Here is a 103,161-nt window from a genome sequence, read left to right as displayed (position 1 = left end):
ATTTCAAATGTTCACCATGAGCAGCCAGGGCAGGGAGGGTCCTGAAACTGCCGGAGAGCGGGCTGTCTAAATAGGGCTGCGGAGTGGGAGTCCCCCTCTCTGAGGAGAATGCGGATGGGGAGGGAAGGCAGGGAAGGGACATACCTACTAAGTGCCAGGCCCTAGCACCACACGCTGCCTCTCAGTGACCCTCTCCACCTGCCATCTGGCAGAGCGTTCTCCAGCAGTGGGGGCAGGCCTGCCTGCTGTCCTCCACCCATGACTGGCCACGGCAGGGAGTGCCTATTAGGGCACCTGTGCCACCATTGACTCCTCCTTTGCCCACAGTAACCTCTGCTCATGGGTCACCAAGCTCTTCCCCTCAGAGCCCAGGCTGAACCTCAGAATCCTTCTCAACACAGCCCCCAACAATCAGGCAGAGGTGACAGACAGGAAGCAGCCTATTTGACCACCTCTCTTTAGCTATTGATTTTGCACAATTTACAGCATATGGTAACTCCATTACTAAGTCCACCAGAAAACCAGGTGTGCCAGGACAGACTATTTTAAGTCCCAGAGTGATCTTGAAATAGACACTGCTGCACATGGAGCTGCGGCTCACAGTAACTGTGATGGGGTGGGGGCCGGGAGCCTCTGGCCTTGCACCCCTAGGCCAGAGTCCTTGCGGCCGGGGCGGGAGGCCCCTGTGGTACATGCAGGGATTCACTGGGCTGGCTGGTGCCCCACAGATATCACAAATGACCACCTATAAAGCATGCGGCCCTTTGGAGAGGAGAACAAGTCACTCTGAGCAATGGTGATGGAGACGAGGAGCACAGATGGACACAGGTGGCCCATGCCATAGGCCCAAGATGGCCGCCTGGGTCTCCATAGCAACCCGGCCGGAATCCTGCAGGACCGTTCCCAGCATTTCCAGGCCAGGAACATGGGAGGCTCTGTAACAGCTTTAAGTGTTACACTCCCCTGCTTCTGGCGGCCAGTGAGTCACGGGGACTTGAATCTGAGTCACTTCCAGCCACCTGCCACCGTGACGGCCGCAGTTCCTGGATGCGGAGGCTCGCAGCCGCTGGGCGTGGGGATGTGGCGGCTGGCCTTACAGGACATTATGTTTTTGGCTCCAGTTGGTGGAAATGTTTTCCACGTGTTTTCCCGTGTTTACAGAGCTGAGGGCACGGAATGAAGCCGGGGAAGCCAGCCTGACAGGGCCTGGCCCCGGGGGTCTGGCCAGACCAGCTCCTCCAAAGTGGAAATGGTGTGCCAGGCAGGGGCAGGCTGTGAGGACGCCAGGCGGGGGTAGGGTGTGAGGATGCCCAAGCCCCTGCTCTCTGCCGGAGGGGAAGGGGCTGTCAGCGATGAACGACCTGCAGTGTGGTCCAGCACCAGCTGCAGGCCGAGTCCCCAGGGGCCAGAGGAGCTCTGTGGCCAATGGGCTCAGAGTGCGCCACTGCCTGGGGACCCTGAGGAGTGAGTGTTAGCCCGGCTGGTGGCTACCTGCACCCTGTGCTTTCTGCTGGCATCGTGCCCACCCCATTTGAGCTTTGTCTCTCTTGTGCAGAGCACATGGCATTGGTTTTCCCAACAGTGGTTCCCCCAGCAGCCCAGCGCCTCCAGCACCTTCCCCAGGGCCCCCTGCAGGCCTGTCAGGGCTGAAGGCGGCTAGGCTGCTGGGTGGTGTGCAGCAGGCCTCACTGTCCTGTCTGGAAGGCCTGGTCGAGGTGGGCCTGTTGCCGCCGCTGCACTTCCTGGTCCAATTGCTCCTTCAGGCCGGCCACCTGGGGACAGAACGGTGGCTTAGGTCAGGTGGGCAGGCTGCATGGCCAGGGCCCCAGGGCACAGAGGCATGGAGGGCTCTGTGACAGGAAGGGCTGGAGGCCTCAGTCCACAGCTCCGAGGAGAGGTGGCATGCCTGGGACAGAAACATCAAGCAGACATCAGACCGACTCCCTTGCTGCCAGAGGGATGCGCAGTTCTGCCTCTCACCACGGATGCCCACTCTGCCCACCTGTGGAGGCCTCAGGATTATGGCCACTGCGCACCCTGGGTGGATGGGCCTGCTTCTATTCAGGCCATGAAAGCGCTCAGAATGAGGCCAGGTGCAGTGGCTCACTCACACCTGTAATCCCAGCACTCTGGGTGACTGAGGCGGGCCTTGGGCCTCAGGATCACCTGAGGTCAGGAGTTCAAGACCAGCCTGGCCAACATGGTGAAACCCCGTATCTACTAAAAATACAAAAAAATTAGCCAGGCATGGTGGTGGGTGCTTGCAATCCCAGCTACTCTGGAGGCTGAGGCAGGAGAATCGCTTGAACCCAGCAGGTAGAGGTTGCAGTGAGCCGAGATCGTGCCACTGCATACCAGCCCAGGCAACAGAGTGAGACCCCATCTCAAAAAAAAAAAAAAAAAAAAAAAAAAGGCACTCAGAATGATAAGGAAATAAATAAATGTCCTTTTGCTAATAAATTTAGCAAAAGTGCCCTGGTGGTCATGGGCCCTAACTTGGGGATGACACTGGGCAGTCAGGTCACCTCCTGGGCCTCAGTTTCCTCATCTGTAAAATGAACAGACAGCTCTAAGGTCCTGACAGCTCTGAGCTCCAAGGCTCCGTGGTTCAGCCCAGCAGGTCTGTCACGTGCACCTATGCATGTGTGGGTGTGCCGTGCACAACGCCTCACTGTGCCCACCTCATCCCCACATGTGCCACGCGCACCATTGTTTTCCCTTCGTGACTCTGAAGGACAGGTGCAGGGGCTGCCTCTGCTACAACCGTGTGTGCCGGGTGCTGTCTAAGCACCTCACACATAGCGACAGCTCAGTCTCCCAGTGACCCCTCACAGGAGCTGTCCTGCCTACCCCACTTTAGAGACAGGGCAATGGAGGCTCAGAGAGGGTGGTGACCTGCCCCAGAATCCACGCTCCACCTCCCAGTGACCTCACTGGGATATGAGGTAAACCTCGTGCCCTCGAGAGCAAAGAAGTGCCCAGAGCGGGTCTGGAGCCCACTGGGTGGCAGTGGAGAGCCCCTGTTGCTAGAAGACTTCAGGAAGTCACCCCTACTGGGTGCTGCTGCGGGGATGCCAGTCCTCCCTCCCTCCCTCTGCCCTCACCCAGGGGGTTGGGGTCCCAACCTTACCTGCTCTTCCAGCATCTTCACCCGCTGCTGGTGGGTCCATTCTTGGGACTCCAGGGCCTGTGTGGCCTGTGACTGGTCCCCATGCAGACGCTCTGCCTCTGTGGCCAGGTCCCGCTGGTGCTGGGCCGCCAGGTCCCGGAGCTGCTGGGTGTGGGCCTGCTCCATCTCCACCATCTGGGCCTGGAGTGAGAACGTGGGCGTCTCACTGCTGTCTCTCACCGAGGGCCACACAGAATCCCAGAGCAGGAGTGCCACAGGATGTCCCACCTCCCCTTGTGGGCCCCACTGTCCTCTGCCGGTGTTGACCCTGGCTAGGACTGCCCAGCAGACCTGGGGTTGGGTGCACATGTTCAGCCCACAGACCTTGGGTTTGGCTTTGGCTGGGCTGGAGACTAAGCCGCAGCCTCCAGCGTGGGCCTAAAATCTGTTTTAATGGCATCCCAGGTTCCCTTTGTCTGGGCTGGGTGTCTGGAGGGCATCAAAGTTTGATTCTTGCCCATCCTGCCCCCATCCCCTGCTGGTCTCTGAGGATGGGGGTATGTCCAATGTGGACAGGGAGAATGAAGCCTCTGAGGCCCCTTCTGTGGGTGTCAGGCCCCTTGGCCCGCGCCCCAACACAAGCAGGCAGCAGCCTCTGGCCCTGTCCCGCAGGTCTCTCTGACCTCCCTCGTCTGACCCTTGTGCTGCTTTATAGAGCCCAGGCCTGGCTCCCACGGGGACTTCAATGTCTCAAGAAGGGCAGGAGCCTTGGGTCCTGGTTCCAGCTCTGCCTGGGGCCTTGATGTGAGTCTGTATCCATCACATGCACAAGCTGGTCCAGCCAGCCACCCTACCCATGTGTGCACATGTGAGATGGAGGTACACCAGCCACCCCTCTGGAACTGACACCCTCCTGGATCCCACCCCACGTCTGTTCCCAAGTCTGGGGTACACAGAGCTCTGCTGGCCCAGTTGACCTGCAGCTGATGATTTTGCCTCCGGACTCCATCCACCTCCTTGTGCAGGCTGTTCAGAGACTGGTCCAGCTGCTCCTTCTCAGCCCCCAGCCTCACCACATCCTCCTCCCTCTTCAGTGTCTCTTGCTCCGTCTGCAGAGAGCCCAGGAGGCAGAACCTGTGGCCTCGTGGCAGGAAGTGAGGTCAGGCCAGCCCTCCTCTGGGAGCACAGGGATGCCTCTGGGAAGGACTCTGAATTCCCCTAAGAGCTGGCAGGGTCAGGAAGGGCACTGCCCTGGGCCAGGAACCCCGGCCTCACCCAGGTCTATCTGACATCTGCAGCCAGAGTGACAGCTTAAGGAGGAGCATGGGGCCAGTCCCCATCCAGCTACAGAGCAGCAGATGTCCCCATCAACATCCTTAATGGGGGGCTCTCTACATCTCTTAAGGTGACATTCCAGGAGCTACCCCGCAAACGTCTTCTCAGTGTTCCTCCAAGCCTCATGAGCCATGATCCCCTGCACTCTCTGGCACTTGCCTTCTGCTGCTGGCACTCAGGATCTGCTGAGCTCGTACAGGCACAGGCCCTGAGAGCCAGGCATACTTGCTGTCTCAGTCCCAACAAGCCTGTGGCATTGGCAGCACCATCCCCACTGTCCGTCCTCCTTGTAGGCTGCAGGCTGCCCCAGTGAGCCCCCTCCTTAGTCACCCACTCCCCACCCCATCGATACAGGTCAGGAAGGATAAGCTGCACGTTAAATATCAGGGAAGGCTACCCAGGAAACAGACATTTTCTGTGGGAAAGTTGGCAGGGACCTTTTGTTCCCTTGCGAACGGGCCCTCTAGAGGAAAGGATTGGATCTAAGAGTTCTGTCTTACAGAGCACTAGGCAAGGAACACCGTCCACCAGCCCCAGACAGCCTGCTTCCAGCGCCCCCAGATGGCCTGGGGCATGCCTCATGGGTGGTTGGTGTGGATGGGATCCCATGATGTCAGAGGCTTATTGGGCCAGGCAGGTGCTAAGGCAGGCTTGGAACCCATTGCCCTGCTCTCCAAACCAGGCTCCCTCTGGGCTCTGCTGTGCCCAGCCCCGAGAGTCCTGCCTGCTGGGGCTGTGTCCACAGGGGCGACAGTCTTGGGCTGGAATGCCAGGTCAGTCCTCTGTCGGCCCCACTGCCCTCTCTTGGGTGCTGGGCCTGGCCCAGGATTGGGCAGCAGACCTGGGGCTCAGTGCACACACTCGGCACACCACAAACCTGCCCTCTCGGCTTCAGGGCTGGAGCAGGCCTGGTTTCGGGCCCTGAGACAGAAGGGATAATTCGCGTGGGGAAAGTTAGTTACGGGGTCAGTGGTTGGAACTGTGCGAAGAATAACGATTCCTTTCTTCTTCAGGACTGAGAAAAACAGAGTCCCCCTGCACTGAAAAAGGAAGTCCTGTTTCTTTAAAAATCCAGTTACACTCCTGGAAGTGCATGTTATAAAGAGAAGAGAAAAGTGAAATCCAAAATAAATAAACGGCCACATCCGGGTTTCCCCTCCTGAGACACCAATAAAGGGTTTATGGGTTTGTGGGCCCCTCACAGCTGACCTCCTGGAACTCATTAGCTGTTCCTTCCCTCCCCCTCCTCGGGCTCCAGGGACTCACGGCGGGCACTGTGCCCACAGCTGGCTCTGCGTCCCCGGGCAGTGCTGTCGCAACCAGGGCTGATGCAAGCCCCTGCTCCCCCACCCCCAGCAGCGTCCACGGCAGGCCCCAACACCCTGGCTCCATGGCCCAGGGCTGGGCCCCCTTCAGGAACAGCAGCAGGGGCTGGTGACTGGACCCCACTGGCCGGCCCTCCTCTGGAGGGCAGGTAGTCCTTTGTGGACAAGCTGGCTGGTGGCTTTCGTGACTGCCCTCGCCTGCTGGCCCCTGTCCCCTGGGCAGGCTGGGCTGCAGGGCCTTGTGCAGGTGGCAGTGAGGCCTTGGGAAGTGCCACCCTGCTCTGGGGTTCACCCCTGAGGCCTCAGCACCTGCCTTCCCCACTTCATAGATGGGGGCACTGACCCTTCAGGGACCAGCTCAGCAGATGCCATCCTCCCCTCCCCCATCCCGAGTGCCCATCTTCCTTCCGGCTGCCTCCTCTGGAGCCCCATCCCACTCTGGGGCCTCCTGCCTACTCCCAGAGGCGGGCTATGAGGGCATCAGAACCCTGGGCCTACAGCTGGTGTAGCCCGCTCTGCAGGGCCAGCCTGGGCCATGTGGGCACCTTCCCTGCTCCTGCAGGGCCTCAGCAGCACCCAGCAGAGGGACAAGGGGCTGTCCCCCAGGCTCCACGATGGAAGGCCAAAGACACCCGCCCTTCTCGCCCCTCCCCCTGTGCCATCTGGCCTGGGATGGCAAACAAACTTCCCAAGGAGAACAAGCTCGGCCCCCTGGGCGCTGGAGGTGAGAGCTTGTGCATGGGTCGTGGTGCCACCAACACCGGCTTGGCTTTCCAGGCCTGTCCCTCCAGCGGGGTGACCCACAGGTTCTCCCATGGCTCTCCCTGACCTCGGCAGCCACTCTGTGGCTGTATGGGCAAGGGTGGCAGGAGAGTAGCTGACAGGGGGTGGGTGTGGGGCTCTGGGGTCAAGGGGTCATGAGGAGACCTGGGTAGTGGGCAACAGGGTCCAGGGATGCCAAGCTGGAGGCAGCTCCTCCAAAACCGTCTGGTCCAGAGGGAGGTGGGCACAGCTTCCGCAGGGACTCTGGCCTTAGGCCACCAGCACTACCCTACCCTGCACTCTTGGACCCACAGGGTGGGTGGGGGCTGTGCCCATGTGCCCATGTGATGCACCAGCCTCTCCAGTCAGCCCCATTTGTGAGCCAAACAGTCCCTGTGCAGGACCCTGATGGTGCCCTGGAGTCATTTAAACAACCCATGCTGTAGAAAGGGCAGTGTCCAGCCCTGCAGCCCTGGACAGCCACCATATCCCCATCAGGGAGGAGCCCAACTGTGCAGACAGCTCGAGGGGCTGGTGTCAAGGAGAGGAGGATGAACAGAAAGAGGGATCAGTGTGAGGCCACCCTGTGGGCTGGGACCATGTGCCCACTCTGCCCTCACTTGCCAGGTGGGGGCCCCTGCATGCACCCAGCCCCTGCTATGGGGGGCAGCGAGACTCCCAGGGTGCATGCCTGGGTGTGGGTGGAGTGAGTGCCTGGGTGTGGGTGGAGTGAGTGCCTGGGTGTGGGTGGAGTGAGTGCCTGGGTGTGGGTGGAGTGAGTGCCTGGGTGTGGGTCGAGTGCTCACAGAGGACAAGAGAGCCGCCTCTCAGGTGATGGGGAGGGGGTGCTGCACATAGCTGGCGCCTCCTTGGTGGGCGCAGAGAGTGATGGCTGGGGTGTGGACTCTGAGAAGCTCTGCCTGCTTCCTGGAACGCCATTTCCTCTTTCTCGGGCTCTTTCCCTATCAGTGAACCTGGCGGCTGTGCACCCCTCATCTCCCCGCGAATGGCTCTGCTACCTCAGGTTTCATGCGTGGGAGCCGGGTCCACGTGCGGCCTGGGGGCCGAGCTCAGTGGTCAGGATCACTGGATCACGCACCCACCAGCAGGGTGCCTCCACCCAGCCTCACCTCTGCAGCCCACCTCTGGACACGGTGGTCTACATTTGTCTGACCTTTTGGTTTCGAAACCCTGTCTTGCACCCAGGAGGCCAGGGGATGACAGGACTGGGTGAAGACCGTCACTTCACCCCTTGACCACTGAGCTCTTCCTGGTCTCTCACCCTGTCTGCCCAGGCCCTACCGGGAGCTCAGTGGCCACTGTCCCTGCGAGCTTTGAGAGGGGAGGTTGTGGGGCACCTGCACAGGCTGGCCCACCTGTTGCTCCAGCCACACCCCAGGGGAGGGGCGATCTCCACCATAAGCAGGGACCTCTGGGGCTCTGGGGTGCGCAGTGTGTCAGGTCACTCGGTTTCCAGCAAAGCTGGGCTCAGACACTGGAGACAAAGCCAGGGTTATGCCCCCACCCAAGGTGCCTGCCCAGGGAGAGTCAAGGCAGGGCGCACACGACACCACTGGTAGGTCTGTGGCCACCTGCGGGCGTCCGGACCCTGAGCTTAGTGCCACCCCACCGGCAGGTGAGGACACAGAAGCCTGCGTGGGCCAGCGCCTTACCCAGCTGCGCCCGTGCGGATCCCCGCCACGAGCTCCTCCCGCCTCTCTAAGGACCACCGCGGCCGCCTACCTGTGCGAGCTGAGCGCGCAGCGCCGCGAGCTCCCCCTGCAGACGCGACCGCTGGGTGCGCAGTGCCGCCGTCTGCTCCTGCAGGACGCGCCTCTCTGCCTGCGCCTCGGCCGCCTCCTGCCCCCCGCTGAGCTGCTGTGGCCGCCAGAGCACCTGGGCCGGAGATGCTGGGCGTGGGCCAGGGATTGGGAGGGCCCGAGTTTCTGAGAGCAGGGTCGTTCCATCTAAGGCTGGCTCTGGCCTCAGCTTATTTTCTCCTAAACAGCGTGTCCACAGCTGACTCCTCTGTTGTAGGGGTGCTTACTGACGGCAAGAAATCCAGCCCCCTGACTCCCTGTGGGCCCCTCCAGCCTCAGTTTCCCCATCTGTCAGCAGGGAACTGGATGGGGCCTGGGTCTCTGCAGGCCTGCACACTTGCCTCCAGCATCTCTCTAGGCCTCCCATCATGCTGAGAGGCTGATTCTGCAAAGGACCACAGGGCCTCTCCCCTGTAAGCCTGTTCACCGCCTCCTGGTGACAGCGTACCCTGCCCTCCTGGGCACCCTCACCTGTCGCAGGGGCTCCAGCGATCCCTCAGCCTCCTGGCACCTGTGCTCCAAGTTGGTGAGCTGCTCCTCCAGCAGCTTCCCCTTCTTGGCCAGGCCTTGATTGTGCCTCCTGCTCTCATCAAGGGCCTGGTGCAGCATGTCCAGTTGCTCCTGGGGGAAGGAGACACAGGGCCCACCTGGAGACAGTGGGGGTGGGAGGCCCTGCAGTGAAACCCTCACCTCAGACCTGGGGGTCTGGTCCAGCATGGGCAAAGGTTCAGGCTTGGCAGGTTCTCTGCTGCAGCCAGTGGTCTCAGAGGGCACATCAGTGGCATCCCTGCCCTGCTTCCAGCTTTGGTGACTCCTACTGCCCTTGGGATAAAGCCTGAGGTGACCCTCCCCAAGGCTCCTGGTGCGTGTTTGGCTCAGGCCCTGCTTGCCCCTTCTGGCATTACACTGTGTGTTCTCCTGCTTCAGCTCCCACCTGGGGACATGGCTAGTCCCATACTGAGCTCAGGAGCTCCAGAGCCCATGAAGGTGGGATGGCCCATGATCCCTGCTATGTCCCTCACCCCTGCGCCCTCTTCTCAGCCCCTCTGCCATCAGCCTGTCCAAACCACCATTATCCACTTGGGACCAGTGACAACCCTTCAGTTTCCTCACTGTCCCCAGGCGCTGCTACCCCATGACGGCTGAGGGTGCATTTCCCTTGAATATCATTGGCCATGCCACTGCCTTGCTCTGGGCCTGTGGTGCTCCCAGCTGCCCCCAGGACACTGCCCGGGGAACTCACCACCCCTTCAACCATGTGCACCTGCTGCCCTCTGTGCATAACCTTCCCCGTGGCGCCCCCACCCTACACTGCCGCCTTCTCCTCCTGCTTGCAGGAATCCCGCCTCCCTGTCACCCCAGGAGGGAGGATGGCACGCGTGAGGTCCCCTGAGCCCCAGAGCTGGCAGCTGTTGGGCCTTGAGAGGCCCCCAGATGTGTGAAGGAGCTTGCAAGTTATCTGTCACTGGAAGCTTGTTGACTGCAAGTTGGCCTGGTCAGGTCTTGATGAGCCCCCACCCTTGCACCTTCCCGAGGGTTTTGTGGGAGAAATGGCTAGCTCCTTCTGGGGTGGCCGGACTCTGGAAACACTTTTTTTTTTTTTTTGGTCCAACACTTTGTTACTTTAAAAAAGGAAAAGAAGGAAGACAATGCTTGCACCTCAGATTGTGATGCTTCACCCTTTGTGCAATTTTGAAAATTATAATTTTCTATATAATTTTCCAGTAGAAAAGCAGAAGTTTTCTTCAAATATTTCATGGCAGTTTTAAGAGGTCCCAAACCTCTTGTAATGACTCAGCTTTTATGGAATTTGAATGAACCGTAATAATTGAATGGTTCTCCTTTAATGCACAGCCCCACTGGCCCCAGGGAGTTGCTCTCATCTCTTGTGTCCCTTTGGCTCTAAATCCTGATGCTGTGTGAGAGGCAGGCTGGCAAAACAAACCTTGAAAACGTGGATTCGGTCTGAGAGTTTAAGTAGCTGCAGAAAAGAACCCCAGCCCTTCTCCCCCAGAGCTGAGTGCTCAGGGATGAGCCTGGGCTCCAGGGGCTCCTACCCTGGAGCCCGAGCAGGGCAGAGCCTGGGCTTGGAGCCAGCATGTGGGGCTCCAGTGTCAGTTTCCCCATCTGGGGCGCAGGTATGAGGCAGCCTCACAGGGGTCTCGTTGGGACCAAAAGAAGGCTGGGGCAGGGTGTGATGGTTCATGCCTGTAATCCCAGCACTTTGGGAGGCCGAGATGGGCAGATTATCTGAGGTCAGGAGTTCGAGACCAGCCTGGACAACACGATGAAGTCCCCCCGTTCCTACTAAAAATACAAAAAATTAGCCGGGCATAGTGGCGGGCGCCTGTAATCTCAGCTACTTGGGAGGCTGAGGCAGGAGAATCACTTGAACCTGGGAGGCAGAGGTTGCAGTGAATCAAGACCACGGCACTGTACTCCAGCCTGGGCAACAAGAGTGAAACTCTGTCTCAAAAAAAAAAAGAAAAAAAAAAAAAAGGCTGGGAGGATGCTGTGGACTCTGAGATGCCCCCAGGGAAGCTGTTACAAATGAAGGGCTTGCATGGAAGGGTGGGAAATATCTGAACATGAGCAGAAGGGACAAAGGCCTCGTTAAGCATCCTGCTGGCTGCACAGAGGACAGGGCAGGCCACAAACACTTGCCAAATCCATCCTTTGGGCTCTTGGAATTGGGGTCCTCAGTCTGATACCTATTTATCCACTGGGCGACGATGGGCCAATTCGGTTGCCCACTGGCAGGTATCCCCTGGGCTCCCTGCACTGGCCAGTTGCCCCATCCTGCCCTCAGGCCAGTCACGGGACAGAGTTAGCTCTGGACAGTCCTCAGATACAAGGGTGTCAGAGCCCTTCACTCCACACAGTGGGACTCTGGGGCCAGACAGAGGGCAGGGTCTGATGCTAGTTCATGGTGGCAGGGCCTCCTCTGGACTGTGGCCTGCCCTGCTGCCTCTGTATCTATTCTGCCAGCCTCTCCTGCTTTGACCGTACTAGCATTATAGCCTGTTGTACTATTCACTTTCAAAATTTTCTTGGAAAATCTCAAACATCTATTCTTTCCTGTAAACTTTGCAATCAGCTTGTCCAGTATTCTCTAAACACATCACAAACAAATAGACAAAACCAAACCAAAAAAGCGAATTACCAACAAACAACTGACAAAGCAGGAGCATAAACACAGATCCACCCAGAAGCTGATCAAAAGAAAACCATCATCCCTGCCCAAGCCACAGCCTCTCCAGGAAGATGACATAAGCAACCAAAAGTGGCACAAACACGCACTCACGCTTTCAAATAACCCTCGAATTCAAGAAGAAATAAAAATGGAAACATCTAGAAAACTAGTAAAAAGGAAAAGAACTCACATCAAAATCTGATGGGACACATACCAAACCACAATTAGGGAAAATAGGATCACATTAAATGCTCTTACTATTGAAAGACAAAGCCCAAACATAAACAAATTACTTATTCCTTTCAAGAAATCAGAAAAATTACAACAAAAAGAGAGTGTTGGCTGGATGTGGTGGCTCATGCCTGTAATCCCAGCACTTGGGAGGCCGAGGTGGGTGGATCACTTGAATGCAGGAGTTCGAGACCAGCCTAGGCAATATGGTTTAATACCATCTCTACAAACAAACAAACAAAAATACAAAAGTTAGCCAGGTATAGTGGCATATGCCTGTAGTTCCAGCTACTCAAGAGGCTGAGGTAGGAAGATCGCTTGAGCCCAGGAGGTAGAGGCTGCAGTGAGCCGAAGTCATGCCACTGCACTCTAGCCTGGGTGACAGAGCGAGACCCTCAAAACATTTTTTAAAGAAGTAAACTAAAAATAAAAATAGAGTGTTCATAGAACAAAAGCTGAAATCGATAAACTAGACAAAAATAAAAGAAGAGATAAATTGATTCTTTGAAAAGAGGAATAAAACATGAACTGCTGGCAAAATCAGACTAAGGGAAAGAAACAAATCTCCAATACGAAGGACAGAAACAGCTATAACTCCACATGTAAATAAGGCACAACTATGCATATAAGGCAGGTGTAACTGCTGACAAGACCATGTATATAACGAAGGTGATGCTGAGCAGATGTATGTGCAGGTCTTTGGCAATGTACTGAACGTGTAAGATGAGTTACGCTCCCATAGTGCAAAACTGACCCCAGAAGAAATGGAAAACTAAAACAGACCCTTGACAGAAAAGAGATTGGAAAGGGAATTCAGTTGTATTCTTCACAATGACAGGAGCTGCGGAATATGTACAGGGAAGTTCAACGAACCTTTCAAGAAAAGTTAGAGTGTTCCAGGTGATGGAAAAAATGGAAAGCCCACCAATTCATTTTATAAAATAAAAAAATTTTCTTAACACAAATCTGAAAAATATGTCACCATAAAGGAATTACAGATGCAAAAATTCTTGACAAAACACTGAGAGAAATCAAGTCCGACTGTGGCTCAGTGTCCACCTTGTGGGCCCTGCCGGCCCTAAGCTGCTCTGCTAGCTTTGGGCATGTGTGAACCCTGGAAACTTTTAGAACCTGTGACTGATGCTGAGTTGAGCCCCCACAGGCTGGTGAACTCCAGGGCTGGCACTGGGGATGTGGGGAGCTGGGGGGGTGGGTGTGGCACGTGGGCACAACAGGAGAAGGAGGCCTGGGCAAGAGTCCAAGGACGCCATGAGCTTCCCTGAGCCACGGAGGCTGTGACCAGGCGTCAGTCCAAGGGTGGCATGGGGGGCCTTTCTGAGCCCACATGAGGCTGTGGGTGATGCTGGGTGAGTGCCAGGCCTCCCGCCTGCTCGGAGACCTGACCAGCTACTTGGGCACTGCTGCTGCATTCTGCGCGTGTCCTGACGCCACGGGCTGGTCCTGCACGGCTGTTCTATCAAATTCCCAGGGTAGCCTTGGAAACGGGGAGGGATTTGCTCTCAAACAAGAATCTTACTGTTTGCATAGCACAGCCTACCATTTAATTAGAAAAATATGTTTTTAATTAACTTTCTCTTGACAAACACATTGGCTTATGTGAAACAGGGGAAAAACCAGTCCATGAAAGTGAAAGAAGTTGTGTCAAATGCAGAGCTGGCTCTAGACTGTGCTGGGAGCTTGGCAGAGCCAGGAGAGGTGCCAGGCCTGCCCTACTGGACCCTAGCACCCCCCGGGCTCAGCAAGGGGCACGGGGCAGCAGGGAGCACGGCTGTGTGTTCCCAGCCCCCTGGCTGGCTAGAAAATTTCAACCCTGAACTCTCTGCCTGGGTTTGCTGTGTGTCACAAGTGTGGGCCTCTAGTGACTTAGGTGTGCCTGAATCCCGAAACCCACCACAATGACCAATAGATTACAAAAAGTTGGGAAAAACTTTCCTCAGGGCTGGAGACCAGGGACTCGGAGGACTCCCGAGGGCAGATGAAACCAACCTGCCTAAAAATAGGTGAAACAGTGATTGCCAGAATTATAAGAAAACATTGACACAATAATGATAGATTTAGCACATTTCACTAAAAAAGTTGAGCAAATTCTAGACCAAGCAGAAAAATGCATACAGACAAAGGTCTGATCAACGTCAGAGGTGTCCTCTGCACTTTGGCTCAGAGACCCAAAGTGGGACCCCCGTACCCCCATACCCTGGCTCAGAAGGGGGAGGACTGGAGGGAGCTGCAGGGGTGTTGGGGAGGCAACTCTATCCCACTAGGACCTCAGGAAAGAGGGTTGCTGTGGCTGGGGGACCCAGGGAGCCCTCCATCCTTGCGAGGCAAGCAGCTGGGGAGGTGGAGGACCCCACCAAGACTGTGCACCACCAAGACTGTGCACCAGAGAGCGCCCCCCCACCCCGCCCACTTCGGGAACAGAACGGCTCTGGGAGGGGCCTGAACTCCACTACTGGCTCCCTACACTCCCCAGTGGCTCCCTGTGGCTGCGGGATCTTGGAACCCTTCTCTCTGCCTTCCCTTTGAGCCTGAAATATTAGGATGGGGACACATAAAGTCCCTGATGGGCTCCTCTCCACTCCCAACTTCAAACAAGGCTAGAACTCCTTTCTTTAAAGACACGCAAAGGAAAAAAAAATCATAAAACTAGTGTCTACTGGGGTTTGAGAAAATAAAGTGGATCTGAGGAATCAGATCTGAGAGTCTCTAATAAAACAGAGAAGTGAGCTACTGACACGCATCAGAAGATGGTAACTGGCGTTCTCAAGGTGAGGACAGGGCAGGGGTCTCGAGGTGGACAATCCAAAATGAAAACTCAGGCCGAAGGAGGCCGCTGTGGGGGCAGGAGCAGCAGATGAGATGCGGCAGATCCTGAGATTAGCTGAGTAGGAGGAGTAAGACCTGAAATTCTCCTGGGACCTTGGGGAAAACCGAGATGAGAAGGAGAAATTCAAGACTGAAGCCAGGAGGACAGGTCCAGGGGGTCAGTATTGGGAGGCTGAGAATTCAGGACAAAAGAACAGAGAAGAGGGAGAAGGAGAAGAGATGGTTTTTGTTGTTGTTGTTGTTTGTTTGTTTTGTTTTTGCAGTGGAAGGAACCTCTGTAAACAGAAGGTAGATTTGATTCTGCAAGTAGGGAGGGCTTGCCAGGGTAGGTAAAAATAATGAAAGGGGCCGACATGCCCACATTTTGGTGACATTTTTTAATTTCAAAGACATGGAGGCCTCTGGCTGCCACTCTGGAAAGAGTACTGATAAGAAAAACACAAAGAACCCAGGGAATCCGCACATTTCTTGAACCCATGTGAACTCAAGGTCAGAGGCAAACAAGGAGTTCAGAATCAAATGAAAACCAGGCCCCTCCAGGAGAGATGCCATGAGCGGCCCCAGTCATCATACCAGAGGCACAGAGTTCACCAAAGCTGGTAACACGTTGCTTGGACCCATGTGGCAGGCAGAGCCCTCAGAGGGCCCCGTGAGCTCTGGCCCCGACGTTATCCTGTGATTACATTGGATTCAGGCCAGGGGACTTTGTGGATGCAAATAGTTGACTCTGAGTTAAGCAAAGGGTGACCACCCAGGTGGGCCTCACCCACTCATGCAGGCCCTCGGGTGTCGGCAGAAGGGAGCTGGGAGGTGTGAGGTACGTGGAGACGGGCAGCGTGGGGTGCAGGCGCTGCTGCCACACTGTGAGGCAGCCGAGGAAGCCCTGGGCTAGGAGTGGGGAGCCCTTGGTTGACCGCCCAGAAACGAGGCTCAGCCTGACAACGCAAGGAGCTGGACTCACCACGCCGGGATGAGCCAGGATGCCCCCAGAAGCACCTGGATGAGCCCAGAGGAGGACTCTTCCCTGGCGCCTTGGGTGGCCCAGCCCACCCCATGACTGTGAGACCCAGAGGGGAGATGCCAGTCACACCATGCGAGGCTTCTCACCCATGGGACTGGGGGCTCAAAAGTGGGGTTAAGTCATCAGTAATTTGTTGCAAAAAGTAGTGCACCAGGTGTGGGCTGCTGTGGGTAGACAGCCCCGGGGTCCGCAGACACCAAGAGAAGTTCAGCCTACAGGCAGGAGAGCCCAGAGTCCCCCTGGGGGACAGGTTTGGAAAAGGGGAGTGTCCAGAGCAGGAAGTTCTAAGGAACAAAAGTCTTAGCTCCTAGGGCACAGGTGGAAGCAGTGCAGTTGGGGAGGTAAGGGACAAGACCCACAGTCCCCGGCGGGGGCAGGGTGCTGTCCTGGGCCAGCCATAAGAGGCCCTGGATGCAATGCTAAGGGAAAAGAGGATGAATAAGTCATCCCTCCCATGCAAGACAAGACAGGCAGGAAAGACACATGGAAAGGAGAAAGTGTCCTATCAGCAGCCTAAGGAAAAACAGCATGGGTTACCACAAAACTTCTGCGTGGGACAAATTCCCCCAGAAGAGGCAGAGACACTAAGGTGGGATTGAAACCAAAGCCAGGCCGATGAAATGAAGGCTGAAAACACAAACACCAAAAAAGCAGAGGCCAAGAGGAAGACAAACAGCAGTCACAGGACGTGCAGGCCACTCAGGAAAAGTTAACCGAGAAACTTCGAATTCGAAGAGTCAAGAAATCTAGAAGTCAAACACCCTTGGAAATAGGGTATTTTTATTTCTCCTTGGAAATAAAAGGAGACACTGACAAAAAGAATTGCAGTGGGAAAATTCAACACATCATCCTTAGCTTTGACAAATTCAGGAACTGGATCAAATGTGGCCTATTTGAATAATGCATTTGTAAAGGTTGACTTCAAGGTCTCTTTCAGAACCGGGCGCGGTGGCTCACGCCTGTGATCCCAGCACTTTGGGAGGCGCGGTGGCTCACGCCTGTGATCCCAGCACTTTGGGAGGCGCGGTGGCTCACGCCTGTGATCCCAGCACTTTGGGAGGCGCGGTGGCTCACGCCTGTGATCCCAGCACTTTGGGAGGCGCGGTGGCTCACGCCTGTGATCCCAGCACTTTGGGAGGCGCGGTGGCTCACGCCTGTGATCCCAGCACTTTGGGAGGCGCGGTGGCTCACGCCTGTGATCCCAGCACTTTGGGAGGCGCGGTGGCTCACGCCTGTGATCCCAGCACTTTGGGAGGCGCGGTGGCTCACGCCTGTGATCCCAGCACTTTGGGAGGCGCGGTGGCTCACGCCTGTGATCCCAGCACTTTGGGAGGCGCGGTGGCTCACGCCTGTGATCCCAGCACTTTGGGAGGCGCGGTGGCTCACGCCTGTGATCCCAGCACTTTGGGAGGCGCGGTGGCTCACGCCTGTGATCCCAGCACTTTGGGAGGCGCGGTGGCTCACGCCTGTGATCCCAGCACTTTGGGAGGCGCGGTGGCTCACGCCTGTGATCCCAGCACTTTGGGAGGCGCGGTGGCTCACGCCTGTGATCCCAGCACTTTGGGAGGCGCGGTGGCTCACGCCTGTGATCCCAGCACTTTGGGAGGCGCGGTGGCTCACGCCTGTGATCCCAGCACTTTGGGAGGCGCGGTGGCTCACGCCTGTGATCCCAGCACTTTGGGAGGCGCGGTGGCTCACGCCTGTGATCCCAGCACTTTGGGAGGCGCGGTGGCTCACGCCTGTCATCCCAGCACTTTGGGAGGCGCGGTGGCTCACGCCTGTGATCCCAGCACTTTGGGAGGCGCGGTGGCTCACGCCTGTGATCCCAGCACTTTGGGAGGCGCGGTGGCTCACGCCTGTGATCCCAGCACTTTGGGAGGCGCGGTGGCTCACGCCTGTGATCCCAGCACTTTGGGAGGCGCGGTGGCTCACGCCTGTGATCCCAGCACTTTGGGAGGCGCGGTGGCTCACGCCTGTCATCCCAGCACTTTGGGAGGCGCGGTGGCTCACGCCTGTGATCCCAGCACTTTGGGAGGCGCGGTGGCTCACGCCTGTGATCCCAGCACTTTGGGAGGCGCGGTGGCTCACGCCTGTCATCCCAGCACTTTGGGAGGCGCGGTGGCTCACGCCTGTGATCCCAGCACTTTGGGAGGCGCGGTGGCTCACGCCTGTGATCCCAGCACTTTGGGAGGCGCGGTGGCTCACGCCTGTGATCCCAGCACTTTGGGAGGCGCGGTGGCTCACGCCTGTGATCCCAGCACTTTGGGAGGCGCGGTGGCTCACGCCTGTGATCCCAGCACTTTGGGAGGCGCGGTGGCTCACGCCTGTGATCCCAGCACTTTGGGAGGCCAAGGTGGGCAGACCATTTAAGGTCAGGAGCTCAAGACCAGCCTGGCCAACATGGTGTGAAACCTGTCTCTACTAAAAATACAAAACATTAGGTGTGATGGCAGGTGCCTGTAATCCCAGCCACTTGGGAAGCTGAGGCAGGAGAATCGCTTGAACCTGGGAGGCGAAGGTTGCAGTGAGCCAAGATGGTGCCACTGCACTCCAGCCTAGGTGACAGAACGAGACTCCATCTCCAAAAATAAAAAAAAAATAGAAGGCCTGTTTCAAAATGTGTAACCTGTGAACAGAGAATGTTATTTCTGAACGCACATGGGAGGCATACATGTGACTATACATATAAAATGAAAGGCTGAGCTTGGCCCAGCTCAGCCCGCTCCAGGTCCCCCGACTTCTTAGGTCCCCCCATCTCCTGGGCATCTCACAAGTCCTGACCCCATCCCTGGCCAGGCCGTCTGGGTCTTTCCACAGACGTCTCTAGTCTTACTGCCCCAGCAGCTTCTCACCAGAGGAGTCTTTCCAAAACAGAAATGTCCAAGCTCCTGGCTAACGAGGAACCTGCCCTCCCTGCAGCCTGGTCTCTGCTCTCTGCCCCTCCTCTCTCCCCTGCAGGAGCCACCTCCTCAGAGGCTCCGGGCCTTTGGGGGACTCAGGGCCTGCCTGCTAGTCGGAGTGCTAACAGCCCTCTGGGGGCCTCTGAGGGCCACCAGGCTCCTAGGCTGAGCCCCGCGTGGACCACGGGTGGCTTCTGCAGTTGACCTCGGGGTCGAGGCCTGGCCGGCTGCCCTTGGGGCCCTTCTGCCAACCTGCAAGGCTGTCCCTCCTGATAGCTCACCCAGGCCTCCCTCATTGGAGGGACACTTGGAGAGCAGTGGCTCCCCAGTCTCTCTGCACTGTGCTGGCTCCCTCTTTCCAGAATGGGTTGGGGGACGCCTGGGGGCAGTTGCCCTGGGGAACCTCAGCCAGACACGCTGTTCCCTGGCCGCTGGGGCCTGCAAGGGAGCGCTCTGGAGCGGAACAGCTGTCCCCTGGCCCAGTCCTGACAAGAGAATCTCAGGACACCCCAGGGGATGTTTGGACCTGTGGGGCTGGGCTGGGCCTGGGGCTCCCCACCAGCACTGAGAACCAAGACCTGGGCCAGGCCTCCATCCACTCCGGCCTGGCTGTTCCATTTCCAGGCCTAGGCTCCTCACCTGAAAACCTCAGACCCAGCGGCCACCTCCCCAGCACAAAGCCTGGCGTGTAGGGATATTGACTTCAGCCCTTCCTGAGTGACACAGAATGAAAAGTGGTCTTGGAGCAGGACATGCGACCCTATAAAGAGCCCCAAGGTTGGGCCAGGGCCACCCCTATGCCTGCCAGTGTGGCCTCAGCAAGAAGGAAGGGCCTGGACTTGGGGCACTGCGCTCCCAGGGCCAAGTCCTCAGTTTTCCCAATCTGTAAAACAAGGGCTAGAACCACTTTAAAGACAGCTCTGCTAAGGGCAGCTCCAGTCCTGATGACCCCAAAGCCGCCTGCCACAACCCAGCTGCACCTCTGCCCCAGGGCCCCACTGGGCTGGCCCACTGGCTCCAGCCCTGAACACCCAAAGAAGCCCTTGCAGACCCTCTCTCCCACCTCCCGACCCTGTGGAATTCCCTGCAGGGTGTGAGGGTGACCAAGAGGCCTTGATTTGTGCCCCACCTGGGACCCACCCTGCCGCCTGCCCCACCTGCAGCCGCCGCTTCTCCTGGCCTGCTGCACGCACGCTCGCCAGGTGCTCCGCCTCCAGCCTGCGGAGCGCCTCCTTCTGCAGGGCACGCGCTGCCCAGGCGCTGCTCAGAGCACCCTCCACCCGGCGCCGGCCTGTGGGGCAAGCAGCGTGGCTCGAGGGGCTCCCACACTTCTCCCAGGTCACAGGCAGGCAATGCGAGGCTCCGTGGACTTGAGTGACTGGCTCCCACGTGGGGTGTGGTTCCATCCTCACAGCTCAAGGGTCCTGAGGCGGTCCCAGGGTCCCGGCTTCCTGTGTCTGGACTCTGGACCTCCTCCCCACCCATCCTTCCCTCCTGCCTCTTTCCTTTAATTGAGGGGGCAATAAGCAGAGAAACTTGTGCGTGTGAGGCAGTGGGGGGCAGAAGGAAGGGGCCTCTCTGAGGGGGTGACAAGGGGCAGGGCCTGTCCGGGGAGAGCCTCATGACTGTCTGGGGGAGAGGGTGCCAGGCAGAGGGCACAGCCTGGGCAAAGGCCCCCGGTGGGAACTGCAGGAGGCCAGGGTGGGGCAGGGGTACAGAGGATGCTGGGGGCCAGATCGGGAGGGCCCTGAGGGGCCTGTGGACGTCACTCCTCTGTTCTGGGGAAGTCACTGCTGAGAACTCCGATGCCAAGCACTGGCCCAGCCTCGCCAGGCCTGGTGGTTTGGGTGTTGTCCCCAGGCTCCCTTCCCACTCAGGAGCTGAAAGCTTAGAGCTGGCAGCAGTGGGGACATGGTGGTGCCACCCTCACAGCCACTCCCAGGGTGGGCGGGGCAGGGCAAGGGCGGTCACCTTCTTCCGCCTCAGCCAGGGCTTTCTGTAGCTGCCCCACACGGCTCTGGGCCCGGGCACACCTGCACTCCGCCTCGCTCAGCCGGCTGCTCAGGGTGGCCATCTGGACACGGGAGTCGTCCTGGGCAGAAGGACTGAGGTCAGTGGGGGCAGCCCAGCGGGCGGGTGGAGGGCCGAGGTATCTGCTAGAGGGTCGGGGCCAGCTGGGGCCGTTCACAGTCTAGCCTGTGGGTGTGCAGGGCAGGGCAGTGGGTGGGGCGGGTCGTGGGCTCAGGGAAGGGGTGGCGAAGGTGGTCACACGGGGAAGCTGAGCTGACCTGCAGGCCTGGGGAGGTGGAGGTGCCCACTGGGGCGGGGCCTGAAGGGTCCAGGTTTCAAGCACAGGTGTGCTGTGGGAAAGCTGGCAGGTGGTGGCCCACAGCCTGTGGTCAGGGGGACCGGCAGGGGCTGCCCTGGCAGGACTTGGGGCTGAGTGCAGACAGGACCCTGCCCCCTGGGGCTGGCAGCGGTGGGAAGGTGGGCCTGAAGGGAACGAGTGTGCACGGAGGACCCCGGCCAGGGCTAAGGGCCTGCCTCTGTTTTTCCCACAGTCCTGCCCACTGGAGTCCCCTGCCCACTGTCAGCCAGCGAGTTGGGAGGGGGCCGCTCACAGGTGGTTCTGTGGGAGCCCTGAAGCCAGGAGCAGCCCCTGGGGAGCTTGGCCCCACCGGAGGGGAGCACTGGGGGGAGCTGGCTCTGTCCTGCACTTGCCCTGGCAGCTCTTCAGGGGTGGCATGAGCTGCAGAATGCCCTGCCCTGGGCCCTGGTGGGTGTCACAGCAGGGCCTGGCTCCAGGGGCTTTTCAGCCTGGTCTGAGGAAGGGGGCAGCCCCCAGCCACCCGAGGCACTTGGGTTTGGGGGCCGTGGTGGTACTGGTGTTTAGCACAACAAACAGGATAGCCTGGACACTGACCCTGAGACCCAAGGATGTGCGGATGGGTGGACAGCAGGTATTCTTCCCAGAGACCCCCAGGGGGTGCCGCCGTGGGTGGGAGGACCCCAGCCCCCATTACCCGCTCCCGCTGGGCTTCCCGGAGCTTCTGCACAAAGTCCCGCAGGACGTCCTGCACAGTGGCTACATCCACAAGCTCTGAGCTGCGGCCTCCAGGTGTGGGCGAGGGCCATCGGAGGGGCGAGTGGGGCCTAGCTGGGGGGCTGGCACCCTGGTGCCCAGGGAGAGCCTGGGAGCCGTCGGAGCCTGTGGGAGGTGACAGCGGAGGGGTTGTGGGCAGGAACACAGTGACAGATACTCGCCCTTCCCCCTTCCTCTCTGCTGCCCCAGCCATGGGAGCTTGGGGAGCCAGTCGCAGGCTCCTACAATTGCCTGTCCAAGTCCCTCACTGTGCGAGTCTCGAGGCCTGAAAGAGAGGTGCCCAGGCCAGGGACTGAGCTGGGACAGGGGCCCGCCTGTCTCCACTGAGGACTCTGACCTTTGGTGGGGGAACCAGGCTGCTCCGGGGAGACCCACGGGCTCTGTCTCCAGAGCCCCAGGCCACGGCGGAGTGTGGAGCACAGCCGGCCCAGCTGGGCCTCTGCGTCCCGCCTCGCACCCTCAGCCTGGGCCAGCTCCTGCTCCAGGCTGTGGATTCGGTGACAGGCCTGGTCCAGGCGAGCCTGGAGAGCATCAGCCACACCGCTGGCTTCCTGCAGCTTCCTGGTGACACGATGCAGCTCTGCTCGGAGGGTCTGCTCAGCCCCCCGGCTCTCCTGGAGGTGCTCCTGGAGCTGCTGTCCATGGGCCTCCCCTGCGGCCTCCACCTCTGCCAACTTCCTCTGCAACCCCAGGACCTGTAGGAGGGATGTTGGGGTGCGCCCGTGGGAGACAGTGAGGAAGTGGGGTGGGCCTCCTCCCTCTGCTCCCCGACACCCAGGTCCTTCCCTTCTGAGCACAGGCAGCCCTCCCACCTCCTTCCGGGCACCCTCTCGCTTGGCCTCCGCCTTGGCTGCCTGCTTCCGCAGCTCCAGCACCTCCTGCGAGCATTGCACCTGCAGCTCATGGGCCTCTCCGCTCCTCCTCTGGTTCTCAGCCTTTAGCGTCCTCACCTGGGAGCGTGGGGCCGCATGGACAGGGTCACCGGTCTCTGTGCTGGAAGCCAGGCAGCCTCCCTGCCTCCTGCCTCCGCTCACACGTCCCTTGAGGGTAGCTGGCCACAGTCAGGGAGTCGGGCTGAGGTGTTCCCAAAGGGCCTTGCCCTGGGAGTTGTCACCCTCAGCCACTCCGCAGACACCTACCTGGGACCTCCTTGGAGGACCTGGGACAAGGAGGAGGCTTAGGTGGGGCAGGGTGGGCACTGATTAGGGAGTGTGGGCAGTGTCTGGGGTGCACTGGCGCCAACTGCCCCGAGGCTGCCATTATGGGAGGGAGCTAGGCCTCGGGGAAGCCAGCACCCTGCCCTGCAGAGGCCAGGCCTCCCCTCCAGCCTGCCTGAGTTCCCGAGCGCCTCCGGAAGGTGTTACATGTAGGACACTTCCGTGTGCTGCTGTGCGTGGCTCCCTTCCTCCTCGCTAGAGCATTCCTGGTTTTGCCCTCTCCAGTCTTGTCATCTGCGCCCCATGGGCACAGACCCAACCAGGGACCCTGTGAGCCTGAGCAGGGCATGGCCCAAAGTCTGGGGACAGAGCGGTTCAAAGGCGGCAGCAAGGCCAGGTCTGGGGGCTCCTGCACTGCAGCCAGAGGGTGCCCTGGGAGGAGCTGGGACCCACCAGGCGGGAGGGTGCCTGGTTGGATGTTGACCCTTCCCTGCCACCCTACCTGTCTGTGGAGCTCCTGGAGCTCCTGACGGGCGTCCCCCCGCTCCTGCTCCAGCTCCCGCAGGCGGGCCCGCAGTGCACTGGCCTCCTGCTGCAACGCCGCCCGGGCCTCCTCCAGGATGAGCAGCTTCTGCTCCTTCTCCTCCTTAGACCGCTTAAAACTGACGAGGGTGCCACAGGCTGGGGTCCCCGCACCTCCTGGGGGGGCCAGCACAGCTGCCCAGCAGGTCTCTGTCTCCCCTAGTGATACACTGTCCCCAGTCTTCCCTCCACAGTGTCTTCAAATTCAGCCTCTGCAGGGCTCCCTGTCACCTTTCAGACATATGTCCACCCAGGTCCCAGTGCCCGGCCACATGGCCCCTGTCCACTATCCACTCTTCAGCGCCTCCTCACCTCATCCCTCCCTGTCTCCCCCTCTCCCTCACACTCAGTATCCAGCCCAGCCTGTCACCTCTGCCACCTGCTGTGAGGGTTGTGCCGTCCCGCCCAGCTGCCCCACAGGGGCCTTTCTGGAGACCCAGCCAGGCCCTTGGCCTCCCTCTGCTCCCCAGCTCTGCACCACCTCCTGGAGGCCACCTGTGACCTATCTTGCCTGTTGGATGGGAACTCCCTGTGGGCAGGGACAGGTGTGTCTGTGTCCTCAGACATCCCTCGCACTGGCCAGCATTGCTGACCTCTTGGACTGGGCAGTGGGAGGCCTGCTTGGCATGTCTACCCCACCATCAGTGGAGCCCAAATCAGCAGGACGCCCCTGCCTAACCCCCTCGCCCCATCCTCCCTACGGCCTGGGTGGGCAGCAGGCTGCAGGGCACCCCCAGCTGCTCCTGGGTGGCCGCCATACCTGGCCTTCTCCCGCTCCGCCCTGCAGATGGTGGCTCGCAGCTCACTGTTGAAAAGCAACAGTACGTCCTTCTCGCGGGCCTCGTCGCTCAGTGCCTGGCGGGCCTCCTGGGCCTCCCTGCGCAGCCCCTCCCGGCTCTCCTCGATGCTCTGCAGCTCCTGGCGCAGTGCGGCCAGTCCCTCCTGGGCCATGGTCAGCTGTGCCCGCAGCCTTTCAGCCTGGGGAGGAGCATATAGCTCTAGAGGCCAGCTGGGGACTACTGCTCCAGGGATAGCCACAGGGGCTGTGGCCTCTGACGCTGGTGTGGCAGGCACAGGTGCCCTGCCCAACTTGGTCCCCATGCGCTTTGCTCACCCCATGAAGCCACCAATCCCTGCTGCTGAGACTGAAGCGCAGCTTCCACCAGCTGGGGCAGGGCCAGCCCAAGAGCCCAGAGAACCCCACCTTGACCCCCCGGGCCCGGGCCCACCCTGTGGCCTCCCTGGACCCCCGGGACGCTGACCACTGGTAAGCAAAGCCTACCTGGGATGTGGCTCAGCACACGTGTCCTCACTGTCACCGCCCAGGGCCCTTCCCACCTCCCGCCCCCCACATCTAGTCCTCTCCTTAGGTGACAGTGTGGTGCCCAGGCCGCTGCCTGTCCTAGTGTGGGCAGCAGCCTCGGCAGGCAGGCTGGGCACTGACCCCGCCACAGTGACCCCGCCACAGTGATCCCGCCACAGTGACCCCGCCACAGTGACCCCGCCACAGTGACCCCGACACAGTGACCCTGACACAGTGGGGCTCACGCACTCCCTCGGCCCTCCTTCCCCCGTTGACATGGGAGGCAGTGGGAGGAGGGTCCCTGGCGATGGGGGGGCAGTGGGAGGAGGGTGTTGGTTCCCCACTCTGGATACCAGGCATCTCACGGTGCCCAGGAGAACCCAGGGGTGGGGTCTGGAGGACAGTGGCAGCCTGGCAGGAAGGCCCTCCCCGGCACCTACGCTCTGGGGTGGGGACTTGCTGGGGTTTGGCCCTGGCGCCCAGTCTCCTGCCTCCCAGGTCTGAGCTCTGGGCCTGGCCAGAAACCCTGGAGAGGGCTCCCTTCCGGCTCTCGTGTGTCCCAGAGGAGGAGACGGAGGGAGCCAGGGGGCGTGCCCAGAGGTGGAAGCCACAAAGACTCCGCGACGGCAAGGCGCTGGCTGGCCGAAAGCAAGCCCCTCTTTCTGGCTGTTTTCACGGGATATTGTCCAGGCCCCCGGCCGGCCTGGCTCCCGAGGCTGCCGCTGTTATTGTTGTTCTGTTTTTGGGAAGGGCCGGAGCCTCCCCTCCGCTCCCTCCACCCCCACACGTGGGAGCCGTGACCGTGCGGAGCATTTTCCGCCGAGCTCAGCAGAAACCCGCCCAGAAGGTCAAGGACCCGCACAAGGGCCCATGCATCATAAAAGAAACTGTTTTCATTTCCCAGGGCAGAGGAGATGAAAACAAGCAAAACAAATGCAGGAGGAGGGCCGCCCCCACCCCACCCCCACCCCACCCGCTCCCTCTGCCTCATGAGAACAGCCATCCCTTTTACAGGAATTTTACAGCCAAATCACTTAATGTGATTATAATAATTATTTCATTGCTAGAAATTGTATAAACAGCCTCTTTTAAAAATCTCCTGCAGGGAGGCAGCTCCAGAGCTCTGCAGGGGAGGAGGGCTGTGGAGGGACAGCAAGGGAGGGTGAGTGTGTGTGTGTGTGTGAGAGTGTGCGTGTGTGAGTGTGCATGTGTGTGCGTGTGTGATGTGTGCATGTGTGAGTGTGCGTGTGTGAGTGTGCATGTGTGTGAGTGTGCATGTGTGAGTGCATGTGTGATGAGTGTGTGAGTGTGCGTGTGTGAGTGTGTATGTGTGTGAGTCTGTGTGTGAGAGTCTGTGTGTGTGTGTGAGTGTGTGATGAGTGTGTGTGTGAGTGTGCGTGTGTGCACGTGTGCGTGTGTGTGCGTGTGTGTGCATGTGTGAGTGTGCGTGTGTATGAGTGTGCGTGTGAGTGTGCATGTGTGAGTGTGCATGTGTGTGAGTGTGCGTGTGTGAGTGTGCGTGTGTGAGTGCATGTGTGATGAGTGTGTGTATGTGCATGTGTGTGTCTCTGTGTGTGATGAGTGTGTATGTGTGTGCATGTGTGTGATGAGTGTGTGTTTATGTGTGTGTGTGCATGTGTGTGTGATGAGTGTATGTGTGTGTGCATGTGTGTGAGTGTGTGTGTGATGTGTGTGAGTGTATGTGTTTGCATGTGTGTGTGAGTGTGGGTGATGAGTGTGTGAGTGTGTGTGTGTGAGCTGGTGCAGGTGTCCACTCTGTCCGTGGTGTGCTTATGTGTGTGCATGCATGTGTGTGCATGTCTGTATGCCTGTGCGTGCACTGTGTGTGAGTGCATGTGTGTGTGATGAGTGTGTGTGTGTGTGAGTGTGTGTGTTTGTGCTAGGTATGTGCATATGAGTGCACACATGCGTGTGTGTACTTCCACGTTTCTGTGCATGCCTTGTGCACTGTGTGGTGTCCGTATGTGATTCCAGCATGAATTGTGTGAGTGTGAGTGCGTGGGGCATGTGTGCATTCAGCATGCGTGCACCACTCTGAGTGTTGAGTGTACACAGGCGTGTGTGGTCTCACTGTGTGGATGATGTGTATGCATGTGTGCACACACGTGTGGACCTCAGGCAGGGTCTGAAAGCCTGGAAGTTCCTCCAGTTTAAAGGTTGTGAAAAATGTTACGGTTTTCATGGTGACCCTGGGCCAGCCTGGCGCCTGGACGGGCTCTGCTTGCTTTTCTCTGTGATGGTTCCTCTTGTCCCCCTCAGCCGTCCTCACCTTTTGGCCCCCACTCCCTTTCTGGGCACCCTGCTCTGTTCTGGGAGCCCCCACTCCCTTCCAGGGGCTGCTCCTTTGAGAGCCTGACCTTCCCATGAGGCCTGCACTCCCTTCCTTGAGGCCAGCAGAACCAATGCACCCCCACCCCCGCCACACCTCTCCCTCCCCCTCCCCCTGCTGCCCCTAGTTTTGAAATCTCCTTTTGCTTCCCCGTGTGGTCGCTGACCGGGCCTGACTTTGAAATCTGTTGAAAGGAGACCTTTCTCCTTGGGGCCAGTGTAAACAGCCGGTCATGTTAAATCATGTTCTCTTCCTCTCTCAGCCTGCCTCTCGGGTGTGCTTGGGGAGGGCTGAGCCCCTCTCCTCACTCTCCCCTGCCTGGCGGCCCGGCCTCTGGGGCGTGGTGTGCGCCAGCACCAGGTCAGCTGTGCAGTCCCCAGCCTTGGCAAGCAGCCCAGGGAGTGTGCAAGGCCGCCCCGTCCCCATGGGCCCCGCTGGGGCTCCAGCTGACCCTCCCCTCTTCCAGCCCAGATCCGTGTGCCCTCCTGCCCTTGCCACACACAGGCATCCCCATATCCTGCCAACCCCCCTCAGAAACGCCTCTCCAATCTGCCTGCCTGCTGAGCCCAGGCCAGCCTAGCCCTGGCCACTCTTGCCCCCTGCCCAAGACTGTCCCCCACCCCACGTCACCATCACGTGGCTCCTGGGGGCCTCCGTGTCAACCTTGGGCCCTTGGCCAGGTCCAGGCCCACCCCGAAATCTCCACTAACCCACTTCTTTTCTTGCCCGCTGCCCTAAATCCAGCCTTCCCCCACCCTAGTGTCCAGACCAATGAAGTCCATGCCTCCCGCTGTGTGGACAGAGCCCAGCTTGTCAAGGGCCTCCCCACGCCTCAGTGGATGGTGCGATTGGTCTCCTGGCTAAGGGTCCGAATTCTCCTTTGCCCCCGGTCATGCCTGTCTCTCGGAAAGGCTTTGGGAGGTGACAGCTGCCCCAGTGCCTCCAGAATCAGGCCCTTCCTGACTCCACTTTCTTTTTTTTTTTTTTTTTTTTTTGAGACGGAGTCTCGCTATGTCGCCCAGGGTGGAGTGCAGTGGCCGGATCTCAGCTCACTGCAAGCTCCGCCTCCCGGGTTTTTACGCCATTCTCCTGCCTCAGCCTCCCGAGTAGCCGGGACTACAGGCGCCCACCACCTCGCCCGGTTAGTTTTTTGTATTTTTTAGTAGAGACGGGGTTTCACCGTGTTAGCCAGGATGGTCTCGAACTCCTGACCTCATGATCCGCCCGTCTCGGCCTCCCAAAGTGCTGGGATTACAGGCTTGAGCCACCGCGCCCGGCCTCCACTTTCTTAACTGTGTGTGGAACAAGGGGGCTGTCCGGACTCCCGGAGCCTTTGGCTGCGTGGCTCTGGCCACCCTTTCACATGCTGGCCTTCCCAGCAGCAGGTGTGCCCCACCAGTGCCCTGGGAGCTGGCAGGTGTGCTGTGCACCTTCCCAGGACAAGCAGGAGCCGCATCGGGACCCACGGCAGCTTGCAGAGAGCTCCCCTCCCGCTCAGCTGGCACCCTGACTCAGCCAAGTTCACCTGACTCAGCCAAGTTCACCTGACTCAGCCAAGCCCACTTGCACCCCAAAGTCAAACTCACCCCTTCAGGAGGCTTAGAAATGATGCCTTCTTTTCCTTGAAAACCGGTGTCAGCTTCCCTTAGCCAATGGCCTGGGCCAGGCGCCGTTTCATCTGCTCTGAGAGCCCAGGCTTGGCTTACTGCCCGGTATGAGGGCCCCTAGCCCCACAGCCCCTGTTGCTGTTTGCCTCTTCCTAGTCCCGGAGACGACTCCGCCCTCCTCCGTGGTACAGCCTCTCTTTCCTCCTGGCACCCCCACTCTCTCCTCTCTCAGTACCTGCCCTGCTTTCTTCTCTCCTCTGACATCCCCAGAAGCCCCCCAGCCCCACCCCTCACCTCTCTCTCCACATCGCCCCGCTCGGCCGATAGGTCCCGGAGGCTGTCGCATAGGGCCGTGGTCTCCCTCTGATGGGCCGTGATGGCATCCTCAAACTGGGCCTGGAGGGCCTTCAGCTCCTCGGTTGTGGAGCTGATGGTGGCCTGCGGGGAGAAGGGAGCCCACAGTGGCACCAGGGAGCCGGGCCCAGCAGTGGAGGGTGAGGTAAGGCCAGGACCCTGGAGCAGGACGTGTTGCAGTGGCTGGGGAGGGGGAGCTGGGCCCTGCTGATCACGCACGCCCCGGGTAACCGGTGTTTCCTAAACTATCAGACAGGCTGCTGGGATGAGGAGACGTCCACGGTCCCTTCCAGCTGTGATGTGTAAGTGTCCATGGACACAGCAGGAGGCAGCCGCTCAGCTCAGCCTGCGCCCTGGGGCAGGGCCCATCCCTGCAGGGACCACCACACACCGGGCAGCTCTACCCTCCATTTGGGACTGAGCTCAGCTGGAGTTGGCTCCCTGTCGCCTACACCACCCGAGGTGTCCTCTCGGGCCTTGGGGCAGTGTGGCCAGTAGGGATCCTTGGGCCAGGAGGCCCCAGGCTCAGCCCATGGCCCCTTGTTGATGGACGAATGCCGCCTTCTTCACCCCAAGCCCCAGGCCCCTTGGGACACCACCCTGCTTCCTCTCAAGGCCCTCCCCTCTGCACCCCTGCCCAGGTTAGGGCGGCAGGGCAGACGCGGCTCAGGGGGGTCTCAGCTTTCTGGGCCTCAGTGTCCCCAACATGAAGAGTCAGAGCCCTGCCCTGCTCAGGTTCCACACCCCTGGGCTCGGGGCACCGGACCAAGCCTCCAGGCAGCAGCAGGCGGCTGGCAGGGGGTGGCTGGTGGGGGACGGCTCCCTCCAGAGCTGGCTCAGTGTTCCCGGGGGCACAGGTGCCCGCATGGCTGCCCCTGTGCCAGATCTTGGGAGCCCCTCCTGTCCACCTGGATTCTGCTAGGGCGGGGGCTCCTGCAGCCTGTGACCCATGACCCCTGCTCCTGGGAAAGGAGCCGAGGTGCTGCCTCCTGTCTCTCTGTGGTCTCTCCGGACTGACAAGGGCCATTTTGGGTGACCAGGCCATGGCTCTGTGCCTCAGCATGCCCCAGCGCTGCCCTGGCTGCAGGATACCCCTGTGAGGGCCTCAGGGACAGGGCAGCGGCCGGGAGCCCGGCGGCAGTGGTGACTCAGCCTGGGGGCACACGCTCTCCTGTCATCTGGAGCCTGGTGCTCCTTGGCAGCATTCCTCTCCTCCCGCTGCTCTCAACAGTTTTAATTTCCATTTTCTGAGCCGAGGTGGCAAAGGAACCCTTAATGAGCTCCCCAGGGAGGCCGGCTGGCTGGCAGGCCTGGTCCCGAGTCCCGGGGAGACTCAGGGCCAGCTCCAGAGAAGGCTCCAGAAGCCAGCACTGGCTCCAGACGAGGCCTCTCTGTGAGCCACAGGCGTCAGCTCCCAGGGCCCCAGGAGGGCTTTCCTGGGTCCCTGCCCACGGGTGGAGCCGAGGGAGCTGCTGGCCAGTGGTCGGGAGGAGGGAGGGGCACGGTCACAGGCCCGATGCCAAGCTTGGTCCTCCTGGGCCCCGTGGAACGCTCTAGGCCTCAGGGGCAGGAACAGAGCAGGGCAGGGCTCCCCTGGGCTGCCAGGCGCTCCTCTGGGCAGCCCTGCTTGAAGGGACTAGGAATCCGGGTCGTGGCGTCGGGCAGGAGGGGGCGAAGTGACACCCCAGTAGCCGCCTCCTCATTGCAGTGCCCTCTCCTGCTGTGCAGCACCCTGGGGATGGGGCACACGCCCTCCATCCTGGCTCCGAGTCACCGAGCGTCCCCCAAGGCCCTGCTGCCTGGACACCCCGGCCCCCCACCAGGCGGCCTGCGTATGCCTCTGTGCAGTCAGTGAGAAGTGCCCCTGTTCAGAATGGGCACAGAAGGGGCCTGCCTCCCGCACCTGGCACCATGGCCTGTGTTCTGTTCACTGCACACTGAGCCATACATTCAACGCCAGTCAGGCGGGTGTCCAACCCTGCCTCCTTGCCAGGGACAGGGGGGAAAAGGTTTGCCCAAATTTAAAATGAGCCAAGAAGTATGGGAATGAACGGCCTCGTCACTGAACATGCTGGGAGCTGGGACAGAGGCAGGAGGCAGGTGTGGGCCCAGCTGACGGGGTGTGTGCGGCCAGAGAGGGCAGAGAGCGGGTCAGAGCTGGGGTCGGCAGTCAGCCTCGCCCTCAATCCTACCTGTTCCTGGAAAGGAGAGGAGCTGCGTCCGGTGCCTTGAGCCCATTCCCTCCCTGCCCAGGGCACCCTGGCACTTGTGTCTGTTCAGGGCCAGCCCCTGCCACCCAGGACAGCAGCCCTGACCTCAACACAAACAGCCCCTCCTCAGGCCCCCTGGACCTTGGGAGGCCCTGCTGTGGCTCCTCCATCTATGTCCTATTGCTGGGCTCTGGCCACCCTCCCTGTGAGCCAGGCCCCCATCCATGTTCTATCACTGGGCTTTGGCTACTCCCTAGGAGCCCTGCCCAGTCCCTTTGTCTCCCATGTGGGACCTGGTGCCACGTCACAGATGGGCTGAAGCCTTGGCGCTCTGTAAGCAACAACAGTGGGTGCCCAGCCTTGCCCATGAGCTGGAGGCATAGGCCTCAGAGTCCTCCTCCCCAGATTCCTCTTCCCCAAAGCCCTGCTCCCCAGATCCCTCCTCTCCAGAGCCCTCCTCCCTATAGCTCTGCCCAGTGCCCTATTTGCTGCTGCCCGCCCAGCCCTCTGGACTTGGGCTCTAGGGGAGGACTCAGGGGTCCCAGGTGACCCCCACTGGCTGCCTGCAGCAGCCTTTGTGCATGGGAGAGCCTCTCCACTGGCTAAGGGTGGGCAGCTGTTTGCTGGGGGCTGGGCTAGGCCCTCCGTGGGCGACTCTCTCCTGGCTCCACTCAGGACTCAATATGGGTTTCCTTTCCTGCCAGGAGTTTCCTCGGGTGCAGGCCCAGCTGCCTCAGGTTCAGTTTCTCCCTTGGAAGGATCTCTGTGGTGAGTTCCACGAGGCTGGTGCACATGTCCCCAGCTGTGCTTTTCTATGAGCAGCTCCAGTGCACACACGGGCTCAGCCGCTTGCTGCTGCTGGCTCATGGGTGGCCCCCAGCTGGGCCAGGCCTCCCCTCTCTGGCCCCTGCCAGCCCTGAAGCTAAGGGAGAACTGCTTTGGTTCACTCGGACCTTTCCTGCCCATTGGGTGCCCCTCCCACCAGGAGCCCTGGAGGCACCGGGGGGAAACTGACTCTCAGGAAGGGAGGGGATGGAGAGGGATATGCCACTAGGACCAGGCAGGAGGGGTGGCTCCCTGGGGTCAGCTAGCACCTGCTTGGCTGTGCACGTGGCCGGGCTGCGTGGGGCTCACCTGTGCTTGCTCCTGCTGGCTCTGTGCCTCCTGCTGTACCCGCTCCAGCACCCTCCTGGCCCTGGAGAGCTCCTCGCTCAGAAGGCTCCGCTCTGCTTCTTTTAGGGACAGGGCCTGAACAGGACAGGGTATACTTGTGAGAAAGTTGGGGAGGCTAGGGGGAGGGATGAGGCCCCCCTCAAAGAAGAGGCTGTGGCAGAATGCTGAGTGCAGAGGCTCCCCTGGACGCAGCATGTTCATGTTCCTGTCCGTACATCCCTGCCACTGGAGAGGAGAGGCGGCTCCCACAGAGGCAGGCCTGGGCCCTGGGCCCTTTCACCCTCTGAGCGCCTGCCCTCTGTCCAACATCATCTCACCTCTGTGTCTGCCCTTGCGCCCATCCCTGGGGTATCATCACCTTCCTCTGCCTGTTCAAAATCCTCCCCTTTCCCATGCAGTTTGGGGGCCTTCATGAGCCACATCCATCCTTCTAGGCAACACCCACTGCAGTGCAGAGAAGGAAGCTTAAAAGCCTGAAAATGCTCCATCTCCCTGATGGTGTGGAAGGCGCGTGTCAGCAAGACACCCTCAGCCCCAAGGGTGGCACGCTGCTCCATGGGCCAGGCTGTGGAAGCAATGCCTGTCAAATTCACACATGGATATTCTCTCTGCCCAGGCCCATTTCGGGGAGGGCAGCCCAGAGACATGCGTGCACCTGGGTGGAATGACCTCTGCGCGGTGTCACTAACGTCTGTGACATTGCTGTAATGGCAACAAAGCTGGAGGCAACCCAGATGTCCATGGGAGGAAGAACAGCCAGCCACAGGAAGACCCAGTCCTGGCAGCTCAGCACGCAGCCCAGGAACAGGAGAACAAAGCTGCAGATACACAGTTGGGAAAGGTCACCGAGATGCTTTGATAATTGAGAAGAGAAATGCTCAGGAGCCGGCGTGGACTTTCCAGCTCAGCACGCAGCCCAGGAACAGGAGAACAAAGCTGCAGATACACAGTTGGGAAAGGTCACCGAGATGCTTTGATAATTGAGAAGAGAAATGCTCAGGAGCCGGCGTGGACTTTCCGTCCCCTTTGTATTAAAAGTGCAGTGATGGCCGGGCGCGGTGGCTCAAGCCTGTAATCCCAGCACTTTGGGAGGCCGAGACCGGGCGGATCACTAGGTCAGGAGATCGAGACCATCCTGGCGAACACGGTGAAACCCCGTCTCTACTAAAAAATACAAAAAACTAGCCGGGCGAGGCGGCGGGCGCCTGTAGTCCCAGCTACTCGGGAGGCTGAGGCAGGAGAATGGCGTAAACCCGGGGGGCGGGGCTTGCAGTGAGCTGAGATCCAGCCACTGCACTCCAGCCTGGGCGACAGAGCCAGACTCCGTCTCAAAAAAAAAAAAAAAAAAAAAAAAAGTGCAGTGTTGGGGAGGTAATGCTGTATATTTCTGTTTGCAAGCAATCTTTGGAGAGTGTTGCATAACAAAAGATTTATCAGGTCTTTGTCCTGGGTCCTTGGAGGAAGCTTCTAAACACTGGGGGTTTCCCAAAATGAGGAGTGTCTGCATTATTCCTGGCGGGCCCCTGGGACCACACCGGAGTTTTTTTTTTTTTTTTGAGACGGAGTCTTGCTCTATCGCCCAGGCTGGAGTGCAGTGGCGTGATCTCGGCTCACTGCAAGCTCCGCCTCCCAGGTTTACGCCATTCTCCTGCCTCAGCCTCCTCAGTAGCTGGGACTACAGGTGCCCGCCACGGCGCCCGGCTAATTTTTTATATTTTTAGTAGAGACAGGGTTTCACCGTGGTCTTGATCTCCTGACCTTGTGATCTGCCCGCCTCGGCCTCCCAAAGTGCTGGGATTACAGGCATGAGCCACCGCGCCTGGCCTCCTACCGAATTTCAGGATGGGGGCTGTCTGCTGAAAGACGATTATTAGAGGGTTGAGGCTTTGAGCCAAAGGATGTCAACCCAACCTCCCAGCAGTCAGAGAAGCGGGGGCTTCAGTCACATAACCAATCACTCCACGGATCATGTTACACGGTGAAACCCAGTAAAAACTGGATGCCAAAGTGCAGTGGAGCCTCCTGGCTGGTGAGCACACTAGGGTGCAGGAGGGTGCTGGGCTGGCTCCACAGGGAGGGCACAGCAGCCCCTGTCTGTGACGTGCCCACACCTTGCCCGCGTGTCTCCTCTTCTGGCTGGTCTTGAATTCCATATTTGATAATGAAACTCTAAGAGGAACAAGAGGCTTTCCTGAGTTCTGTGAGTCATTCTAGTGAATGGCTGAATCTGAGAGGACCACGGGAACCCCCAAACTTGTAGTCAGGTGGTCAGAAGTGTGGGTGGCCTGGAGACCCCTGGACTTGTGGATGGTGTCTGAGAGAGGGCGTCCTGCTGGGGACCTTGCCCTGTGGGGTCTGTGCTATCTCTGGGTCAGAATTGCATGGGCGTGTTACAGGGGAATCAAAGAGAGAGGACAACTGTTCCCTGAGTGGCCTAGTGAAGGGGAGGGGCAAGAGTGGGGGGCTTTTCATTGAAATGGCTTTCTATATTCTAAACCATTTTAAAAATCAATGCTCCCCCTTGCTCCCCTCCCTCCCTCCCTCAAGGCCCTGCTTGTTTTGCTCGGCTGGAGACCTGCTGGCTGTTTATGAATCTGCCCTTACTGGACAATAAGGTCTGCAAGGGTGGGGGCCCTGTTTCTCCCTCCTGTGCCCCTCATTACTGGGCACCGCAAGGGAGTATTTGTTAGAATTTTAGGCAAAACTTCATCAAATATAGAAGTGTGGCATTCTCTCGGGTGAGGGCTTCGCTTTGCAAACAGGTGTGGGCAAACCGCCATTCAGACACAGTGGGTAAGAGAATGGAGGGTTCTGGTGAAGGCAGCCCCTCCTGGGCCAGTGGTTCCAGGTCTTTGGCTCCTGCTCCACGTATAATTCCTCTTCTTCGTTGTAGAAATAAGATCCCCGACTGGGTCATCACAGGTTCCTCAGGGAAGTGTGGGGAAGTTTCCCGCTAGACCCCCCAGCCCCACTGCTCCGCTCTGCTGGTTTCTCTGCACAGGCCGCCTAGGATAACAGTCAGCTGGCCGAGCAGAGGTCCCGGGAAAGCTTGCTGTACCGGCAAGGGCTCCACAGGCCAGCCCGTCTGTGCTCTGCCCCTGGGGTGCCCCTTATCGTGGTTCTGCTGCGAGTCCAGGGAAGGGAGGGCACTAGCACACGGTGCCTGTCTGCCCTCTTAGCCTGCACTCCTGTTGTTTTGTTTTGTTTTGTTTTGTTTTGATACGGAGTCTCACTCTGTCACCCAGGCTGGAATGCAGTGGCATGATCTCCGCTCACTGAAACCTCTGCCTCCTAGGTTCAAGCGATTCTCCTGCCTCAGCCTCCTGAGTAGCTGGGATTATAGACACCCGCCACCACACCCACTTAATTTTTGTCTTTTTTTTAGTAGAGACGTGGTTTCACCATGTTGACCAGGCTGGTCTTGAACTCCTGACCTCAGATGATCCGCTGGGCTCGGCCTCCCAAAGTGCTAGGATCACAGGCCTGAGCCACCAAGCCTGCACTCCTGTTTGACCGAGGTCCCCTCTCTTGGAGGGCTGTGTGTGCCTCTGGGAAGCTGGGATTAAATAATCACATGAGAACAGGCCACGTTGTCCTGTGGTTGGTCTCAGATGGGAATGAGGGGCTGCGTGGGGGCCTTGATGGGCCATCCACTCCCCAGATGTATTGCTTCCCCTGGAGCCTCTTTTCTTATATGTCCAATGGGAATAATATCACCACGTCCCAAGGGGCTTTGAACTTACCTTTCTCCTCCTTTGCCTGGCTCTCAGCCCCTCTCACATGGACCCTGCCTCAGCCTCTCCCCAGCCTCCTGGCCCCAGACTCTCTTCCACCCAACTCCTATCATATCACCCTGGCTCAAGAACATCCACTGACTCCCTGTCACCTGATGCTGGTGCCCAAGGCCCATCCCGGCTCCACTGCACACCTCTCTCGCTGCTTCCACTCACGTGCAGCCTGGCAGCTGTGCAGAACTTCATGCCATCCCCAGACATCCTGCCAATGTCTACGTCCTCTCCACCCAACACTACTATTCCTCCTGTAAGGCCTTCCCTTCCTCCACCTAAGGATGCAGAGTTGTGGGGCAGTTAAGAGCACAGACCTCGGTGTCCAGCAGGTGCACTGCACAGCCCTGTGCAAGGCATTCAATATTTGTGGACCTTAGTTTTCTCACCACTACTTTAGGGATAATTAGAGCATGTGCCTCAGAGTGTTGCAAGAATCAAATATTAAATGCAGAGAGTTTGACAATAAATCTTGGCTATTTTGGCTACTGTAACTCCTCCTGCAATTTGTCTTTTTTTTTTTTGAGGAGTCTCTGCATCTTGGCTCACTGCAACCTCGCCTCCTGGGTTCCAGTTTTTCTCTTGCCTCAGCCTCCCGAGTAGCTGGGATTACAGGTCCCCACCACCATGCCCGGCTAATTTTTTGTAGTTTTAGTAGAGACAGGGCTTCACTATGTTGGCCAGGCTAGTTTTGAACTCCTGACCTCAAGTGATCCACCCACCTCCGTCTCCCAAAGTGCTGAGATTACAGGTGTGAGCCACAACAACGTAAGATGTTGCACCAACATCTTATAGCCCTTATCACCCCATGTGACACAATGTGGATGTGGTCATGTGTCCATTCCTTTCACTCTACAGTGCATTCCTCAGGGCGGCATGATATACTGGAACAGCCTAGACTCAGGGTAGCTTTTATAGGGCCAGTGGCTGAGTCTCAACTGCTGCTGGGATGGAAGGATGGCCAGATGTGTGGCTGGTAATTCTGTGCTTGGCTTGGTATTTGAGTTGGATACACCGATAGATGATTGGATGACTAGCTGGTTGGTGGATCAGGTGGATGGATGGATAGACACATGGATGGATGGCTGGATATGTGGCTGGACAGCTGAGTTTGTGGACAGATGAAAGGATGTTAAGTGGATGGATGGATGGTCAGATGAGTTGTGGATAGCTGTGTGGATGGAAAGTTGGGTGCATGGATAGTTGGATGGATAGTCAAATGAACTGATGAATGATTGCATGGATGGTGACATGTATAGATGGACAGCTAGGAATGTGGATGCATGGCCATATATCTGGATGGTTACCTAAATGTGTGGAAAGAAGAATGGATATTCAAGTGAGTGGGTGGATGGTGACAAGTGTGTGGAGGGACATTCACATGCATGGATGGATGGGTGGATAGATAGATGAATGGACAGATAGATAGATGGATGGACGGGTAGGTGAGTGGATGAGTGTATGGATGGATGAACAGGTGGATGGGTGGATGGATGGATGGGCAGGTGGACGGGAGGATGGATGGATGAGCAGGTGGATGGGTGGATGATGGGTGGATGAATGGATAAATGGATGGATGGGTGAATGGATGGACAGATGGATGGATGAATGGGTAGGTGGGTGGATGGGTGGATGGATGGATGGAGGCGTAGGTGGGTGGATGAATGGACAGATAGAGGGATGAATGGAGAGATGGATGGATGGATGGGTAGGTAGGTGGATGGGTGGAAGGATGGATGGATGGGCAAGTGGATGGGTGGACAGATGGGTGAATGAATGGACAGATGGCTGGATGAACAGATAGGTGGGTGAGTGAGTGGGTGGATGGGTGGATGGATGGATGGATGGATGGATGGGTGGATGGATGGATGGACGGAGGGGTGGGTAGGTGGTTGGACATCTGTCCATCATGACTGCTGTGGAAGAACAAAGCTGAAATTGCAGTGACCTGGAAAGGCTGCATCTGCCTGAGGTGTGGCCACATGCAGCCCTTGTGCTGGGCCAGAGATGACAGGTGCAGTGAGTGTGAGCAACCCCGCTGCCCCCCAGCCGTGCCATCACCTGTTGCATCCTGTGCTCCAGTTGGAGAAGGCTCTCGTCCCGCTCCTGCTTCAGGCTCTGAATTTCCCCCTTCAGAGCCTCCCTCTCGGCGGCACTTTTTGTCACCAGCTCCTTCTCCTGCTCCAGCTGGCATCTGGCTGCCTCCTTCTCCTCTTCCAGGGACAGGCTCAAGGTCTCCTGGACCAAGGTAAAGGGATGGGCTGTGAGGTCCGGCAGGTGAGGCCAGCAGTTGTCTGTGGTCCTGAGTGAGACCTGGCCCGTGGGATGCCAGGGCTGATGGGCCCCAGGGGCTGTCCAGTCCAGCCAGCTGCACCCCCCCATGTCTTCCCCTCAGAGTCACCAGAGCAGGGAGGGCCTCTCTGGGTCTCAGCACCTGTCATCCCACATTGATCTATCAGTTTGTAAACCATTCCTGAGTCTCTGCAGTGCCCTTGCCATGGAGGGGTGTAAAGACACATCAAACCAGGCCTCCAGAAGCCTGGGACCTGCGGGACGGGGACCCCTCCAGCCCTCATCCTTCAGACTGCACCAGACCAGCCAACAGCACGTCCAGCGTCTTCCATGAGGGAGGCCCCCCCCAAATACCAACCCAAGCCCAGTGTGAGGGCTCCACGAGGAAGGCCCTGGATGCCCACTTGAACTATGAAGCATGAGCGGGTCCTTGCCCAGCCTTCCCTGGCCAGGTGCCTTTGTCTCTGAGCTCAGTCTCCCAGGGCCCCTCCTCCCAAGGGCCTGCCATTCCCTGGGACCTGGTAGCCTTCTAGGAAGCTACTGGTGGGCTCCTGGGAAGCAGACCTTCTCCCTCTGGAGCTGTGCCAGGGCCTCGCGGTGAGCTGACGCCTGGCTCTCCAGGGCCCGCTGTGCCTCCCGCTCCTGCTGTGCCACCTGTCGCTGGAGCCGCCCCACGTCCTGCCGCAGCTTCATCTCCTGGACCTCCCAGTCACTTTGTAGCTGCTCCATTTCCACTGTGGGGTGATGAGTAAGGTGTGCCAGGGCCTGGCATGTGGACCCCCGAACCCTTTGGGACTCCTTAGGGAGTGACAGCCTTGGGGGCGACCACTGTCCACTCCAGGCTCTGGGAGTGGGCGGCCGGCCCATGGCAGGCTGAGCTGAGCAGGGTCAAGGGTACAGGGCTGCAGCTGGAGGCTACACGCTGACCCTGCGGCCACAACCCAGTTCGGAGCCTCAGGCTGGCACCAGGTGTGGCCTGGGCAGGGTGTTGCTGTTCCTCATGGGCGAGGTGGCCCAACTTGCTTCGTCACATGAGCTCCAGGCTCACGTTCGTGCCCCTGTGGGCTCCGGAGAGGGGTGCAGCATGTGTGGGTAGTGAGCTCCACGCCAGGGGCCCCTGCATGGCTCACTTTTGGGGAAGGAGCTGAGGGAGTGCCCTTGGAGCACCTTGCAAGGCTTGCCGAGCGAGTCCTGTGCTCCGTGCCTCCTCCTCCAGCTGCTCCTGCAGCTTCGTGGCCAGTTGTTGGGCCTCGAGGAGGCTGCTCTCCAGGGAGTCCCTCTCCGCCCTGCAAAGGAGCAGCAAACAATGGGCAAGGCATCCGTAAGATCCCGCGTACAACATGCTCTCTATAGCTTTACCCAGGTGTTAATGAGACTCAGCTGAAATGCAAATAAATGGAAGAATGTTGTAGAAATTATGGTGCATCTTGTCTCTGGAGCACCATGTGCTATTAACAAGGACGAGGAAACTATTTTCTATTCTAATGTCATGAAAAGAGTCCCCCCAAAAAGTCACCCACCCAATTGGACCCCCACATGCAGCGTGATTCCATCATGTGAAAAACCTGCGTGGTGCATTTGTGCACGGAGATGCCACCGCTCAGAAGACACCTGGAGCACACACCAACGCACAGCAGTGCCCGTTCCTGGGAGGGACGGGTGATAAAAGACCTCACATTTCTAACAATTAATTAATCAGTGATCCAACCATCAATGGCAAGTTTCATTGTTGCTCTTTGCTGCCCTGTGCTGGGTGTTTATCAGTGAACAAAGCAAGGCACCAAACAACATGTACAAACAACACACACAAACAACACACACAAACAACACGCACAAACAACACGTACAAACAACACGCACAAACAACACGCACAAACACGCACAAACAACACGTACAAACAACACTACAAACAACACGCACAAACAACACGCACAAACAACACGTACAAACAACACGTACAAACAACACGTACAAACAACACATACAACAACACGCACAAACAACACGTACAAACAACATGTACAACAACACGCACAAACAACACGCACAAACAACACGTACAAACAACACGTACAACAACACGCACAAACAACACGCACAAACAACACGCACAAACAACACGTACAACATGTACAAACAACACGCACAAACAACACATACAAACAACACGCACAAACAACACGCACAAACAACACGTACAAACAACACGCACAAACAACACGTACAAACAACACGTACAAACAACACGCACAAACAACACGCACAAACAACACTACAAACAACACGCACAAACAACACGCACAAACAACACGTACAAACAACACGCACAAACAACACGCACAAACGACACGCACAAACGACACGTACAAACAACACGCACAAACAACACGTACAAACAACACTACAAACAACACGCACAAACAACACGCACAAACAACACAAACAAACACACCGCAAGGGCTCAAGCACAGACGCCCATATGAACACGCAAATGGTGGGTGCACAACCCCAAACAGATGAGGTCAGGGCGGGCCATAGGCCACAGGGACCCTGGCAACTCTTGACCAGGCCCTGCCTGCATTTCTCTTCCATCTTTTTGGCCACTGCCACCTCCTTCATCAGGGGTAGAGCACATCCCAGCCTTCTGGGGGCTCACCAGGGCTTGCAGAGGGAGGTCCTCTGGGCTCAGGTCAGAACCCCCAGAAACCTCACTCTGCTGCACGCTGCTCTGCTCCCCTTCCAGTCCCTCCGCCCGCAAGTGCTCCTCATGGCCCCCATCCCACACTCCCAGGCTTGAGTGCTGTCTTCACCTGGCAGCTCTTCTCCCTTCAAGTCAGCCTGGAAACCCCTCCTCCTAGAGGCCTGCCTGGTCTCCTGTAAGGGATGTGGCCTCTGCTGCTCAGAAATCGGACGTCTTTGCCTGAAGCTTGGGGACCTGAGCCTGTGCCCAGCCTCTCTCTCTCCATGGGGGCCCAGGAGCAACTCCAGGGGCTCCACCATTGAGCCCCTGGACTGGAGGCCTGGCCCCCCATGGGGTGCTCTGAGCAGGGCAGGGCTGCTTGGGGTGTGGGACGGCAGGGACCTTGGTCCATCTTGCTGGCTGACAAGCGGGCCAGGACTCCATGAAGGGAGGGAGCAGGTCCCCACTGCAGAAGCCTTGTCAGGGCCTGAGGATCCGAGAGTGGAGCGCTTCATAAAGCAGACCCGTGGGGAGGCCTAACCAGAAGCAAGGAGCTGCAGCAGGATTTCCCGCACTTAATGGTCCTCAGTGTTACCTGTGAGTTCATCAAAATGGCAGCATCCACGCTCTCCGGCCGCACTGGGCCAGTCAGATAAACACAGAGTGTGTTGGGCAGACGTGGCTTCAGTTCAAGCCCCTCTGTCACCAGAGGCTCAACTGGCTGTCAGGACCCCTGTTCGGTGGCCTGTGATGCTGGGGCCCGCAGGGCTGCCATGTGCGGGGGTTGGGGGGGTCAGTGGCAGGGCAGAGGTAGGGGCAGCTGTCAGGGCAGGACCCAGGCTGCTGAGGGCTCTGGCCAGGGCCTGTGTTCTGGGCAGCAGATCCTACCAGCAGGGAAAGGACCTCCACCCCGGTCTTGGGAGCCCCCAGGGCCCAGAAAGGAGCATGGGAAGGCGCCGAACCCACAGCAGCCTCCCTCAGGTTTTCCTTCCCAATTGCTGCGAAAGCTTTCATTTGGAGAAGGGGTTTGTCTGCAAAGAAGCTCAAGGATCCCAGACTCCAGTGTTTCTCATGCCTCTCAGATGCTAGAATTCCAGGAAGAAATCTTTTCAACAAAAATACTTAGCAGCGCCTGAGCAGGGCCCTAAGCAGAGCCGAGAAGGCACAGAAGCCATCAGCTGCTGGGTTTCTGCAGAGGCTGCAGGATCCATCCAGATCACCAGGCAGCAGCCTACACACACACACAGGGCAGCACCTACACACACACCAGGCGGCACCTACACACACACACACAGGGCAGCACCTACACACACACACACCAGGCAGCACCTACACACACACACCAGGCGGCACCTACACACACACACACAGGGCAGCACCTACACACACACCAGGTGGCACCTACACACACACACACAGGGCAGCACCTACACACACACACACCAGGCAGCACCTACACACACACACCAGGCAGAACCTACACACACACACCAGGCAGTACCTACACACACACACTAGGCAGCACCTACACCTACACACACACACCAGGCAGCACCTACACACACACACCAGGCAGTACCTACACACACACACTAGGCAGCACCTACACCTACACACACACACCAGGTGGCACCTACACACACACACCAGGCGGCACCTACACACACACACCAGGCAGTACCTACACACACACACTAGGCAGCACCTACACCTACACACACACACCAGGTGGCACCTACACACACACACCAGGCGGCACCTACACACACACACCAGGCGGCACCTACGCACACACACACCAGGCGGTACCTACGCACACACACACCAGGCGGCACCTACACACACACACCAGGCGGCACCTACACACACACACCAGGCGGCACCTACACACACACACCGGGCGGCACCTACACACACACACCGGGCGGCACCTACACACACACACCGGGCGGCACCTACACACACACACCAGGCGGTACCTACACACACACACACACACACCAGGTGGCACCTACACACACACACTAGGCAGCACCTACACCTACACACACACACCAGGCGGCACCTACACACACACACCAGGCGGTACCTACACACACACACACACACACCAGGTGGCACCTACACACACACACCAGGCAGCACCTACACACACACACACACCAGGCAGCACCTACACACACACACACACCAGGCGGCACCTACACACACACACACACACACACACCAGGTGGCACCTACACACACACACTAGGCAGCACCTACACCTACACACACACACCAGGCGGCACCTACACACACACACACACACCAGGCGGCACCTACACACACAGACACCAGGCGGCACCTACACACACACACCGGGCGGCACCTACACACACACACACCAGGCAGCACCTACACACACACACCAGGTGGCACCTACACACACACACACCAGGCGGTACCTACACACACACACCAGGCGGCACCTACACACACACACCAGGCAGCACCTACACATACACACCAGGCGGCACCTACACACACACACACACCAGGCGGCACCTACACACAACATACCAGGAGGCACCTACACACACACACACCGGGCAGCACCTACACACAACATACCAGGAGGCACCTACACACACACACACCGGGCGGCACCTACACACATCCTGTTCCTGCCTGTGAGTGCCCGTCCCAACTTCTGGGAGTTGCCCTGAGGGCCTCTGGGCTCACCCGCCCACACTCTCCACCTCATGTGGTCCCTGGGCTGGCCCTGCTCTGGGCTCCAGGGGTGGGTGTGCCACCTAAGCCTGGGACCGGGCCCTGTGACTCCCGGCTCCCAGGATTGGTACAGGGATATCACGCAGCTCAACATGGCCCATGGCCGCCACTCTCAGGCCTTGTGGGGAGAAGGGTGCCCTGCGTCTGCTGGAAGGGGGACCCTGGAGTGGCTGCTGGCCATCTTGCCACCTCCCAGAGTGAGCCTGCCTGGAATAAGATCTCAGAGCCAAGCTGTGCTGAGGGAGGGAGAAGCAGGATTCCAAGGGCACGGTAGGAGTGCCTGAATCCAGCCATCCCTTCACCCTGAACTCCACAGCTCCATGAGCAAGACATTCCACATCTGCCTTCCACTGGTCTCAGCTGTGCTTCTGCACTTGCCACCACCTCTTTCAGGAAGGTGACCCCAGTGCTTTCACTGGGTTGACCTCTTCTAGATGCCCTGCCCCAACCCAAAGGCACTGTGCTTGCCTCTCACTCACAGCCCATTTCATGTGCACACACTCCCTCCCAGTCCTATGCCATGGTGTGCGTGTCCCATACGCTGCCACACTGCAGACTCTCTGAGGGTAAGGACGTGTGGGACATGCCCTGACTGGCAGGCCCTTGCATACCTGAGATCAGCTGCCTCTTCAGCTGCAAGCCGGCCCTGCCTCTCCAAGGCCTCCTGCTTGGCCAGCAGCTGGGCCCGCTCCTCAGACAGAGCATCCTTGTCTTGCAGGGCCTGCTGCAGAGTGTCCATCTGGGCCTCCTGGTCCTGCAGGCTCTGAGCCAGCTGCTCCTCCAGGGCCTGTTTCTGGCATGTGACCTAGAGGAGGTGGGAAGTGGACAGTCGGCAGAGAAAGAGAGTAAGTGGGTGGGTGAGCATGGGCCTCTTGAGGGGAAGAAAGGACTTCAGAAGAAGTGATTTCACGCAGAATGGCATGGAGGTGAGAGTGGAAGAAGTGGGTGGACCTCAGAAGCACGTGGATGTCTTTACAATAGAGGGGGCATCCACTCAGGTACCCCGATGGGGATGGTACTGAACTGGGCACTCCTAGGTAGGAGCCAACTGTCAATCTAAATGGTACCATTTGTTTGTCCTCCAGTATCCAGGGGTCAGGAAACACTGCACAGAAATGGCAACAGAAGGTAATGGAAAACTAGACTGCTGCAGACCAACGCTTCCACCAAGAATATCATAAAAATCTAGGTAGATATATCACAAGAATATGTAAGAGACCTCAGACAGCTGAAAAGACAGCTGGGACTGAAGCAGTGAAGATCTTGGAGAGAAGGGAGACACAGAGGAATGAGCCCAGCATTTGGTGCTCCTTTTCCCTTAAGGCATTTGCTGATTTAAAAGTTTGGGCTGAAAAATTGAGATGCCAAGAAGAGCTTCTGGCAGTACCATGGCCTGAGGGGAACAAAAAATTAGGGTTCAGAGCCACCAAAGCGGAGAGGCTCTGATACGTATCACAAGACATCAGGTTGTATTCACCGCAGGGCTTGATCCTAGTAGTAGTGGTGAATCAGAAACAGACCATCCTTCATAGACACTGCAGCTCAGGTGTGAATCATCCCAGTCACTGATTGGATTACAGGGACCTTCTACCTTCACTGCCTGCCAGGGTCAAAAGTAAATTCTGGCCGAGTGCGGCGACTCCCAGCACTTTGGGAGGCCAAGGCAGGTAGATCACTTGAGGTCAGGAGTTCACGACCAGCCTGGCAACATGGTAAAACCCTATCTCTACTAAAAATACAAAAATTAGCTGGGCATGATGGCATGCACCTGTAATCCCACCTATTCAGGAGGCTGAGGCAGGAGAATCACATGAACCCAGGAGGCAGAGGTTATGGTGAGCCAAGATCATGCCCCTGCACTCCAGCCTGGGTGACAGAGTGAGACACTCTCTCAAAAACAAACAAACAACAACAACAACAAAAATAAACCCTTTCTGGAAGAAGAATAGCATTGTCAAGATCCTCAAATTATTTCTGTAATTTATTATATATAAGATTGACTATTTAATCAAGATCTGGCCTATCAGGAGACAGGACCACATGACAAAAATCCACAAATAAGAACAGAAAATAGATATAGATCCTCCCACCCTGGTTATCTAGATATTGGAGTTATCAGACACAAACTTTAAAATAGTTGATTAATATGTTCAAGAAGATGGATAGCAAGATGTAAAGTTTAACAATAGAACTGGATACTAAATATAAAAAATACAGTTTAAAATATAATAACCAAAAAAGTAAGGAAGCTAATAGACAATGGCAGATTAGAATAAAAGAAAGGACTAGTAACCTGGAAGACAGACAAAAGAATGTGTTCAGACTGAATCATAAAGAGAAAGAAGGATGGAAAATACACAAAACAGTGTTATAGACATATGGGACAAGCTAAAAATGCCCATCATATGTGTAATTACAGTCTCAGAAGGAGATGAGAGGGCATATTTTAACAGATACAGGCCAAGAATTTTCCAAATCTAGTAAAATACATCTAGCCACAGACTTAAAATGAGCTGTAACTCCCAAAAGAATAAATTGAAAGAAAATGTCACAGATATACAACTTAGTAAAGTTTCTGAATACCAAAGATAAAGAATTTTTTTTTTAAAAAGGGAAAATGACACATAGCCATGAACAAGACTGACATTTACTTTCCATGCAACAATGAAAACCAGAAGACAATGGAATGACTTCATTACATTTCTGAAAGAAAATAATGGCTGTTTTAGTATTCTATACCCAGTGAAAACATTCTTCAAAAGTAAAAACCAGGACTTTCTACTTCTGATAATGGCGAGGTAGGTTGTTGAGGACTAACCCTCCCACCTAAAGCAACTGGAAAAGTGACACAACATACAACCCAATAATCTGTTTAAAAGCATTAGAGAGACACTAAGGCAGTCAGGTCCCTGGTGTTCAGGCTACAGAGAGAAATATATTAAAGTGAGTCTGAAATTCTACGAATACAACAGGTTTCCCCTTTGGGGTATCTGCCAAGTCCTAAGTGACACGGGGTGTAGAGCCTCAGGATCCAATAATAAAGCTTTAGGCCGGGCTTGGTGGCTTATGCCTGTAATCCCAGCGCTTAGGGGCTTATGCCTGTAATCCCAGCGCTTAGGGAGGCTGAGGTGGGCAGATCACTTGAGCTCGGGAGTTTGAGACCAGCCTGGCCAACATGGCGAAACCCCATCTCTACTAAAAATACAAAAATTAGCTAGGCGTGTGCCTGTAATCCTAGCTACTCAGGAGGCTGAGGCAGGAGAATTGCTTGAACCCGGGAGGCGGAGGTTGCAGTGAGCCGAGATCGCCCCATTGCATTCCACCCTGGGTGACAGAGTAAGACTCTGCTTGGGGAAAAAATAAAAAATAAAAAAGTTTTAGCTAAAAGACTGGGAACATGGCCTAAGATTTCAGCAGGCTTATGAGATTGAAGCGACATAACTTAGAGTTCAGAGATACCAAAGCAGCCGGGGAATGAAAAGAAGGGCACATATCAGAAGGGAAGGAAATGCCTGGAGGGAAACCTGAGATTCTATATTGTGATTTTAAAAAATGGGACAGCTGGCTGAGCGCATGATCCCAGCATTTTGGGAGGCTGAGGCAGGTGGATCACTTGAACCCAGGAGTTTGAGACCAGCCTGGGCAACATGGCAAAACCTCATTTCTACAAAAAACACAAAAATTAGCCAGGCATGGTCACATGTGCCTGTAGTCCCAGCTACTCGGGAGGCTGATGTGTGAGGATCGCTTGAGCCCAGAAGGTTGAGGCTGTGGTCAGCCATGATCAGGCCACGGCACTCCAGCCTGGGCAACAAAGACCCTGTCTCATAAAATAAAATAAATGGTACTGCTTTGAAAAAGTATGTATTTTTTTTTTATAATTCAGAAGCAGTAAAGGACCAGGAGACTAAGAATCTGAACAAAAAAATAGCAGTTGAGAGTCTGGGAAGTCAGATAGGACTTTTGAAAGTCTTATAGAGTTGAGAAAATAAAACCTGGAGTTTAGGGCTAACTAAAGAGTAGGAACCCTGGTAAACACCTGAGATTTCCAATTAGGAACGTAGGAGAGTTATACCCTGGGGTAAGCCAGAAATAGACGACTCCTCAGAAAACACTGAAGTACAGTTACAAAGCGGCTAAATCCTCGACTGGATAAAGGTGATTTATCCCTATTCTGATTTCCCGAAGTCAAAAGCAAATTCCCTCTGGAAGAAGCTTGTATCATTCAAAGCCTTAAATTATGTCTATGAATTACATCTACAAAAACACAAAGTCTGTCATTCAACAAAAAATTATTAAGCATAATAAAAAAAAAACAAAAAAAAATTAAGCATCCTAGGAGACAAGGCCAAACTACTGAAAATAAATAAACAAAAGAGAATAGAAATAGCTCATTAGGGGATCTAGATGTTAGAGTTATCAAAGACACAAAAAAGTACTGTAATTAATATGTTTAAAAACACACTCAAGAAGGTAAAGAATGTTACCAAATAACTGAAATGTTTGTGAAAAGATGAGTGTGTGTGTGTGAATGGTTAAAAATAATCATTTAAAAATAAAAAATATTAGTAAAGTAGTGTAAGGTTTATAACAACATATACAGAAATAAAACGGAGCAACAAGAGCCAAAAGGATAGAAGAGATGTCTTAGTAAATTGGTGCTGCTATAACAAAATACCTGAGACTGGGTAATTTATAATGAGTGGAAATGTATTCATTTATCTTCTCACAGTTCTAGTGACTGGGAAGTCCAAAATCAAGGTGCTGGCAGGTTCAATTGTCTATCAAGGACTACTCTTGCTTCCAAGGCTGTGCATTGATGCTGCATTTTCCAGATGAGAAGAGTGCTGCATCTTCACATGGTGGAAGGTATAAGGGGAAGTGAGACACAAATGTTGCAGGAAGCCCCTTTCATAAAGGCTTTAATCTCACTGATGAGGGTGGAACCCTTATGGCCTAAATCATCTCTTACAGGTCCCACCTCTTGATACTGTCACAATTAGTCATTACGTTTCAACACCTACATTTTGGAGGGGACACATTCGAAACATAGCAAGGTATAAACGGAATATATTGCTGGAAGGATCTTACATTGTTTATGAAGTAATATAGTATTTGGATATAGGCTGTGCATATCATAATTTTAGGGTAATCACTAAAACTAACAAAAAGAAACACAGCTAAAAACAATCAATAGAGAACATAAAATGGAATACTAAATAAATATGCATCTAACCCCAAAAAAGGCCAGAAAGGAAGAATGTAAAAATATTTTTAAAATATGAGACAAATAGATGGCAAATACTTAGATGTAAATAAAGCATATTAATAGTTACTTAAATGTAAGTGGTCTAATAAACACTCTAATTAAAGATAGAAGTTGTCAGAGTAAATATAAAGGCAAAACCCAAGTATGCTTTTGACACACACTTTATTTGTTGATTTTTTAATTTTTTTATTTCAATAGGTTTTTGGGTAACAGGTGGTGTTTGGTTACATGAATAAGTTCTTTAGCGGTGGTTTCTGAGATTTTGGTGCACCCATCATCTGAGCAGTGTATACTGTACACAATGTGTAGTCTTATCCCTCACCACCCCCAACCCTTTCCCCCAAGTCCCCAAAATCCAATGTATCATTCTTATGTTTTTGCATCCTCAGAGCTTAGGTTCCACATATGAATGAGAACATATGATATTTGGTTTTTCATTTCTGAGTTACTTCACTTAGAATAATAGTCTCCAATTCCATCCAGGTTGCTGTGAGTGCCATTATTTTATTCCTTTTAATGGCTGTGTAGTATTCCATGGAGTGTGTGTATATACGTATATATATCATATTTTTAAAATCCACTCGTTGATTGATGGGCATTTGGGCTGGTTCCATATTTTTGCAATTGCAAATTGTGCTGCTATAAACATGCATGTCCAAGTATCTTTTTTGTATAATGACTTCTTTTCCTCTGGGTAGATGCCTAGTAGTGAGATTGCTGGATCAAACAGTAGATCTACTGTTAGTTCTTTAAGGAATCTCCACACTGTTTTGCAGAGTGGTTGTACTAGTTTACATTCCCACGAACAGTGTAAAAGTGTTCCCTTCACTGCATCCATGCCAATATCTTTTTTTTTTTAAATTTTTTGATTATGGTCATTCTTGCAGAAGTGAGGTGGTATAGCATTGTGGTTTTGATTTGCATTTCCTTGATAATTAGCGATGTTGAGCATTTTCCCATATGCTTGTTGGCCATTTGTATATCTTCTTTTGAGACTTGTCTATTCATGTCCTTAGCCCACTTTTTTGATGGTATTGTTTGTTTGTTTTTCTTACTGATTTGAGTTCTTTGTAGATTCTGGATATTAGTCCTTTGTCAGATGTATAGATTGTGAAGATTTTCTCCCACTCTGTGGGTTGTCTGTTAACTCTGCTGGTTTTTTTTGTTTGTTTGTTTGTTTGTTTTTTCTGTGCAGAAGCTTTTCAGTTTAATTAAGTCCCATCTATTTGTCTTTGCTTTTGTTGCATTTGCTTTTGGGTTCTTGGTTATGAAGTCTTTGTCTAAGCCAATGTCTAGAAGGATTTTTCTGATATTATCTTCTAGATTTTTTTTTTTTTTTTTTTTGAGGCAGAGTCTTGTTCTGTCACCCAGGCTGGAGTGCAATGGCATGATCTTGGCTCACTACAACCTCTGCTTCCCAAATTCAAGCGATTCTCCTGCCTCAACCTCCTGAGTAGCTGGGATTATAGGCATGTGCCACCATACCTGGCTAATTTTTGTATTTTTAGTAGAGACAAGGTTTCATCATGTTGTCCAGGCTGGTCTCAAACTGCTGACCTTGTGATCTGCCCACCTCAGCCTCCCAAAGTGCTGGGATTATAGGCGTGAGCCACTGTGCCTGGCCTATCTTCTAGAATCTTTATGATTTCAGGTCTTAGATTTAAGTATTTGATCCATCTTGAGTTGATTTTTGTATAAGGTGAGAGATGAGGATCCAGTTTCTTTCTTCTACATGTGGCTTGACAATTATCCCAGCACCATTTCTTGAATAGAGTGTCCTTTCCTCACTTTATGTTTTTCTGTGTTTTGTTGAAGATCAGTTGACTGTAAGTATTTGGGTTTATTTCTGGGTTCTGTATTCTGTTTCATTGATCTACGTGCCTATTTTTATACCAGCACCATGCTGTTTTGGTAACTGTTACCTTATAGTATAGTTTGAAGTTGGGTAATGTGATACCTTCAGATTTGCTTTTTCTTTATTCTTGCTTTGGCTCTGTGGGCTCTTTTTTTTGTTCTATATGAAATTTAGGATTTTTTTCTAGCTCTGTGAATAATGATGATGATATGTTGATGGGAATTGCATTGAATTTGTGGATTGATTTTGGCAGTATGGTCATTTCCACAATATTGATTCTACCCATCCATGAGCATAGGATGTGTTTCCATTTGTTTGTGTCATCTATGATTTCTTTCAGCAGTGTTTTGTAGTTTTCCTTAAAGAAGTCTTTCACATCCTTGGTTAGGCATATTCCTAAGTATTTTTTGTTTGTTTGTTTGCAGCTATTGTGAAAGGGGTTGAATTTGAATTCTTGATTTGATTCTCAGCTTAGTAGCTGTTGGTGTACAGCAGAGCTACTGATTTGTGTACACTAATTTTGTGTCCTGAAACTTTGCTGAATTCATTTACCAGCTTAGAAGCTTTTGGGAGGAGTCTTTAGGGTTTTTTAGGTATACGATTATATTATCAGAAAACAGTGAGCGTTTGACTTCCTCTTTACTGATTTGGACGCCTTTATTTCTTTGTCTTGTCTGATTGCTCCGGCTAAGAATTCCAGTACTGTGTTGAATAGAAGTGGTGAGAGTGGGCATCCTTGTCTTTTTCCAGTTCTCATGGGGAATGCTTTCAACTTTTCCCCATTCACTATAATGTTGGCTATGGGTTTGTCATAGATGGTTTTTATTACCTTAAGGTATGTCCCTTCAATGCCAACTTTGCTGAGGGTTTTAATCATAAAGAGATGCTGGATTTTGTCAAATGCTTTTTCTGCATCTATTGAGATGATCATGTGATTTTTGTTTTTAATTTTGTTTATGTGGTGTATCATATTTATTGACTTACGTATGTTAAACCGTCCTTGCATCTCTGGTGTGAAACTCACTTGATCATGGTGACACACACTTTAAATAAGCAGACACAGACAAGTTGAAAGTAAATATATGAAAAGGATATACCATGGAAACACTAAGCATAAGAAAATGGAAGTGGCTATATCAATATCAAAAAAGTAGATATCAAAAAAGAGTATTGCTAGAGATAAGAGGGGATGTTTTACAATGATAAAAAGCCAATTCCTCATAAAGACATAAAATACTAAAAATATATATACACCTAATAATAGAAATTTAAAACACATGAAGCAAAAATTGACTATGGGAAGAAACTAAGGGGAGATCTAGGGAAAGAAACAGAAAATTCCATTATCACAGATAGAGATTTTAATGCCCTTCTGTCACTAACTGATGCAGCAAGTAGACAAAAACAACCAATCAAAGAAATAAATCGACACACAAAAAACCCCAGTAAGGGCTTAGAAGATTTAAACAGCATTACTAAGCAACTTGATTTAATTTATATTTGTAGAACAATGCACTCAGCAATAGCATAATACACATTCTTTTGACATGTTCAAGATAGATGATAGACTGGGACATTTAAATCCATCCAAATAATATGGAGTATGTCCTCTGATCATGATGGAATTATATTAGAAATTGATAACAATTAGACATTTAGAAAACCCTATTTGGAATTTAGGCCATATATGTCCATATAATCCATGGGGCAAAGAATAAATCACATGAGGAAAGAGAAAATAGTTTGAATTGACTGATAATAAAAACACAACATGCAAAATTGTTAGGACGCAGATGAAGAAACAGCCATAAAAGCAACTAAGAAATTGGAGTAGATTATATATCTGTTAAAGAAACTGAATTCATTATCAAATGCTTTCTCACAAAGAAAACTCCAAGCTCACACTATTTCATTAGTGAATTCTGCCAAACATTTAAGAACTAAGTAATACCAATTTTACACAAACACTTTCAGGTAATAGAGGAAGACAGACTATTTTCCAGTGTATTTTGAGGCCAGCACAACCCTGATTCCACATCTGACGATTCCAAGGAAAGAAAATTACAGAACTATTACTCACAAATAGAGATGCAAAAATCTTTAACAAAATATTATAAGTTGAATAAAAAATATATAAAATGGATACTAACTCATGACAAAGTAGGGCTTACTTAAGTATGCAAGTTTAACATCTAAAAAATTAACCAGTATAACTCACTGCATTAACAGCACAAGGAGAACAATGACATGATCATCTTAATAGTTCCAGAAAAAGCATTCAGCAGAATCCAATACCCATTTATAAATTTTAAAAAATATCAGCATACTAGGAATGAAAGGGAACTTCCTTACTCTGATAAAGGGCATCTGTGAAAAGCCTACAGATAACATCATATTAAATGGTGAAACATCAAATTATTTCCCCACTTGCATTGGTGGAAGTATGGCCACTCTCACCACTTATATTTAACTTTGCTCTGTACTTAGTCTTATAAGTGAATTTGTCAAGGTCACATGACTCAAAATAAACATACGAAATTGTATTTCACATGAAATTATATTTCTATAATAATGAACAACAAGAAAACGACATTAAAACAGTAATATAATTCATGATATAAAAATCTAGAATTAACCTAATCAAAGATGTGCAAGAAACCTCTACATGGAAAACTACAAACGTGGCTGAGAGTAATAAAGACAAGGAGAGATATACCATATTCATGGATACAATATTCAATATATTTAAGATGTCCATTTCCACAAGTTGATCTATAAATTCTAAACAATTTTAATCAAAGTCCTAGCAGGCTATTTTGCAGGGGAGGGAAGAAAAAATTGATAAGATGATTGTAAAATGTATATGAGTATGCAAAGGATTTAGAACAGCCAAAACAATCTTGAAAAATAACAAGGTGGATGTGTGTACACTACTCAGTTTCAAGACTTACTAAAAAGCTATCATAATCAAGACTGTGGTTTTGGTGAAAGAAGGAATAGATTGACTTGCACAGATCAACAAATCCCACATATATGATCAATTTATTTTCAACAAGTTGCCAAATTTAATCAAGGACAAAAGGAGAGAGTTTTAAAAAGTGGTGCTGGAAAAACTGGGTATTAGTATGAAAAATAATGGACCTTAGTTCCTACATCATACCATACACTTGTGGTTCTCACACTTTAGTGTGCAGCAGAATTCCAAGGAGGGCTCATTAAAATCCCGATTTCTGGGCCCCGCCCACAGAGTTTCTGATTCAGCAAGTCTTGTGTGACTTGTGTGGACAATCCCAATGTCCAGCAACAGGTGGATGAATAAGCAAATGTGGTTTACTCATCCCAAGGAATATAACTATGCAGTCAAAAACAAAGGGCTTAGTGATACACTGAACAACATGTATGGATCTTAAAGACATGATGTTGAGAGACAGAAGCTGGACACAAAAGCGTCTGTACTGCACAGCTCCATTCATAAGGAACTCTAAAACAGGTGCATCCAGTCCGTGGCGCTGCACATCAGAGCAGAGGCCGCCTGGGTGGGAGCCAGGGGCTTTGGGCAATGGCTGAAGGCACGTGGGGGAACCTGCTGGGCTGACAAAAATGTTCTATGTCTTGATCCTGGTGGCGGCTACCCAGGTTTGTACAATGGTCAAAACTCTTTGACACTGTACACTGACTTATTAAATGTCAATAGAAAAAGAGGAAAAAGATGACCCCAAAAAAGGACAAGACAGAATCTGAAAACAGGAGGACTGAACTGTCCTGAATGTAACAGGGGCTGCGGAATCTGAGCCACGGGGGCTTGAACCAGTACGGGCAGGGTTTCTGCGTGGATGAACGAGGCAGGATTGGAAAAAACCTAGACTGTTCTTTTCTCCAGTGAGTTGAGCTTCCTCAGCAAAAGATGGGGAAATTGGGAATGAATGCACAAAGGCACCAGTGCATATGCAATCGCAGAGTTCAGCTGTGTGGATGTGGACCATGGAGTAACAAGACAGAGGAGGAAAGAGCAAAGCTCTCTAAGGGCCCAGCGTGCAGAAGTCACTGGCCTCAGGCCCGGGCTCCCCTGCCAAGTGGCGGGATGGATATAGAGGCCAAGCCTGATGGAAATCTTCTTCTCTGCATACCCTCGCCCTGCCCCCACCCCCACGGGGAGGCCAGCTCTGGGCTTGATCCGTTACCCAGCCAGAAAGAGCTGGTTTGGGTATCCTGAGCCTGCCTGACTCCCAGAAGTACCTTAGGCAGGACCTGCGACCCAGCCGTATCCCAGACGGCGGCAGCAGCCCGCCCTGCAGACGTCCTCACCTGGCCCACCTGGTCCTGGAGCTGGGCCTTCTCTCGCCCCAGCAGGGCTGCCTGCCCCTCTAGTTGCTCCTGCTGCTGCTCCAGGCGCCCACAGGCCTGCTGCAGGCCCCTGCACTCTGCCTGCTCCAGCAACAGCTGCTGTTCCGCCTGGGCCAGCTGCTCCCTGGCCCGGACCTGCTCCTGCTCCAGAGTCTTCTGCTGCTCCCGCAGCTGGTCCCGCTCCTGCTCCAGCTGCCACCAGGTGTCAGGGGCTCTGCATCCACTCCCCGCATGCTCAGTCCCTGTAGGCCAGCCACTCCCGAGGCCTGCCCCAGGGGCACTGTCTTCCCTCCCTCAGGCCTGGGCCAGGGGCACCGTCTTCCCTCCCTCAGACCTGGCCAGGGCCAGTCAGGCTCCCTCGTCCCCAAAACCTTGGACCAGGAGAGGAAGTGATCTGGGAGAATGGAAGGAAGGCCCAGGGCTGGGAGACCCACAGCCACCTGGGAACCAGGTTCCGGCGAGGCCCGCCCCGCTGGCCCTTGTCTCACCTGCAGGGTCAGGTGGTTCAGGTCACTTTTGTCCTGAGCCAGCGCCTCCATCAAGGCGGCCATTGCAGCCAGCGAGTCCCTCTGCTCCACTCCCTCTGACTTCAGCCGCCTCACAAGAAGCTCCAGGTCCGCATTGCTGCACTCAGCCTGGGGCAGGGAGGGGGATGCCAGGGGGGACCTTTAGCTTCCAGGGCAGGGCTGTTGCCGGTGGGAAAGGAGTGAGCCCGGAGCTGCAGAGGTGTGCAAGCCAGAGCTCCTGGGCGGACATGGTGGGAAGGTCGCCACAGTGGGGAGGTCTCAGGACCAAGGGTGGCTCCAGACACTGAGGCTCCAACCAGAGGAGGTGGCTGGTGGGCCAAGGAGAAGCCACGAAGAAGCAGACGTGGCCAGCAGGGTTGAGAGCAGCTGGGCCAGGCTGGTGCCTACTGGTTGGGGACGGGAAAGGTCTTTGGTGACTTTGGGAGCTCTGGTGATGGGCTGAGGGTCCCAGCAGGCAGGAGAGAGGGAGTGGGAGGCCAGGTCAGTGAGGCTGGGGTGGGTGGGGGCAGACGGGAGAGGGGGTGGGGTTGGGGGGAGCAGAGGCGTACCCGCGCCAGGGCGCTGCGCAAGCCCTCCCTCTCGCTCTCCACGACATCCCGCTGCAGCTGTGCTGTGCTCAGTGCCTCCCGGGCTGATGCCAGCTCCTCTCTGAGCCCAGAGACCTTCTCCTCCAGCTGCTGCAGGCGGCCTTGACTGAGGCCCCAGACCAGAGGGCGGGAGATCCCTCAGGGTGAGCAGTGGCTGCCCCATGGGATTTCAGGCAGGCGGTTGCCTGCAACTCCCTCCAAGCCCAGGGAGGCCCAGGAGGAGCATGGAGTCCCTGGAGGACCAGGAAGGCAGGGAGCCCTTTGCTTCCAGCCTTCACTTCTGGGTCAGGGGAGGCACAGGTGCCTCCACGGGGACAGGAGGGGTGGGGCCCCACATCTGCTGGGCCCACAGGGTAGTGGATGTGCACCCAGGTGGGGCACTGGGCCAGAGGGAGTGAGGATTGGTCTGGAGGATGGTGCAGCCTGGGGAGGAGCCTGGAGAGCCCCCGCCCCTGCCCTGTCAGGGCCGCCACCACACCCTGAGATGAGACGGGAAAAGAAGCAGACCCGTTGCCCAAGGCCAAGTGGCTGATGGTGGCAGAGCGGGGTCTCTCCTGTGGGAGGGGCCCTGTCCACCCAGCCACCGCGGCGCACCTGGTCTCCAGTGCCCTGCAGCTCCACTCCCTCTGCAGAGCCAGCTCCTCCCTCCGCTCTGCCTGCAGCAGGAGGCTTCTCTGTAGCTCCGTGGCCTCGGCCTCCAGCCCCTGCTTCTCCGCATCTGCAGCATCTGCCTTCCCTTTCAGCTCCTCCACCACCATCTCCAGAGCAGCCTTCTCCCTGGGGTTGGAAGGGCCAGAGTTGGGGCAGCCCTGGACACATTCAAGGTGCACCATGTGCCTTGGTGGGCAGTTGGGGCTGGGTGGATGCCAGCCTGTGAGACTGCATGGGCAGAGGGAGCCCGAGAAGCACACAGGGTCTCACTGGCGGGTGTGGCCCACCCCGGCCCATGCTCAACTTGTGCTCACAGAACTCTGCTGGAAGGAAAGGACCCCTCCCCGGCTGGCATCCCCTCCAGCTCTAGAGGTGCTTGTCCTGACAGCAGCCCTGGGCCCTCAGGATCCCCCACTCCCTGTGCAAGGCCATGCAACCCCTTCACCCCGTTACCTCCCCAGGAGCTTGCAGGATGCCCGGCACTGCTGCACCTCGAGCCTCTGGGCCTCCAGCTGGCCCCGAAGGGCCTCTTGTTCCCGTGCCTGCTCCCGAGCCCGCTCCTGCTGGAGTTTCTGTGCAGCCCACAGCTCCTGCCGGCACTCGGACAGCTGCTCCTGGAGCCCGGCTGCCACTGCCTGGGAGGACTCCAGCTGCAGGCACAGCTCCTGCCCGGGTGGGGTGCGGTGTGGGTCCCTCTGACTGAGGCAAGCTTTGCCCACTGAGGCCCACCAGGGCTTGAGACTCCCCAAAAGGACCCCCCCAAACACTGGAGCCCCTCCCTGGGGCCATGGGGCTCAGGGGCAGGCCCTATAACTACCCTTTAGCCTGAGGGGCTCATGTTTCTGCCCTCAGGGAGACGGGGGTCCTGCGGGCTGCGGTTGCCCACCTGTTCCCGCCGCCGCCGCCTCTCGATGGCTGCCCGCACGGCCTGCAGTACAGGGTCCAGGGTGGCCGGGGAGTGGGTATGTGGTGGGGACGCCCCTTGATGGGGGGATGTGGCACGTTGGGGGCTCCTCAGTGGGCGCCGTGGCTCCCCCAGTTCAGTGATGCTCCATGACAGCTCCAGGCACTGGGTATCCTCCTGGGCCACCTTCAAGGTGCAGAGAGGAAGGGATAGAGGGGCCCAGAGCACAGGGCCATGATTTGATGGGGACCGTGCAGACACTCCTGAGGGTCCCTGTGGGCCACCTCCATCTTTGCCACTGAGAGGACAGGTGAGGGGCCGCACCTTCCTGATGCGCCTCAAAGTGCACTGCAGGGACCCCGCCTTGCCCTGCAGGCCATCCGCCGCCCCCCCGGGCCACCACTGCACCAGGCTTCCTGTGGCAGACAGACCCCCACCACACAGCCACTCCCGTCCCGCCCACCAACCAGGCTCTGCAGGTCGGTTCTGAGGGCAGCGATGGTCCTCGCCTTCTGCTCATTCTGCTCTGTGAGCTTCTCCACCAGCAGCGTTTGCTCCGAGAGTCTGGGAGGAGTTGGGGATGGGGGGAGGGTGAAGGGCAGGGCCCAGAGGATGGGCACCCAAGCATGCCCTGGCTCTGCCCAGACTCCTCCGTGCAGTGGCCCCCCTGCCGGTGCTGGGTAATGCCTCTGTGTGAGTGGCCTCCGTCCCTGGTCTGAGCACGCGTCTCTCCTGCCACAGAGCCTCCAGTGGCTCCCACGGTCTCAGAAGTCAAGGCCCACACCCTGACCAGCTCTCCAGCCTCAGATGCAGTGACTGCCCAAGGCTCTGCCCCGTCCTTATGGCACAACAGAGGGAGTGCCCACTGCAGGCCTTTGTCCGGCCAGTCCTTCTGCCTGGAGCACCTGTCACCATCAGTCTGACAATAAGTGATTTTACTGTTCCTTCCTTCCCAGGACCCACCTTCTTACTAAAGACCCCAGGTCCCCTTCCTGTGGCTCAGGCCCTGGTGTGCGGCCCCTGCAGCCCTTGGGCCCCCATGTCCTGTCCTGCTCGTCTGGGGCTAGGTTGTGGTGTGTTTGACTCAGCTAGACCCCCTGAGGGTAGGGAGGGCCTCTGCCTGTCAGCCTGGCAGGGTGTTTGTGGCCAAGTGGGCCCCGGACCCCCGGACCCCCGGTTGTGAGGCGTCGGCCCCACGGCCAGCAGGTGAGACCTCCACTGGGGAGCCCCCTCCCCACTTCCTGCTGAAGCTGCCCTCAAGAGACCTCTGAGCCCCGATGTGGGTGGTGGGTCCGAAACCTTCCATAGTCACGGCGAGATCGCAGACCCCAGAGAGGGTGTGGGTGTCCTTCACGTGGGGCAGGAGGAGGCCTGGTCCCTCTTCCTTCCTCCGTTTTTAAACTATTTACCTAAGGTAAGCTCTTCCCCTGGAACAACGTGCCCTGCTTTAAGTCCTGAAAACTCCAATGCCGGGTGCTGACCCCCAGGACACAAACCCAGTGAGTTCCCTGCTGTGCTCCCCGAAACCCTCACTGTAGGAGACCCCAGTGCCTGCCTCCCGGGCATTAGGGGAGTGCCCTGCAGCCACTGGGATGGTGATTCTGAAAAGTGTGCACCACCAGTGACGCCAGGGCCCCACCTCCCCTGGTACGGTGTGACCACATCTGGGATCCACAGCGGCTGGGCAGGCTGGATGGGCCCCACCCCTCCGGGCCCTCCCTGTGCCTGCCTGCTGACCCTGGGCACCCACCTGGCCTGGAGCGCCACCTTCTCTGTGTCCCAGCGGACCTGCAGCTGCAGCATCTCCCCAACCTTGTCCCGAAGCTGCTGCCCCAGGGTGCTGGCCGTGCTGCTGGCCGACAGTCGCAGGTTGCAGTCGAGGTTCAGGCAGGCAGTGTGCAGGCGGCGGGCTGTCTTGGCCGTGTCTGCCTGCAGGTCAGCGAGGCCCCTGGGAGACAAGGGCAGCACCTGTGGCTGACTCAGGACCCATCTGCAGAGGGAGGGCCTGGTCCCATCAGTCCCACAGAGGACCCCCTCCTTGGCCATCCTCAGGAGAAGCCCCTGCTGCATGGCATTGATGGTTCCCATGTGTCACCAAATGCCAGGAAGCAGCTGGGGAGGAGTGAGCAGGGGCAGGGCCAGACTGCAGCAGCCTTCGCTGAGTCATCGACCCTCTGAGCCCCTGACTCTTCCTGTGCAAGGAGCTGCTACCTATGTAAGGGCTAGCAGGGTGGTACCAGGACTGACCTCCAGTGTGGCACCCAGCAAGGCTGGACAGACCACGGAAGCTCCAACTGGATAGGTGTCCCCCACCCCACAATGTCCTGTCCACCCTCCTCTCATCTCTCCTTGGTGTCCCCCACCCACCTCCCTGGCCTGTTTGTCCCTCTCCCTGACTGCCCTCCTCGGCCACCCTCATCACTGCTCCCACTGTCCAGCCTGAGGCCCAGCCAGGGCTGGTTGAGGAGCCGGCAGGCCAGGGCTATTGCACCCACGGAAGGGCCCGCCCCAGGCACCACTTCCCCTCTCCCGGAGGGGGCCTCAGCTCCCTGCAGCCTGGTGCCTGGCCCCAGGTGGGGCAGCCGGCACTCACCTCTCAGTGGCTGCTCGCAGCTCCGCCAGGTCTGTCCCCAGCACCACGGCCTGTCTCCACAGGAGAAGGAGGTCCCGGGGCTTCTCCAGGCCCCCTGGCCAGGTCTGAAAGCAAGGGGCCTCCTGTCCACTCCAGGCTGGGGCGCCTTTACCCTCCCTGAAGCCCATTCTTTTCCAGGTGCCATGTCCCTCTCCATGGGGGCTGGAAGTGGACCCAGCATCCCAAAGTCCCCATATCTCACAGGCAAAGGAGCCATGGGCTCCCCCAACCCCACCCTGGGGCCATATTCTGCCTCTCCCTAGGAGATGACCTGGGGATATGACCACATTCAGCCCTTCCAGGCCAGCCTGCGTGCATGGAGGTGGAAGGGTGGGGTTTGTCGGTCCCTGAAGAGAGAAGGTGCTGACTCAGTCTCAGCTCCCCAGCTACTCTCAGGAACTGCTCAGGCTCAGAACACTCCAGAACCAGGCCCAGTCCCCTGCTGGGGCATGGGGCAGACAATTCGGCGGCACGTGGCTCCTACCCTCCCACTCTGAGGGAAGAGGACGGGCCTCCTTTCTCCAGTACAGTCTTTCTCCTTACTCTGGAGACTCCTGAAGATGTCCAGGTGTTGGTCTGGCACTTCAAAGGTGCCAGGGACATAGAAGCAAATTAGAAGCCTCAGGACTGGGGTTCCGCAGGGAGGAGGGTGGGAAGTCACTGACGTTAGAAGCTTCTAGCACTGGGGTTCAGCAGGGAGGAGGGTGGGGAAGTCACTGATGTTAGAAGCCTCTAGCACTAGGTCCCCAGTTCCGCAGGGAGGAGGGTGGGGAAGCCACTGACGTTAGAAGCCTCTAGCACTGGGTCCCCAGTTCCGCAGGGAGGAGGGTGGGAAGTCACTGATGTTAGAAGCCTCTAGCACTGGGGTTCCACAGGGAGGAGCGTGGGAAGTCACTGCTGAGACAAGGCCAGTGATTAGGCTGCAACGGAGCCGAGTGGGAGGACTCTGTGTTGGGGGCAGGAATGGGGGAACCGTGTGTGTTCAGTGCTTCCAGCCTTGCAAGGAGCTAAGATGAAAGCCAGGAGTCTCAGAGTCTCCACACCACCTTCTAGGCCCTGCACTCGCCTTCTCCTGCTCGCCAACCTCTGGAACTCAGGGGGCTACTGTGTTCCTACCACCTCTCCCTGCCTGTGACAACCCCACTCCTGCTCCTCCAGGTTGCCTTCAGGTAGAGCACTCACATCCTGCCTGTTCTCCAGAACTCGCACAGAGGACTATGACCAGAAACCAGCGGAAACAATAGAACGAGACCTTGAAGAACTTCAGGTATTAGATCATCATCTCATCTTCATGAAGCTTGCCTGAACCCCTCACCTGATCCCACACCTGAGGTTCCCCCCAGCTGAGCCCATAACACCTGGCCATACACCCTCCAGAGAACACGTCCCTCTGTGCCCATTCCACCTGGCTATACACCCTCCAGAGGGCATGCCCCTCTGTGCCCATTACACTTGACCATGCACCCTCTAGAGGGCATGACTCTCTGAACCCACACCTGGCCATACACCCTCTGGAGTGTGCCCATGACCCCTGGCCATACACCCACCAGAGGGCATGCCCCTCTGTGCCCATTACACCTGGCCATACACACTCCAGAGGGCACTCCCCTCTGTGCCCATTACACCTGGCCATACACTCTCCAGAGGGCACTCCCCTCTGTGCCCATTATACCTGGCCATACACTCTCCGGAGGGCGCGCCCCTCTGTGCCCATTACACCTGATCATACACCCGCTGGAGGCCATGCCCCTCTGTGCCCATTATACCTGACCATACACCTTCTGGAGGGGACACCCCTCTGTACCCATTACACTTGTCTGTACATCCTCTGAGGGCATGACTCTGAACCCATACCTGGCCATACACCCTCTGGAGGGGACACCCCTCTTTAGTTAGAAAATAAAAAATTGGCCGGGCGCGGTGGCTCAAGCCTGTAATCCCAGCACTTTGGGAGGCCGAGATGGGCGGATCACGAGGTCAGGAGATCGAGACCATCCTGGCTAACACGGTGAAACCCCGTCTCTACTAAGAAATACAAAAAATAGCCGGGCGAGGTGGCAGCGCCTGTAGTCCCAGCTACTCGGGAGGCTGAGGCCGAAGAATGGCGTGAACCCGGGAGGCGGAGCTTGCAGTGAGCTGAGATCCGGCCACTGCACTCCAGCCTGGGCTACAGAGCGAGACTCCGTCTCAAAAAAAAAAAAAAAAAAAAAAAAAAAAGAAAATAAAAAATCACCAAAGGCACAAGGAAACAAAGGACCATGATCAGAAACCAGCAGAAACAACAGAACCAGACCTTAAAGAATTTCAGATATTAGATAGTCAGACACAGGCTACAAAAAGACTATTCTTAACATGCTCCAATAAATAAATAAGAGGCTTGAAAATGTGAGTTAAGAAGCCAGGCGAGGTGGCTCTCGCCTGTAATCCCAGCATTTTGGGAGGCTGAGGCGGGCGGATCACCTGAGGTCAGGAGTTTGAGACCAGCCTGGTCAACACAGTGAAACCCCATCTCTACTGAAAATACAAAAATTATCTAGGTGCGGTGGCACACACCTGTAATCCCAACTACTCTGGAGGCTGAGGCGGGAGAATCGTTTGAACCCGGGAGGCGGAGGTTGCAGTGAGCTGAGATCTTGCCACTGCACTCCAGCCTGGGTGACAGAGCAAGACTCTGTCTCAAAGAGGAAAAAAAGAAAATGTGAGTTAAGAGTAAGCTATTTAATATATAGGAAAGAATGAAACAGAACTCTTAGTGATGAAAAATACCATATTTGCAATTTAAGCTAAGTAGCCAAATTTAACAGAGATTAGACATCAGAAGAGAAAACTGATAGACAGAAATGGAAATTTGAAGAAATTATCTAGAATATAGTCCAGGGTAATAAAAGGAACAAAACCGTGAACGGTGCCTGGGAGATAGCGTAAGAATGGCTAACATACGTCTAGCCGGAGCTCAGAGGAGGGGAGGTGGGTGGTGAGCATCGGCAATGTTTAAAGAATATTGACTTTCCAAAAACAACAAGTGACGCAGAGGCTCCACGAGCCCTGAAGTGGGATAAACAAATAAATCTACACGCAGACACAACACAGGGACATGGCACAACCACCAAGTCAGAGCAGGGATCTTAAGAGCAGCCAGGTGAGAGGACACGTTACCTTGATAGGGAGCCAGTCAGAATCCAGGCAGCCTGGAAGCTGACTTCTCAACGGCAGCAGCGGAAGGAGAAGGAGAAAGCAGATCTTTAACGTGCCGAGAGAAAGCAACTGTCAACCAACCTTGAGTTTCCCTCAAGGACAAAGGGAAAATAAAGACCTGGGTGATCAAATGCCAAACTGAACTCAGGGACCCTCTCCTTCCGGCATTTGTTCTCACACAGCGGAATCAGCTCCTGTGTTCATTTGATGACCTGCCCCGAGGTCTGAGGACGAGGACGGGGACCAGGCAGTGAGGGGAACAGGAGATCTGCTCAAATGCCTCGAGCCAGCAGGCCTAGCGTAGGCAATGACTCCTTGCTGATAGCACGGTCCCGCTGGCGCTCTGCAGAGGCCGGCATTCCCTCTCAGGGGGTAAACCTCGGCTGGTGTGTCTGACATCTGCCTTTTAGGAGAAGCAGCTGTGGCGGGGCTCGGGGCTGGGACCTGGCCCCCGTGGGGGTGAGTGCGGCCCTTCTGGGACAGGCTTGTCTGAGGGACGTCTGTAGAGGCAGCCTGAGGCCAGAACTGCAGCTGCCCCTCCGGCTCCTGCCTCCACCTGGAACAGCACATCTTCCGGGGGGCCCCTCTTCCTGGGGAGATCCTTGCCCATGGTGCCCGTAGTGTGCAGGGGCTGGGCGTCCAGGTCCCCTTTGCTGGAGGGCTGTTGGGAACACCTTCAGGCCCTCAGGGACTGCCTGACTGGAGAGCCACATTACCCAAGGCTACAGCAGCTTCAGGGGGTCCCACGACCATGGAGAGATCTGAGCAAGGCATGAACACCTGGACGTCTCCCTCCCACAGGGGCTGGTGCCTGCAACCCTGTGCCCTGACCCCCTGCATGCCTCGGGGTTTCAGAAGTTGGAGTGAGTAAGGCTGCAGGGGGACCTGGGGGGCCACGGCCAGGCGCCACAAGCAGCGGGCCAGCCCCAGGCTCCTTCCAGGGTTCCCCCTCCTGAAGTCTGGCCAGGAGTTCAGACTATGGAGAAAACCTGCCTCTCCAAACAGGGTGGTCCACACCAGAGCCGGGATGTGGCCCCAGTGCCCCATTCTCAGAGCCCTGCCCTCCTTCTCTGGGTGGGGGGCAGTGGGGGTGGACCAGGGAGTCCCTCACTCCACAGACTGCTGTGGTCAAGCCAGGTTGGGGACATGGTGTGGCAAGAAACTGTGGCCTTGTCCCCAAGAGGGATAGTTGCTGAGCCAGCACACCCTCACCAGGTCCCTGCCTGCTACCCAGGCATAGGCACCCAGACAGGCGGCTGCGGGGTGGGCAAGGGTTGGGGGAGCACCTGTCTCTGGGCCCAGCGCCTCAGCTCCAGCTCGCCCTGCAGGCGCTGCACGCTGCCCGTCGTCCCAGCCAGCTCCCGGGCCAGCGCGTCGTTGGCCTTCTTCATGTGCTCCAGCTGCTCCCGCAGGAGCGCGTTCACCTGGCAGAGGCCAGTGCTCCTGGACAGAGAACCCCCAGGGAGTGGCCGGGGTAGGCAGCCTCTCCTAAGAGGCACTCAGAGTCCCCAAGTCAAGGGGCTTGAATGGAGCCCCAAACCCTCTGGCCCAACTGACCCCGGCTCAGGTGCACAGCCCCTGCTCTGCCCCTGCCTGCCATGGGCCCCACCAGCCCCTGCTCTGCCCCTGCCTGCCATGGGCCCCACCAGACCCTGCTCTGCCCCCACCTGCCATGGGCCCCACAAGGGACCCCTAGACTGAGTGCCAGCATCAAGGTGGCTCTCCCAGGTGGTGCCAGCCCAGTGCCCTCCTGCCTTCCTGCGACATCTGCCCTCTGTCCTCCCCCAAGTCCCTGCCCCGAGCTCTCCTGGCTCTGCCTCTACAAACTTGGCCCGCCCCTCAATGCCTGAGACAAGGTGCCAGGGGATGGGAGGGAGGTGCCCTTCGCGGGGCTGGGTGACCCAGAGAGGGAGTTGGACATGCCCGGGGTGGGGGACGGCCTCTGCTGCACCCTGGGGCCTTCCCCGCCATGAGTAGGTCCACACTTGCAGCAGTAGGGGTGCAAGTCTGCCAGGTGGGTGGACCTCAGGAGCCGGCACCCCCGCCAGGCTGCCGTGGTTCACTCACTGCTCCTCTCTGCCCACCAGACTAAGCCTCCTCTTGGGTTATTTTTCTTCCCCCTCAAAACCAGTTTTCAAAAGTTTCTCAGCCCTTTGATTCCTTTTCCAGATTCCTGGAGGATGAACCAAATGTGGCAATATTCTACAAACAACTTAACCTGCCCAGGTCTGGGAGACTGGTGGGCCTGGGTTAGCGTGGGGGCTGGGTTAGTGCGGGGGCTGGGTTAGTGTGGGGGCTGGGTTGGCGTGGGGGCTGGGTTGGTGTGGGGGCTGGGTTAGTGCAGGCAGGGTGGGGGCCGGGCAGAGGCACCCTCAATAAGCCCAGGCATGACCTCGTCAGCACCATCTCAGGGTGTGAGAGTGGGTGATCCACACCCGGGACTCAGGTGTGGCTCGTGACCTGGGTCTGTTGCCAGGGTCCTAATGTCAGCGCTCACTGATGGTGGGAGTGGGGGCTCTCTCCCTCTCTGCCTGTTATTCACCCCTCCCTGTTATTCACGAGCCAGGCTGACCCGTGGCAGGGAGGATGGCAGAGCGTGGAGAGGCTGCCATGTGGAAGGCTGGCACCAGCCCCGTCCCCCACGGTGAGCAGCCCTTGCCCCTGGGGTGTGGAGCCAGGGAGGGGTCTGGTAGCAATGGGTAGAGTCGTGATGCTGCTACTATAATAGGATTGCTGCTGAGCCGCTCTCGGAGGCCGGGACGGCGGTGCCTGGTCGCATGAGAGGCCCGCGCTGAGCCCGGGAGGCTGAGCGCTTCACTGTTTCCACTCGGCCTGGACTCTCCCCACGGCAAGAGGGAGCGCCCTGAGGCCCCCACACTGCCCAGCCACTCAAGTCCCCGCGCCCAGCTGTGCCTTCTCCAGCCCCTGCCCTGCTGTGGAGGCCTGGGCTGACTCCCAGGGAAACTGAACTCATAGCTGCTTTGGGAAGAGCTGTCGGTAGCCCCCAAGGTACAGAGGGGCCCACTGCTTCTCGGGGGGAAGGTTGTGCTTCTGGAGCCCTGACTGCTCCCCGCCTGGCCTCACCTCTCCTCAGCAACCTCCAGACGGCCAAGGGCCTCCTCCAGATCCACGCTATGCTCCAGCTCCGACCTCCGCAGCTGAGCCTCAGTGGTCTCCAACCGGGCCTGCAGCTGGGGAACAGCAATAGCCCACCTGGTCTGGCTGCTCCTGAACCCGCCGGGCAGGGGCTGGGGCATCTTGGGCACAAAGCCGACCTTGGTGGGGAAGAAAGGGCTCCCTGGGGCCCCACAGCAGGGGCTGGGGTTTGGTCTGGTGAGGCGCAGGCCCTTTCACACAATGAACCTGACAGGCAGCCTCCTGCCCTGTGCCAAGTGCCCGTAGCTGGCAGAGGAGGGGAGGGGCAGGGGCACGCTGGGTTGCACTGATGTGCTGATTCCATCAGGTCTTGAGGATAGCGTGAGTATGGTGGCCTAGTGGGGGCACGGCTCTGGGGGCCACTGGAGCATGCCCACATTTCATTTACAGATGGGTAAACTGAGGCCCCACTGCCCCAGCTACCCGGGCAGCCCAGCTGTCAGGGCAGGGGCAGGGGTTTCAGGGCTTGCTTCAGGCACACAGGGGCCGGATGGAAGGTCACTGGGCTGTCTCTGGGGCTGCCCCCTGGAGAGTGAGTGAGTGAGTGTGGTTCCCTCCACCTGGGCCTCCTGCCTGAGTCCTGCACCTCACCTACAGGGTGCAGGACCACACCCACCATGATGTGGGCCCACTGCCCAGGGCCACTCCGCTGTCACTGGGCCAAGACTGAACTTAGGCCCAGGAAATCAAGGGACAAGGATGGCCCAGGTAGAAGGGTGGAGGGGAAGGCAGCAGGCCTGGTGCCTCAGCTGTGGCTGTGCCAGGGCTGAACGCATGGGAGAGCCGAGGGGCCCCTCCTCAGCCAGCAGCCGGAAGAGAAGGGGGCGTTGGAAGACCCTGGAGGAGCCGGGTGGGGTCTGGGGGTGCCACCCCAGGATGGCGATGCCACGGTCAGGCACTCTGGCCACCCAGACCCCGTTCCCCCTGTCTTGGGGGTAACTTGGAGTGAGGCCCAGCCTCCTGGCACCCACACTTGGGGGTAACTTGGAGACCCAGCCTCCTGGCACCCACACTTGGGGATAACTTGGAGACCCAGCCTCCTGGCACCCACACTTGGGGGTAACTTGGAGTGAGGCCCAGCCTCCTGGCACCCACACTTTGCCTGCTGAGCCACTCGGGAGCTGGCGTGCACTGGGCTGCTGGCGCGTTCGGATCTGACTCATGCGGCTTACTAATCTGTCGGCAGCATTTCTGCGGCTTCTATTCCCAGCGGCCTGTTCCCAACATCTCCCCACCCTGTGCTAGGAAGATGTCTCCCCCAAGGCCTCCCCACAGCTGTAGGGGCTCCCAGGAAGGGCTGGCAGCTCACACACGCGCTGGGGCCCCCATCAGGTGGGGTGGACCCCAGGTCCTGCCCTCAGGGGCTCCCCTCCCAGGGGTGCCAGCAACAATGGAAATGTGTTTCCCGTGTGGGGGTCAGGGCGTGATAGAACTGGGTGGGGAGCAGAGAGCGGGCCCCTAGGAGAGCTGAGGGCATCCCTATGGGGCTGGTGCTGTCGCTGGTCCTGGGAAGGACCCTTCCAGAAGGCGAGGCCCACTGGGGACACCACTGGTCCCCGATACTGGCCACTGGTTACGTGTCTAAGAAGGGAGCAGATCTGGTTCAGGGGTTCAGGTCTCAGCCCCAGTAATGGCGGTGTGTCCTGCGTGATCACTGGCTGGCTCTGAGCCTTGACTCCCTTATCTGGAAAGTGGGGTCATCTGACCTGCCATGCGGAACCGTGGGGGCTCTGAAGACGGCATGGGTGCGGCAGGGGCCCCGAGTCCCCCACAAGGTGGGCTGGACACCCCACTCCACGCACTGGCTCCTTACCAAGTCCTGCCTCAGAAGCCAGCATGCCTTGGAGAGCCGACATAGGAGAGAGGCTTTGGCCTAGCAGGTTTCTTGACCTTTCTGCCTCAGTTTCCCTGGCTACACAATGGGAGGCCCTCCCCAGCTCCACATTTTGTGACTAAATATGCCTCTCGCTCACCTCACACATCACCCTGGAAGGCACCGCAGCCACCAGGGGACCAAAGATACAGCCCTGTCTGGCCCCTTCCCTGTCTTCTGAGGTCCAAACGGTCCCAGTCAGCCTCAGTTGTCAGGAAAGGGTCACGAGGCTAGGGTGGAGCCATTTCTCTGTGAGCTTCGTCTGGGGGTGGGATCGGTGCCCGCTGGCCTGCTGTCCTCTGCTGTGCAGGTGCCTGCTCTGTGCTGATGCTGGGCTGAGCACTGGGCTCTGTGGGTCAGGACTGGCCAGGCCACCGCACAGGGCTCCCGGGCAGGTACAGGGACAAGTCAGTGCCTAAGCTGGGTTGCGAGACCTAGGGGACATGCTGGGCATCAGGGAACGGCCTGGGCATGTGCTGCTTGGCCTCCCACCTCTCGCCTGTTATCCCACCAGTTGCCTCAGTTTCCTCATCTGTTGCCCAGGGTTTGAATGTCCGGTGGCTGACACTCTGTCTTTCCCAGTCTTAGAAATTGCCAATAGTCCCAGGTTCTGACTGCAGGCCCAACAAAGTGACCCCTCACCAAGGGCCAGGCTGCCCCCTCCCGCCTGTCCTGAGTCTGCTGCACACACTCACCTGCTCACTGACCACACGGCACCTGCTGGCCAGCTCATCTCGCTCGACGCTGGCCTGGGCCAGCAGGTCCCCCAGCCGGGTCAGCTCCTCCTGCAGGAGCTCGTTCTCCTCTTGCACGCGGGCCATGGTGGCTGTCGGCTCCTGTACCCCTGCTGCACGGTACCTGGTTCAGCCTGGGTGGCCAGACCAGGGCCCACCCGCACTCAGCCTTGTGCCCTCTCTCCACGGTGGGACCCTGGGCTGGCCACCGGTCTCCAGCTGCTGGACCTGCCCGCATCTCCTGGGAGGGGCCCCAGCTCTGAGCCAGGGACCCTGACATAGGGAGGCCGACTTCACACTCTGAGCCAGGGACCCTGACGTAGGGAGGCCGACTTCACACTCTGAGCCCCGCTTCCTCTCATGTTAATTGGAATCCTACCACCTCAGAGTACCTGGAACCCCAGTGCAGACCCAGGCCCGGGCCGAGCCCTAAACCAATGGCAGCAGAGTATGTGGGCGGCCTGAACGCGGGGCACTCGCCCTGTCTGTGAAGCTGCAAGCCCTGCTGCTTCTAGGGGAAGGGACCTGGTCCCCGAGTAATAAGGTGCTTTTGTAAATACACACACAGCCAGTTCCCCGGACCTGCAGGAGGCCGGACAGATCCTGGGAGAGAGGGATCCCTGGGACCCACGCGTGGAGTCCTGGGCACACACTGAACAGGCAGCCTGGAGCTGGTTCCTCAGCCGCCAGGTGGACAATTGGAGGCAGCACAGGGGCCTGGGGCGGGTGCAGGAAGGGCAGAGCTTGGGGGGTGGGCGTCTGTGCTCCCTGAGTGCTAGTGTCTCGCATTTCCACGCTGAGGAAGAAACCAACACCAATGAAGCAGAGACTCAGGTGGACACAAGGGTGCCACACAGAGGCAGCCCTGCTCAGGCCCTGCTCAGTGCCCTGTGGGTATTGATGTGATGCCCCTGAGGGTGGCCCTGTGGGGGGTGGGGCCAGCCCCAGGCCCAGGACTGTCCCCCATGCCGTCACCTTGGGGTGGCTCCTCACTCAGGCTGCTGGCCACGATCTCACGGATGTGGGCGGGCATGGGGGTGGGTGAGGCCCGCCGGCCTTCCCCACGCATGGTCAGTGCCCGGTCTTCCCTGCTGGCCGTGGGACTCAGTATGGTGTCCTCCAGTCTCTGAAAGACACCCCCAGAGATATCTGGAGATGGCAGCCCCCAGCAGCTGCCAGGCACCCCCCTACAATCCCACTGAATGGGAGCTACCACAGGGCCACCCCAAGGCAGCGGAGTGCCCTGGAGAGGACAGGGTGAGGCTGGGCAGGTCACTCAGGTGCATGCCTTGGTTCTCCACCTGTGGAGTGGGGCTGCGCCCGTCCCCAGGTTCTGGAGAGGAGGACCACACCCAGCCGAGGTAGCAGGTACTGCACTTGGGGCTCTGCCCTGTCTTGGTGGGGGCTGGGCTGAGCGCTGGCTAAGCGGTCACCGGTCCCCTAGGGGATGCTGACAGGCAGGTGCCTTTGCCTCTGCTCCACAAGAGACCCACCATCCTCGCCCACCTGGAGCAGGTGGTCTCACAGCTTGTTTGCATGGTGGGGCCAGAGGAGGGACCTAGATCTCATGCAGCAGTCACAGACCCCAGCGTGTGTGTGTGGTGTGGGGTGGGGGCTGAGGACGGGTCAGAGGGCTGAGGCTGAACCCATCCTTCTCTGCTCAGCTGCCCGCTGCCCCTCCACAGGCTCGGTCCATCGGGAGGGTGGGCAGGCCTGGGGCTGCATGCTTGAGGCTCTGAGGATGAGCAGAGCCCGTGGAGCCCTCTCCTCCCACGGCCATGAATTCTGGGCAGAGTCAGGGACTCCCACCCTCCAGCTGCCCTCAGAGGGCTGCATGGGCCGGGGCAGTGAGGGTAGTGAGGACAGCAAGGACAGCCTTCCTTCCCAGGTGGGTCCTTCATGAAAGCCGACTGCCAGGGAAGAGACTCCAATAGGCCCAGAAGTGGGCAGGAAGGCCCAGGACCTGAGCTCACACTCGGGAGGTGTTTGCTGAGTGGCTGCCCTGCTGCCCCAGGAGCCCCTGGGTGTCCTGGGTATCCCAGCCTGGTTTTGAGGGTCTTGGGCCCTAATGGCATTTTGCTGGGCAAGGGCACAGCTTGGGGAGGGCCGAGGCACCAGGGCAGGGGACTCCTGCCAGGTGGAATAGATTACTGACTGTGGGCAGGACACACAGGGCCCTGTGAACACGGAAGTCGACTGTGCCAAATCAGCAGAAGCCCAGGCAGGATCCCGCAGGAATACACAAGGCCACAGCTGTCCCCTGGCCTGCTGCCTTAAGGATATCTAAATTTCAGGCAGTGAATTAACTACTAAAGGGTGACCGGATGCTTGCCAGGGGAAGCTGGGAGGGGATGTCCACTCCTAGGGGCTCTCCAGCACGACACTCCAGAGTCTGCCCAAGTCCTCCTTGCCTGCCTCCCACGTCAGCACGGAGGACCCCTCTCCCTGGGGTCCGCAGAGCTGCTCCCTCACCTTGTGCCTCCTGGATCTTCCTCCTGCCCAAGGTCCTTGTGGGTGACCACCTGGCCGCCTCCTGCCTCCCATCTTCTCTTGGCCCTCCCTGAGACCCTGCTTGCGTCCCCGGATTCTGACCTCAGGCCTGGGCTGGTGGCTGTGCCCTGCTCCCCAACCCCGGCCCTCCTCCTGACCCCAGCCAGGCCTTCTGCACCTGGTGTGTGCTGTCCTGGCTGTCTCGGATGCTCCCTGGACACAGGCCTCATCCTCCATCTGCATCCCAAAGATCTCAGCCCCCCTCGCCAGGGTTGGAGAGTCACCACAGACCCAGGCTCAGCATGGCGCCTGGAGAGGCCCTATTCTGACCCTGCTGCCCTGTGAAGGTCAGCCACTCAGCAAATGCCTCCCAGGGTGAGCCCAGGTCCGGGGCCAGCCAGCTCTTCTCCAGACAGCTCCAGAGTCGGGAGATGCACCAGAGTCTGCATCTCAGTCCCCTGGGAGGTCTTGGGAGGTCTCTTCACTGCCGGTTTCCCTGCACTGCAGGTTCCCCCACTGCCTCTTCTTCTGGAGGGAGTAACGGGCCCCCCTTGGGAGCAGCAGCCCAGTGGGGCAGGGGGAGGGACGTCCCTGCTCCTCCTCCTGGGCCCAGCTGGGACCCAGGTGCCAAGACCACCAACCAGGAGGAAAGCTGCTGGAAGGGGCTCCGCTATTCTGTTCTAAACCCCTTATTTTGTACAGCGGAGAATGGAGGCCCAGCAAGGTGGCAAGAGGCACCCCAGGCTCCTTGATCAGAGACCGTCAGGCCACGCTCAACCCCCCAGGCCGGGAAGGGCTCCGCCGCGCCCTCCCTCCGCCTGCTCAGCAGCTCCCGCCCTGCGCTCCCCCGGGCATCAGCGGCGCCACCCGCTAACGGGAAGGCAGCAGCGTGGCGTAAACTTGACTCATTCCTAACATTTACAGAGGGTCACTTATTAGCGGGACGTCCCGAGAGGCGCTGGGGCCTAATGGGTTCCATCTGTGGACGGGTGCCTGCAATGGGCCGCGGCCCAGCTGGAGCCGGAGGGGGGCGCGGGGAGCGCGGGGGGGTGCAGGGGGCGTTCAGGGGGGCGGAGGACGCAGGGGGCGTGGAGGGGGCACGGGGGGTGCAGGGGAAGCAGGAGGCATGGGGGGGGCGCGGGGGACGCAGGGGGAGCGCAGAGGGGGGCGCCGGGGACGCAGGAGGCGTTCAGGGGGGCACGGGGGGTAGGGGACGCAGAAGGGGGCAAGGGGAACAGAGGGGGCCAGCAGGGGGTCGCGGGGGGACGCAGAGGGGGCGCAGGGGGCGTGACTTTGGAGTGTGAGGGCAGCGCCGCCCCCACAGAACCACCGGAAGAGAGAGGGGCTGAGGGAAGGAGCAAGCAGGAGAGGCAGGAATGGGAGGGGAGGAGAGGGGAGGGGAGGGAAGGGGAGGGGAGGGGAGGAGAGGGGAGAAGAGGGGAGGGGAGGGAAGGTGGGGGTCGGCGTGTCCGGAGGCCTGTGCCGCCAACCTAAGCGATTGGGACCCACCCGAAGCTGCCTCCTTCCCCGTGGCTCCAGGGTGGTCCTGAGGGTCTGCACCGCTCACTCCCGAGGCCCCTCCCCGGGGCTCCGCGCTGCCACCTGCGCCAGCGGGTCCGGCCCAGCATTCCCTCCGCGGCCTGTGGGTCCTTCTGGGCCTGCTCGTTTCCTGCCCGGGGCCTCTGAGGGGTGGGCCCAGGCTGTGGCCCAGGTTGGGTTGGGGGCTTCTATTCTAGAAGGCCTTGTGGTGGGATCTATTCTAGAAGGCCTCGCTGTGGGAGGGAACACCAGGGCTGGAGGTCACTTTCCCTTAAGGTTCCAGACTCACAGTTGAGCCCGGTGTATCTTCCTCCTGCCCCCAGCACCCTCTTCAGCTCTACCTGCATTAAAGACCCCAGGGAGGTCACAGCCCCTGCGTGGAGCTACCCTAGGGGCAGCTGGCCTGCTCAACCCGATCCTGGCCCTGAAGGGGGTGGCCCAGCAGGGAGAGCCAGCGGGTCCTCCCCGCTGCACCACCCCATTTCGTTGTGTGGAGAGGGACAGCCGAACCTTGGGGGAAATGTGGGCTCCCCATATCTCTGCCTCCCCAGGGTCAGAGCAGGGCTCCCCTCTAAGAGAGCTGGACTGGGTTCCTTGCTATGCCACCAATAAACAGAGACCCGGGGTGTGTTACCCCCCACCTCATGTCCCCATCTGTGAAATGGGAGCATTGGCAATCCAGGCCCTCCTGGGTCCCAGGGCCGGGGGCTGGGGCTCTGTGAGGGTGCAGTGGATGGACCACGTGTGGCCTCAGCTGCCTGCCCCCAACTGGCCACCAGCTCCTGGGAAATGCTGGAATCTTGCCTGGAGGCAAATGACCTCCACCCTGTGATGGATTCAGAGCCCTCCTGTGGATCCAGGGCTCCACCTGCACTTTGGCACTTGCTGGCGACCAGGGGTTTCAGGGCCGCTGCCAGGGCCTCTCCTCTTACACCCCTTCCCCATTCCGCAGTCTTGGCCAAGATCCCGGAATGGGGGGCCGGGAGGTCGCTTTATCATACTCTATGCTGCAGATGGGGAAACTGAGGCCAGGGACACGGCACCAGCTCTCCACTGGGGTGCGGTGGAGCCAGAATGCACCTGCCAGCCTGTGCTGCCTGCAAAAGGCTTCCACCTGCAGGGAGGATGCAGGGACTCTAGGCCTGCACCGAACAACCCAAGTCTTTTTTATCTGGAGGCCACACTCTTGCACTGATTCTCATCCCTGCACCTGGGGCATGACCTTGGAGATGCTGTCAGGGGTCAGAAGCCCCGGAGGGAAATCCCCAAACCCTTGTCAAAGCCACCTGAAGCAGGGACGGTCAGGGACCTGCTGAAGCTCAGACCCAAGGGGCACTGGCCCCACCAGCCCTCAGCAACCTCAGCACCCCTGTTGTCCCATCCTGCCTGGACAGTTGCCTGAGCTGGGGGCAGGACCGAGGCAGGGAGGGGGAGCATGTCCACTGGGACCCCCGCCCACCCACCAGCAGGCACCTCGGTCAGCCTGGGTCACCCTCATTGAGGGGGTGGAGGGTGGACCCCCGAGTGAGGGTTGAGATGGAGGCAGCTCCCAGCCAGGGGGTGGAGGGTGCCTTCCCCAAGCTCCAACAGTGCCCCCGTGTGGCCGCGAGGAGCGCTGCAGGGGGCTGCCAGGTCCTGCTCTTGTAGAAGGGAGGCTGGGCCTGGGGGTTTGGACGGCATCGAGGACCAGTGCTCAGTGGAAAATGAAAGATGTGTGAGTGAAGGCGCGTGCCAGCATCAGCCCGCAGGGTTCTCCGCGCTCTCCACTTGCAAACGTTTTCACGTCCATTGTCCTGACCTGCATTGGAGGCTTCTGGCCTCCGCCTTAATGGGTGAGGAGGGTGAGGCTTGGCACCTCTGAGACTTGCTCAAGGGCACCTGCTCAGCAGCAGCGTTAGGACTGGGACTCTGGCCTTGGGCGCCCACTCGCGCACAAGGGTGGTCACTGATGAGCCTTCCCAGTGGCGGCGTCTGGACTTGGCTCCGCTGCAGGTCTCCTCCCCTGTGTGCCCGCTCCCCAGCCTGGGCAAAGGGCAGGGAACCACGCAGCTTCTGGGCCGGGCAGCAGCCTCTTTCCTCCTGTCTCTGAGCCCAGCTGTGCTGTGGCTGCTGCCTTTCCCTCCCGGTCCCTCCATGGCCCTCCCAGCAGCCCCGGGCGGGGTAGTCTGGCCTTGCCAGGAGCAGGCACAGCTTGAAGAACACATCTGAGGACAGGGCCTCCGGCCAAGTCCAGCCACCGGACGTCTGCTTGCCGTCCTTCCGCAGCCTGGCCCGCCGCAGAGAGGGCCTTGGGCCGGGTGGCCTCCTGCCAGGCTCCATTTCCTTAGGAAAAAGAGCTTCTCTGTGCCTGGGATAACACCTGGCCTCCAAAATGCTGTGTTTCAGCAACTGCTCAGTGTAAGTCTCCGTGTTTGTGGAGCACACTCTGGGCCTGGGCATCACCCAGGAGCAGGCACATGCCTCTGTGGGTGTCAGTTTGCTCTTCAGGTGATGATGAATCTAGGCTGCCCCTGCAGGAAGGACCCCTCCAGGCATTGAGGCAGGGACTGTGGATGGGGAGAAACAACTTCTCATTCCCTTCTATGCCCCCAACACAATGCCTGGCACACAGACACAATGCCTGGCACACAGACAGGCTCGATGCAGTGCACTGCTCAGAAGACTAAGAGCTCAGTGGGAGCTGCCTGAGGTCCGAACCACTAACAGCAAAATGACTCAGAACAAGGAACTCGAGGAGGGCAAGGACACCGTCTTTCCTTTTTGTCCCTGTGCCCCTGGTGCCCACGCAGGCTTCCTGGGGGAGGTGGGAAAAGACAGAACCTACCAGCTAGTGAGCCTGGGCACTGTGTCCACGTGGAGGGAGCTGTGGAAGCAAAGGTGGAGGGGGTGTGTCTCCAGGGAGCCGCGCAGGGCCTGGGAGAGGGCCAGTGGGGATGGGGGTGAATGGGGTGGGGAGGAACCTGGAGCCAGACTGCGAGGGCCTCGAATGTTGTGTAGAGGATTGTGGGACGCGATCCTTGGACCACGGGGCTGGTAGGGGTTCCTGAGCGGGAGGATGGACCCGTGTCATTAGCACAGCGGCCCTGGCTATGCCTGACAAGACCTGGATGTGTCCTGGGAGATTTGGAGATGGGCTGAGCGTCTGCCTCTGGCTTGCTTGTGACAGTGTGGGGCTCGGTGATGGGCACTGTGGTCTGGCCACTTGGAAACCATCCACCGCTCCTATCCTGTGGTGGGGACTCTAGACTTGGCCCTTGGGGTCTCCTGAGTGATAAGCATGTCTTTTGTTGGCCTAGGACATGGCTGATGGCCAGGGCCCTGGATAGCCACAAAGTAGGGGCTGGTTACCAGAAAGACCAGGGCACGATTAGAGCATTGGTGCTTTCGGCCCCACACCCCGACATCTGGGGAGGGGAGAGGAGCTGTCTCTGGAGCCAATGATTAAATGAATGAACCATTTAATCATGAACCAATGGCCAAATGAACCAACGGCCAATGATTAAATGAATTTTGCCTACTTAATGAAGGTTCCATAAAAACCCCAAACCACAGGGCTGGGCAGGCTGGGTTGCTGAATACAAGGCAGTGCTGTGGGTGGTTGGTGTACCCAGGGGCCTGGAGGCTCCGTCCCTGCCCCCTATACCTTGACCTGGGCACCTCTCCCTCTGGCTGGTCCTGAGTTGTGTCCTTTATAATTAACTGGTAATCAAATGTCACTTCCAGAGGTGAGCTGTTCCAGCAAATTATCAAGTTGAGCAGGGAGTTGTAAGAACCCCTAATTCGTAGCCGGTCAGACAGAATACGGGAGGCCTAGGACTTGTGATTGGCATCTGAGGTGGGGCAGCTTTATGGGACCGAGTCCTTAAACTGTGGGTCTGTGCCAGCTCTGGATGGTTAGGGTCCGAACTGGATTGAACTGTAGGACGGCTAGCTGGTGTCCAGAGAGCTGGAGAATTGGCTGGTGTCAGGAGAAACCCACACATTTGGTGTGAAAAGTGGTGTGAGTAACAACAGTTTGGACAGATAAACCTTGCTTGGAGGGAAGTGCGTACATGAGAGAGGAAAAGAAGCAGGAAGGTAAGACGGTGTGGTTACTGTGGAAGACGGCGTGATGGGTCCCCACAAAATTAAATGTAGACTCTCTGTGCGATCCAGCCATCCACTTCTGGGCATCTGCCCGAAAGAATTAAAAGTGGAGGCTCGAAGACATATTTGTACCCCGAGGTTCACAGGAAGCATTTTCACAACGGCCAAAGGGCGGAAGCCATCCAGGCATCCATTCAGAGATGAACGAATAAACACAGTGTGGTCCCTTCATGAGCAGAACATTACTCAGCCTTAAAAAGGAAGGAAATGCTGGCACCTGCTTCAACATGGGTGGACCTCGAGGGTGTCATGCTCAGTGAAATAAACCAGCCACGAAGGGACAAATACCATCTGATCCACTTAGACGAGGCTCCCAGAGTCACCAAGTTCATAGAGCCAGAGAGTAGGATGGCGGGGGCCGAGAGAGTGGGGAATGGGGCGTGAATGTTGAACGGGGACAGAGCCTCAGTTTGGGAAGATGAAGATTCTGGGGCTGCGTGTGGTGGCTTACACCTGTAATTCCAGCACTTCGGGAAGTCGAGGCGGGAACATTGCTTGAGGTCAGGAGTTCGAGACCCTCCTGGCTACCATGGTGAAACCTTGTCTCCACTGAAAATGCAAAAAATAACTGGGCATGGTGGTGTGTGCCTGTAGTCCAAGCTACTGGAGAGGCTAAGGGCATGAGAATTGCTTGAAGATGGGAGGGCGGAGGTTGCAGCGAGCCGAGATCGCACCATTGCACTCCAGCCTGGGCGATAAACACAAGACTCTGTCTCAAAAAAAGTTCTGGACATGGATGGTGGTGATGGTTGCTCAACACTGCGGATGTGCTTAGTGCTGCAGAATTGTTCCTAAAAATGGTTAAAATGGTCAGTTTCATGTTATGTATACTTTCCCACAATTTAAAGAAAAAAAATTTATTTTTATTTTAAAAAAATTTTATTTTATTTTATTTTTTTGAGACAGAGTCTCGCTCTGTCTCCCAGGCTGGAGTACAGTGGCACAATCTCGGCTCACTGCCACCTCCACCTCCTGGGTTTAAGCGATTCTCCCGCCTCAGCCTCTTGAGTGTCTGGGATTACAGGTGCCCGCCTCCACGCCCGGCTATTTTCAGTAGAGATGGAGTTTCACCATGTTGGCCAGGCTGGTCTCAAACTCCTCACCTCAAGCAATCCGCCCGCCTTGGCCTCCCAAAGTGCTGGGATTACAGGTGTGAACCACTGCGCCCGGCCAGAAAAAAGAAATTTTTAAAAAGGCTGAACAATCAATGAGTCAAGCACATATTTCCAGAAGTTAGATGAAGAACAAACCCAGATAAACTGAAAGCAAAGGAAGAATGGATATGTAGGTTAGTGAAACACAAGCTAAGAATGCTGAGGAGGATCAGCACGTGGCTAGCATCAGAAACGAGAAAGGAGATGCCACTTCAGGACAGCCACTTCCTCCCCGCTGTGCCCAGGACGTGGGTTCCGGACCCAAGGCTGTCTGGAGTCCTGGGAAAGCCCTGTCTCAAGACCCCCCAGCAAAGAGGGTCAGCTGGTTACCCCACAGATCCTGCAGACATGCGAAAGACAGGAGAAGATATTGTGAACAACTTTTGCCAATAAACTTGAAAATTTAGATGTAATGGACAATTTCCTAGAAAAGTAGCATGAATCAAAACTCAAGCCCAGAGACACGGAGTCTGAGGAGCCCCCAGCTCTGAGGGAACTGGGCTTCCTGTGCCGGGCTCCTCGTCCGGGAATCTGTGCACCGTGCTTCTCCATCAGCTGTGGGTCTGGATGCAGGAGATTCCGAGGAAGGGCACACTCCCCACCCCTCGAAGCAGTCACAGATACCCCCCAATTCATGTGTGATTTCTGGGGGCTTTGCACTCCACATGTCCGACTTGCTCACCCCAGAGACAGAGGCTGAGAGTTTCCAAGCCTGCCCCGTTAAGTCCAGTTCCAGCTCTGGGGCGGGGGGCATTCTGGGGTGGGGGCATTCTAGGGTGGGGGGCATTCTGGGGTGCTGTGCAGAGGTTGCTGGGGGATTTCCAGAGGAGGGGAGAGCAGCTGGGGCCAGATGTCAGAGGGGCTCCTCCCGGCCTGGGAGCATGTTCACTGTCTGTCCATAGCCACCACCCCTAGTCACGGGGCAGGCTCCTGCATCCTCAAGTCACAGCCTTCTCCAGGCCCCGTGTTCTTCCAGGCTGTAGCTAGAGGGTGGAGGATCCCTACGGTTCTGCCGCCCATCTGGACAGCTGATCTGGGCATCTGGCGCCCGCCTGCTGCCTGCTCACTCTGGGGTAATGGCATCAAGATCTCAATCACTATAGCGAAAATAACAGGTGTCGGGAGGGCGGGCAGAGCTGACCTCACTGGGGCCTGTGTAGCCTCCAGATGAGTTTCCCGGGGACAGTGGGAATTTGGGGTCAGGCAAAGCATCCCTCAGCCACATTTGCACAGCGCTCATGCCCCTGCCTGGTGTCAGCACCGGCCTCAGACCAGCCGCTAACCACAGCAGCTCCCTCCAACACTTAGGCTCGGCTTTCCTGACATCCGAGGGGATGAGAGTCCTCACAGGGCGGCGAGTGTCCTGTAAATGTAGTATGCTAGCTCTCCAGCCTGCATTCACCAGCCCTGCTCTCAGAACTCATGGAGCCGACACCCAGGCAGAGCTGGCTGAACTCCAGGTGGAGGAGGCAGAGGTCACCCCCAGGTGGAGGAGGTGGAGGTCAGAGGTCACCCCAGGTGGAGGAGGTGGAGGTGAGAGGTCACCCCCAGGTGGAGGAGGTGGAGGTCAGAGGTCACCCCAGGTGGAGGAGGTAGAGGTGAGAGGTCACCCCCAGGTGGAGGAGGTAGAGGTCACCCCCAGGTGGAGGAGGTGGAGGTCAGAGGTCACCCCAGGTGGAGGAGGTAGAGGTCACCCCCAGGTGGAGGAGGCAGAGGTCAGAGGTCACCCCCAGGTAGAGGAGGTAGAGGTCAGAGGTCACCCCAGGTGGAGGAAGTGGAGGTGAGAGGTCACCCATGGCATCTGTTTGTCTCATTGCATCACCTGATTCAAATATCCTGCCCTGAGTCCTCGTGCGGCCCTGTGTGTGAGCAAACCCTGGGTCCACCCTGTCACTCAGTCACCTGCACCAGCTGTGGCCATCTCTCCTTTCAGGTGACCTGTACTGTTTGGATAGGGCCGTGTCAGCCTGCCGTGGCGTAGTTTTGAGATGCGAAGAGCTGGGTTAACAAGCAACCGCGAGTAAGCCGGTTCGTCAGGGGTTCCCTGGGATCCCGAGGGGTCCGTTGGGGGTGGGGCCTGGCTGCAGGGGCCAGCAGCAGGTGATGGCAGTTCAGGGAGGAGGGATGTCTGAGGTGGGACCGCAGGCTGGGCTCTAGGTGGGCTCTGGGAAGTAGGGAGGCGAGGGGAGAGGGACACGGGACAATGCCCAGCCACTGTTTGCACACACCAGGTGCTATGAAGACAGAACCAGAACATCTGGAAGCCACAGAATAGACACTAGGGCTAAGCCACAGCCTCCCACAAATGTACAGCAATGGGAACACTGCCCCAGGGAGGCCCCGCGGGCCCCCACACGTTGCCACGGGAGGGCAGTGAAAGAGGTCCCGGAATGTCAGTGCCGAGGGCTGTCTGCCTGTCCCCACACTGGTGTGCAGCCTGCAAGCCTGTGGCTGCCAGGGACGCTGGCCACCTGAATGTCCATAGCCAGCAGCGGCCCAGAGCTCTCTCTCCCCAGGCTTTCTCTCCGGGCTGAAGGCTGCCGGTGTGTGTGTACAGGTGTGCCTGCTTGCATCCGTGACTGCCTGCACGCTCAAGGCGAACACGTGAGCAAGTGGAAAGTGCCCTGGGAACCAGGAAGGTCCCGCCTGGCCACCCCCTCTCTGTGCCATGTCCAACCTGCTCTCAGGAGGGAGAAGGGAAGCGACCGCCCCACTGACCTGGATCACGACGTCCAGCCCCAGTAGGGGCTTTTGGGAGGCATCCCCATTGCCGGGCTCGCTGGAGGCAGAGCTCATTGCAGCCCAGAATGCAGGACCCCAGAGGCCGGGCTCTGCTCCCCGGCAAGTCTCCTCCAGCTGGCCAGGGTCTTCCTTGGTGCACGGGCCCCACACCTGTGTGGCACCTGGCTCTGCAGTCCTGCGACCCAAGTCTGGGCACCCAGCTGCCCTCGCCCTGTGGGTGAGAGAGTATGGCCAGCTGAGCCCGTAGGTGTTGCTGTGGCAATCGGGACGCTGAGAGCTGGGTTTCCCTGGAAACGGGAGTGCAGGACCCTGTTGCTATGGGGAGAAAGGAACGCTGTTGGCTGGAAGCAGATTTCCCTGGCGACCTGGAGACGCCCTGGGTGAAACTGTCTACCTGAGCAACGGCACCTGGGAGGGGCTGGCCTTTTCCCCCAGACACCCCCCCCCCCGCATTCGCTCCAGGGGGAGCCGTGTGCTTGCTGGACACACAGCAGGCAGAGGCAGCACGTGGATCACTGGTGTCCCTTGATCTGGACTCAAGAACTATGGCTTTTTAAAAACATTTGTCAAAGAATGTAGTGGTTGTCACAGGTGGTGGACTGAGGCCTGGGGAGGGACACTGCCTGCCTGAGGGGCAAAGGAGCTCATCTTCCTGGCCTTGCACCTGTGGTCTGACTCCCACTAGAGCCCTTCAGAGTCATCTGCCCGTGGACCCACCCTTGTCCCAGGAAGCTGCACCGTTTCCCACCCTCTGGAACCGGAAAGGACCGCCAGCCGCCCTGTCCGGAGGAGAGCAGACCCCGGTCAGCATGTGTGGTAGAGGGTCTGCAGAGCTTACCCACAACTTCTCACCCCGGAGGCTGCCAGGAGCTGTCGGGATGCCAGGGCAGGGCAGCTTCCCATAGGTGAGGCAATGAGGGGAAGCAGGGCCATGTCTGCCACCTCCAGGCCGGCTGTCCCTGCAGACACAGAGCTCTGTGGCTCTGAGCCTGGGCCTCCCGGTGTCTCAGATGAAGTCAGGTGCCTGGCGGGCAGCCATGCCAGCGTTTCTGCCCCATTCCACTCCCTCTGGGGCTCCTCATTCTGAGCTGGGACCTCCTTGAGCTAATGCTGGCAGGGGTCCCTCTGGGGAAGGGACAGCCACAGAAGTGGACAGCGGACCCTGAACAGGGCAGCCTTTCACGCGAGGGCAGCCACTCCTGCTGCAGGGCCCACCTCTGCCGAGAGAGGGCGGAGGGCCCAGGCTACCTCCTCAGAGGTGAAATTCAAGAAGCAGAGGCACTTGTACTCTAAAGGAGCCCTCCCAGAGAAACGCCTGTGCTCTGTTCACCCCCACTCCTGAGGACAACCTCCAGGGTGGCCCTGCAGGGACAGGACAGGCTCTCTGACCAAACACAGCCCCATGGGCATCCGGGCTGGGCTTCACTGGACAGTCCCTGGGGGGCCAGGGGCCTGGTCAGTCCATCTGAGCCTCATGCTTCTGGCCCAAGCATGACCTCTAGCTCCAGGTCCAGACCCAGGACACGCACTCCATGGGCTGGGCCCCTCCCTGAGCAGCCTCCAGATCCTCCAGGCACTCAAGACTGCCTGTCGCCCACCCTCAGAGTCCTGGGAGGCCCTGTGGCCATGGAAAGCCCTGCCCTCGATGCTTCAGCCTGAGGTGGGAGGGGCAGCATTTCCTGCTGGGGCTCCGCTGAACTCCCCTGAGGTGGGTCGGGGCTTAGAGGGTGTGGCCCTGGCCTCTGGTGAGAGTTCCTGCTGGGGGCAGGGTGGGTGGAGTGGGGAAGGGGCATCTGAGTGGACTTGTGGACAGTGGGGAGTGGCGAGGAGGCTGGGAGGCTGGTGTGATTTCCCATGAGGGCCTCTTGGATAGGTGGAGATAAGACCTCACACGCCAGAAGCAAGTCCTGTGTCAGTCCTGACACAGATGCCCATGTTCAGGGGCAGGCCGGTGGCCTGAATGGGGGTGTTGGAGGGATGCCCTGACCTGAAGCCGTACATCCAGGCCAAAGGTGATGTGCACTGGGCCCAGCCAGGTGGAGGCACCCCGTGTGGCCTCTACAGGTGACAGCTCTCAGGAGGGCTGGTGGCAGGGGCTCCCACCTGTGGTTAATTTTATATTTATTTATTTATTTATTTATTTATTTATTTATTTATTTTTGAGATGGAGTCTTGCTCTGTCACCCAGACTGGAGTGCAGTGGCACGATTTCGACTCACTGCAACCTCCGCCCCCCAGGTTCAAGTGATTCTCCTGCCTTAGCCTCCTGAGTAGCTGAGATTACTGGCACGCGCCACCACACCCGGCTAATTTTTGTATTTTAGTAGAGACGGGGTTTCACCATGTTGACCAGGCTGGTCTTGAACTCTTGACCTCAAGCAATCCTCCCCTCTTAGCCTCTCAAGGTGCTGGATTACAGGCGTGAACCACTGCACCCGGCCCCACCTGCGTTTTAGAAAGTTCCTTCTGGCTGTGGAGTTGCCCCGGACAAGACCTAAGGTGAGGATGGGATTTTATGGGTCCAGGTGGGCATCGCCTGGGGCCTCTGTGCCATCTGGGGTGGGCATGGCCGCCTGCAGTTCAACCTCCCCCTGCCCACGGCAGCTCCAAGTCCATGATTTTCCCAGATGACCTCCCGCGCCTCTTCCTCAGGCACTGGAGGGTTTGCCCAGGGAAGAGGGATTTCCTGGGAGAGTCCTGGTGAGCCATGAAGGGTGGTCCCTCCTCTTGGTGGGGCCCCGACCCAAGGCAGGCCCTCCTCACCGCCCACCTCCTCTTAGCCTTGGGGTCCTGGCTGCTCCACCGGACACATCCTTGTTTCTTTGCTGCCCAATGTCCCCCTTGACGCTGCTTCTCCCCCTTAACCCTGCCCCTCTGTGGCTGTGCAGGAAAGCCCACGCCTGCTGGCCATGGTCCCGATTCCCCCCAGGACACCTTTCCAGGACATGAGGGCTGGCCCAGCCCCATGCACGCCTCCCAAGGCCTCACTGCTGGGCGTCCATCATGGGGCTCCCAGACCAGGGCCATGGCTGGACTAGAAGAACCCACATGGCAGGCCTTGGCCGGAGGCTGGCTGGGCCCCCAGGGAACGTCCTGGGACAGTGGAGGATGGGATAGAGGGTCCTCCCCGGGTGCAGGCGCTCTGTGGGGTGGGTTCTCAGGGAGGGTGGGGCTCGGGGGGCCCTGCCCAGTCCTGACCCACAGCCTGATGGGGGCTGGGCTCTTGTTCTCTGGACCTCATGCCTCCCTCCCCGGGACTGGGGGAAGTACTCGGTACCCATGGCCATTCTGGATGCGGTCCTCCTTGTCCTCCCCGACCTGCCTGGCTTTCGGAGGCTGAGGAAGAACCCTCCTGGGCTCAGGGGAACACCTGTCTGTAGATACATCATCGCCGGGTTTTGTCATTGTTCCCTTGAAACAGGAAACCTCGCTGGGGTTACAGCCTTATCTCCTTGGGGACAGTCCCCGATCCTGGCTGTGCTGGGCCCACGTGGGGACACAGGAACAGATGGCAAGCAGGCACACACAGACTGGCTGCCGGGAACCCACAGCCAGCCACAGGTATCTTTTGCTGTCTAGCACCAGTGGGGGATGTGCCTCGGACAGAACCCAAAGAGGCTGTGACCCAGGTCGGCCCCAGGGAGCCATGGAGCCACTCCTCTCAAGCAGTCACTGGCTGTCCTCTCAGACAGTCTGCTCTGCCAGGTGTGGACTCAGCTCTGGCCCTGGGGGGTGCAGAGTCACGGAATGAGCTGAGACAGTGACGGAAGGTAGGAAAGATTCCAGTATGATTACGGCAGGTCGGGCAGCCCTGGAGGCTGTGAGGCTGGGACACAGGGCGCCACATTCTGGCCACCGCCCACCCGCTCGGCCGAGCTGCCCTGCACATGAACTTTCTTCAGAGGGCATGGGAGTGCCACCCCGTCCTGCACACAGCAGCGGAGTGGCACCATCTCATCCCCACCTGTCGGGCGTGGACAGGAGGCCAGCTGAGGGCAGGGATGGTGGCTGGTGAGGCAGGTGGTCTGATGCAGGAGAACAAAGCATTCGGTGTGATTGTCAAGGTCTCGTCCACTCTCCTGAGAGGGGAGGCCAGCTGGATACATGTACTGGGTTTTAGGGGGGGATCCAGATGGTTGTGGGGGCAGGCAGGTCCTGAGAGGTTCTGTGGGGTGGGAAAGAAGACCTTGCTCTTCACCCAGCCTGTGTTTACCCACTTGAGGGGTTGCCGGTGGATGCTGCCATGGGCAGGCCCTGGGGGACCTGGGTCCTGGGAGAGGCTGCAGGGCTGGCTGGGGACCCTGCCCTCTGTTGCTTTCTGTCAGCATGGCAGAGGCTGAACGCCACCGCACAGTGAAGAAAAGTGCCTGGGGAGGGGGCTCTTGCCTGGGGACCAGAGGAGGCTTGGGGCTACCACCCTGCCCACAGATCCAAAAGTAAGAGCCCAAGCCATAAAGAGCTTAGAAGAAAACGAAGGGAAAAGCTTCATGACACAGGATTTGGCAGTGATTTCTTGGATGTGACATCAAATGCACAGACAATCAAAGACAAAAAAATAGATAAATTGAACTGCATCAGAATTTAAAACTTGTGCATCAAAGGACGCTATGAAGAAAGTGAAAACCCACAGAATGGGAGAAAATATTTACCGATCTTACATCTGATGAAGGATTAGTATTCAGAATGTATGACGAATTCTGGCCGGGCGCGGTGGCTCACACCTGTAATCCCAGCACTTTGGGAGGCTGAGGCAGGTGGGTCACCTGAGGTCAGGAGTTCGAGACCAGCCTGGCCAACATGGCGAAACCCCGTCTCTACTAAAAAAGTACAAAAAAATTGGCTGGGCGTGGTGGTACATGCCTGTCATCCCAGCTACGCAGGAGGCTGAGGCACGAGAATTGCTTGAACCCGGGAGGCGGAAGTTACAGTGAGCCGAATGGCACCACTGCACTCCAGCCTGAGTGACAGGGAGACTGTCCAAAAAAAAAAAAAATTCCTACAACCCAACAAGAAAACAATTAAAAATGAGCAAAAGACCTGAACAGACATTTCTCCAAAGAAGATACACGCACGGTCAATAGGCACGTGAAAGACACTCAGAGTCACCTCATCCGAGAAACGCAAATCAAAACCACAGCACGTCAGCACTTCACAGCCCCTGAGATAGCTCTTACCGAGAAAGTGGAGGATGAGTGCTAGGGAGGACGTGGAGAAGCCAGGGATCTTGTGCACTGCAGTGGGAACGGTGTGACAGATCCTCAGAAAATTAAACAGAGTTCCCATGTGATCCAGGAACCCACTTCTGGGCATATACCCCAAGGAACTGAAAGCAGAGACTCAAAGAGATGTTTGTACCCTGTGTTCACAGCAGCATCTGCACTGCAGCTGATGGTGGAAGGAGCCCAGGTGTCTGTTCACACATGACTGGATACACAAAATGGGGTCCATCCCCACCGTGGAATATTACTCCGCCTTTAAAAGGAAGGAAATTCTCACACATGCCACAATCTGGAAGCCCCCAAGGACATAATGCCAAGTGAAATAAGTGAGTGCTAAGGCCAACGCTTACCTGAGGCCCCAGGAGCGCTGCAAGCCCTAGAAACGGAAGGTAGAATGGTGAGAGCCAGGGGATGGGGGAGGGGCAGGAGTCAGTGTGGGATGGGGACAGGGTCTCAGCTTGGAAGATGAGACAAGCTCTGGAGACTGACGGTGACAATGGCCACACCACAACGTGAACGTTCTTTTTTTTTTTTTTTTTTTGGAGACGGAGTCTCGCTCTGTCGCCCAGGCTGGAGTGCAGTGGTGGGATCTCAGCTCACTGCAAGCTCCGCCTCCCGGGTTTACACCATTCTCCTGCCTCAGCCTCCCGAGTAGCTGGGACTACAGGCACCCGCCACCTCGCCTAGTTTTTTGTACTTTTAGTAGAGACGGGGTTTCACCGTGTTAGCCAGGATGGTCTCGATCTCCTGACCTTGTGATCCGCCCGTCTCGGCCTCCCAAAGTGCTGGGATTACAGGCGTGAGCCACCGCGCCCGGCCAACGTGAACGTTCTTAACGGTGCTGAGCTGCACACTTATAGGTGGTTAAGATGGTAAAAGTTATGTTTATTTACCAAAACGTAAAAAACTAAAACTCCAAACAGCAAGCAAAACAAAACCCACTGTGGCCAGCACCTGGAGATACCTAGAGGATCCCCCACCTGGGTGCGCGTTCCAGGGGAGCTGGGGGCTGGAGCCCTGGGCAGACGGAGCTGGTGGCCCCGTGTGCCCAGGTGGGTGGTCTCCATGCCCCCCAGGCCTGAGAGAACACCCCCTTCCCCTCTCTCCACGGCTCTCCACCCACCCCGTGCCGTCGAGCTTCCCTCTTCCTGGGGCCCCTGCCCACCCCCTGTCCTGGGCTGAGCCTGCCTCCAGCTTCCTTCCTGCCTCAGAAAAATGAGTCTGCTCTAACATCTGCTCCCCACTGGCTTTTCCAGGTGAGGGATTAGCCCACCCTCAGCCCCAGGTAGCTCAGCTCCTCAGGGTGGTCCAAAGTAGCCCCCGGCCCATGACCCACAGGTGCATCTCCCCACCCCACCCCACCCACCCCACCACACAGCTGACTGCTCCCCAGCTGAGCACACCCCAGCCCTCTCTTTCCACCTGGGGCTTAACTGCCCATCACCTCCTTCCTCCCCCAGCCCCTGCTCCCCTGCGTGTAGGAGCCACAGGGCAAGGCTGACTGTGGCTGGCTGAGGAACGGCCACCTCCTAGTCCCCAGAACCTGTGCACAGGGGAGAGTGTGGCCTTACGTGGTAACAGACTGAACTGTGGGTGCATTGAGACCTGTGGGATGAGGAGATTATCTGGGACAGCCCAGTGGCCCTAAATGCTCTCCCCAGTGTCCTTGTAAGAGAAGCAGAAAGAGAGCACAGCTGCTCACAGGAGAGGACGACGTGAGGACGGAGGCAGCAGAGATGGAGAGACGTGGTCAAGGAACGCGGCTGCACCAGAGCTGGGAGAGGCGGGAGCCACGCTTCCCTGGAGCCTCTGGAGGGAGCTCGGCCATGCAACACCGTGCTCTTGGACGTCTGCCTCCAGAGCTGTGAGAATTCGCTTCTGTCATTTACCTCTGCTGTGGCCTGTCACAGCCCCGGAAACACGCCCACTGTGGGCTGCAGCTGCGTGGAGCCTCCACAGCTCAGGGTGTGCCCCTGGTGCTTCCCTAGCTTCAGGCCCGGGACTCTGTTCAGGCCGGAATGTGTCCTTCCCACCCAACCTCTCCCAGCACATCTGGGACTTCCTGAAATACAGGATCCACGCTGTGGTCCTGAGCTCTGCTGGGAGACTCAATCAACACCCATCTGAGCATTTGCGGTTGCCACGGGTGCCAAGGAACCCCTTCTTGAGTTGCCGAGGCCCCATGGCACGTCTGGTCTCTCTGACCCTCCCCACCCTCACCGTGCTGCCCTCCTGGGGTCAGAGTTGGAGTCCTGGGTGCACTGTGGCTAGTGGTTGCCTGCAGGCCTCTGGAGCACTTGGCCCTTTGTGGTCAAAGCTGCCCAACCGTCCAGGGCGAGCGCCCGCATCCCCTCCATCAGCAGCGGCTCTCCTCTCTCTCGCACGGGTACAGCTTACCAGGCACCATTGCTTGCCCACAGTTCCCTGGTGTGGTCCACATGCTCCTGTGTGCCAGGCATCGTGCCCGGCTCCAGGGTACACCGAGGAGTGTGACACCATTCCAGCCACAGGAAACTCACCATGTCATTCGCCACCCGCCAGAGGGGCCAAGGGGCAAGGATGGGGCCTGGCCCATCGGAGGCTCTGACCTCAGCTGGGGCACAGGTGGAGAGAGCGGGGTCCCTTGGGGCAACCATCTGGGTTCAGCTCAGGAACTGGTGGGAGCCAGGAGGCCAGAGCCAGTGAAGGACAGGACAGGGTGTCAGCCGGGACTGACAAGGGGGACGGCCGGGTGGAATCCTCTGCCGAGGAGAGGGGAGGGGAGGGGAGGGGAGGGGGGCCTGGTCTTGGGCCCTTGGTGTTGACAGCAGTGGAGAGGGGGCTTCAGGGGCAAAGGAGGATGCAAAGCCTGGGGGCTGTCCCCGAGGGAGAAGGGGCCTGCTCTGTGGCCACTGGAGGGAGCAGCTTGGGGGCTGAGGAGCCAGCCTTTCCCATGGCTCAGAGCCCCTGGGCACTTTGAGTAGATTGGGGTGGGGTCGGGGGTCTCCTGGGTGAATTCAGAACACTGGGAGGTTCCTGGGAAGGAAGAGCTGGGACACTGAAGGTGTCATCGTTCACCTCCCTGCAGGCCAGGTCCTGTGGAGATGGAGGACTATGGCACATGGCTGTGTGTGGGGACCTAGGCAGGCCGTGGGTGAGGGCCTAGGACAAATGGGCCCTTGAACCTGAACAGCTGCCCTGGGGAGGGGGACACATGCTCTAGCCAACTCCAGCGAACAGGAGTGGGCCAGTGTGGAGGAGGGATATCTGTCTCTTGCTTGACCGTGGGCTACCCTGTGAGGGGGTGAGCTCCCTGTCCTGGGAGGCGTGGAAGCAGAGACCCACTCACTGGGCTGCAGCCCCTCACAGGGGCTTTCAAGCACCAGGAAGTGAGTGGCTGTTGCCCCTGCCCCACCCCGCTGGGGTCCTGGTTCTGCCCACAGCTCTGACTCAGGTGCAGCTGCCCAGGAGGGTGAGAGGCCCACGTGTGGTGGCCACAGGGGCGGCATCTCCACGACGCCGAGTGGGGCCATCTCCATGTTCGCTGTTTGCAGACACCCCTGCGGCTGAGCACCCAGCGCACCTGGCCAGCGGGCACCCAGCACACCCGGCCAGCGGGCACCCAGCGCACCCGGCCAGCGGGCAGGGCCACGGGTCGCAGACACCCCTGCGGCTGAGCACCCAGCGCACCCGGCCAGCGGGCACCCAGCGCACCCGGCCAGCTGGCAGGGCCAAGGGTCGGTGGGGCGGCTCCCTGCTGGTTGGGACTTGCACGGCCCTGCGCAGGGAGGGGGCGGGGCGGGCAGGGTGCCTGGCGCAGGTGCTGGAGGGGGATGGTGGGGCGAAGTTCTCCACCTGAGTGAGGTGGAGCCACGGAGACTGCTTCTCTCCAGAACCAGACGAGCTCCAGTTCCCAGGCTAGGTGGGTGCCAGCTCCTCTCAGGCTGGAGGCTGGACAGGGTGGGGTGGGGTGGGGACTGGTAGCCCAGGGGTCCGGGGCCCAGATGGCTGGATGCACAGCTGGGGCCGAGGCAGGAGCCACGCCAGGGCTGTGGCCTGTGCACGTTTGAGGCGTCTTCCTTTAAGCCGGGCACAGGTGTCTGAGGGGAACATTGCAGAGACGCAGCCTCCAGGTTCCCCGCCTTCCAGGGAGTCCGGGGCTCCCCCACAGCGGGGTCTGGGCAGCCACCACCCTGCCTCCCCTTTCTCACTGAGCCATGGGGTGCCTTGTGTTCCCTCCAACCTGGCAGGGAGGCTGGGGCAGGGGGGCCTGATCCAGAGACCTGGCCCCTGGGCTGTGGGCAGGAGGGTGGAAGGAGGCCCATCAGGAATACACACAGGCCTCCCCTCCCAGGGATGGCACAGTCCATGGCAGGATTTCTCCAGGGACCCCAAGCCTGGCTGGGACAGGGGCCTGGGCCTAAGATGCGAGAGCTCTTCTGATGGGAGGGAGGAGGGTAACCAAGCCCAGCCTCCGCCTGCCCTGCACGGCCCCTGTGACATTCCCGATTGCTGGGGACTGACTCACCCTCACTTCAAAGGCCTTAAATAGTTCAGCTATTTAACCTGCCGCACTGTGCCGTCACTCCGGAATTCTGCTCTGCGGGAGCTGAGGCCCCACCTGCAGACCTGCTGCTTACCTGGGCAGGTGCCTCCTCCCAGCCCATCTGCACAGCCGGCCTTCGGAGCCCTCCTCAGGGGCCATTGGCCCTCACCTGCCACCGTTGAAGGGATGCCCGCCCCTGCTGTCCCCACCTCAGCCATGGCTGTGCAGGTGCCCCTGTGGCACCACTACCTGCAGGCCATCCGGTCGCGGGAGGCACAGCGTGCCCAGGACTTCCAGCGCGCAGAGAACGTGCTGCTCACGGTGCTGGAGCGCGTGCATGCCCTGGACCCCCGCTTCATCGTGGACTACTCCCGCGGCCTGGAGGCCTTCCAGTTCGCCTTGCGCTCCTCTGAGGACCCGCTGGACATGGAGGTGCCCCTGTGGGTGGATGCCGAGGCTCTACTGATTGAGGAACCAGAGGCCACCCAGCCGGAGGATGGCCCTGAATTATGCCGACTGGGTGTGCCCAGGGAAGGGGCTGGCCTGGAGCGGTGGACCACCGACGATATCTTCACTGCCTCCTCGGAGGGTGATGCCAAGTGCCGTGGACACATTGTGCCCGGCAAGGTCCTGTGTGTCCTCAAAGACTTGCTGGTGGCAGCCATCGTGCACTGCAAGCACCACAGTCTCATCAGGCCAGGTACAGGCACAGCCCACTGCAGTGTATCTGTGTGTACCGACGGGCGGCTGTGCGGGTGCTCGCAGGGCTGTACCTGCCCACTGTGTGGGTTTCTGTGTGCAAGTGTATGAGTGCACATGTGTGTGATTGCCATGTACGTGCACACAGGGTGGCAACTGTCCTCTGTGTGTGACTGCATGCACAGGCGTGTGTGCACGTGTGTAACACTGTGCAAGTGTGAACAGCGTCTTGGGGCACAGAAGTCGGGGGACCTCACTTAGGTCTTCCAGCTCCAAACGCCTCTAACGACAGACGATGTGTTCCGTGTCGTGTGTGTTTGCACGGCGGTTTCCATGGCTGCCGTTCGTCCAGTGGCTGGAGTCCGGGGCAGCTGCTTTGCTGGTGGATTTGCAGGAGGGTCCTTCACACGGCTCCAGGCCGGTGGCTCTGCTGCCAGTCACAGCCTGTGACCTCAAGGATCCTCGAGGCCGTCCCACACCCAATTCCAGTGTCTGGTCATGTTGCACTAGGTGGGAGGGGTATGTGTGTGCCTGCCTGTGTGCACATGAGTGCAGGGGTGTGAATGCGTGTGCATGTGTGTGCGCATGTCTTATCAGCTTGTGGCTGAGTTGCCTATTGGTGTCCTGAACCCCAAGTGGGCTCTGAGGCTGGGCTTCCGCATGGACCAGGGGCTGGCCTCAGTCTCTCCTCTGGGATCTTTTTGTTTGTTTGTTTGTTTGTTTTTGAGATCAAGTCTTACTCTGTCGCCCAGGCTGGAGTGCTGTGGTGCGATCTTGGCTCACTGCAACCTCCGCCTCCCGGCTTCAAGCGATTCTCCTGCCTCAGCCTTCCGAGTAGCTGGGATTACAGGCATGGGCCACCACGCCCAGCTAATTTTTGTATTTTTAGTAGAGACGGGGTTTCACTATGTTGGCCAGGCTGGTCTTGAACTTCTGACCTCAGGTGATCCGCCCACCTGGGCCTCTCAAACTGCTGGGATTACAGGTGTGAGCCACTGCGCCTGGCCCAACCTTTGGGGCCCTGTTGATATGATCCAGGGCGAGTCTGAGCCCAGGGCTCCTTCAGCAGGAGCTGCCTGGACGGTGAGGGTGGCTGGGAGAACAGGACTTGGCCTGTGCAGGGGCCAGGATGATGGGGACCCTGAGTAGTGCAGCCATCCTTGGGGGATCAGGTTGTCCTGGAAGGGAACTGGGGACTGGAACAGAATTTGCCACATATGAGTCACCACAGTCCTCACAGGGCTTTGTTGCCTCGAGTCACCTCCCTGGTATTCATCTGACCCTCATGTCCTTCGTGAGGTCAGCGGGTGGGGTCAGCTCACCTTCGCGAGAGGCCGGGACCTGCTTGGGGCTGCCCAGCGCTGGGGCCTGCCTGGAGGCCGGGGCACCTTCTCTGAGTTCCGGGGAAGGGTGTGCCGCCGCCGCCGCACACAGCCAGACCTCCAGTCTGCATGCTGGAAGGCCAGGAGGGTGGATTCTAACAGAAGCCCTCCCCAGACCTGTCTGGTGCCCTGGGATGAGTGACCGACCTGACCTCTGGGGGGTCAGCTTCTGTGCTCCCAGCCAGCCCTCACCCTGCCCCCAGCCCCTCGGACTTCCTGCCCCGGCATCTTCTGAGCCTCTAATCATGCAGGCTGTGGGGTGGGTATTTCTATCTTCTTGCCGACCTCACCTGGCCCTGTCCCCACCTGTGAGACAGGCCCACCCGTTGGCGTGAGGAGGAGGCTGTGCCAGGCCCTGAGTCGTTAGGATTAAGTCTAAGCTGCCAGGCTCCTCACACCCCCAGAGTGCGCTCTGAGAAAGCCGACCCGATACTGCAGGCCGCGCCCACGGCCCCTGAAGCTGCGCTGGGCTGGGCCTGCGGGGAAATTCCAGGCATTGTTTCCTGACACTTACCTTAAAAGGGAAGTCGCAGCCTGGGTGACAGGGGTCAGGCTGCCCCCACCCTGGGAACTGGTGAGACCAGCCCAGGGCTGTGGCCTGTGGCTGGGCTGGTGCAGTTGTGGCTGCCTTCCAAGCTGCCAGGTCACGGGCAGCGAGCATGTGTGGCCCACGGCAGATGCAGTGTGTGGCCACTAGAGGCGGCTCTGAATGGCAGGCACCTCAAACGCTGCACTGGGGGGGCCCTCCTTCTCTTTCATTGATGGGAACTGAGGCCCCTGTGGGATGGGCTGCCCAGGCAGCAGAGCCAGGGTTGCCCTGAGGTGGGTCCCAGAGGTGTCCCCAGAACTGCCCCACGGGAGACTGTGGGTGCTGAGGTCCCACACAGCCGGCACCAGGCTTCCTCCGGGAGGGCCCTGGGGCAGTGGGATGGTAGGAAGGCAGGCCCCATGCTCACTCATGATGGGGACCTTTCCCAAGGCACAGGCCAAGATTCCCTTGGGGACACGCCAGCATTCCGCCTGGGCCCAGCTCCCTGTGACCTGGGCCCCCCGTCTGGACAGTGCTGGGGAGGGGAGGGGTGGCCTCTCCCCTGGCGCCTGGGCCAGTGTTGGGCGGGGGCCGTGTGGGTGTCTGCAGTCACCCCGAGTGACACCTCACCCTCTTCATTCTCAGGTATTACTTTGTTTTGGGGGGTTGGGTGACTGAGGCAGAGGTCAGAGGGCCCCTGGATTCACCAGAACGCCCACAGCCCCAGCCCCATTACACCCTGGAACGGGCCCTCCGGGGGCTCTGGGCTCCATGTTAGGGAAGTGGGCACTGGGCTGGGTCTGAGTAGGGAAGGGAGTGGGAAACTTCTTGGCCAGAATGTGCCTCCTGTGGGGTGACAGAGGCCATGGGGCTCTCGGGCAGGGTCTCTCTGGGAAGCGTAGGACCCAGACCTGGTCAGGAAGAGCGGCTGAGCTCTCACTGTGAGCCTGGGCAGCCCAGAAACAGGGGTGGCCAAGCTGGCTCCCCACGACTGGCGGCCACCGCCACCTCTTCTCTCCATGGGAACTGAGCCCCAGCCTGGGCCTGTCCCTCCTGCCCCAGCTGCCCTTATCATGTAGACTGGTCCCCTAGCTGGGTCCAACATGGGGTTCCTGTGCATGCAGTTGATGTGAGTGGCAGGGGGCTCTCAGGGAAGCTTCCAGGGGCAGGGGTAGGGGGCATGGGGAGGAGGAGGCGAGTTCTGGGGAGGAAAGGCCTAGCCTCGCTCCACCCTCTCCAGTTCTGGAGTGGGATTTTCTGGTTCCCTCCCCACAGAGAAGGCAGCAGAGACGCCCGGGCCGTCGTCAGAAGGCAGGGGCTAGCTGAGGGCTGGGACTTGGGTCCCAGGGCTGGGGCAGAGGGAGCAGGCTTAGGAAGGCCTGGGAAGGCACAGCAGGCGTGGTCCTGGGGTACGGGGTGAGGGCAGTGCCTGGCAAAGGAAAACCTCACGTCGGACGCTGCTGTCATCACTGATGCTGCAGGTCGCTGAGCTGACAGTTGTGCCGAGGACGGTCACCAGTGGGCAGGCATGGTGGCCAGCTCCTCACTCGGCTGAGGTCCAGGGATGCACGCAGGTGTCCGGGGTTGGGATGCTGCAGCCTGCAGGTGGGGGCCAGCAGAGAGGGCTGCAGGGGAGAGGTGATGAGGGGCAGGAGCCAAGTTGGCAGCAGGAGGAGGGCTGTGGAGTGTCCTGGGCGGGTGAGGCAGGTCGAGGAGGAGGGCGTGACTTGGGTCTTTGCAGGTTCGCTGAACGTGGCCAGCCTGAGGGAGGAGCAGCTCCACCTGTCCTTGCTGGTGTCCAGTGGCTGGAGAACAATCAACTTCCACGTGGTGCCAGTGGTGAGAAGGAAGCTTGGGGTGCCTGCCCTGGTGGGGGCCCAGCAGATGCCTGGGTTCCCTGAGGGCAGCTTGAGAAGGATCCTCAGCCAAGGGGTGGACCTGGTGCCGGCCAGCACCCAGCTCTGGAGGTAGGCGCACCCTCCCGGTCACAAGGTTCCTGGGGAGTGGGCAGAAAGGGGCCACTGCTCCCATGCTCCCCCGGCCCCAGCCAGAAGCATCTGCAGGGTCCTCCATCTGCCTCTGCCCCCATGGGCACGTGTGTTCCACTGAGATTACTGGGGTCTCTGGTTGTAGCGAGGGTGGAGATGTGTCCTCTCCCAAGTGGAAAGGGGCCTGGTGGCATCTGGCGCTGGGTGATGAGAGACCTGGAATTGTGGACGGCTGCCTTAGATGGGACCATCCACTACCCAGCTTTTGCTTGGGGCAGGAAAATAGCTGAGAGGTCAGGCAACCTGTCCAGGCAGGAGGGTTCCCAGAGAAGCTGAGAGGGTCCCCACACAATGGGGGTGCGTCCACATTGCTGTCTGTGAGAGGAAGGAAAGGGGCACTGGGCAGAGGCTGAGCTCCCCTGGAGACCCCTAGCCAATGGCCAGGGACCGCACCCCATCCAGATCTGACACCGCTGCAACAGCCCCTCGGGGTGGCTCATACCCCCTCACTTGCTGGAAGGATGGTTGAATCCACGCTCGTCAGTGGGGGGCTTTACAAAGCTGGTCATGCCCCTCCTGTGGTTTTCCCCAAAAAGGAAAGGCTCGGCGGAGCGCCCGTCACCTGCCCTGCATTCCCGCTGACCCATCGCACAAGGCGGGGTGGTGTCCAGGCTTGTGGAATAACTACCTGTCCGCCTGCCAAGGAAGGGGAAGGGCTGGCTGGGCAGAGTCATTTTTGCAATTAAATGGGAAAATGACATTTTTGGTGCTCCACGTCCCATAGACTTGGGGGAGACACTGGGCGCACGGCTGTCCTCTGTTGTGGCTCCGTGAAGGGTGGGCCCATGAGGGTGCGGTGCCAAAGCTCCACCACCTCAGCCCATCCAGCATGCGCACAGCAAGTCGTCTGGTGTGAGCTGCTCTGAGCTACGGGCATAGGCGGGGCTGGGGAGTGGAGCAGAGATTCTGAGCCCATCGTGTGGCCACCACTGGAGGCTGCCGCCCTGGGCTTCCTGAAGGGGCCGTGGGTGGAGCTGTCACACCCCCGGGCTGGGTGGCTCCAACCTGGGCAGGTCTGAGAGGCACCTTCCTGTCTACACAAAGGGCCGGGCTGGCCTGGAGGCTCCAACCTCCCTCTGTATTCAGGGCCAGGGAGTCTCCACGAAAAGCAGGCGTGCACACTGCACAGCCGATGACCGCAGCTCCGGAGAAGCCTGGGGTCCAGGCTGAGTCCCACCAGCAGACGCAGCACAGCATGACCCCGGCCAGGGCCTGAACCTCCGGGGCTCAGGAGCTCCTCATGCTGGGGGCCAACAGCGGCGGGGGCTAACCCCGTGCATCTCTCTGGGCCCCAGGACCTCCACTGACTACCTGCTCACCAGGCTGCTGGGGGAGCTGGGCTCCCTGCAGGGCCATCGCCTGGACAGCCTCTCCATCCTCGACCGGGTCAACCACGAGAGCTGGCGAGACGGTGGCCGGACTGACGGCCTGACCTTTGGCCACCTGAAGGTACCCAGGGCGGGACTCGGGATTGTCTGTCAGCAGGGCCCGGGGGTAGGTGCACCTAGGGGAGTCCCTCCTGCCAGCCCTGACTGGCGGGCAGCTGGTGTGAGCCCTGAGTCGGAGTTGGGGGGATTCTGAGGGCCCGTCCAGGTTCTGAGGTGAGGCCGTGGCTCATGGGGGTCATGGGAACGTGGCCGCAGGACCCGTGGTGCCACAGGCTGGCCTTCGCCATCCCTGGGCCGTGACCTTGGCAGCCCTCCTGGCACTGGGACACTGTTGAGTAGAACCTCAGGGTGGGGCCTCACAGAGCCCAGTGTTCCCGCCCAGCGAGCCTCCTCCCAGTGTCTGGGAATGTCACCCGGCTGGGACACCTCCCTCTGGGGGTTCCCAGCAGAGCCCAGGCACACCCCTCTCTCTGCTTCCTGGGCCACAGCGACATTCTGCAGAACTCTGTCCTGGGGCTTTGTAATGTCAAATGCTGAGAAGAACAAGGGACGGGCAGGGGCCAGGGACTCCAACCCACCCCAACCCCGAGGAAGCAGGTGCTGTGCTGTCTTGGGGTGTCTGCTCGGCTGGCCGCTCCCTGGAGTGCGTGGCTGGCCGGGCGCCGCTCCACAGATGGGGCTGGCCCCTCCACCTGGCTCAGTGTTGAGGCAGAGGCGCCCCTTCTGGTGTTGGGAGTCCCCACATGATCTCTGGCCACGCCCTCTCAGGCCTCCCCCTGACCTGGAGCTTCCAGCTCCCCTTGAGGCCGGATGTGTGGTGGTTCTGAAGCCCCAAACTCAACTGCAGGGTGAGGGGGCCGTGGAAGAAGAGGGTTTGAAAAGCCACTGTGGGACAGGGCCTGGGGCAGGTTGGAGGGGAAGGGTCTCTGGGGCTGCCACAGGCAGCCCATGTCTGTGGTTCAGGCCAGGGGTCGTGAGCACACAGACTAGGACTGTGGCAATGCCATGGGGCCTGTTGGGTTGGGCTGTAGGGGGTGAGTAGGAGCTCAAAGGGGCGAAGGGAAGGAGAGAAAGGCCCAGAGGATGCTGGGAGCTGCAGAGACCCCCAAGGGAGGTCCTGGGGGGTGAAAGGAGGAGCTAGGGTGGGGCTCCAGGGCCAGAGCCAGGCAAGGGAGGAGAGAGGGGGGGTTCATGCCTTCGGGAGCCAGCAGGCTGGGGGCAGCGGGTGGGAGGGGCCTAGGACTCCGACTGGGACGACTGGGACATGGAGGGGAGGGCGCAGGGTAGGGAGAGGTGCGGGTGGGAGCAGGGAGGGGCAGCCAGGGTGAGGGTGGTGGGAGTGCAGCGTAGGCCAGGTGGGACAGGAGGCCAGGGATGACCCCGCTGTCCTGCAGACGGTGCTGCTGTGGGCCTCCGTGCTCTTCCCAGCGCCCGAGGACTGGGCAGAGCTGCAGGGCGCCGTGTACCGCCTGCTGGTGGTGCTGCTCTGTTGCCTGGCCACGCGGAAGCTGCCCCACTTCCTCCACCCTCAGCGCAACCTGCTGCAGGGCAGCGGCCTGGACCTCAGCGCCATCTACGAGCGTGTGGAGGGCTTCGCCAGCCAGCCCGAGGCGGCCCTGCGCATCCACGCCACCCACCTGGGCCGCAGCCCCCCGCCGCGCATCGGCTCCGGGCTCAAGGCACTCCTGCAGCTGCCGGCCAGTGACCCCACTTACTGGGCCACTGCCTACTTCGACGTCCTGCTGGACAAGGTGGGTGCTGGCTGCGGGAGCCTTGGGCAGGCCCAGGGGTGTGGAGGGTGGGGGCGGAGCCCTGGCCCAGCTCCCTGCCCACTCTCTCCCAGGTCAGTGGCCCCAGGAATGCTGAGGCCAGGTCATGGCTCGGATGGAGAGCATCTGTGGGGACATGTGATGTCTGGGGGTCACACGGGCCATGGGGGGGTCCCCTCAGGGCCTGGGGCTGCTCCCTGGAACCAGGGCAGTGGGTCTGACCCTGCTTCCGTTTCCCACCAGAATTGCCCCCCAGCTCACACTTGGTAAATGCTCAGAGCCCCAGCTGCCCACCCTGGAGTTCCATTCCTCGTGAAGGGCTGTGGCCTTACCTGGGCCCCACAGGGACCATGTTTTTTTCTCCCTGGACTCGAGAATCCACAGCCATGCTCCTTGGGACCCTGTGTCCCTTGGGACACTTCTCGTGGGTGCCTGGAGGCTCCACCAACTGTCCCTCCCTGTGCCCCAGGCTCTGCCGCCTCTGCTGAGCCTGCCCAGAGTCCACCCTGCTCCTCGCCCAGGGCCGGGCCCTCACCCTCATCCCAGGAACAAACACGGTCTCCTTCCAGGGCACACTGGGGGTTTCCCAGCCACCCTCTCCCATGTCCTCGTCACAGTGAGGCCACAGGGTAGCTGCCCTCTGCTGGGCATCTCCTATCCTATTTTAGCAAACCTCTGCCTGTTGAGATGCTGATGGCCTCCTGGGGTCTCCCCTCATGCCCAGCACTTAAGAATTTTTACCCCAGAGCCTACAGATTAGGGGGCAAGGGCCATGCTCTGCTCTCAGCAGACCTGTGTGGGCAGGGTGGGGTGAGGGTGGGGTGGTCGCCAGAGGCAGCCTTCAAGCAGCACCCCGTGGGGCCTCCTGTGTGTAGGCCCACACCAGGGACGCCGTGTGTGAGAAGGGGCTCAGGGAGGAGCAGAGGCTGGGCCTGCTCTGCCTCTGGGATGCCCATCCAGGCAGATACCCGGGGCAGGAAGGCCCGGCATGGCCCAGGGAGGGCCGGTTGTTCCATGCTGTGCTCTTGGCCCTGAAAGCTTATCGTGGGCTCCAGGCGTCCTTGTAACCCTTCTCCCCTGCAACCCTGCCTGTAGTTCCAGGTCCTCAACATCCAGGATAAGGACCGGATCTCTGCCATGCAGAGCATCTTCCAGAAGACCAGGACTCTGGGCAGCGAGGAGAGCTGAGCTGGGCCACCTGGTCTTGGCCACCTGTTCTCGGCTGCCTGACAGACTCTGCACTGCACCATGGGAGGCTCCTGGGACATTTGGAAGAAGGAATGGGCTTCTCATTGAGGGGGACAGTGGAGGGATTTTGTCTCCAGGATCGGCCTCTGAGAGTCTTTCAGTGCCTGGTGGGGCAAGGCAGCCCTCTTGGAGCACCTCCTCCCTGGGTCAGGGCCTGGATGCGGGTGCCAAACCCCACGTAGTGCATGTTGACCCAGCCACGTGGTGTTGTTAAGCAAACAGCCTCGGCACGAGACCTGGAGCTGAGGGCTTGGCCCTGCCTGCACTGTGTGCCATTCCTTGGAGAAGAAATGCTGTATGTTTGATCTTGAAAAAATGAATGTGCTGGGTATACCTAGCAGAAAGGGGACTCTCTACTTTTTGTATATCTGTGTGGAAAGTATTTCCCCTAGAAGTAGAAGAGGCTCGTGTGCAGACGGATAATTTTGAGTCTTCTCCATCCTCTGTGAAAGACCCCCCTTCCCCAGCCATCCCCCACTCCCACCTCGTTCTTAGAGCAAACTAAAGGCAGCTGAGGGTGCACACACAGCCATGAGCCCACCTGCCAAGGACTAGTCCCATCTGCTTCTTCCCGTCCCCGTGGAAGTGGCCCCTGATATGGTTTGGATCTGTGTCCCACCCAGATCTCATGTCGAATTGTAATCCCCAGTGTTGGAGGAGGGGCCTGGTGGGAGGTGACTGGATCATGGGGGTGGATTTCTCCCTTGCTGTTCTCGTGATAGTGAGTGAGTTCTCATGAGATCTGGTTGTTTGAGTGTGTGGCTCCTCCCCCTCCCCTTTTGCTCTCTTCCTCCTTCTCCGGTCATGTCAGATGTGCCTCCTTCTTCACCTTCCACCTTGACTGTCAGTTTCCTGAGGCCTCCCAGCCATGCCTCCTGCATAGCCTGGGGGACTGCGAGTCAGTTTCCTGGGGCCTCCCAGCCATGTTTCCTGCACAGCCTGCGGGACTGTGAGTCAGTTAAACCTCTTTATTCATTACTCAGTCTCAGGTAGTTGAGGTAGTTGTTTACAGCAGTACAAGAACCTCCTAATACATCCCCCCTCTCTGATGTAAGGTGTCCTTTCCTGGCATCTGATGCCACCTCCATTCTGTCCTTACCATTCTGTGTCCCCCGCACCTCACAATCTCTCATCAACCCAGCACTGCCTGCCTGCAGCCCATGACCTGCATGGGTCCTGCCTGTTGGACATTTCCTATTCTCCACCTCTGACCTCTCAGGGGCATTTACCCCTCAGTGCCTGAGCTGCAGCTCACACCCTAGGCTCTTGGAGGGAACCTGCAATTCATGCAGCAGCAGCTCCCTGGAGCCTCCTTGAAAGGGACCTCCGGCCATCTGCCAGAGGAAGCGTATACTCACAACAGGAGATGCCCAGGCCCCTTGAAGGCTGCAAGATCCAGGGCCTGAGCCGACACCCACGCAAGGGGACACAAAATGCCATCGCTCCTCCCCCGTTAGAATGGGGGCTGGTGGAAGGCAGAATCATGGTTCCCACCTGATTCATAATGGAATGGAAGGGCCAGGCCCACCCTGTGGCCATTCCCTTGGCATTTGATTGTGAAGCAGGGTGGCTGTACATAGCAGGAGTAAGAGCTGTAATAGCAGGAAGGGCCAAGGGGAAGGTTGTTTCGAAATCATCCCTATTCTCATGGCCAAGATAACCCAGTAAAACATGCCACCTCCTGGGTGTACTAATTTAGTTCTACTTTCAGAGCTTTAATTCACCAACATGGCCCCAGTAGAAGCCAGATGGATTATGGTGAATGGTAGTGGATTACACAAACTTAATCAAGTTGTAACCTGTAGTCCACGTGCTGTGCTAGACGTGGTATCTTTAGTATAACAGGACAGCAGGGCCTCTGGAACTCGTATGTGGCCACTGGCCTGGAAGAAAGGCATTCTTTCCAATCCCCATCGGAGGGGAGGCTCAGACACGGTTTGCATTCACCTGGAAGAGATAACATTATAAGTTCATGGTCTGGCCCAGACTGATGTTAACCCTCTCTTTTGTGTCACAATGTAGCCTAATGGGCCTTCATCACCTGGATGGTCTGTAGAATATCATGCTGGTTCACTGTGTTGTATTCTAATTAGCATGACATCATGCTAATTAGAACTGGAGAGGATTGACTGCAAAGTTCTTTGGATGCCTTCTAAGACACATTCATTCCAGAGGGTGGGAGACAAACCTTACAGTCTCAAGGTCTGGCCCACAGATTCAGACTTTAGAGGCTCAGTGGTGTGGGGCGTGCTGAGACGTTGCTTCCAAGGTAAAGGGGAAGTTTTTGTACCTTGCCCCACCTACTGTGAAGAACAAGCATGGGGCTCAGTGGGTCTCATTGGATTTTGGAGGCTGCATGCACCTCACTTGGGAATGTCCATTTGCTGGGGGACTCAGAAGGCTGTTGGTTCTGAGTGGGGCCAGGGCACAGGCAGGTTCTTGAGCAGATTCACACTGCGATGCCACCAGGGTGCAAATGGTGTCTGCGGTAGAAAGGGGCACCGTGTGGCATCTCTGGCAAACCCCAAAATAGGAGGTGAGTCCTGGAACGACAGCATATTGTCTGCAGCAGAGAAGTATTCACTGTTGAAAAGCAGCATTTGGTGTGATATTGGGCCCCTGGCCAGGGGGCACCAAGTAACTGTGC

At 57.8% G+C, this 103,161-nt stretch overlaps 2 protein-coding genes and 1 long non-coding RNA gene across 8 annotated transcripts; 2 read left to right on the top strand and 1 right to left on the bottom strand.

The window, feature by feature from the left end:
* Window positions 1–441: 441 nt before the first annotated feature.
* On the bottom strand, window positions 442–81,897 carry CROCC2 (ciliary rootlet coiled-coil, rootletin family member 2). 3 transcript variants are annotated; one of them, XM_045368135.3, is made up of 31 exons: window positions 81,684–81,897; window positions 70,612–70,762; window positions 69,598–69,749; window positions 66,958–67,064; window positions 65,160–65,316; window positions 60,640–60,743; window positions 59,797–59,994; window positions 58,514–58,610; window positions 58,029–58,232; window positions 57,596–57,807; window positions 57,086–57,268; window positions 56,453–56,597; window positions 55,866–56,012; window positions 55,339–55,569; window positions 44,521–44,714; window positions 39,624–39,742; window positions 39,021–39,190; window positions 38,226–38,402; window positions 32,341–32,454; window positions 28,937–29,080; window positions 24,143–24,360; window positions 23,303–23,462; window positions 22,456–22,593; window positions 21,981–22,338; window positions 21,564–21,748; window positions 20,512–20,632; window positions 19,698–19,831; window positions 8,823–8,972; window positions 4,087–4,218; window positions 3,131–3,310; window positions 442–1,772 (listed from the first exon to the last, which is right to left on the bottom strand). In XM_045368135.3, exons 1-31 carry the CDS (start codon window positions 81,759–81,761, stop codon window positions 1,686–1,688), a joined length of 4,947 nt encoding a protein of 1,648 aa, XP_045224070.2. In that variant the 5' UTR covers window positions 81,762–81,897; the 3' UTR covers window positions 442–1,685. The 3 variants fall into 3 exon arrangements, with proteins under 3 accessions (XP_045224070.2, XP_045224068.2, XP_045224067.2); XM_045368133.3 differs by lacking the exons at window positions 70,612–70,762; window positions 81,684–81,897 and adding an exon at window positions 8,275–8,427 and having other exon boundaries at window positions 69,598–69,808; XM_045368132.3 differs by lacking the exons at window positions 70,612–70,762; window positions 81,684–81,897 and adding an exon at window positions 8,275–8,427 and having other exon boundaries at window positions 21,981–22,593; window positions 69,598–69,809.
* Window positions 28,970–30,960, top strand: LOC123568005 (uncharacterized). Its single transcript, XR_010580193.2, has 3 exons — window positions 28,970–29,141; window positions 29,249–29,298; window positions 30,705–30,960. It is a non-coding gene; the product is annotated as an uncharacterized lncRNA (long non-coding RNA).
* Window positions 81,898–90,743: 8,846 nt separating the features above from the next.
* Window positions 90,744–100,863, top strand: MAB21L4 (mab-21 like 4). Of its 4 annotated transcripts, none has more exons than XR_012421669.1 (5): window positions 90,744–92,151; window positions 95,803–96,028; window positions 97,196–97,558; window positions 98,892–99,248; window positions 100,362–100,863. XR_012421669.1 is itself a non-coding variant. In XM_015433092.4 (5 exons), the coding sequence occupies exons 1-5, from the start codon at window positions 91,638–91,640 to the stop codon at window positions 100,452–100,454; spliced, it is 1,206 nt and encodes a 401-aa protein (XP_015288578.3). In that variant the 5' UTR covers window positions 90,744–91,637; the 3' UTR covers window positions 100,455–100,863. The 4 variants fall into 4 exon arrangements, 3 of the variants coding, with proteins under 3 accessions (XP_015288578.3, XP_005574907.3, XP_065382462.1); XM_015433092.4 differs by having other exon boundaries at window positions 97,405–97,558; window positions 99,030–99,248; XM_005574850.5 differs by having other exon boundaries at window positions 97,405–97,558.
* Window positions 100,864–103,161: the final 2,298 nt, after the last annotated feature.

Source organism: Macaca fascicularis, chromosome 12 (genome assembly GCF_037993035.2).
Source record: "Macaca fascicularis isolate 582-1 chromosome 12, T2T-MFA8v1.1".
NCBI classification, from domain to species: Eukaryota; Metazoa; Chordata; class Mammalia; order Primates; family Cercopithecidae; genus Macaca; species Macaca fascicularis.
Note: the sequence above shows the minus strand (reverse complement) of the source record. Positions and strands in the feature narration are given on the sequence as shown.

What these genes read in the sequence shown, in the direction of transcription:
- CROCC2 (XM_045368132.3), bottom strand. Translation starts at nt 69,723, where the DNA reads ATGGCCCGCGTGCAAGAGGAGAACGAGCTCCTGCAGGAGGAGCTGACC. An exon ending in GGGAAGCCCAGCGGGAGCGG is followed by an intron (nt 20,633 to 21,563) that starts GTAATGGGGGCT and finishes CCTTCTGCCCAG; the next exon opens with GACGACTCCCGTGTCCAGAT. An exon ending in AGGAGAAGCGGCGGCTGCAG is followed by an intron (nt 8,973 to 19,697) that starts GTGGGGCAGGCG and finishes TCCTTCCCCCAG; the next exon opens with GAGCAACTGGACATGCTGCA.
- MAB21L4 (XM_005574850.5), top strand. Translation starts at nt 91,638, where the DNA reads ATGCCCGCCCCTGCTGTCCCCACCTCAGCCATGGCTGTGCAGGTGCCC. An exon ending in CCACAGTCTCATCAGGCCAG is followed by an intron (nt 92,152 to 95,802) that starts GTACAGGCACAG and finishes GGGTCTTTGCAG; the next exon opens with GTTCGCTGAACGTGGCCAGC. An exon ending in GCCAGCACCCAGCTCTGGAG is followed by an intron (nt 96,029 to 97,404) that starts GTAGGCGCACCC and finishes TCTGGGCCCCAG; the next exon opens with GACCTCCACTGACTACCTGC.